The 144179-nt window shown below is 45.5% G+C and overlaps 1 protein-coding gene across 1 annotated transcript; it reads right to left on the reverse strand.

The window, feature by feature from the left end:
* Positions 1-34683: 34683 nt before the first annotated feature.
* LOC133959135 (protocadherin-9-like) lies at positions 34684-105099 on the reverse strand. Its single transcript, XM_062394234.1, has 3 exons — positions 105064-105099; positions 104429-104648; positions 34684-37207 (listed from the first exon to the last, which is right to left on the reverse strand). Exons 1-3 carry the CDS (start codon positions 105097-105099, stop codon positions 36792-36794), a joined length of 672 nt encoding a protein of 223 aa, XP_062250218.1. The 3' UTR covers positions 34684-36791.
* Positions 105100-144179: the final 39080 nt, after the last annotated feature.

Genomic DNA, 144179 nt, shown 5'->3' on the forward strand with positions numbered 1-144179 from the left:
TCATAATAATATGACTTCTTCTCGTAGTTATTGCTTAATTATCGTGAAGTTAGAATTTATTTCTCGTAATATTACATCTTCAACAACATCATGACTTTTCCTAGTGAGATCATTTAAACTTTCAGATTTCTTTTCCTTTAGGAACTGTTTATTATATTATTAAGTATTACTAAAAAACCCAGGATCTGATTGGTTACCTTCAAGGGGACGAGTCGTGGTCGGAGGCAGATTCTCCGGCTCTGGTTCAGGATCAGGTTAGAACTGGATTACGTTCAGGATCAGGTTTGAACTGGATTACGTTCAGGATCAGGTTTGAACTGGATTACGTTCAGGATCAGAAGAGAAGCATTAAATCAACGAGGATCCTCGAACAGATGTGTTTGTGTGTGTTTGAGCAGAAGCAGCTAAAAATACCAGAGTTTAATAAAATCCAAGTTCTTTATTATGATTGAAAAAATAATCACTTTTATTATCGTTATGTGTTTGTGTATTATCCTCTGTCTCCATTTTAATATTCATAATACTTCCATAAACAGACGATGCAGAACAAAATGATATTTCTAGTTGTTTTTGCAGATTTTCTCTTCCTGGAATCTGCTGCAGGACTTTGTTCAGCTTCCTGGAAGTTTCCAGTCCATCTCCAACGTTTAATAAAAGATCTTCAAGGTTTCGCTCGAGCTCCAGATAATGTCTTCATCTTTAATATTCCAAGATTTTAAGATTTCTACTAAATTAATTTTTTCATGAGGACAGTTTGAGTCTCAGAAGGTCTGAGAGCTTGTTTCTACTCTGAGTGTTTAAAGCAGAAGAAGCGAAAGAGGAAGTTGTTCTGAGTAAAACAGATAAATATCTTGAGATCTGTTCAAAAAGCAAAGCTGAGAAACGTGTGATTTCAGAAAGGTTATGTAACTTTTACTCAAACTGTTATAAAGTGAGTAGATATAAGTACATTGTCTGCAATGGAAGCTCGTAATTTATGTTCTCCCACTGATCGCTGTGTTCTTGAACCTGTGACCTGACGTCTTGCAGCGTGCGCACCCGTCAGTCCCTCTGGTCCGACAGCAACCAGGTGAAAAACCTGCTGGAATCGTAAAAACATTTTTTTTATGACCGATAAGGAGAGAAATGATTCCTGCAGTCGTGGACTCTGATGAGAATTATCTTCCTCATGTTGAACTGATCTGATGGATTCGTCTCCACGAGGCTGGAACCAACACGCTTCTGAAGAACAGTGAGAACCACAGTGAGGACACATGGAGGCGTTTGGTTTCACTGGAGATTCGACAGGAGATGTATTCTGGGCCTCGTGCTCTGAAGACATTGTTGAACAGAACTCATGAGCTTCTGTTGACGATATCGTAGAAAATAAATGGATTTACACAACAGGGGAAATCCTTGTGTAGGAGCCGCTGCAGCTCTGGACTGCACAGGTTCTTCATCATGCTCTTTAATCTCGTCTTCACTTTTCCCTGTACGCACTGGGACCGGCTGCTGGTCTACGTGAGGCCGGCAGCAGCAGTTGAAAGCGAACCACACAGAGACGTGTAGAAAGAGAAGCTGGGCTCAGACAGGGCCGATGGAGCAGTGAAGCAGTAAATGATGTTGGTTTAAGGCTTCATGCTGCGGCAGATTGCCACCTCCTCCAGCCTACACACTCTGGCACTTAACACACAGCTGCCCCTTAATGATAATGCTCTTTAAATGGCTTTATTGATTTTAATGTAGCCTACCACACATATATTTTATGAAAGTCAATACGGTAAGAGGGCCACCTCCCTAATGTAAATAGCCGGTTGGAAGTCTATTAGAATGGTTATCGATGGAGGAGTGGTAATTACCTGCCTCTGCGCCGCGCTCGCTCTTTATCCGGCCGCGTCTCCGCCCGACACTTTAGAGCCACAATAGAGCTGCATGTCGGGGGGGAAGCCGGTGAATATGCAACGCAGATCAATGTCCTCAGAGTCCATGTGCTGCTGATCGATCCAGCTGGAGAGTCTGGAGGTAGTTCGTCTGACGTGTCCACCGGCTGAAGGTTCCTGTGAGGGACGACACCACGGCTCACATGCTGTTCATTTCACTATCACTGTTACTACTACTACTACTACTACTACTACTACTACTACTACTGCAGCTATTACTTCTACTGAAGATACTACAACTACTGCAGATACTAGTCATAAGCTGTGTCCCAAAGTAAAATGAACGGCTGAAGGTTCCTCTGAGGGATGACGCCACGGCTCACATGCTGTTCATTTCACTATCACTGTTACTACTACTACTACTACTACTACTACTACTACTACTACTGCAGCTATTACTTCTACTGAAGATACTACAACTACTACTGCAGATACTACTTCTAATACTACTACTATTGCAGATACTACTACTACTAATACTAGTTCAAGATTTAAGATTTGTATTGTCAAATGCACAACAATATACTGCAACTGCAGCTATTACCTCTACTGCAGATAGTACTACTACTACTGCAGATACTACTACTACTACCACTGCAACTACTGCACCCGATGGAGCCTTGGTTTCTGGGAGGTGAAAGGACCAACTACACAACTACGCAACTGTGTGGTTGTGTAGTTTTGTTGGAATCGATCTTCAGATGCAGTTTGAGAAGGAAGTGGCCTCTGAATTCAGACCCAGCTTGTGATCACTACTGTTCCCGTTAGTTGTGTATTTACTGCTCCTGGTGCCACATTCACAGCTTCCACTGCAAATACTAGCAGTACTTCTACTGCCAGCGTTACTGCACCAGTGGAACTGCTACTACTACTACTACTACTGCAGCTCTGCAGCGATGCAGAGCTGCAATTTGAATATCTCAGAGTGAGAGGCGTCTCCATCTGCGTGGAAAATAAGAAAAAGACTCTCATGCATCCGATTCATTTAATTTCTCTGCCTCTCTCTCTCTCTCTCTCTGTCATTTCCTTCATCTCTCTCTCTGTCTCTCGCTCCTCCTCCTCTTCCTCGCTCCCGGCTCCACTGGGCGACGCCGCTTAATTGGCGACGACACTGAAACATGTCCTGTCCTGCTCTGCAGCCTCCTCTGCATAATTAAAACAAGAGCAACTCTTCATCTCCTCTGCAGCAGGAGGAGAGAGAGAGAGGGAGAGAGAGAGAGACAGAAAGAGAGAGAGAGAGAGAGAGAGAGAGAGAGAGAGAGAGAGAGGTGAAAGTCTCCTCTGTTATTTCTTTTCTTAAAACCTATTTTTGTGGAGCAGCTTTCATGTGAAGTCTTTTATCCCATTATTTTTACAAATATATTATTTTTACCCTCTGTGTGGTACCCCCCCCCCCCGTCTCCCTTTACACATACATCACTTCCACTTTGATGTTTCAATGTATTTGATTGTTGACTCACTTTGTCAGCTGAGTGTTTGAAGTGTGCCACAGATTAAGTTCCTTGTTCTATTATTAATATTATTAAGATTCAGATTCAGATTATCAACTGATGTCACTCAACAGGAAGTGAGAAGCCTGGCAGGAAGTGGAGAGGTTGTCCTGGCAACAACAGAGCGAGAGTGGACGACCTCCCCGTTTGAGGAGGTTCTGACCAAATCAACCAGAACCAGCAGAACCAGAAGAACCAGCAGGACCATCAGAACCAAACAGAACCAGCAGAACCAGCAGAACCAGCAGAACCAAACAGAACCAGCAGAACCAGAAGAACCAGCAGGACCATCAGAACCAAACAGAACCAGCAGAACCAGCAGAACCAGCAGAACCAAACAGAACCAGCAGAACCAAACAGAACCAGCAGAACCAGAAGAACCAGCAGAACCAAACAGAACCAGCAGAACCAGAAGAACCAGCAGGACCAGCAGAACCAAACAGAACCAGCAGAACCAGCAGAACCAGCAGAACCAAACAGAACCAGCAGAACCAAACAGAACCAGCAGAAACAGCAGAACCAGCAGAACCAAACAGAACCAGCTGAACTGAATAGAACCAAATGAATGATTTGAGGAAACCACCACATGTATGAATGAAGCTCTTAAACCAGGAGCCTGTTCTGTGTTCAGTACTGGTCCTCAGGGGCGGACTGGCCATCGGGAATACCGGGGACATCCCCGGTGGGCCGATGGCCGAAAATATAAATCCAACGGCCCATCACTATGATGTACCGGCCCACGCCCATCATCGCATCAGCCCTACAATGGTTGAAACAGCGGCACAAGCGTAATTTTCTCCAAGAGCTATACCTATCTATTCGCACTGACTGCTTTTATACTGCTACTCGCAATCGGTCTTCACACTCATGGTGACTATTTTTCGATTTTTTTTTAAGTGTCTTTTAATATGTGTTTTACAGACTTCGGAAGTCCAAAGTAAGAAAAGATCTCCACCTTATTAATAAACACCTCTAAATTGGTTCTTACACAGCCGAAGTGTAGAGAATTTGGATTTGCATACATACACGCAACGCGGCACCCAGTTATACGCATGCGCACCGCCGTGTATTGAGTGGGCCGGTCTGACAGAAACTCCCGGGCCACTTTTTTCCCCCAGTCCGCCCCTGCTGGTCCTGCAGAGGGACCCATGTTAAAACATACATGGTTAATATTCATTTTAAATAAGGGGCCCACAGCTTTTTTTGCGTTAAAGGCCCCAAATCAGATGGATGCAGCCATGGTGATAATTTAAAGTGAATAAGACGTTTTAATAAACACAGTGAACGACTGATCCAGGGGATTTAAATCCAGTTAAACACAAAGAACTCTACAGTCTCAGTGATTCAGCTTCTTTAATATCAACAGATCCCAGATCAGTGTTTCGCCTGCGCTAACAGCAGCTGCTCCTCCTGTCACATCACACCGTGCACGCTCCTGCTTTCTGCAGGTGTTTGACCTGCAGATGTTTGACCTGCAGATGTTTGACCTGCAGGTGTTTGACCTGCAGGTGTTTGACCTGCAGGTGTTTGACCTGCAGATGTTATGAAGCAGCTTGTATCATTGTGTGTCTGTGATGAACCAGCAGGGAAACAAAAATCTTCTTCTTCAGGTTTCTGTCTTGTTCCTCTTCCTCCTGCAGGAAAGTCATTCATTGGCTCATGATTCTAATGAATGTCCTCTAATTATAAATGACCTGTTGTTGTGTTTAATGACATCAGAAACTGCAGTTGTCTTTTAAACATGATGTTGTGTTGACACTAACTTTGTTCGAGTCAGTTTAGAACCTGATTATCAGATGTTTCCTCGACAGCTGACTCCAGGACTAAAAGCCTTTAGAGTGTCTGGAGGATCTGACGCGGTGGAGAAACGTGACTGACAGTGATTTAAACAGCTCTGAATATGAATGATTCACAAGGTTGATGCTCACCGTATCAAATAAAACCTCAGCTTCCCATCACCTGTCTGTTGTGACCACAGAGATCAAGTGGAGATCAGAATCCAGGTCACAGGTTCCTCGTCTGGACCAGTGGGACCAGTGGGACCAGTGGGACCAGTGGGATGTGTATGGAGCTCCGTGGTGGAAGAAGGAGACGACTGTTTCTACCCTCGCAAAACAGGAAGTCCCTGTTTCCCCGGAACCCTTGACCGCCGTGTCCTCATTCCATCGAGGAGGAGGCGGAGGACAGATTCCTGGACTCTCTCCTCGGTCTCCTCCTCCTCTTCTCAGCGTTGGGTTTAATTCATCGGACTGACTTTGATGAAGTGCACCGAGGAAACGCCGCCTCTACAACGCCCCCCCATTCATGGAGTGTCGACTCAGCAAAACCCAGGGCGGGTCTTCAGAGAGAGAAGAGGGGGATTTAGTTTGAGAGCGAATGGAAAGAGAATAAATTCATAGTTGGAGAGAAGCAGCTGCATATTCCCATGCTTCAAAGATGTGTGTGTGTGTGTGTCTGTGTGTGAGTGTGTGCAAATGTTTCTATATCAATATTATGTTTTCGTTTCACAAGATAAATGTAGATATTCAAAACTAATCGTAGTCGATGATATAGTCAATAATTTATATATTTAATTTCTCAGAGTCACAGAGATTCATTGTTTCCAGCAACTATTAAAAAAAAATGGTGACCTTTGACCTCTAATATCGAATCAGTTCATCTGTGAGTCGAAGTGAACGTTTGAACCAAATTGTGAGAATTTAAAACAAAGTGTTCTTGAGATATCGATTTCACAACAGGACGGACGGAGAATCCCGACACAGTTCGCTGCCGGCCACTAGGTGGCGCTGGTGCAGAGACATAAAAACAAATAACCTGAAAAATAAAATCCAACAAATCTATTGTCGACGGATCAGATTCTGTCACTTTTGTCCAATTCTTTTCTGAATCATTTGTCAGATTTTCTTTCCGCTCCTCATTTCTTCAGCATCAGTTTCTGGAGCAGTTTGAATTTAAACGTCTGGTTTCTGGTCCTGATGGGATCGAGCTCGGAGACGTTTCCGTCCTCCTCTGTCTGTCTCTGTCTCTGTCTGTCTCTGTCTCTCTCTGTGTCTTCCTGTTTGTCTGTTCACATCCCTTCTTCTTCTTCTCTGGTCCTGATGGAATCGAGCTGGGAGACGTTTCCGTCCTCCTCTGTCTCTGTCTGTCTCTCTGTGTCTTCCTGTTTGTCTGTTCACATCCCTTCTTCTTCTTCTCTGGTCCTGATGGGATCGAGCTCGGAGACGTTTCCGTCCTCCTCTGTCTGTCTCTGTCTCTCTGTCTGTCTCTGTCTCTGTCTCTTTCTCTGTCTGTCTCTGTCTCTCTCTGTGTCTTCCTGTTTGTCTGTTCACATCCCTTCTTCTTCTTCTCTGGTCCTGATGGAATCGAGCTCGGAGACGTTTCCGTCCTCCTCTGTCTGTCTCTGTCTCTCTGTGTCTTCCTGTTTGTCTGTTCACATCCCTTCTTCTTCTTCTCTGGTCCTGAACACTCTGGATCCGCTGCCTGTACTGTGTTTGCACGTTGCCCCTCATTTACCATATTTCTAATTATATTCAATTTGAGCCTTTTATTATTTTCCTGCAGCAGTGACACCGTCTCCCCGCGGGGATCAATAAAGTTTCATCTAATCTGAACCCGATGAAACTGTGTCAGCCGGGGCGAGGAGCGCGCTGCTTTATTTAGTGCAGATTTGAAATTGGGTTTGCTGCTGTGATCCTGCTGCTTTCATATTAACGATGATGGACTTTTACTTTCCCGTGTGTGCGATGTGACTTCACTGCTTCGCGTGTTGATCTCACTTCACGTGTCACACGCTGAGTTTACTGCTGAGTGTTAAATCACCTGTTTGTCTCCGGGCGTCTTCTCCCTCAGATCGATGGCAACTAACACGTTGGTGCAGAAACAATGAATTAGTTTCCAGTTTAATATTGTAAATCATTTTCTCTGCAGCCTTTTTATTCCATTTGGTTTTGTGCAGAAAACAACACAGAGTTTAACACAGAGATGTATTTAAAAGAGAGGATGTACTGAGATCTCAGGTGATGAGACTGAGGTCATTTTATTATTAATGTCAGATCACATGAAGAGGTGAAGACTCTGATCTGAGAGGTTCAGGTTCTCTGAGCCGTCGTCTCCAGTTTGCAGCTGAAGCTTCATGTTGATCTGCTTTGTCTTTGTGTCTGAGTTTGATGTTGATAAAGATCTTCAATCTAGAAAACTGTTGGACGTAAGAAATGTTCAATTCCACCGTGAGCTCCTCCTCCAGCTCCGGTGCTTTTTGTCAAAGAGGAAGAAGTTGAACTTTGTTGGTTCATAACGTCAACAAGAGAGAAGCCGGTGGTTTGGGAGAACGGAGCTTTTTGGTTTAGCTGTTTAATGTTCGATTCCTCGTACCTCTTCAGTTTCTTCAGTTTCTTCAAACCAGAGACGCTGTTTCACCGATTCACTGACACGCGCTGAATCTGCTCGGACCCAACGTTTCTGTCAGGTCAGAATATTCATCTGGAAAATGACGCACAACGAGACGGAAATTTGTTCCGACTGAGACGCGTGTCCGAATTTCAGAACCCTGAAATGTTCAGATTCATGTGTGGTTCATGTTTTGCATCGTCTGTTTGTTATGATGGAAATCAAAACGATATCCAGACGAGCTCAGGTTGTGAGCCACCTGCAGTGCAAAGTCCGTCCTGATGGTGGTGCTAGAGTGTCCTTAACCTCAGTGGGGCTCATCCTCTGAGAACCAGGAATATACCAGTGAATCCCACATCACGGGAATCGGTTGTGTTTCGTGTGGTGCAGTTGAATCGATGGACTGCAGGTGGCGCTAGAGGAAAGCTCATCAGTTCGGAGATGTATTAGAATCTATCCTCAGGAGAACGTTCATATTTTAAGTTAATTTCATGGACATTTATTCAGAAGTTAAAGAAAATGAATTAGTCCAATTTAAAAAAAAGGCTTTTAAATATGCTTGTGTTTGTTTGTGTGTTAATATTTGTGTGTGTGTGTGTGTGTGTGTGTTCATGTAATGACAGCAATAATAATTTAACAGGCATAAAAAGACTACATTAACACAGTGTTAACGAGTTCTAAAGCACGAGAACCAAGAAATAAAATTCATGATGAGGTGAAATATGAAATAAAAAATACATTAAAAGCCGAATAAATTAACACAAGTGTGTGTGGAGCCGGTTTTCCTCATGTTGTGGGGACGTGAAGCTGTTTACACTCTCACATTATGGGGACCTAATGGTCGTACACATGGGGACACAGCTGAGTGTGTGTGTCTGTGTGTGTGTGTGTCTGTGTGTGTGTGAGCACATCCACCGCTGCTCCTCGCTGCATGATGCCCCAGAATTCCTAGCGGCGGCGCAGCAGCACTCAGTGATGGTGACATTAAGGAGGAAATGTTGCAGGGGCACTTCATTGCCATCTTCCATATTCGGTGTAATAGAATGTAACTAGCGTCATTATTTTTTCATCACAGCACTCCCACAACTTCTCTTCCACATCCAGGAACATCAGTTTCCTCTCCGCTCCCCCCCTCGCCGCTCGCTGCGAGTCAATTAAAGAGCAGCAGATCACATGTGAGGAAGGAGAAACAAAGGAGGCGGCGGCTCCCGGGGCCGGGCGGCGGCTTCTGAGGCTCCACTCAGGGCCGCCATCTTGGATGTGGTGACGAGGAGACGGAGGCAGAGGGAGAAACTGAAGAGTCTCCCGGCGGCGGCGGCCCTCGGGGCTGCGGCGTGGAGATTAGGACTTTGCGCTGTCGGCTGCACCGGACACGATACTGACTGGGCACAGACACGAGAAGTGAAATGTGTCTGTGCTGCAAACATGGAGGCTGGTTCCTCCAGAGCTGCTGCTGCTGCTCACTTTGAATCACAGACGATGAAGACGAGAACAAAGTTTTCATATATTTATGTAAAAGCAGAATAATTAATAAAAGACGACTTAAACTCTTAAATTATTTATATGTAGGAAAGAGTTTAGTTTCAGTCGCTCATGTCAGAGAATTACTTATTTAAATCTTTATAAATGCAAATAAATCTTTTGAATCAACAAATAATCCTCCATGAATAGAAAATAATCATTAAACCCTAAATTAAAGACAGACATGTTGAAATGAAGAGACATAAAGATTCAGAACAAACTGTAAATAAAGATGGACGAAGTGACAGCTCCTCAGAAGTGAAGCCATATCATCTGGATCGCCCCCTGGTGGCGAACTGCAGTACAGGTCATAAACCGTCCTCCTCCATGTTAGCAGATGGGACATGAACCAAACTAAAAGTAGTTGTTAAATGTGGAGATTCAGGATGAGTTCAGTCCCGACGCTGTCAGAGGGACGGACTTCATGTGTCCCTCTGTTTCTGATCCAGAACGAGACTCTGCCCCCCCCCCCCCCCCCCCCCCGACACCTGTTTACTCTCATTGACAGTGGAGCTGGAGGAGGAAGCTTCAGGCTTCACCTGCAGAGGAAACCACAGACGCTGCAGTCGACACTTGAAACAAACATCGACCTTAACCCGTGAGTTCCAGAGCAGGAATGTGTTTCACTGCAGAGCTTTGACAAGTGGACTGAACGTCTCTTCATCCACTGAGCACTCGAGCGCTGCCGGGTCCATTCAGCTTCCAGAGGAGACGCTCATGCTCATTTGCTTCTGTGAATCAACACAGTGCAGCGGGGGGGGGGGGGGGTGATTAGAAAACCTCTGACCGACGTTAGAGAGTAAAACATTTCAGATCCACATATATCTATAAACACTTGTCTATTAGAAATGAAGATATTCCTGCAGTGAGGATTTAACAGGTACGCTTGTTGACCTGTGCATCACTCAGAGAATCATGTGACCAGAGACTCTGTCCCGTGGCGTCCTGTTCTCAGATCAGGTGGTGCTGGGACCGGTGAGGGTTCGATGCTGTCAGGTGATCCCCCCCCCCCCCCCCCGCTCTCAGACGAAGCCGCCAGACGCCGCCGGCCTATTTTCTGCTCGCTGCTCGTGGTGATTGCCTCTGAAACATCAATCAGCTCCCGGCGCCGCCGCTCGGCCGTTTCCTCTCCGACTCGCATCACATAAATAAACTCACATTACTCCACCACTGGTCCTTTGTGGACACGTCCTCCTCCGCTGGAAGAAGATGGTGGCTCTGGTCTTCTCATACCTTTTGGTAATAATGTCTCCATTCGGCCGAGGTCAAACCGTTTAATCGGACACAAAGACCGAGACGGTGCTCGGCCGAACGCAGACGAGAGCGATTCTCCGTCTCCAAGACAAACACTCGTGTTTTCTTCATGTTTAATGGAGAAAAATCACAAAGCTTCAGCTGCTTTTTACCTCAGATATCACATCTGAAAACCGTTCCAGACATTTAGCTGCTGCTCAGACTTGAGCTTTGAGATGAAGAATAATCCCTGAAAGGCTTTGGCACTGGGACGTCAACACATGAACACACACACACACACACACACACACACACACACACAAACTCTCTGACTGTGGTGAGCAGAAACTGAACATTTGATTTCTTCTATTTTAAGGTTTTTGAAACGTTCTTGTGTTTAAAGCGCTTCATGTCTCACATGTTTCCCCAACCTGACACAGATGAGTCTGAAAACCTTTAAATCTCTTTATTCTGGCATTTGGTTTATGAAAAATTGTTCTAGTGCATCTGTGTTTAGATTTGATTCCATCTGACATATCTGCTAATATTTCCTGTTGTTATATTTGCTCCCTTAATTGACTTTCTAATTCGATTTGGTTCTTAGCTTTTGAAATTATGATATTTCAAGTATTTTCCTATAAAATAGTCAAAGGAGACAATGTTTGTCTTCATGAAGTTTCAAATATAAGAAAGTTAAGCCTCACACATCATTTCTTTACAGCAGCTGCTTCATGGTTTGAGTTGAAACTTGCTTTTCTCTTCCATCTCAGCCTCAGTCTGTGTTTTCAGGTCATTGAAACCTGAACCTTCATTCAGCTGCAGATTGTCACAACTGATTCTTTCTGATTTCTATTTAGTTTTAATCTTTTATCTCATTCAAATTGAAATGAAATTTAAATGAACACTCTTGTGTTGTTTTAACCTGTGTGACCTTTTCCACGTGGATAATATTAAAACAACTAACCTCAACATTCTGCTTTCAGAAACACAATGTTATGAGATTTATTTTCCTACAGATTATTTATCCGTGAAGTGATTGAAGCTCTTTATTGTATTGAAGCCTCACAATCAAATAAAAGCATTGGCATTAAAAGCTTTGTGTTGTTTATCGATGTTGTTATTTATTCAGCTGAACCTGTGTGTGCAGGTTGTGTGAGTGGAGAAGGTTGTTTGGATTTCATCTGGATTGTGTGTGAACTAAATAATGTATTGAGCGTGTTCCAGGTACACAACACGTTCATGAATTATTCTTTATTCAGCTTCTCTGTTTTCATCTTATCAAATGCATAAAATAGCAATAAGACATAAGGTTTTTCAGGGTTTTATATATTTATACGTTTGATATTCTCAGTTAAAATGGAGCAACGTTCTTTTTAAAGAGCAAAACAAAGCGTCTGAACTGTAAAATAAAAGTTAAAGACTCATTTTCTTCCTCCTTTAACTTCAGTGTTAATACAGACAAGTCCTGGTTTAAACTAAATATTATAAATGATATAATATAGATAATAAAAACGTGTGTAAATCCCTAATAGACTCTGTCGGCCTCTTCGTCTTCATCTTCCTCGTCTCCTCTGACTTCTCACTCTCCTCTTTAACCTACATAAGAAAATTAAAATCCTATAATTATCTTCAATTAACAGAAAGAGGGACATGCAGTGATTAAGGAAATCAAGTTCAGGGACTATTTTCATTATCTCCCCCCCCCCCCCCCCCCACCTCCTCCACCTCCATCTCTCTCCTCGTCCTCTGTCCTCCCTCGTTCTTTAACATTCACCTTTAAAGCCGCTGATCTGGTTTTAATTAACTTTTTTCTCCTTCTCTTTCTGTGCCACTTAGAGACGTGTGGACGTGCAGGAGGAGAAACGTGTTTCAGACCAAGTGGATGAAAAATGATGAAACTACGATGAAACTCATCAGAACCTAAACATCGACCTGCAGTGTTTTCATAAAGATCTGATAATTATTATGAATCAAATCAGTGATAATGTTGAAAACGTCTTTTCACACCAAGTTTCAGTGGAATTCATTTAGTTGTAAATTATCCAAAAAGCAGATTAAATGCATTTGGTCTTTATTTTAATTTGTTGTCAAACGAGATTCATTTTATTTGAGGAGGAGAATTTCCTCGTAGAAATTAGCTCCTGTCGTTTTCTAATGTTACGAGCTGATAACAAAAATTAACAGTTCTTAACAAAGACAGTAAAACCTGAAACTAACTAATTCCATAAAAACCAATAAAGAACAGGAAAAAAACAAATAGAACAAATGTTATGGATGAGAAATAAAAAAAGATATTAACTATGAAAGTGTTTATATTCATATATAAACCTTTAAGGAATATTAACACTTTGTCAGTAAAAAGTTTCAAGCAAAGGGAAATAATCGTACTTTTGAAATTATGAAGTCAAATACCTTTAAGATGATTTTTCATCTTTTAACAACTTCTGTCAGGCCAGTTAATTTAAAAATAAAGTCCGGAACATTAAAAAACAACACAATGCAAATATCAGAGGAGAATAAAATATTACAGTAAATAAAATACAGTAAAATGACTTGATGTAAAGTTACTGTCATTTTAAATTAATATTACACAGAATCAAGTAAAATCTGTTCAAGGTATTTATTCAAAAAAATAATTGAAAACATACTTTGACTTTAAACAATGATTGGTTGACCAATCACAACAGAGTGGAGCAGCTGGCCAATCAGAGCAGGGCTTTATTAGGAGGGGGGGTCTTAAAGAGACAGGAGCTAAAACCAAGTGTTTGAGACAGAGGCTGAAAAGAGGAGCTGCAGCGATGGACATTCTGAGGAAGGTTTTTAACATTCTACCAGAATGACACATCATCATCATCTTCTGATCCAGGAAGCAAACCCAGACATTAGAGGAGTAAGAACCCGTCTCCATAACCATGATGTGGTCGTAAATATCAGTTCAAGTTCAATTAAGGTTTTGTGTCTGTGAACGTTGGTTTTCAACATTTCACTGAAATGAAGCAAATCCGTGTTTTAGTGTTTTGGTTGAAAACTTAATTTGCATCCGAGTTGTCTTCGCTGTGAAAAGCACAGGATCTGAATTTATGATTTTAATTTCACAGCAGTTGTTGTTTTCCTCCGTTCAGTGTTTTTTTGACTGGAAGCAGCAGAAAGTGAAGAGGACGCAGCGGCTGTCAGGAATCTGAGTGATCGGACGAGGAGCTGCGAGCTGCTGCTTCTCCGTCAGCCAACAACTTCTCAGGCGGAGTCGCTTTCCTGCCAAGAACGAGCTCACACAAAGGATTAATCTGGAATAATACACCAGCGAAAACAACAGCTGGCAAACAATCGTGCATCTGCCTGAGGAAACCAAAGTCTCCTGAACGCAGGGTGTTTTCAGAACGGACGATTTCACCTCAGCGCTCGTTTTCTGATATTGTTTTTTTTTTAAGGACGTTGAGGAAAGAAAATCCCGGAGAGGAAACAAAAGACGACCTTGAAATGAGGCAGAGACACAGACGGTGAATCTGACGTGTAAATGTTCTGGAGAGGAAATAAAGTTTGTATTTCTGATTTGAGCGACGCCGGAGATTTGCAGCCGCAGGTGAAGTCGTCTGATTGGACGTCAGCTCGTGGTGAAGCTTTTATTCAGGTCATTGAGCCTCGTGAAGAATCTGAGTCTGAACATGAGCGACGGCAACGAACCAACAAACTCCAGCGTCTCTGTCTTTAAATAGAAATAAACTTCTGTTCCTCTTGTTTCCAGAACAACCAGAAACTTTTTAACCTTCAGTAACTTCATGTCTCTCATCGGTTGGACTCAGTTCTGAACTGAATTTATCTGCAAGGAAGAAACGAAGCAATCTTCAGCCCCAAGTTCACATCTTTTCAAAATGAAAGCTCTGTAATGCAGCCTGATTTAAAGCTTTGCATCTAGAAAACAAACATTTTGCTTTTACTTTGACAAAGTGTCAAACAGGAAGTGATTCTATGAACCAATGTGGTGAAAATAAAATGATTAAATATGAAATCGATCAAGAGTCTAAAGGTTGATTATGTCTTATAAAATTGATTGTTTTCAAATGTCAAACAAAGGAAGTGTATATATTTTAAATCTTTTTCTATATTGCATTCTTACATGCTTAGCATGTAGCTTAGCACAAAGACTGAAACATCTTATACAGTAAAAATAAAAATAGTCGACTAGCTCTGGCTTCTGGGAAAAGCTCAGGTCTGTGTGTGTGTGTGCGTGTGTGTGTGTGTGTGTAGTTGTGTGTGTGCTGGACGGTCGGGGGGGGTCAAGCGCTCAGGGCATTGCCTGAGGCCTGACACACAAACACACAATCGTGTTCGTGTCCAAACTGATAAACATGAAAATGAAGAGTTGTCACGTCGTCGCAGTCGAGAACAAAAACAAGTTCACGTGTTCATGAAGAAACAAAGTGAAGCAGAGACGCTGAGTCGGGAAACGTTGCAAAGAATCAGGAGAAATAAACTGAGAAGATTTCATCTAAACTAAACACTCACTGGCTCATCAGCGCCACCATCTGGTGAGGGTGTGTGTAGCATGGGGGAGGTGGGGTCAAGTTTCCCAGCATCATCTCCATGAACCTCAGGGGATCCTGAGCTGGTCCCAGACCAGATGGACAGTTTCAGTCCCTCCAGTGGGTTCAGGGTCTGTTCTGAGTCTCGTCCCCCTCGGAGTTGGGACATGTCCAGAAAGAGACGTCCACAAGGAGACGTCCACAGGGGGACGTCCAGAGGGAGTCGTCCACAAGGAGACGTCCAGAGGGACGTGTCCACAAAGAGACGTCCACAGGGAGACGTCCAGAAAGAGACGACCAGAGGGAGACGTCCACAGGGAGACGACCACAAGGAGACGTCCACAAGGAGACGACCAGAGGGAGACGACCACAAGGAGACGTCCTGATCAGACGGATTAAACCTCCACTCCGACTGGATCCTCAAACAACATGAGTTGCCTCTACTGGTGTTTAGATCTAAGTTTTAATCTTTGTTTTGCATGTAAATTATGTTTCATTTTATTTTCTTCATTTTATTCTTTTCACAGAGTTCGACCAGATTCACTTTACTGCAAGAGGTCAAAGGTCACTTTACTGAAGTCTGTGAAATACAGGAATAAAAGTTATATATTTATTTTCCTTTAAATGCTATTTTCAACACTTTGATACTTTTAAGTGAATCCAATGTTCAATTTTGATAATTTTATAGATTCAAATTTATGTTTGTTATTTATTTGAAATGCGAGAAATTACCAAGAATCTCATCTTTAAACATAATAACATCAAAATTAATTCAGAATTTTTACAAGTGAATTGATTCATTATTATTCTCAAGATATTGTGAAATGAAATTGTTTTCTTTTTTGTGGGACATTTACTTTAATAACAATAACTTTAGATGCCTCATTAAGTATCTAAAGAATTTATTGTATTATAGATATGATTTCACATGTTTTTGTAAAGTTCCTGTTAAATATACTCAAATAGATTGAAGTCTATAGACATAAATGATGTCTTAGCGTGTTAGTTGTGTTTCTGTGTTGTGTGTGTGTGTTGTTGGGCGGCTGGTCATCAACGTGGAGTCGTGGGCTCTGACACTCGTGTGTTTAATCGTCTCTAATCCGCGGCTCGGCCCCGACGCAGCGTTTCCATCTTATCTCCCTGCTTCCTGTGATCTGAGGTTTCCTGTGTTCCTGTGTGTTTCTGTGTTTGTGTGTTTGTTTGGGTGACTGCGTTTGTGTGTTTCTGGTGACAGCGAACACGTGTGAGCGCCGTGTGAACTCCTCTCCGGCCAAATCCTCTTCACCGCCTCCATCAGGGAGTCGATCTCATCCAGTCAGGGGGGGGGGGGATCTCTGGCAAAATGGCCAAAGCTGATAAATCCAGATAATCTCTTCAGTCCACAGATCTTCAGCAGCCGACTGCACGCTGTAAGAAGTGGGTGGAATATGTAAATATGTGTTCAAGGGTTTTGAGCTGCTGGGTTCTGTGGAGAGGTTTCATATTTACATTCATGATCAATACAAAAAGATTTGTGAAAAGCTCCTGTGTACATTTATAACAGTTATACATTATCATCGTGTTAATAACTTTACTCGTTAATCTTCCAGATGTTTACAGACTTCACTGTTATCTGCACTTGAGATAATCTTGTGTTGTCATTTCCTCATTTGTCTCATTGTGTTGGATTCATGTGACTTTGTTTTGTGTAACAGGGAAATTCCACCGAGAGATTTTCCATTTCAGAATAATCTGTTTTGTCCTCAGTGAATCTTATTTGACTCATTTTAACATTTTACCAGCTCATGTTTTATTCTGTATTAAATCAGATGTATGTTTATATTTTCATCACAATTTACAACTCTCTTACGTCTGATGCATTGAACTTTGATATATTATTGATGCAATGAAAAATGATGTAGATATGAACAAGTAACGTATAAATCTACAGATTTTAGTATTTCAAAAAAATATATATTTAACTTTAATTTCACCGCCACAGTCCCTAGAGATTATTTTCTCTTATTTTGAAACAGGGTTAATAAAGACAGTCAGTTTGCTAATATGAAAACTTTTACTATACAGAATAAATAATGCAAAAATCTCCAGAGTTACATTTTAGTTTTTAATTTGATCTCAGTGCGACAGAAATCATATTGATTTTCTGTTTTATTCCTCATCATGACGTAAAGCTTTTCATAATCGTGTTCCATCTAAAAGAAGAAGCCCCACAACAACACAACAGGGCAGAGTAACACAACTGTAAACTTTAAATATGTGGCTTTTCTTTTCAAGCAGCTTCAGTACAACAACTTTAACAATCTGTTGAAACTTCGTGTTGAACTTTGCTGTGAGAGTTTGGCTCTGACGGACACGTGGGAGTTAAAGAGTTAAACTGTTTCTTCTGTTAGTAAAGATAACAAACCACCGGCTGGTGAAACATCAAACCATCGAGAACCAGTGGTCAACAGCTGAGGGTCCAGCATGGCATCGGAACTGGTGCCTCAGATTCCAGTTAACCGACTGAGAAATGAGTTAAATCGACCGCGAGCTATAAAACATGAAGAAGAAGAAGAACAGCTGCTTCGAGCTACGAACTCGAGGGTCGGATCTGAGCGCTCACACAGACACAACTTAACTTATATATTAATAATAGATCAAATGAATGTTTAAAAGAAGAGTGCATGATGTCACACATGATGTAACCGTGTTCACCTCTGACTCCATTCTGAATAAAACATTATTTGGTTTCTGGTGTTTCCAATTTCAGAAAAATAAATCCAGATTGAGAAATCAACAGAAAGCTAAACACTCATCTTCCCAGTTGGACGTGAACTTCAGTTTCTTTCTTTAACTGTCGAGCTGTAAACAACGACCCGTCTCTTTTTACAGTGTGTTCACAGTGAGTGGGAATCGAACCTTCCTCCTTTTGTCGTATCTTTTGTCGTGAAGTGTTGAGCAGAGCTCACATAATTACAGATTCCAGTATGTTAATAAAGGAGCGAGTGCTGATTTAGCTAAGAGGCTCAGCGCGAGCGTTTAAAGCCGAGTTTCCTCCGTTTGAATATTCATCAGAGTCTCAGCCGGAGATGAAACGACCTCATTGTTCATCAGCGTGCTGGCTCGCTCATGTTATGCACATATTAATGATGAGGACAATTCACTTCAAGTGATTCCTAATCTGTTGACAAGACGCCTCCGCGGGCTCTTCAGTCGAGATGGTGACGACGTTTTATCTGAAAATCCCCTCGAGACCAGTGAATCTCCCAGTGACTCAAACTGGGGACATTTTCTCAGCTTGTTCTCCAGAGTTGACTACATTTCCACATGTTTTACTTTGAATTATTATCATAAAGCAGCAAATACAAACTAAGACAATCACGACAACATCACACACTCCTCCTTCAAACTTGTGAATATTCATTTCCCTGCATCAGGACTTTTCTCACACGTTCTCAGAGATGATTGAAGTGATGATTTCAACCGTTTGCTCCAGAAGAACTGGTCCAAGGTCAGAGAACGACCTCCACCACATCCTGTTCGGTGTGCGTGTGTCTGTTCAGTTTTCTAAATGCTGCATGAGGACACACACACAGATTGTGAGGTGGTGACCGTAAAGAGCAAGTTAAACAGTGAGGAGGCAAAATGTCAGAGCTGAAATACAGAATCAAATCTTCTCAGTGAGGGAAATAAATATGACACGTTCCCACTGGTTCAGTTTCCAGGAGAATGGTGATTGTGAAGTTTGTGCAGGAAATCGTCTCTTTGTAAAATCCATGATCGATTCAATGCAGTGACACCAAATGTTACACAATCGTTTATATTATATTAATATATTGTTTGATTTTAATCCTTGAAACTCATGAATTTCAGTAAAGTTCTGTGGGAATCGGTTCAGTAGCTGTTTCATAATCCTGCTGAAAAACATTTTTCTGGATTTAATGAAACAGTATTTTGTTTTGTTTTTCATTTCACACGTTGTTCATGTCGATAACGAGTTGATGACAATAAGTCAAACTTGTGTGATTCATGCATCAGTGATTGTTTGATTATGGACCAAAGGAAAATCTGCTACAGAGAAACATCACATGAAATCCTCCACTTTGAATCTGTGTGAGATGAATAATTATATTATAATTCATAATATTATTTCATGCCTGGACACAATTTGAAATCTTTTTATTCACTCAAGTACAAATTTGTTGATTTCTTTAGAGAAATTAATTTGGAACTTATTTCATTTCCAAAAATGATAATAAAGATATTTCCCCCCGTGAAAGTTTTCAGTTTTGTCTCCAATGAAATGAAACATTTTTATCCCTCATGTGAAGTAAAAGTAAAGAATTGGTTGATTATGAAATGTATTAAACGATGATTTATTTTCTTCTGCTCCCACGAGTCGACCTTGTTTCTCACGTCAACATCTTCTGAATGTTTCAAGAGAAATTCAATTAAAACGCTTTTAAAAGTCTGTGTGTCAACAGATGCAAAGGTATGTATTATATTAAACTTGTCACAGTATGTGTGACTGTGTGTGTCTTTGTGTGTCTGTGTGTGTCTCCTTCAACACTGTGTAAGTCTCTCTGAATGACGAACACGCTGAAAGCAGCTCTCGTGTCAAACTGATCCAGATCCAGCCACAACTATTTTTATCGCTCACTAATTAGCGAGACTTTAATTTGAGCTCCGTCCTCCAGACGCAGCTCCTGAGGTTTCACACTCCAACCTGCTGCCCTGATGAAGAGGAGCTTCTTCTTCCTCTCCAGCTGTGACGAGGAGACTGAGACATCAGGTACCACAGGTTTCTATATTTAAGATGAAGTTCCATCTTAGAAGATGATCTTAGAAGAGGGATCCACCCTCAGTGTTCTGTGTTCACGCTCCAGCTTTAAGTCATCAAGTCATTTCCTGACGTCTTCAGTTTATTGAATTTGAGTTATGACCCCAGGGTTTCTCATTTGTGTCTTCCTGTCCAAATAAACTCAGAGATATTCCTGGTGTGAATCTCAGCAGCAGCTCAACGAGCTCCTTCACTATCACAACAAGCACCAGAGGGAACCAGACAGATTCATGTTTATAGTCTTTATATATTTAGAGAAGCAGAAAATAAGATAAAAGTTTACTGTGTGATTCTCATTTTCGAAAATGTTCTCAGTGTTTTAAACGTCTCAGATTTCTAACAACGCTCCTCAGGCTTCAAACCACCGTGGTCCTCACTCTCACACACACACACACACATGCACACACACATTCACACACAAACACACTCAGGGCGTGGCGTCCCAGCAGTTCTCTTCTCGGTGAGATGAGTCTTCAGCAGAATTCCTCACAGAGAATTCATCCAATATCTGTTGCAGGGGAAAGACGAGAAATTAGTTTTCTGCTCTCGGCTGATATGAAACAATATGAGCTGCAGTGTTTGTGTGCGTGTGTTTGTGTGTGTGTGAGTGTGTGTGCGTGTGTGTGTGTTTCACCCTCCTCGTCTCTCATCTCCCGAGCTCCTCAGAAACGATTTCAAAGCTGCAGGAATCTAAAGTTTCAGTGTGAGTCGGAGCTTCAGGAGAGTAAACACACAATTCACCTGACGTGGCTCCTGCAGAGAAACACAACTTCAACAATATTAAAGGTTTTACACTTTAAACGACAATAAACTACCACAACAAATAAAACACCAGAGGTGGAAACTTCCATCCATGTTCATGAGAGTCGACTGAACATCTCAATGAAAGACTGAGAATATAGATATTTATAATAACATATATAAATATAAGCTTTGTGTTTAACACGTCATGTATCATATCAACACTGAAGCTTTAATATTGATTATCAGTGAATGTTTCTCTGACACGTTACAGTAACATCAGTTTGATCCACTAACTGAAGAATGAGTCTGATCTCTGGAGAGCAGTTGTGTGTATGAGGTGTGTGTGTGTGCATGTGTGTGTGTGTGTGTGTTTGTGTGTGTGTGTGTGTGTGTGTCTGACCTGAGGGCCGACAACAGCAGAGCTCTGATTTGCTGCAGCTGTTCTAATCTCTCACACCTTTCCCTCATGTGAGTGAATGTTAAATAAATTAGAAAGATGGTTGGAATCTTTCTGGAGTTAGGTCATGAATTCACTAACAGAATGTGATGTTTTAGTTTGGTCCATGTCCCATCAGTTAACATGGAGGAGGAGGATTTATGAACTGTACTGCAGCCAGACACCAGGGGGCGATGCGTCTTGACTTACAGTCTCTGGAACTGGCCGAGTCGTGAGCTGCTCAAAACTCTCTCCTCTCTCAGACTTCAGCCTCACCTCAGTCTTGTGATGTCATTGTCCCTGGCTCGCCCCCCCCCCCCGCTCTCTGTTTGTTCCCTGTCTGTGTGAGGCGGTAACGAGCGAGGTCGCTGTTATCCAATCAACTGTCATGTTACTCCCCTCAGACTCCACAGTCTCTCCTGGTGCTGGTAATCTGTCTGAACGTTATTGCTTCTCCTCCGGCTCCACACATTATTACAAATTCTTTATTTATTTATTTTCTGCGGTGGCAGCGGCGAGGAGACGAGGAGACGAGGAGACGAGGAGACGAGGAGACGAGAGGCGGCAGAACATCCTCCCTCCCTCCTCTCTGGACAACGAGCTCACATCCCAGTGTCCACACATCCTGAGAAGAACATGGAACTCCAGAATATATCAGATTACCACTGAGGCCTGAAACTTTCAGTCAGCGTTCGTGTTTCAGATAAATGTGATTTTAATCAGTTATTTAGAGCTGAGACGTCGTGATTGACAGCTGAGAGACTGACTCCTGATTGGTCGAGCAGGTGATTATCTGTGAAACCACGATCACAGCTGGAAAGAGTCTGGATCCAGATGATGTTATCAGAAGAGAGAGAGTAACTTTAACTCTAACTCTAGGAAGTGAAAAGAGGTCGGGATGCATTGTCCAGCTTTATTTATAGTCTATTATGTGTGTGTGTGTCTGTGTGTGTGTGTTCATGGAAAGGAGGGAAGTTGTCGCCCGGTGCAGCAGCTCGGATCATTGATGTGTTTTTAATATATTCTGGGAACGCTGCAGCTCCGGCTCAGAGGACTCGGTTCTATCGGGGTCGGATTCACAGATAGTGCTTGTTAGAGCAGAAACATTCATTGTTGATGTAAATGTGTCTTGTGAGATTTCTCCACAACAAGAAAAAACACAGAATATGAAACAAAGACAAACGACTAACAAGCGAACAGACAAAGGGAAACACGACGTGATCACATCCCGGGGACTTCAGTCAAATCAGAGCCCGGTCGGTTGAGGCTGGAAAACTCCAACGCAGAGCGGCTTCACACAAAACAAGTCTGAGAGGCAGCATGGATCTGATCAGCAGCATGGATCAGATCCATGCTGCTGATCCATGCTGATCAGCATGGATCAGCAGCAGCAGCAGATCCTGGATCAGCAGCAGCAGCAGCAAGAGCAGCAGATCCTGGATCAGCAGCAGCAGAAGCAGCAGCAGATCCTGGATCAGCAGCAGCAGCAGCAGCAGATCCTGGATCAGCAGCAGCAGATCCTGGATCAGCAGCAGCAGCAGCAGCAGATCCTGGATCAGCAGCAGCAGAAGCAGCAGCAGATCCTGGATCGGCAGCAGCAGCAGCAGCAGATCCAGGATCAGCAGCAGCAGCAGTAGTGATGATGATGATGGGTTGGCAGCAGAGATGCTCAGATGTGGATGTGAAGGTAAATTCTGCTGCCACCTTCCCGGCTGTCACAGGGAATAGGAATATTTCACTACAGGGGAAATTGCAATGATTGCAGATTCTCCAGAGTGAACAGTGTGTGTGTGTGCGGGGCGGGGGGGGGGGGGGGGGGGGCACTCTTATCATGCAGCAGCTTATCCAACAGAATTCAATGCATATGTGTTTTTCTTCTTCTGCTCGATGTGGTTCCTTTGCTTGTGGTGTGTTTTCTTTACCTGAACTTCCACCACAACAACTTCCTGCTCCGAACCTTCATCTCCTGAAGAAACATGGAGGTAGCTGTTGAGATGAATCAGGCAGAAGAAGCAGCTGCTGAGGTTTGAGTCTCGGCTGCAGATCGGCTCCTTCTCAAGTTCTTATTCAGTTTTGGTTCCACCCGTCTCTTCTCTCTCTTAATGTCTCACTGGTTTTGTTGTGTCCATGAAGGTGAAATACCAAAAAAACATCACAAATTCTTTTGGAGAATAAAGCTTCTTTCAGACACGCTGCGAAATCCAGACATTCTGCAAATGCCTGAGTCGGAGCCTCCAGACTTTCTGAGGTCAAACTCTGCAGAATGAAAAAGAAACAAAGAAAAACAAAAAGAAAACAAACATCTGCGGCTGAGACGCAGAACCACACATGAAGAAGACTCCAGTGAAGAAGAGAGGAGAAGCCGTCCTAAACTCAGACACCTGATCCCTGCTTCCTCCCGCCTCCTGCCTGCTGAGCCCTGGTGCTCTGCTCCCGGCTGCTCTCCTCACCAGCCACGTGGGATTGATTTAGATTTGAGTTCCACTCGTCTACTGCACAGGTCAGAAGTTCTGCAACAAACCAAAGTCTTGATGCCGGTGAGTTTATCGGACTTTGTGTTTTTTCCCTCCAGCTCTCGGCTGATAACTGCACATCGTGATTTAAAGCTGCAGTGATGAGAATTCCCACAACTCCCAGTCCCGTGAACTGGTCAACAACAGGTTGACTGTGATGAATCAGCTGTTTGCATTTGCAGCATGTTTACGTTTTAATGCTGAAGTGAAACCTGCGGCTGTCGTGTTGAAGGTCGATCTCAGACTAATAGTGAAATGAAAACATTCAGCAGAAATGTGCATAATTTATATTTAATGGGCTAAAGTACGTGTGGAGCTGCTGGTTGGGTCCTTCAGCCTTGAGGAGAAGCTCCACGGCTGAGACGAGGAGAAAATCAAGAACATTTGAAATGTTTTTCTTTACAGTGAATCAAAGATCAGAAGAAAGGAAGAGTCAAGGACGGAAGAGAAACAGCGAGAGAGAAAAGACGAAAACAACGAAAGATCATCGTCTCCTGCGGAAGAAAAGAAAGTCTGGCCTTGCCCGAGACGAGCGCGGCCTCTTTGCATTATTCAACAAACCAACACACACAGGGACACACACACACACACACAGGGACACACACACACTCCTGCTCCCGGTCTGCGACAGCCTCTGGAATCACATGAAGATCCACTGAAAGCACACAGGAGGAATGTGTGATGACAAATTGGACTTGATCTGCGTTTGGCTGAGTCCAAACTCAATCCGGTGGGTTTCATCACTTTAATGGAGAGAAATGATGAAGCTCAAACTCTCCACAAATAGATTCTGTAGTAAAAACATCAGAGTAAACAGCAGAGAGCAGCTGGAGGTCCAGGATCTCCCCAACCCGACGCTGGAGGACTGGAAGAGTTCGATCATCACGTGAGGACGTCGACCAGCGAAGCTTCCACCAGCATTCAGAAGTTTTAAATTATACCTGTGAATTGACTTCCTGCCCTGAGGCCCAGTGGAAAGTTGAACATGACTCTGTTCCCCTCGGCTCACTCAGCTGTGACAGAGACGAGGGTTCGTTCAGTTTCTGTCTTTAGCAGTGTTGGGAGTAACGCAGTACAAAGTACAAGTTACTGTAATTCGCCCCCCCCCCCCCCACGCCCACGCCACATGGTTGCGCGTTTAGATTTCTCATCTGCTCTCTGTATCGCTCACGGCGGAGTTCCATCCCGATGCGCACACACACAGGTGAGCACACTCCCACCAGCGGACAGAGAGCTTCCGACCCCCCCACCCCAAAAAAGCTGTAAACCTAGGGGAAACACTGACAGCGTTGGCGTGTCTATTAAATCTGTTCGCTCCCTGAGAGCTACAGGCAGTTACACAAGCTGAGCCTGATTCTCTCTCCAAAGAGGAAGCAGGCTCTCAGATCATAAGTTTGAGAAGCTTCTCCTCACTTTTATTTCATTGGGCCTAATGTGGTAAAAAAACACTGTTAAATGACTGAGACAGTTATTTTGTATTAAGTTAAGTATTAAAAGGGATTTTTGTACTACTGCTTTATTTGAAGGCCTGTTGCCCTGTTGATTACAAAACATGTGTTTATTGTGTTTGACTGTTCAGTACTATTCATATTCATTACATTTAAAAAACAGACATAAAAGTAACTTAAAAGTTACTTTCCCTAGTAACTAATTACTTTTGATATACAGTAACTGGTGAAGTAATTCAATTACTTTTAAAAGAAGTAACTAGTAACTGTAACTAATTACTAATTTTCAGTAACTTGCCCAACACTGGTCTTTAGTTTGTTAACCTGCAGAGACTCTGGAGCGGCGTCACCATCAGGCTGCTCAGGCGTCGTCCATCTTGATCCACAGTCATTGATCAGAGCGCTGCCATGTTGTTCATCAACGTGGAATCCATCTCTTGTATCTTCCCGAAGCTTTAATTCATATTCCTCCAACTTGTCAAATCTGATCAACGAGATCAACGACTCGATCTGTCGTCACTTCACTCAGACCGACGGCGGCTCGGCGCTCGGACCGCCTCCAGCTTCAAGGTCACTCGGCCCGAGCGTCACGCCGGCACTTTAACGAGAGCTCGCCCCCCCACCCCCACCCCCCCCCCATCACGCCGGACATTCGGCTGTGGACGTCCAGAAGGTCAGCAGAGACGCCGCAGCAGTCGGGGGGGCACCTCATGGCGGGTCGATGATGTATCGCTCCCATCACGGCTGGTTATGAATTAGCATCATTAGCTCGATGATGATGATGATGATGATGATGATGATGATGATGATGATGATGCTTGTTTTCTTGGAGATGGAGTCAGAGGGTAAAAACACTGTGCAGCTCTTTTTGTACTTTAGTCTCAAAGATTTGGGTTTTTAAGGAGGACATATCCTGAGAGGAAGAGGAAGAGGAAGAGGAAGAGTCAGTGCGAAAGATGAGGAAAGAAGGAAAGATGACAAAGGGATGAACCGAGAACTTCAGATAAGGATGATAGAGGAAGAGGAGGAAACACGGGAGGAGGAGAGGACAGAAGAGAAGGAGGAATTGATTGAAAAGAGAAATGAAGATAGGAAGAAAGAAAAAGAGAAGAGAAGAGAAAAGAGTGATAGAGTGGAGGAAAGAAAAAGAGCAAGTCGCCCAGTCGCCTCCGTCATTTAGAGTTCTTTACTTTATTCACCTCCTCTCTTTCTCACTCCCTCCTCACTCGTTTTACACCTCCTTTTTCTCAACTTCTGTTCTTCGTCCCTCCCTCCTCGTCCTACTCCTCCTCTGTCCACTTTGCTGTCAGCTGAAAACTATCCTGGCTTCTTTCCTTCACCTCTGGCTCCGCTGCTCTCTCCCTCCTCGCTCCGCAGGCGCCTCCTCACGTCACCTCGCACCTCCTCGCCTCACCTTCGCCTCCCCAGAGCTGATCCTGACAGCTCTTCTCCTCCTGCTGTTTCCTCGACAGAGCTGAACCGTGACACAGAGCCGAGGCCACCTGACAGCTGGCGAGGCCTGAGGAGGAGGAGGAAGAGGAGGAAGAAGAGGAGGAGGAGGAGGAGGATGAGGAGGAGGAGGAGGAGGTGACAGTGCAGCACAGAGGAGGTGAGGACTGGGGAGTGACGATAGATGGAGGTAATGCCAAAAGAGGAAAAGAGCTGGACTGAGAAAGAAAAGGAGTGAGGATGAAGAGGAGGAGGAGGATGACAGAAAGAGGGAAGAACAAGGGAAGGATGGAAAATTGGAAAGAATAAAAGGAGTCACAAGAGGAGGAGGTAGATAAAGAGAGACAGAAAAGGATGGAGGAAGGAAGGAGGGAGGGAAGTGACATGATATGAAAAAGGGAAGAGGAAAATAAAATAAAAATTGAATACGAAAGAGGAGGAGGAGGTAAACAAATGGAAGGTGAAATAGAGAATAAGAGGATGAGAGGCAAAGTAATCTTAGACTTGAGGAGCTCAGAAAGGAAGTGGAAACATGAGAAGTAGAGAGAAGACGTGAAATCCAAAAGAGCGAGAGCAGGGAAGGAAGGATAGGAAAAAAGTGAAGGAGGAGAAAAAGAGGGAAGAATGAGAGAATCAGGAAGGAGGGAGGAAAACCAGGAAATGAGAAACAGGAAGTGGTGGATGTGTTTATAAATCCAGCATCAAGAGAAAAAAGTAATGGTTGAGAAAGGAGGATGAAAGAGGTTGTGTTGACGTAAACGGAAGGAGAGAGTTGATGATGAATAGGTAAGAAAGGAGGAAAGGAAGGAGGAAAGGAAGGAGGAAAGGAAGGAGGAAAGGAAGGAGGAAAGGTTGGAGGAAAGGGAAAATTAATTCCAGAAGAATAACAGAATCCAGGAGCAGAGGAGAGAAAGAGAACGAGGGATGATGAAGGGAATTTCATTGATGCAGAGGGAGAGTGGGCGAGCGAGGGGGAAGAGGAGGAGGAGGAGGGGGGGAGGAGGAGGGGAGGTAGGAGGCGTCGTGCTGGGGGAGATCATCCGTCAGAATCACCCTCTCCTCCCGTCGAGTGATTGATACGAGCGCTGCCTCTGGAGGCCCTGAGGGGAACCCCCCCCCCCCCCTCTCCCTCACCCCTCCTCCCCCTCACCGCCTGCATCCATCCTTCCATCCTTCCCTCCCCCCCTCCCTCCCTCCCTCCTTCCAGCTCCTCAGGGCCGACAGTGATGGAGAGAGGCCGCGGACTTCACAGACATCGGGGGGGGGGGGGGGGGGGGGCTCTGATACTGTCGCTGCAGAAATAAGCCCCGCCTCCTGGAATCAACCTTCTCCACCTCGTCTCCTTCTCATCTGCTCCTCCTCCTCTGCTCCTCCTCCTCTGCTCCTCCTCCTCCTCTCCTCCTCATCTGCTCCTCCTCCTCTGCTCCTCCTCCTCTGCTCCTCCTCCTCCTCTCCTCCTCCTCTGCTCCTCCTCCTCTACAGGACGCAGCAGGTTCATCGGAGGCCATTCTTCCCTGTGTGAATCCTCATGAACGAGCCTTGGTCTTTGTTGGCGGCTGTTAACGCTGTGGTCCGGCCGCTCGGCCTCCTCGCCCCTCGGCCTCCTCGCCGCCGCCTCCTCCTCGATGTATTGTTTGTCATTTCAGCGGCGAGGAGGAGAAAGGCCGCTGGCTGCAGGCGCTGTGTGAAATGTTAAAATGGAGATCAGCCCGGCTGTGATTCAACATGGAGTCGTGCATCTCAATGGGGACGCTTGAGGCTGCGAGCGCTGTGATAAGGTCCGGCTTCAATTCACACGTTCATTCAGAGGGAACAAGGACAAGACTTCAGAGGGGGGGGGCCGCCTGCTCGCTGGCGTCCGACGCACAACAAACACACACTGATGCCGCCGGCACTTTTCAACACGCACACGACTCCAGGTGGAAACTCGTAGAAATGAAAGTGCGACTGATTCGCCTCTTTGGACGAAAAGTAATCGATCACAGAGCGGCCGCGGTTTACGAGCATCTTAATAATAATAACTCAGAAGTGGAGAAAAGCCAAAAGGTATTTTATCTACTTCGACAGAATATAAACAACACAACAACACAATCTACACACACAACGACAGTTTGTCAAACATCTGTGTCGACGTCCTGTTGTGAGCGTGAAGGTCTCAGAAACACTGTGAGGACGTTTCTTCAGATTTAGCTCTGATGTTCCCTGGAGCTCAGAGATTAAATGAATGGATTCTGATGGTCAAAGGTCAAAGGTCAAAGGTCAATGTGACATCACTGATCAAACCTGAAACCAACGTTTAAATCTTCACATCCACAGTTTTCATTCTCACTTCCTCGCTCTTCGCTCTCATGTTGCCTCATCACCTCCTCGCTGCAGCAGCTCGCTCGGCTTCCTCCTCCTCTTCCTCCTCTTCCTTCTCTTCCACTCTTCCTCTTCCTCAGTAGCTGCTCACTTCCTCCTCCTGGTCCATACATGACCTCCCACCAGCAGCTGCCCGACAGTCTCCCTAATACCAATTACACAAAACTCCCTCCACCTCCCCCCGCAGCTCTTCCATTTCTTTCTCTCTCTGCATGTACTTCCTGACCACTGAGCCGCTCCTTCCTCCTCCTTCTCCTCCTCCTCCTCATCCCCCCCTCAGAGATCTCACCTCAGTCTGACTCGGTTGGAAGGAGGCTGTATCTCATTTTGTCCACTCAGCAGTTTGAATAGAAGCACAGAGACATATTTCTTCATTCGTCTTAATGTGGCCTCATCACCTTGAATTTCCGGCCTCTTCATATTTGATCTCCTCAGTTTGTTGGACTCTGGTTTCTCCTCCGTCCTCCGGCCTGATTTCCCTCCACACGATCGATGAGGCCTCACGTTACCTTTTTATATCATCATCTGCTTCCTGGTTTAGGTTTGTTTTACATCCCTGCGTCCGCGGCGGCCACAGGAGGAGAGAGGGAGGAGAAGAGGAGGAGGGTGAGGGAGGAAGGTGGAGAGAAACAGGAGAATAGGAGGATGGAAAAGGAGAGGGATGGAGTTACAATTAGAACAACAGACGAGAGCGACCGAGGAGGAGGAAGAGAGGAGGAGACTATTGAAAAGGAGGAAAGAAAGAGCCGGAATAATGGATGGAAGGAGAAAAGAGAGGAGGGAGTGAAGGAGAAGAAAGTAGGACGAAAGATACAGAAATAAAAGACACAGGAAGGAAGAAAGGTTAAAGGGGGAAGGAGGAGTCGAAAATGAGGAGGAGACGTTAAATAGAAAATGACCAGGAAGAAGACGAGGAGGAGAAGTTTAAGAGAATAGGAGGAAGAGGAGATGCTAAAGAGAATAGGAGAGGAAGAAGAGGAAGGAGAGGAGGAGGAGATGTTAAAGAGAAGAATAGGAGTAAGGAAGGATGAGAGGAATAAGAAGAGGGATGAGATGATGAGAGGAGGAGGAGATGTTTAAGAGAAGACAAACAAACTGAATAAAGACAAGCAGAAGAGGAGAAAAGGGAAAAGTGATGAGACCCGGGGGGGGGGGGGGGGCAACCCGCTGTAACTGTGTCATCGTCTTCCAAACAAGCTCTGATAATATTTTCTTTTTCTTGTTCACAGAAATATTGTGCGGCGATGAATTTAATCATTTCGCCCGAATTTCAATTTGCTGCTGTACCGCGAGGCAGCAGCCACGAGCACATTCACAGGGTTTGTTTTTATTGGTTTTTATTTGTTTTATTGAAACGTGATTGGCTGGCGTTTCGCTTTGGGGCTCGACTCAACCCGAGGATCAGTTTCCTGAAGTGGAATCCAATAACGGCGAGGAGGTCGGGGGGGAAGCGTTTACGACTCCTTAGGAACATCAGGCGGCGCCAAAAAGACCACGGGGCTCGGAGAGGTTCGGGGGGGGGGGAGATCATTAAAGTGATTTAACCTTTGACCTCTGCAGCAGAAATAATCTTTTATTTCCTAGAGAATCTTCAAATTCTTCTCGTCTCTAAAATCTTTATCTACAACCTCAGATTTAAAGTTCTGTAAATTATAAAATCATGATAAATAAATGAAATTAGGTGAAACCCTGATTTTTCGTTATAATTTTGCTAGATAAACACAAACACATTTCTCAAGTCTCCACAACCTGTTTGAACACGTTTGACTTTTGAGATGAGAACATTTCAACCTCCATGTTTGTCTCAGCACCTCTGATGTTGGTTCACGCTGCTGGAACTGGTTTGAATCTAAATTCAGATCTTCATCTCCAGACGTCGTCCGGATCCCCCGGCTGCAGCGCTCTGCATGTTCCTCTATGATCTGATCCAGAGTCAGGTCTTTATTCACTGTTCAGTTCTGACAAACAGAGACAGAGTCGCCATCTTCCTTTGAATGAATGTATTTTATTGTAAAGCTATAAGGAAGGAGTAATTACAAGATATCATTTCTTTGATTTGCTCAGCAAAAATAAAAGACCACATAATTTTTTTTTTCAAATTCAAACATGCGAATGCTGATCAAAAGAGAAAAAGATGGGAATCAAACAAACACGTCACACGACTTCCTCTGAGAAAACCAAACCCATGAAACCAACAGAACCAATGTACAGCTCGCGTCCCGACTCGCCCGGGACGCGGTGAGAGAGGAAAGGAAAGCGGTGAAGCCGGTGGACGATTGGAGGACAGACGCTGCCGTCCTCCGAGTCGGACTCTTCTTCACTCCTACGTTTAATAGAGCCTACGTTACTTTAGACGATATAATCCTACAGGTTCACGGTCAGATTTTCCTTCACGTTGTTTGAATATATAGATATGTTTTTTTCATCTTGGTTTTTTATTTTTATAAACCTACACCTTCATGTACATAAAACTGTACAAAAAACAAGGCATCACTGTCATTGTTCCTATATAAATATAACCCACCAACAATTAGGCTACAAACAAGGACTTCCTGTAAAGACGATAGTGACTCGGCAGCTCTGACCTGCCGTCTGCTAATTCATAAAATACAAGAAAATAAAAGTTCTGGTTCCCTCGTCCTCGTGTGGACGCTCCGAGCCGACAGGGTCACAGGAAATCACTCAATCAATTCAATGTGCCTTAACAAGGTTTTACTCCAGAGCCCAAGATAATTCATCAATTATCTCTATGAACATTAACAAGCTGTTTTCAGAACACTGTCTCTGAGGAACTTTTATTTTTCACATCAACATTCCTGTGTTTTATGACTATTTTTAGTTTAATGTCATCATCTCAACGTTGTGTAACAATTATAAATGTATTATTTTTACAATATCAAAATAAAAATGTATGGACTCCTAATTAATTTTATCTTGTGAAAACAAGTTAATAAAATATCTCACAGGATTTTTCCAGGATTCACAATTTCAAACCATTTCCTCCATTTACAGATTTATTCAAGATAACAACTTATGCAGCTGTGGTTTGAATAAATTATAATTTTTAGATAATCAGTGAGATCACAACCTTCATGTCATGTGATCGTGACCTAATTATCTTATTTCTCTTTCTTTCTTTAAGTCTTTAAAAACCTGCGAGATGTTAATTTATTAATTTGCTTGATATCAACGTTTATTTAATTAAAAGCAGATTTAAGAACAAGTTCACATCCTCACGTGGTTCTCAGCTCGAGGTCGCTCAGTCCGGTGAACGTTCTCGTGCTCGTGAGGAGAACGTGGATCTGCTTCCCCGGGTGCTCGTGGGTTTTTAAGGCTGTCGAGTCGAGACCATGAGATCGTTTCCTGTCAGGATTCAGCAGGTTGTGGGTTTGAAACTCGCCTGACACCTGACTTCCTGTTTCAGTCTGATGAAAACACAGAGTCCAGTTCTGCCCGTTCAGAAAACATCATTTACATCGTCTGGTAAAAACAGCGATTTATATTCATACAGCATGTCTACAGCAGTGTTGGTTCCATAACATTGATAAAACAACCGCGACGACAACAAAAAGGTTTAATATTTATAAAGTTGGCTTGTTTCATGCTCAGCTGAAGCCGTCGGTGACTCCGGCTTCGGTATAATACAAAACCAAAACACAGCAAAGAGTCCGTCATCACGTGGTTTCACGAGGGAACCAATCCGCCGCTCTCGTGTCCGGACGTTTCCCACGGATCAAAGTCGAGTCACAGAATCAAGGATCAAAGCAAAGAGCGACGAGTCGAGTCCGATCAAAGGAAACAAATCAGTGGAAAACTATCACAACTTTTGAATTTGATCTTGGTTTCTGTGGATTCTTTAAAAACCATATGATCGACCTGCAGGTGTCTCTTAGTTTTAGTTTCTGGGACTCAAGCATCATCAGTGCAAACGCCCCGAACACAGAAATCGAGGATGAGAAGAACAACTTGTTCCAGACTGTTGAGTGAGGAGAAGAGAGACGAGCTCACCACTGAGGAGACACAGGTGATTTAAATCTGTGTCGGAACAAAGTGAAGATTCTTTGTGAAAACGGCAAAAACTCAGAAACCAAAAAACGTTCATGTTTGAAGTTGAAGCTGCGACGACAGAATTCATAAAGAAACCAGAAGAGTTTCAGATCTGGATCAGAAACACAGGCTGCGTCTCCAATTATACCTTGATCAAAACTGATGCTTGGTTACTGACCATTTGAAATTATTTATACACCTAATTTCAGTCAAATATAAATGTTTTATAAGACTGAGATTAACTAAAAGATTAAATTTGCCCTTGAAAATAAGATTCAACCAATAATCATCACAAACATTCAACTCATGATCGTTAAATAAAGATTAAATATTGAAACTAAAAAGTAAAAAACAAAACAAGAAGCTTAAAGAGGGAGAGGCTGAAAAGCCTCAGCTGCTTCATAAGCACAAGATTAATTATTTAAATACATGAGTCACATGATCATAAAACTGATAACGATAAAGAGTAAGAATCAGAGAAGCAGTCGGTGATGTGGTAAAACGTTCGTCAGCAGTAAACCAGGTTTGATCTGAGAGGAGAAAGGCTTCTGGTCGACTGAGTGAAAGTCGACAAGTCTTCAGATTGGAAACACACACACACACACACACACACACACACACACACACTCCGGAGAAACTCTCTGCCTCAGGTAAAGCAAACAGCGAGGTCAGGGGTCATCGAAGGTCCCGAGGGGTCACCTGAGGCTGAGTTTCTTCTTCTGGGGTTAATTGGTGCCAGAGAGTTGAGGTTAAACGGACGCCGCTTCACCTCCGGCCTCTCTCTCCTCCGGCCTCTCTCTCCTCCGTCTTTACCTCACGCAGCACAACACGCCGGCCACCCGGGAATCTAACCACCGGTCGAGCGGAGAAGGAAATAAAAAAATGACTTGTTAACACTGAGACGGTGAAGCGTGGCGAAGGAGGAGGAGGAGGAGGAGGAAGGAGGAGGAAGGAGGAGAGTTGATGTGGACCTCCATGTTGGACCCGTAAATAATCAATCAGAGCGAAGAACGCCGGCGTTAAATCACCAGCGGCGAGCACGAGGGAGCGGGGGGGCGGCGGCGCCAGGGAACTCTAAATCTTTGTCCCAGGGCGGGTTGAACGTCGGTTGAATGATGGTTGATTTATGTGCCGGGGAATTCTGTGTGCGTTAGTGTGTGTGAGTCCTGTTAGTGTGTTTGTGTGTGTGTGTCACGTCACAATGAATCAAATCACCTAAAGGAGAAATTGTGTTTTGAATCGTATTAACTTCCAAACACACGGAGATCAAACACAAACGTTTCTACATTAAAGAGAAATTAGAATCTGTGAAATAAGAAGTGTTGTGGAGCGGTGCAGGACGCGGTGATGACTGAAGTGTGTGTCGCTCCCTGACCTGAGGAGGAGCTCTGATGTTCCCTGGTTCTCCTCCTGGAGGCCGGATGTTCACTCGCAGAGGAACAAGGGACCAGAGGTTCTGGTTCTCAGCCGGGAGACGTTCTGCCAGCAGGAGACAGACGATCCCTCACGCTGCTGCTGCCTTTGTTCACTCCAAGTTCACACAAACACACAAAGTGTTTCAGACGAACTGAGGCCAGACAGCAAATTCTGTTTTATAGTTTGATTCATGGATCTTTGTTTTACATCAGAAAATACTTGATTATAATATTTCTCCGATATTGTTTCGTGCGACTGGACTCAGAGACTCAGAGACTCAGCGTCTCTTCAGGTGAGATCCTCAGAGACTCAGAGACTCAGAGACTCAGAGACTCAGACACTCAGAGACTCAGAGACTCAGCGTCTCTTCAGGTGAGATCCTCAGAGACTCAGAGACTCAGACACTCAGACACTCACAGACTCAGAGACTCAGAGACTCAGAGACTCAGAGACTCAGCGTCTCTTCAGGTGAGATCCTCAGCAGCCTCAGAATGAATCCACTTCCAGACCAGTCACCTCCTCCTGTGCAAATTAGCACTAATAATGTGCCGAGCCTCTGGTCCTAATTAGACTTCCTCTGGCGCGGGGGGGGAGGGGGTGTTAGTGGACTGAAGCCTGTACACGTGTCATTAATCCTGCGTACCTGTGCCACTGCGGCGCCACGGGAGGCGTTGCCCCCCCCCCGCCGAACTCAGCTAACGGGTTTAACAAATCCTCCAGATAAAGGGCTCGGCCTCACACTGAGGAGGTGAAGAGGGAGGAACTAACGAGGGCTCTTCCTTCAGACTGAAAACACACAGCGGGGGGGAAACGCTCACCACAGTCGCCACAAACAGCTCGACGGCCGCGGCCGTGATGTGTCGGCGCTCTGATTCTCGCTGAGCCGTCGCTGCCGGCCCAGATCTCAGCTGCTCGCAGAGAAGATGAGGTTCTCAACAGCTTCTCTTCTGTGTTTCAGGCTTTTTAATCTTTTGTGACAGAAGCTGTTTTAAAACACGAGCGTCGTCCGCTGCAGCTCCGAGGAGAGTTACAACGACCGATTGATATCAAAGTGTCTGTGGACGTTCAGGTTCCCCAGAGGACGAACGCTTTCAGGACCTCGCTGACCTTCTGGAAACTCTCAAACTTTATTATCTCTGAGAAAAGCTGATTTAGAGGAAATTAAACTTGAATATTCATGTTCCCCAGAGGTTGACAAAAACCCTGATAACTCTCCTGCTCCTTCTTCCTGCTCCACCACATTAACCACGGCCCTGTCTCCTGTTAACATCAACATCCAACCACTGAACAGCCACGTCCCCTAATCTGGTCTCTGCTCCCCAGAGGACGAACCCTTTGATCTCAATGGAGAGATGAAACAAGATAATGTTTAGTTTTACCGCTCGGTTCAGCCTCTGGGGGCCACAAGCAGGAAGTGTATCTGTAGTATGGGGTCATGTGATGTGGGAGGAGCTCATTCTCCACTGTGGAAACTCTTTTCAGATGTTTTTGAGAACAACACTCGTGGTTTACTCCTGACGGCACGAATCTGATCCACTTCCTGATCCACTCTGGTTTCTGTCTGGTTCTGAACGAACTGGTGTCTCTACTGGTTTTTCCTCCTGATCCCACATTGTGTGGTAAAGTCGTGGAGGAGAGAAAGATGTAATAAAAAGTCTTAATAACTCGGCACCGGCGGTGATGCTCTAGAGTTCAGGTTCCTGCTGTGACGGCTCCTCTGAACATGTGACTGATCCAGGATCTGCCGACCACACGACACCGTCAGCAGCTTCCTCCGTCACTGTGGTATTTACAGCTCTGTACACGGATACAAGAAAAAACTCAAAGTTCTCACAACAGCTGTGACGAGTGGGAAACAGCCGCGGTCCGGCAGAAGTCCTGGAGGTGACCGGAGCTGAGCCTGATTAAAACATGAACCGGTTGATTTGATGCAACTTGGCCCAAAAAGGAGTTTCCAGGATCCACTGAGAAAAATGAACACCAAAAAAAAAGAAATGAAACAAATCCAGAAAAAATAGGATAGGTAGCATTACACAGGATATTTAAGTAGGATTTACAAGAAGTTCTTTCCCTTCTCCCCCCCGAAGGTTGTTTTCTTTTTCTGTTCCAACACAAAGCCTAAAGCGACGCACAAAATCCAACTCAACACGTGAGTGGCTAAAGAGTTCCATTAACTTATCACAACGATGTGGTGTAGTTTACATTCCGTTTTCTTCAGTCGATTTGAATTAAATCTATTGTACATTTGATTGGTGTCTGGAGGTGGGCGGCGGCGGCGGTGGCAGTGGGCGAGGTGGGCGGGGTCTAAAGCCTTGTACAGTAGATGCAGTTATAAAAAGGAAGAAGGGGAGTCGGTGCTGCGGCACAGCGAGTAATAGGCACAGGGGGCGACAGTGAGGGGGGGGGGGTTGGGCGGTGGCGAGCAGCGTCGGGGGAGGACCAGGGGAGTACAGGCGGGTGGTCGGGGCCTTCAGGTGGAGGTGGCGCCCTCACAGGTAGATCTCCCTCTTGGCGGTCTGGCCGGTGGGCGTGGTGGCTGAGTGGTACTCCACCGCCTGGCTCAGCGGGATCTCCTCCAGCCCACAGGCTTTCCCAGACGAGTCTCCGCCCCCGGGGTAGGCACTGCTGTAGGGGGTCATGAAGCGCATGTTGGCCACTTTGGAGCCGCCGCCGCCCGGCCCGCGCTCCTCCGTCATCAGGGGCTTGGGGCTGCCGTTGGCCATCAGCTGCTCCTGGCCGTCCATCTCCTGGTAAGGCACGAAGGTGGAGAGCGGGGGGGCGTTCTGGGACACCTTGCGGGTGGGGGACGGCTGACCGGGCATCCAGCAGGAGTCGGAGTGGCCGAACTCGGTGCACTCGTGGGTGCAGTTACCGGTCATCGCCACGTCGGGGAGGGGCCTGAGGTCTGAAGGGAGAGAGGCAGAAGCAGAGGGAGGGGGTGAGTAACAGAGAACGGCAGCGCAGGGGGGGGGGGGTATGGTGGATGAATGTGGTGATGAACTATACAAGCATTGTGTATACATGTCATTTAGCTGATGCTTTTGTCCAAACATTTTTAGTACACTTCGGCATGCAGATGGGGAAGAGTGGGATTTGAACCGGCAACCTTCATGTTAGAGGGCGCCAACTCTACCCCCTAGGCCACACCGGCCCAACTCCCCCCCCCGTCAGACACGTGGAAGCCAGTGTTTGTGTTTGTGTCCTCGCACACGTCTGCATTTCCCTTTATTACTTTTATTCTAAACGTTTTTTGTTGTTTTTTTATTTCACTCATTTTCCAGATGAGTTTCTCTTTGATTTAATTTGATCTTCTTTCCTTTTTCTGTGTTTTGAATTAGTCTTTATTATCTGTATCATTAGGAGTTTCCTTGCAGGTGGATGCTTGTGGGTTTTGTTCACTGCTTCGCAAAAACAATTTCCTCTGAGATGATAAAGTCTGGAATGAAACAGGAATCGACAGCAGACAGATAAAGGTTCCCAGTCGCAAATATCTGTGTGTAAATGTTGCTTTTGTTTCCTTAAAACCAACAAACCTGAACGTGGCGGTGTCACAGATCAGCTGCGAACACGCTGGCACGAGAGACGCTGATTAAAACCGTCATTATCCCTTTATCCACACACATGGCTCCCTCCATTGGAGAGAAATTAATTAAAGCTGGCTGTGTATTTTTAAAGTCGCTAATAGTTCACAAAGTGCCAGGAACGCTCGCTTAATTTGTCGCTGAGAGAACGAGGCCCCGTGTGAAGCGCCGGGTGCTGAGCATGAAACAGGATCAGTTTGATGTGAGGACAGAAGAAAGGTTCGTTAAGAAGCTAATTATGATTCACAAACAGCCAATTAAGGATAAAAAACACGTGAACCTCGTGTTTCTCCACCTGCAGGAAATAACATACGATGGAAGATGGCGGATAGAGAGGAGGTTTGTTTCTCCTGTGGCGTGAGTGTTCAGGTGTCTAACCTCTGGGTCCGGTCACATGTTCTCATGTGAGCCTCTGAGACGAGCAGCTGGACGGACATTTAAAAAGAACTCAGCTCCGAATGAAGAAAGGTCAGAGATGTAAGCAGAAATATCAATGGGTATGCAGAAAGTAACCTTTCTCCTTCTGTGCGTGACATTAGATCATTCTTTCATACAGGAGGCTGGCAGGGGGTGTGGGGGTGTGTTAGTGTGTGTGTGTGTGTGGGGGGGGGGGGGGGGTGCCGGTCCTCGTGGGGAACGCGTTTATTTCCCAAAATGCCCTCTGCTTCATGCATAATTGAAATTCATTGCCTCCTTTTTTTAGCAAAAGCAGCTGCAGTCGGCTCTTCTGTCTGTTTGCAGGTTGACGTGCACGTTCTAATCCCGCCGAGTGCTGAGCAGTGACCACGTCTCCTTTTTAACTTCTTTAAAATTCCGCTCACCACATTCTCACGGCCGCCCTCGCCGTGGATTTTGGTTTTTAAGTACTTCCCATGCAAAAGCAATGTGCTTGCAAAAAATGTGAAGTCATGTGCGAGTGGCTGTTTAATAAAGAGCTTTGCCTCGGAACCTCGTGTCAGCAGCAGGCGGACGGAGCTGCTCGGCTGAACTCAACTCACTGCAACAACAACACAGCAACAACAACACAGCAACAACAACACAGCAACAACAACACAACAACACAGCAACAACAACACAGCAACGACAACACAGCAACAACAACGACGGACAAATGGCCTTCAGCCGCCCAGTTCATCCTGTGGGGGAAGTTTACTGGTCAACAACCACCACATTTGACCCCTGACTTTTTCATTTCTACCATCAGTTGCTTCCAGATATTGTTGAGTGTTCCATATCCCGTTCACTTATGGAGCAGAGAGAGTTTATGATCCTAACTGCAGCTTCTTGTGGAGCCGCACGTCCTCCATCTTTATTTACAGTCTATGAACTGAGGTCGTGACACCAACATGTTGTGCCTCTAATATGGGGGAGGAGGAGAGATGAGGAGTCCCCACTTCTTCTCCTAATATGATTAATATTTGTTTACACATTGATTTATTCTTCTCTTTGAAGGCTGCTGCACCAACATGAGCACCGAGGACGGAGGACTGATGTTTCTACGAAAATCATTTTAACTTCTCTGAATATCTTTTGTTTCATAAAATGTTTTCAGAGCAAAAAGTCATTTCCATGAAATTTGCTGTCCTCGTTGTTCACAGAAAAGAAAGCAGGTGAAGTGTTCTGCCCCGAGCCCCCCCGAGGCCGCAGAGGTCCTGGGGCCTGAGCAGGAAGCAGCAGGAACACAGGAGATCAACAGGTGAGCTCTTCACTCCGTCCTCAGGGGGGGGTGTCCAAATCAAATCCATCAGATAAGAGAATTCTTGGTACATGAGACCCATTAGATGATCTCCAAGTCTTCAACAGGATGTTTTAAATCCTCCTGTAAACATCTCAATCAGAATTAACTGTCTCATTCTGGGAGACTTTTACTTTGAAAGAGCTCCAGGATCCGTCCCCAGCAGGAAGTGTGCGTGGCACAGACGCTGTTAGTGGAAAGCCGTCTCCTTTGTGTCCCCCGTCCTCAGTCTCACGCTCCACGCTCCATCTGTTGCTGCTCGTCACTGACGAGCTGCTGACACGTGTCAGAGTGGAGCGTCTGTCTCCGGGGACACGTCTTTGAACAGGTGACGTTTACGAGTGTGAGACGAGAACAAACAGGAAGCTCTCGATCAATCGCTGCAGCCGCGGTGACACGTGATCACAAAGCACGCGTCACATCAACGGGAGATATGCAGCTCATATGTCCTTTGTGTGTCACATATTTTACTGTACAAATATACAAGAAAAGTAATAAAGAAAGACATAAGGAAACAAAACTATTGTTAGTTGAGTTTGCACAAACTTTAAATATAGCATCAGTTGAAACTGGAGCAGGTTCAGAAGCAGGAAACATTCACGAGTGTGAAATAAACCTGTTCCTCTGTAGTTCTGAGTATTTATAGACGTGTCAATACAAAGATGTTTGTAATGTTTTCATAATCAACAGCGAATCTGTGTTGTATATACTATCATCAATACGACTTCTGAATATAGAATCATAATGTGCATCAATAACACGGTGATAAGACCGGGGGCCAACGTGATTGGACCTCGTGTTCAGACCCAAAGTGATCTGTAGCTCTAATGACCGGAGTCAGCGGCGGGGCCACGTGGCTCGTGTTCGATCCTAATGAAGCACAAGGACTAATTGGCTCCGATCTGAGATGAAGCTAATTGGAGAGCATGATGGGAGAAGGAGTTTGTGGTGGTGGGGGGGGGTGGCCTCTGTTAACAAGGCCTTCCTCTGATGCTGGCTCCGCCTCCTCTCGCCCAGATCCTCAAGGTTGATCCGACGCTGACTCAGCAGTTTCTCCTGCTCTGACTCTCATCACAAACTTCATGTGATGACTGAAGGTGATTTATGCAGATTTATTTGTTTTGAACATTAATAATCCATCAACAGTTTAGTTGTGGAGACACAGAGAGGAAGAGGAAGTGTGTAAATAAACAAGTGTCAGAGGAAGTCGTCAGGTAATGAGGACGAAGCGATTGATTCCTGTGACCTCTTCACTTCCCCTCCCCCCCGACCGTTAAATCAACATCACAACTTGTACACAAAGTAAATCTATAGTTATTGGTTATATTTCCATAAAGTTCAACGTGTAAACTCGTGGCAGACGATAGATTCTATGGATTCTAATGACGTGTCCTCTGGTGTCGTCCTCAGGACAAACTGTTCAATTCCTCACAGGAAAACATGGCAGCACTCGGATTTTAGATTTTAGATTATTCACCCTAGTGGTGGAATGTGGTATGACAGTAAGGAGGAGGAGATATTATAGATATGTCATTAGTTTGTTTAGTGTATTAATTTAATATTTCATACTCTGTCTTTTTTCTCATCAGAAGTTTGAAAAGTTCTGAACCCCCGAGAGGAGGAGGAGCTATCTGCCCCCCCCCCCCCCCCCCTCTCTGGTGGATAACGCGGTAGCCAAGGTTCCCTCCATTAGTCAAGGATTTTTTAAAATGGAGTCACCCTCCTGAGTTCCTCTCTCCCACCACAGCCCTCATCTGCACTCCTGAGTTCCAGTTAACCCTGGGGACCCTCGCTCGCCCTGGCGGCCTCTCTCTCTGCATAATACACTCCGCTACCTTGGTCACCGCTTTCCGGTCAAACTAATTAGATTTCAGAGTCCCCACTTGGGAAGATGTCAGCGGTATGAAATGGAAATAATTTCCAGATGAGTATCTGACATTTTACGCTGTCAACTGGAGTAAAGAGCCTGGTGGATTGGCTCTCCTCTTCCCTTCTCTTCCTCCTCCTCCTCCTCCTCTTCCTCCTCTTCCTCCTCTTCTTTTCATCACTCTACTCGTAGAGATATGCTAAATCCTCCAGTTTCCCTCTCTGCTCAGTCCTCGCTGATAACTGGAAGCAAATGTACACAAAAGAGAGCTTCTCTTTTTTTTCTGCTTCTGCTTGAAGTGTTAATGTTTAATTACTTTGAAGCGTGTGTGTGTGTGTGTGTGTGTGTGTGTGTGTGTGTGTGTGTGTGTGTGTGTGTGTGTGTGTGTGTGTGTGTGTGTGTGTGTGTTGCAGTAAAACCTACTGCAGGAAAAACCTTCAATTAACGCCTTCTCTGTCGATGACAATGGTTCCAATTTATCTTATAAGAACAATAGAGGAGAGGAAGGAGGTGCGGCGGCTGTGAACGCTCAAACACGTCCAGGAGGAAGTGAACGAGCTGCTGCTTCCCCCCCCACGCAATCTGTGGCGCCGCCGGCAGCCCACACACACCAGGACATGGTGGAAACAAGTCACCGACTGAGACTCGTTTAGAGAAGATGAAGACGTCAGAGTTTGACTAACGATCGTGGTTTCTAGAAGGTGGATGTGTCAGAGGAGGTGAACTCCTGTCGTGACCTGACGGTGTGCTGGACGACAGCCTCCACCTTCATGACCAGGTGGAGAACATGAAGGGGGCCGTCCAGATCCAGTTTGAATCCAGTTTGAATCCAGTTTGAATCCAGTGGATTTGTTTAACTAGAAGGGAAAAGTCGCTGCATCAGTTCGATGATTTAAACAGGATGTGGCCGACTTATCTCCTGATGCATCATGGGTATGTTTTGGGTCATAACCGGCAATAAACCAATCAAGTTCTATCTCTCATTCCCTTCATATGGAAAATAGATGTAAAGGTTCTGTCGTCCATGTTCTGATCAAATTCACTTTCTGCTCCTACAACACGATTATGTAAAGTAGGTTAAATAATGAGAACTAGCCAATCAGAGGCCAGGACAGATCAGTCAAAGGTTTCTTCTTTGTTCTTTGACCTGCAGATGTCATTCAGACAAAATGTGTTTAATATGTTGCTATGAAAAAAACCACAGCATAATTCTCTGTGTTTGTGTGTATGTGTGTGTGTGTGTGTGTGTGTGGGATGGATACACACAAAGCCACACAGTAATGCAAACACACCACGTTGCAAACCTCCATCTGTATTCATGGTTGCACGGTTCTCACTTCAATGATGCGTCCAATCAAATCACACACAAACACACACACACACACACACACACACACACACACACACAGTGTACGTTCCACCAGCGACTCACAGTGATCCTGGTGTGTCAGTGTGTGCTGCACTCTTCGTTCCTATTAAGATTTTACAACCTTCAGTTTAAAACTTCACTTTTTAACGTGACGACTCAACAACGAGCTCGATTCATCGAAACGCTCGAGATCATCAGCAACGCAGTGAAGTCCAAACACAATCAACACAACACAAACACACAAAGCTCCTCCGGCTGCAACGATGCTTCTTATGATTCCTCCAGATGAAAACAATGTGATCTCCTCCAGGTTCAGTCTGTCCACCGCTCGGATACTAAGTGAAACGTCCCCACAGATATCTGAGGCATCACTGTGATATGCACACGACACAGGAAACAAATATTGAGGACGATGGTTTGCAAATGATTGAAGTTTTCCTCATTTGATCTCGTGGCTGAAAGCAGCTGATGAAATATTTCTGTTCAAATCTAAAGATGTGGCTGACGATCAGACACACGGACCAAACGTAACCTCCTTGGCAGACGTCATCAATAAATCAAGAATTAAATAAGAGACTGAGGCTGCCGCTCTAATCCAGGTACTTGTATTTCCTTTCATTCACCCCCCCATCCCCTCTCTCTCTCTCTCTCTCTCTCTCTCTGACCCCCTCGTCTGCCTCTGTGTGGAAACCTTGCCGGCTCTAATTAAACTTTGGGCAGATTAGAACTTTGCCTTGTCAGTCTTTATTCATGCTTAAACAAGTTATTACTTTTTGAGAAATTAAATTAGCCGGCAATTAATTAATCGACACAGAGCTGGGGAAGGGGGCCGAGGGGAGGAGGGACGAGGGAGGAAGAGAGGGAGGAAGAGCGGGAGGGGGGGGATGAAAGTGGAGAAGAAGAAAAGGGGGGGGGGGTTGGGGTTTTGCAGAAAATGAAGGAAAAGAAGACAGATTCATCTCAGAGAGCGAGAAAAGAAAGAAAGAAAGAAAGAAAGAGGGAAAGAAAGAAAGAAAGAAAGAAAGAAAGAAAGAGGAGGATATTTGATATTTAAATGTCACTCGCTCTTTCACTAATTAGCAGGAGAGAACGATGAAGATCAAAATCATTTGTTTTTTTCTTATTTCAAACATCAACGGTCGATGCTCTCAGATGCCAAACACCCCCCCACCCTACACACACACAAACACACTGCCCCCCCCTTCATACAGATAAGTTATAAGCCAGACAACCCCCCCCCCCCCATCGTTTCATAAATCCAAAATTAATTCCCCCTCTGACTTTTCTGAAGACGCAACACAAATCAAACAGGCAGAAAAAGAGCGATGGAGATTCTTCTTGTTCTGAAGAGAAATGATTTGTGTTCCCTTCTTCTCTCTCTTCCTTCCTCCATCATCCTTCTTTGTTGTTACAACACATTTACAATATAATAACGTATGTCTTCACATAATATTATGTTTAAATTGATTTCCTCCTTTCCTGTCTACTTCCCTCTGACCCACTCAGTTCCTCCTTCCTTTCTTTGAGAGCACAGTACAATCCTGAACGTGACATGAAATCTGACGACTTAAAATCTGATCTGAAGTCTGAACTCAGGTCTCTAACTCAGCATCTCTCCCTCCTGCAGCCTCACCTGACGCTCACTTCTCTCCTGCTGCTCAATCACTTTGTTAATTCAGGTCAAATTAAAGCTTCAACTTCCTCCCAGCTGATCAACAAGCAGCTGCACAGGAGTTGAACCTGTCAATATGGCCGCCGCCGCCTTCACAGCAGGAGGAGCTCAGATAATGATGTGAAGGTTTCACCGGCCGAGTGTGAACAGCAGACGAAGCTGCAGCAGCTCGACTGGGACCAGGATTTTAAATTCAGGGATCAAACCTGAATTATCAATGTTCTCACCTGTGACTGTGGGTTTGTGGGTTTGTGGGTTTGTCAGCAGGATGACACACAAACTACTGAGGAGGGTTACACAAAACAAGAAGGAAATTATTCAATGTTGCGTGTTTCTTCTATTTCTTTTTCTTCTGTTGTGAGATAAGATTCATTTTTTTTACATTTTTGCTGATTTCAGAGATAATTAATAACTTATCTTGACAAAGGTGACGACATATTCAGGGAACTGATATTCTTAGTTTGGTCTGATTCATTTACTTCTCCTCTAATCAAATGAATAATAATTTAATGTAAGGTTTCTTAGATATTAGATATTTAGATATTTATCACATACAAACACAAATCAAATCTTGCTTGACAGTGGGAAAAGCTTTTTCTCTTCATGCTGATATCATCATATATTTTACAGCAGCTTGTTCTGGAAGTTTCTGATTAAAAACCCAAACCACCGTGTTTCCATCTCACAGGAATCTTTCTCTAGATTGAAGCTCACAGATTTAACATCTGTGTGATTGTGGGTAAGTGTGTCGTTGTCGCTGCCGGTGGAATCTCAGCGTGAGGCTCTGACCCGATGTGTGTTCACTTCCATGCGACTCCAGCATCTGTGTCTCCTGCACCGCGTCCGTCTGCCAGGTCACAGCTCAGGAGGACAACTGTCCTCGTCTCTGACTCATTAGCAGCAAGCAGCGTTAAACTGGCTCTTCAGCGTCAGGTGGACGAGTTCATACGGGAGAAAATAAACATGCCTTTGGCCGAAGCTCAGAGAAACCGGGCCGACGCTGCGGCTCCGGAGCAGAAAGACACGGAGTACACTTTTTATTTGTAGTGTTTTGTATTTTGAGATCAGCGGCTGAGAATGAACCAAAGCTGCTGCAATAGAAACCGCCCGAAGCTATATCAAGTACAATAACACAGCAGCTTCTCCTGACCATAAATATTTGACCACTGCACCCTGGTGTGTGTGTGTGTGTGTGTGTGTGTGGAGGCTGGATGTGTTTGTGTGTGTGTGAAACAGAGAGAGGGGTCATTAAAGATGCAGAGGAACATGGTTTGTGTTTGCTTTGAATGCACAAACTGACCTGAATACACAAACTGTGGCTGGATCCGAGCCGGCAGCCGCAGCACATCTGCATCTGTTTAACAGGGAACTCTCTCTCTCCTCTCGTTTCTTATTTTAATTTTATTTATTTTTCATAAAGACTAGATCTGACTTTATTAATATCATGCAGTTGTTCTGTAAACAAGGAGAAGGAACGAACAACTTAGTTTCTTTTGTCTCGTTTACGGAGATGAATGACCAACGAGTCTCCGGCGACTTCAACATATTCCAGTTCACGTTCACTCTGCAGGAAACATTCACTCATTCATTCATGTTCTGGGGCAAAATTTCATAAATGGTTTAAAAGGAAAAAGTGTCCAGACCGAATAAAACTAAAGAGGGAAATAACGAGCTTCTTATTGTGGAGTTCCCTCGTCTGAGTTTCTTAATTTCTCGCAGGTGGACGCCTGAGTGTGTGAGTCCGTCTCCTGGACGCCTGGGAGACTATTATCATTCCTCCGTACGCTGTTCCTTCTCCAAGTGGAGGGCTGGGAAGCCATTACTGTCTCCAACCTGCACCCCAGAGACCATTAACGTCTCTAAATGGACAAGAAGGTGCGTTACTGTTTCTACGTTGATATGAGGAGGCCTATTAAGGTCTGTATGTGGACACCTGAGTCTAATTTGGTCTCTGCCTGGACACTGGGGAGTCAGTTCTAGTCACCACTCATCACCCAGTATCATGAGGCCATTAAGTCTCTGTGTCGGGATTTGAGTCGGTTGTTTTCTTAACATAGACGTAACTATTAAAAAGTTCATTTACACTCAACATTAGATTTCAGAACTCAGAACTGGACTAAACTCTTCTGTTACATCTCTCAAACCAGCGGCGGAGCTGAAGCCTCGTGATGGGAGTGATGGGAGTGATGGGAGGGATGGACACAACAACTGTAATAAGCTCCAGCTTGTTGAGAAGACACTGGATGTTTGTCTCTTTAATGTCTGAGCGGAGACAGAGACGTGACTCTGGTGGATTGGCTGTCACAGCAGACTAACAGACCCGTCAACGTTGTTTTCCATGCATCAAACAATCACTAATGCTGCAGGTTTAAAGTCTCTCTGTTTACGCCCGGCGCTTGAAGTTAACTCACACACATCAAACTGGAAGCTGAGAGCGAACCCAGTGACCCCCCTCCGCAGGAAGCAGCCGGCGTCCCGACTGGAAATAACATCAACCCACCAGGAAATAAAATCTATTAATTAATAAAGAATAAAACCTGAGAAACCTGCAGATCAGATCTGAGAAAGGACCGAATTAGCAGTGAAGTGATCTCACAGCAAGAGAAACGCCAACCAGTCAACTATTAATAGTCCAGAGGAAAAACGAGCACACACACACACACACAGACACACAAATACACACATGTACTTCTACTTAGTGACGGCACTCATTGGCATAATACCTTCCCAAGCCTCTGACCCGAACTTTAACCATCACATCTAAATGCTTTAACCTGAATCTAACACTAAACCTAAGACCAGGTCTAAACCCTGAAACTGTCCATCAGACGAGGGACAGAGGGTGAGGACAGGTCAGAATGTCCCCACTCTGCAGTCCTCACAAAGACATCTGTTCAACCACACACACACAGACACACACACTCACACACACACACACTTACTCCCTGTGGAATCAGCCTACTATGAAGGAAAAATTCAATTATCCTACAAAAGTGAATAAATTTGCAGCATCGCAGCCTGCGGGTGAAGCTCCTGCTTCCACTCCTCTGGATGCATTTGGGGATCGTGTGTGTGTGTCTGTGTGTGTGTGAGTGTGTGTGAGTGTGTGTGTCTGTAATGAGCACTCTGGCATTATGAGCTGCTGATGTTCCAGTTAAAGCTTCCCACTCTTTCTGCTGCCGTTTAATAAAAAAGAAAAATGGGACATTTATCTGGAGAAACACACAAAGTTTAACTGAATTCAACTCAGTTAACCGCAACAAAAATCAACTCACTGACTGAACCAGCTGATGACGAGTGAAGCAGGACGAGGCAGCATGTTTTTATAATGTGGAAGATTCCATCTGAATCCAGGTCGATATCTAAACCTGCTCTGGTTCGCGTCCGAACTCGACCTTCTGAGCTCCAGCCTCAGTTTCCACCGAGGGGCCGGTTCTTCTCCCGCTCACGTGGTGAATGTGCGACTGTGTGAAGTCGACTTCGGTCCTGTTCACGTTCCGCCGCCACCCGAGCGGGTTCCTCTGGTTTGTCAGGTTCTGGTGTTCACTGATCACTTCTGTCTTTTCTCAGATTGTGCGCTCGCTGTGACGACTGTCTCTCAGCGGCGCCGCTCCGAGCCACTTCCTGTTGTGATCCGACGGGAACAGTCTACCTGCCGCTGACGGATGGCTCCTCGCATCCTCGCTCGGCTGAGTGACGCCGCCGACAGATTGATGCTGACACGTATGACCAGGCGTGGAAAACAACATGTGACAGGCATGTTGAGGAGCAGGAGTGAAATGACAAGCTGTACAGGAAGTGTTTCAACACGGACGATTCTCAGGGGACATTTATTTACGCTCCGAGAAACGCTAGCGCAGATTTTTCTTATATGTTCAAAAACAAAAGAAACCAGGACAGTAGGGTTTCTGAAATTAACTGACAAGGAGAGATATTATTATATTATATCATATTAATAACCAATATTTGTGTTCATATTTTAAGATTTGATCAATACAAGAGTCCTCCTCCGTTCCTCATGGAAACATAACGAGAGACATTACAAAATGAAACCATCCTCGCCTCTATGTTTACTCATAATGTCCGAACACATCCGAGATTCACGTCCTTATATCAACAGAATCATTTTCTGTCAAAGTGAAACGAACCAGCTCGACTCTCAGGAAGAAGTGAAACTGTGCAGTAATCCAGTTTCTGTGAATTAAAAAATCCAGCAACAGATCAACTTGGTCGTTTCCTGCTGGAAATGTCCAAGTCAGAGAAATGGAGTCCGACGCTGGAGGAGAAGCTGCTTCAGCGCCTGAGCCTCACAGAGAAGAAGAGGTGCAGCTGAAGAAAGAGGAGCGGATGGAAGTCGAGTTTATCTGTTGTACAAAGCACCTTCCTGCAGGAGACGTGACAAAGGGCTTCACAGCAACAGACTGAATCAAATAGAGACAGTAATAACTAAAACTTTGAGAAGTGTGACCTCGGAACTCAAACTGAAAATGAAACTCTGGTGTCTTTGGACTTTTTCATTATTTTATTTCACCAGGTCCTGATTAAAAATCTTGCGACAGCTTTCTCTTCTTCCTTCGAGAGTTCGGGGACAAGATGAAAAGACAGTTACAGTGAGGACGCTGTTTGTCTTTTAGTGTCTTTGCTTCTGTCATGTTTTCATCTTTTTAATGAAGCCCACAGGGAGGAAGGCTGATGATGACATCAGCTAATGGAGATCCTCATGAAATCAATAAATCTATTCTACATGTGATTCAACAGAAGAACGAGCGATGATCTCCTGCTCAGATTGATCGACAGGTGAACTCAGCAGAAAGTGAAATGACATCTCGAGTACAAGTCAGTAGAGAACTATTTACTATTAACGCTGACGTTCAGTGTCGACTCAAGAGGAAGAGGAAGAGGAAGAGGAAGAGGAAGAGGAAGAGGAAGAGGAAGTGTGCTACTACGGTGAGCACAGACCAGAGGGCGACTGCGTAAAACAATTTCATATAGAAATGCAAACGTTTCAGAAGCTTCATCTCAACCAAAGTCTTTTAGGATGTTGGGTAAGAAATCATCAATCAATGTCCATTTATCACTGTTCTTCACATCATCTGATCTTCATCTGAAGAGTGAGTTTTTTTTTTTAAGTCAACACGAACAACCAGGACCGGGCCCAGGACTGAGCCCTGAGGTACACCAGGAGGCAGAACTGCAGGTGAGGACACAGTCACCCGAGCTGGATCCAAACATCTACGGTATTTAAAGTTCTCCAGGTGCAATAAAGAGATTTGATAGAAATTACACTTTCCCTTTTGCCGGTGACGGACGGTGAAACCTCGACGCTCGGAGAACAGAATAATAACGATGACTCATGATTTCTTTCTGATTTGAAATCAACAATCTGACAGGCGGCCCTACTCTGACTCTTTGATGTTCCCAATTATTAGATGACATAAAATAACACAAAGACAAAGACTCTTAATTCAACATCCACGTCCTTCTCCTCCGTCCTTCTCTCCTTTCTTTATCTCCTCCTTCATTCTAACCTCCTCTTACGCAGTTATCTGTGTTTTCTGTTTTACTTTGTTTACAGATTCCTTCCTTCTCTTGTCCATCTGTCTCTCTTCCTCTGTCGTTCCCTCCCTTTGTTGCTTGCTCTCTTTTTCTCCTCCACCATCCTCAGCTTTGTTTCCACCTGCCTCTCTGCCTCTCTCAGCCCCGGCGTCCCATCAGGCTTTGTTCTTCCTCTCTGCAGCATCTACAGCCGGCGGGAGGGAAGAGGGACCAGACCTGCTGGGGTCACAGTGGACTCAGGCTGCATGACAGGGTTTTAAAAGAGGAGAAGGGAGGATGAGTCCGTCCTCGGTCTGAGACACGAGCGATGAAGAGCTCAGACGAGTCAAAAACGATTTATGAAGTAAGAGCTTGATCAGAGAGATTTTACCAGATCTGAAACGATGGTCCAGTAAAACACCAACGATACCAGAAGGTCCATGTGAGAAGGAAACTCTGAGTTCATTTGTGCAAATCTTCTGAAAGTTTACAGATACCGACAAAACGGATGTTACGGAGCAGTACCACCAGAAATCATGTGGGGGCAGTGTTGTCAATAGTTCAAGCAAGACGACTAAAGTACAAATACTGACACTGACTGCATCACACACATTATGATCCAACTCCATCTTTATGTTTCTGGGTTTTATAAAGGAAGGAAGGAAGGAAGGAAGGAAGGAAGGAGGGAAGGAAGGAACAGATGAATGAGAGTCTGTGACAAACGCAGAAACAAACAGAGACTCCAGAGAGTTGACTGAGATTCTCTGCTTCAGGCCACAGCTGATCTCCTGACACACACACACACACACACACACACACACACACACACAGACACACACCTTTCTTCTAGCGTCCCACTGAATTTCTCTGAGCTACTTCCCAGGTTACAAAGGTCATCACAACGCCTGCAGCTAAACCTGAACTGGACTGTACAGCTGTGAGTGTGAGTGTGTGTGTGTGTGTGTGTGTGTGTGTGTGTGAGTGTGTATTTGTGTGTGTATGTGTGTGTGTGTGTTTGTGTGTGTCTGTGTGTGTGAATCTGAAAATCTATATGTGAATCTCACAGAGGAGTGTCTCATCCTGTACCTGTACTGCTGGTGTGTGTTTGTGTGTGTTTGTGTGTTTGTGTGTTTGCTTCCATCTATTCTCAATATTTTAAACTTGAAATAACAAATAAAAAATACAATTAAATGATCATTTCTTGCCGTGACACGTTCGGGTAGACCAGATCAGTCAGGTACGGTCTGTACTTTTGCACTGCTCAGCTCAACGCTCACTGCTTTTTGTAATTTGGGACTAACACAACGTTGTGTGTGTGTGTGTGTATGTGTATGTGTGTGTGTGTGTGATTGTGTGTGTGTGAGTTTGTGTGTGTGAGAGAGCTGCCAGTTACTCAGCAGGTGTTAACATAAAAACATCTACAGAACAAAATGAAGCTGGCAGCTCCAGGAGGATGATTCTTGTCGAGGGACAGTCACTGTCTCATATCCATGTTTGTGTGATGATGCTCAGTCACAGCTTGTCTCCTCACACACTAAATATGAACCGACCAATCAGATGATGTCTTCACACAAACCTCCAAAATGTGTCTTTGAAAAAGGGTTTTGAAAAAATATGAACAAATATCATCAAAGTGTTTTTAAATATTAATATTGAGTTTTGGGATATTTTCTTGATTCATGTGACGTTGTGTTTACTGACCGAAGAGCAGAGGGATGACGGTGGTTGTTTCAATCAGTCAGGAGGAAGAGGAGGAAGAGGAGGAGGAAGAGGAGGAAGAAGACGAGGAAGAGGAGGAAAAGGAGGAGGAGGAAGAGGAAGGGAAGGAAAAGGAGGAGGAGGAGGAAGAGGAGGAAGAGGAAGGGAAGGAAAAGGAGGAAAAGGAGGAAGAAGACGAGGAAGAGGAGGAAGAGGAGGAAGAGGAGGAGGAGAAAGAGGAGGGGAAGGAAGAGGAGGAGGAGGAGGAAGAGGAGGACGAGGCTTTAGTTGTTGCTGATGATTCTATTCTATTACCCCCCTCTCTCTCTTCATCAGTTCAGACCATCTGTATGGACGCTTTTCTGTGAACGAGTTGGCAGGCGATCAGGGTGTCTCTGTGTGTGTGTGCGTGTCTCTCTGTGTGTGTGTGTGTGTGTGTGTGTGTGTGTGTGTGTGTACGTGTGTGTCAGGAAGGGTTGCCAGATCAATAGGCAGCAGGGGCCCCAGTGACTTATGTGATAGATCAGCTCTACAGAGCTGCTGGTAGCGCTGATAATACACACACACACACACACTCACACACACACACACACACATACACACACACACACACACACACATGCACACAAACACACACGCACACGCACACATGCACCAACTTTCTATTTATAGTCTGTTTACATCTACACCACTGCAGATGGGTCAGAGGTTACACATGAAGCGACACATTGTGTGTGTGTGTGTGTGTGTATGTGTTAGTTTGCTCATTTGGATGCAGAGTGCTGAGTTGGTCGGCATCTTGTTTAGAGAGCGACCATATGTTAGCTACACACACACAAACACACACACACACACAGATCATGACAAACAGACTCAGTAAGTTTCAGATTGTTTACTTCTCCTCACGTTATTGAAATGTTAATAAAAACCTTTGTATCACTGACAGATTGTTTACTTGTTTCCCATCAAGTCGCCGTTTGTCATCAGATTCTAACTCAACTCAACGTTTGCTCTCTTCTAAATATCAACACAGTTTTAATTAAGACGTTTTGAGCCACGTGTCTCCTGGAGTTTCTGAACGTTACTACAGGTCACAAATACAAAGATAAATAAAATAGAAATATAGAAATGTCAGTGATTGTTGTGTAATTAGCAGACGTCCTGCTCCACGTGTTATCTTTCCAGCACAGATACACATCGTGTCTTGAGACTCTGATAATGTAAAATGAATTGCATGACAAAGCTGAACAAAGATATATCTGTGAATAAATATGTTCCAAAATATACAATGTTTAAATTAACTCCCCAAAGGGATGTGTCTAATCCCTGGAACCCCTGGTTGGCAGATTAAACCCAGCGCACTGAGACTGGCTGTGGCGTCTCTCAGCCTTCTTCTCTCTGGTTGATTCATTTAAAGTTATTACCTGACTTTAGTTTGACTTCTGATGAAGCCTCAAGTGTGTGAAATGATCTTCTCCACACTTCACTTCATGCAATTTACATGTATTTAAAGATTTAAGGCTTTGGTAAGTGGACTGTGAAGTGTCAGAAAGATCTTCATCTGTGAAATGCTCCTTTAATCGCCCTCGTCGTGAAGACAGGCGGCGGGAACAGGAAGCGTTTGGTGTGAGGCGTCAGATTCACCAGCAGACACAAACAAGACAAGTAGAAGAAAAGAATTATAAAAAGAAAGGAAAGGAAATAAAGAGCTGACAGGGAGCTTCACAGCTTCCTGTCACTTCCTCGACAGCGAAGACGAGAGGAAGAAGAGAAGAGATCGGAGGAGGTGGCTGCAGGAGTCTTCACTGACCGTGACACAAACAGAGCCGCCATCGCTCCGTCACCGAGACGCTCGCAAGAACCGAAGTGACAGGAGGCAGGAGGAGCAGGAGGCGTCTGGGTGCAGTGGGGAGGACGAGGAGTATTACAACACAGAGACACAAACAAGAAGTCAACCAGTGAGAGGAACTCAGCCGCTCACAGCCTCCTGGTGGAGACGTGGGGAGTGACCGGGCGGTAGAAACAGAAACCAGACGGGTTCCTGATCCTGACCCCTCCTGCACACTCACATGTAGGATCTGTCTCTTTATTGGCTTCAAACTAATAAATCGACAGTCCTGTGAGGATTCGACTTCATCTTCTGATCCATAATATCCCTGTTTGCATTTGTAACTGCAGCCGTCCTCTGATTTAACCTGTCGGGGCTGGTTGTAGGTTTGAATCTCATCTCCAGGTGGAGACGTCTCCAGCAGCCGGTGACTCCTCGGTCCTGAGGAATCATCTGATCTGAGGCAGCTGCACCCGGGACACGAGTGAGGACAAAGAGAGACACTCAGGGGAGACTCCCAGAGGTCAGACGGAGGTTTGGGTGAACGATGGCCCCCGTCGATGTTCTCCTGGTCAAACATTTGGCCCAGTGAACGTCCACGCTCCACCCGTCCCCCCCCCCCCTTCAAAACAACACACATCTCTGAACGGGTGAAGCGATGCAGAAAATGGGATTCAGGTTTGTCCCTCCACAACCTTCCCTTCGCTCATTTAGATGCATTCACTTATTCGGACTGAACGCTTTGTACACTCAAATGATTCTGCTGTATCTCTATCACACACACACACACACACACACACACACACACACAGCGTCCTCGGAGTTGGACGTATTTCACGCTCTATATAGGCCATCGTTATTGGAAATGAAGAAACACCTCCCATTTAAAAATGCACTTTGTCTCCACATCTCATTTCCACTCGTCCTCCGAGTGTGTTTTATCTTCTGCAAGATAAGCGGGATAAAGAAAGCTTTTATCTGCCGGGTGCTAAGTAGACGAGGAGCCGCGCTGTGTACTCGACTGGGTAAAGTGAACAAATAAGTCTGATACCAGCTAAATCTAATACTGCTCCGGGCACATTACACCCAGAATGCAATGTGGCAGATGATTTCTCTGGCGGACGAGATACGACTCAGTCCTGGACTCAAGTGAAGCAGAAAGTTTGGACCAACAGAGAAGGTGAGGGATGGTGTGAGTCATTCAAGCATTGTGTTTTCTATTGTGGGTCTGTATGTGTGTGTGTGTGTGTGTGAACTGTAAATCACAGCGACTCCCTGTCCTCATTTCAGCTGTTTAGAGCAAACACCCAAAAACTGATTCACAAATTCACATGATAAAAGTCTGAAGGTTTATTTTGTTCTGTTTATTCTGAAGAAGATTCACGATGTTCAGATATGAATCAAATCATAAACATCACAAAATCAACCAATGAACCTGAACGTATAAGATCAACCTGCTCCATCACTCACGAGCCGGGTTCTCAGAAACACTAAACTGTCAGAAAGCTGTGACCACGATGATTTAATAAAACAGTTAGTACCTAAAGTCCCCGCCTGAACGAGTTCTACCCAAAGGTACAAAGGACGGACAGTGAACCTGGAGCCAGGAGACGCTTCCTGGTCACGTGACCGGAGACACGTCCTGGTCACGTGACCGGAAACACGTCCTGGTCACGTGACCGGAAACACGTCCTGGTCACGTGACCGGAAACACGTCCTGGTCACGTGACCGGAAACACGTCCTGGTCACGTGACCGGAAACACGTCCTGGTCACGTGACCGGAAACACTTCCTGGTCACGTGACCGGAAACACGTCCTGGTCACGTGACCGGAAACACGTCCTAGTCACGTGACCACTCAAATTCAGTCAAACAGGTTTAAAAACAGTTAAAACACAGAAGAGCTGAGAGGATAAAGTTCGGTTCATGTATCCTTGCTCAGCTCCCCTCTCTGCCCTCTGGCAGCCATGTTGGAAGTCGAGGTGCCGAACAGGAAACCTGCCGGCTCAAGCGCCGTTAGCTCAAGCGCCGATTGATGGGTTTGGACGTGGGCGCGCCGGCAGCGCCTTGTACCTGCTGCTGCCGTGTCACTTCCTGTAGCAGCCTGGACACAAACGCACACGGGCTGTAATAGAGCCATCAGCCGGTCAACACGACAACACAACAACACGACAACAGGCACAGATTGAAGCCAGATGTTCGATGGAGAGAACAGCGTGAGGCTCAGACGCTGCTGTTAGGACAGCTCGTCTTCCTCCGGCGCTCTGATTGGCTGGCGCTGACCGGAGCCAGGTCGTCAGAGTCACCTCCACGCTCGTTAGATATGCAGATTTACAGGAGGGGAGCGGGGGGGTATGTATAATAACTGTTTGCACGGTTTTATTTGATCTTTGTGTTTCCAGGACGTCTCAAGAGGCTTGAATCCGTCTGGAGAGAATTCTGACCACGAACATGATTAAAGAAAAAGTGAACAACTCACCAAAGAAAAACAAGAAGATATTAAATATTAAATAAGTTGGTTGTTAAAACACATTTTACCTCTGAAGTTTGTTCTGTTCTTTGAGGAGCTGAACAAATGTTAAGTTTCTGAGTTCAGTTCGATTTTTATACAAAACACTCAACGTTATTTCTGATAAATATTTATATCAATTTACCATTTGTAATGAAAGTAACAATGTAATACTTTCAGAGAATAAACTTTCGTGATTTTTAAAGTTAATTAACCAATGTGTAAATATGCACCTTAGATAAATTCTTGAAACAAATAGTTATTTATAACGCTAAGCCACGTCCCTGTATTTAAAGGTTGATATTTGCTGAAGTGATTTATATTATTTTATTTAATCTACAATATGATTATATTAAAGTCACATCTTGAGTTTACAGTAGAGTCCATTGTGATGTCGGAGCTGCAGCTTCACACTGAGTTTAACCTTTAAAAGCTGATTGAGTCCAACGGTTTCATTTCATAACTGTAAGAAAGAAATCCCCCCCCTGTCATCCAGAGAGCGGAGGACGAGGACGAGGAGGAGGACGAGGAGGAGGAGGAGGAGGACGAGGAGGACAAGGAGGACGAGGAGGACGAGGACGAGGAGGAGGACGAGGACGAGGAGGAGGAGGAGGAGGAGGACAAGGAGGACGAGGACGAGGAGGAGGACGAGGAGGAGGAGGACGAGGAGGACAAGGAGGACGAGGAGGACGAGGAGGACGAGGACAAGGAGGACGAGGAGGAGGAGGAGGAGGACGAGGAGGACAAGGAGGACGAGGAGGACGAGGACGAGGAGGAGGAGGAGGAGGAGGAGGAGGACAAGGAGGACGAGGAGGAGGGCGAGGAGGAGGACGAGGACGAGGACGAGGACGAGGGGTCAACGGTCGGGTCCAAGTTCAGGAGTCATTTTGTTCTGAAGAGAGAGAGAGGACACGTCTCTATGCTCACTCGCCCCAACACTGTGTCATCTACAGATTTGTTATACTACAATAAGTCCCATGCCTCTTTGACCTTCAGCGGTCAGGACCAGCCAGAGGGGTCTGCCAGCCTCTCACCCAGTGCATGCTGGGAGAGGCTCCATCCTGTGACCCTGAACGGCATAAAGACATAAACAGTGGCTGGGCGGATCATTTAAATGCTAATTGAATTCATCACTTTATCAGATGATTCTAAATGCATAGATCAGGTGATCGATTATAGAGCGGGGGTGTAAAGTCTATAATCACCTCCTGAACGTCAGCGGCTTGTTTAATCTGACTTTGATGACGTGAGTGGATGTGAAGAAGGAGATGATGGAGGCAGCTGAAGGAAACCCTCAGTGAAATGATGTGGGCGGGTAATGAAGGGGCTTTTATGCAAAGCGGCGGGTGTCATGGCGAAAGACTGGCGCTGGCTCATCTCGGTGAAGCCATAATGATGCATGAAGGGCCCCTTCGCGTTTCTGACATGATTGTGAGTGATTTATTGGCACCCCGTGGTAATTAACATCAGATTATCTTCTCCAGGAAGCTGTGAAGTCTCACGTCGTGGCTGGAAGTTCACCGCCGGCACTGAACAAAGCCGACAGGAGCGAGTGGAGGGCTCCATTAGCACCTGTCCACATGTCAGACAGCCCAAGCTGCAGCAGCTCCGCCCCTTTGCACCGTCATCCACCATCAGCCAGGCAGCGCCACGACGTTCACGACTGAACTGAGCTGAGCTGCCAACACACGTCTGGTCCACGAGGACTTTAGCTTCACACTGTGTCCATAAGGAACTTGATTGACACTCACACACGGATGTTTATTAGTAAAATAAATCAGACTTCTCTCCGTGAATCTTGATCTGAATAAAATCTGAGATATTGAGTATCTGCTCTGTGAAGCAGCAGCTGCACATGATGTGGTTTCATCTCCCACATGACGACTGCACATGTGAAATACACATGTAGTCCAGTGGTACTGCCCCCCCCCCCCCCCCCCCCCCCCCCATCACATCTTCAGACAGCTCTCAGCCATCAGGCCTGAGCTCCACCAGCTCACTTGGTATTTCACCCTCTTACTGGTGTACTGGGTGAGGTTACACGTTTGTGAGTTTTCTGGTCACAGGTTCCTAGTGGGGGGTTTTTGGGGGGGGGGGGGGGGGGGGGGGTTCTAGAGGACGCATCACACCTCGGCTCCTGAGCTTCCTGTTGTGAGCCACTGATCTAAACACAGGAAACTTGATTAACATGATTAGCTTCATCTCCGCAGCCGGAGCTAGAGCAGCTCTCCCCGCCGCTCTGTCAGCCCGGCTCTCTCCCCACGCCGCCACTTCCCGGCATTCATCACCGGCCGTCCAGCTGCTCAGATCAGTCGCTCCTACCACATTATGCAAAATGTCAGCGGGCGAGCCGGGTATAGAAACTGCAAAACAACATCCGTCAGTGTCCCGGGGAAAAGAAACAAAGCGGAGGACGGGAGGAATCGTCCGTCCCTCATGCCCCCCCGATTCACCAGAGTTTCAATTTCTCTGTTTGCCTGAGAGCAGCAGTGGGCTGAGAAGTAGGCCTCTCAATATTTAAGGTGAAGTACAGGAAATGTAAAAGGCTGTGGAGTGTGTTTGATTCATTATTCAGCTCTGGCCTATTCTCTCTCTCTCTCTCTCTCTCTCTCTCTTTCTCGAGCTGCGTGCAGGAGATAACAGCTCGGCTCCACGCTTTAATTCTTTTGCATCGCAGATTAGAAGAAGGCAAAAAAAAAAAACAATCCTGGAGAATATAAGATGCCTTAATTTCTTATTCTCTCGCTCTCCTCTTTCGCTTCTTACTCCTGTTTGATAAAGAGAAAAAATACATTTTAAAAAGGACTCTCTGAGACGTCGAGCGTGTCGGCGTCCTGCACGTCTCGCTCGTCCTGATGTGAAATCATTCTGTTCTCTCTCTCTCTCTCTCTCTGATTCGCTGCAAGTTCTTTCATTTTCAAATTTTCTCGACATTTACAGTGAAAGCGAAGAAGATTGTTAGTTTTCAGCCCGAAGCTGCTCTCAGAGAAACACAGGCCTGGAGCTGAGAGCGGAGAGCAGAGGAGGAGGAGGAGGAGGCTCAGAGGAAGAGCTGATGAAGCTGGAGTCGCCCTCACCTCCCTGTCATCCTTTAGTTTGACGACTCTTCAGCTGCTCTGTCTCTCCTCCGTCTCTTTACCGGGGGAAGCAGAGGCAGTGAGAGCTGAGAAGAGACGAAATAAATTAAAAGAAATCTCTCTCCATGTGCACTGCGACTCATAATTGGCTCCTGGATCGACTTCAACCACTGAGGGAAATCTCTGACAAAACCAAACATAAATAAATCCATTCTCCCGTGTTTTCTGTTTCCCCGGCTGCCGGAGGAAAAGACCTCGTTATATATGGAAATGAGATTCTGCTCCTCTCGCTCAGCCGCCCGCCGCCACCCCCCCAAAGCCAAACGCCTTATTGGCTCCCGCCCATGCAAATGCAGGCCAGGGCTGAGGATCGGTTCACAAAGGAGATACTATGAGAGCGAGAGAGATAAGGCCAGGATGGAGGCCAGAAAGAGAGAGAGGGAGCGGGAGGGAGAGAGAGAGAGAGGGAGAGAGAGATAATCCAAGAAAGTGATTGAAAGAAAGAAATCAGAATCAAAACAGTGTGAAAAGCGATATGTGTGTGTTTGTGTGTTTGTGTGTTTGTGTGTGGGAAGCTCTGAAAGACGAGTGGGGATCTGATGAGTGACAGGAGAGAGCGAGAGAGGCATCGCTGCAGAGAGAGAGAGCGTCAGCGAACACACACACACACATGTACAGTAAGTGCACATGCAGAACACACTGACCCCATTTCATCCTGGTATCGACACACAATCTGTGTGTGTCTCTTATCTGGAGGAGGAACCGCTGCAATCGACTCGAGCAGACGACAAACGTGGCCGCTGCGTTGAGAGAGCAGGTCCCAGATCAGTGCTTCACTCCGATAACCATGTTTCAAATAAGGATGAAAATCGATGCAGCAGAACGAGAGGGAACCAGACTTGATGTTATTATTCCACATGTTCTTCCTCTGGACTGAAATCACTGGATTTGACCTAAAGGCGAGTTTTGTTGAGACGTTCAGGAGAATCACAGCAAGTTGGAGAAAATCTGAGAAAGTCTTAATATCAAATAGTTTGTTCTTTCGAGGTTTGATGTTATTTGTACTAAGTTGTTCTCTGTGACAGAAGGGAACAGAGAAGCCCCGCCCCTTCCTGTCAAGCCGCAGACGATCACTTCCTGTTACCTCATAACCGATGTACCCTTGAGCAAAGCACTGAACCCTGATCTGTCCCGGTGACGCTCAGTGACCAGCAGAGCAGCTTATCTCCCTCCTCACAGAGCGGGCGCTGTGCGGCAGAAGGCCCGCCCCCCCACAGGTAGCCAACAGGTCGATGCTGCTTCCCTAATTATCAGCGAGGCGGGACAGGGGTGTCAGCGGTGTGTGCCCCCCCCCCCGGCGTCCCACACGACGAGATGAGGACGCCACGCAGCCAGTCCTCGGAGACCCCGGCATCGAGCGCCCGGGGGGAGCGGGCGGACACACAGTCCTCGTTAAGGTTCCGGACTCTGCTGGTGACACGCAGATGACAAGGACAATTTACCGCTCGGCTGCGTCTCCTTGTCACCGAGCAGACGGAGAAAACACACACACGCCGGAAATTAACTTTAATAAGAGGAGATGAAACTTTGTGATCCCTGCGGGGGAATTAGGGAGGTCACCGCGGCAGGGGGGGGGGGGGGGGGGGGGGCATGAAGCTACAGAGCACCTTGGAACGTTCACGCTCTGCTGCGATGCTCTGTAAACTGAGGTTCTTTAGTTTCAGCTCCAGACGTAAAATTATTTCTGTTATTGATTCATCTGCCGGTTATTGCTCCACCACGGAGGTTCTGGTTTCATCCTTGTTTCTCTGACTTCTTTCAACAGGATTACGCAGAGAAAGATCTCCCAGAACTTTGGTTCGATCCAGACAAATGAGCAGATCCTGGAATGTTCCATCACTTTCTGTAGCACTGCGACATTTTCACTATTTCCCAGAGAATACTTTGTAAACCTCCGTGAAACACATCAAAGATATTCACAAACACAGACCTGCAGAACACAGTGATCTGTTCCCGCCTGCAGCTGTTTCCATATGAGCTGCGACCCAACTCGTCATCAATGATTAAACATGAGTGAAGTGAAAATGGGGATTGTCGTCCACCTGCGCTTCTGCAGCTGTCGGTGTGAATCCTGTTTAACAAGCAGCACGGCCACTGAGAGGCTGCGTGAACCCGACCAGGTGGAGATCCAGAGGAACATGACAGGATTTGGTGCAGAACTGAAGGAACCTAGAGGAGGAGTGAGCTGAGAGAGACATTCAGAACCTGTCACTGCAAAATGACATCACACTGTTGAAAGCAGTGAATCATCACATTGCTTGAAACGTTCCTCAAAGGGTCAAATCTGCAGCTTCTCTGTCACGGGACCAGTCGGTTGATAAAAGCAAAACAGAGACCGGACGACAAACACGTGTTTCCAGATCAAACCAGAAGCTGAGGTCCATCCAGAGACAGGTTGTTGGACGTGAAGGTGACAAAGACAATCTGGACACGTCCTCGCTGTGGAGGAGGCGGAGACAGGAAGTGAGATGTGAGTAAAGAGCCGAGTGAGTCAGAGGCGAACTGCAGCTCTGACCTCCAACCGGCGTCGGACCATTTCTTTTTAATGAGAAACTACAGAAGCTCGTGAAGCTGCTCGATTCTACACAGAAGGTTCTGGTTCTGACTCACACTCTCCTCACACCTTCTCCTGGTCTGGACTTTTGAAGTGAAGGAACTCAGCTTGACGGCTCTGCCTCAGATCCTCAGATCAGTTCACCTCCTCCAGGAAGGAGCTTGTTGTTCTCTGTTTTATTTATAGTTCCATAAAAAAACATAAAATCAAATCTGTCAATACGTTCGTCCACAATGTCGCTTTTATCAAACTGGAGAAACAGACGCATGAACTACATCACTCCCAGTCTGTATTTGTATTATTTTTTGGTTATAAATATTAATAATCATATTAGGTTTTATTTATCATTTTAATATTATCTTTATTTTGTGTAAGTTCAGTGAGAACAGAAATCTTTCCGCTTCACTTATTTTAGTTTTCTGCCTCCAAGGTCCACAAGGGGAATACCACCCCAACACGCACACAGACACACACACACACACAAACACACACACACACCATCCGAACCCTCAGGACCTCAACTCAGTCGCCAGGGTCAAAGGTCAACGGGAAATGGACAGGAAGTGGACCGTGGAGGACTGTGCTGGTGCCTGACCGATATAACTGGAGCAGAAGAAGATCTCCCCCCTGGACAGCACTTCCCTCCATGTAACACACAAACACACACACACACACACACACACACACACACACACCGTGAGAGACAGTCATCACAGTCATGTCCCCAAACCATCTCCACTCTCAGAAAAACACACACCATGGAAACACAAACACACATTTAAGTTCACGCGTAATCATTGCTACACACACACACACACACAGACACACACAGTGACGTGATGTGATGTGAAGGCCGTCCTGTCTGCGTGCCGTTTGCAGTCAGACTTTCTCTCCCTCAGTTTCGCCTCCCAGGCTCTAAACCCCCCCCCACAACTCCACCCATGAAACGCTCCCGGTCACAGGAAGTTACCGTCGGCTCACACTCGCACCAGAAGCGACACACAAGCCGGCGACAGATGTGAACAACAAATTGGCAGGAAAACGAGAAGGTGTCGGAGGATCTGATTCGTCTGCTGGGACAGGAAGTTCGCTCACTCGCTCTTTTTGGTGTTTGTGTTTGTGTTTGTTCGTCCTTATCTGTGTGTTATCGACAGCTGGCTGGAAGTGTGTGTGTAACTGTGTTAAATGTGTGTGTGTGTTTAACCAAGCCTGTGTTTGGCATTACAAACAACATAAGTGATGCTTTGCCCTCAAACATACGTGCGTTTGTGTGCACAAGAGTGTGTGTGCATATATGAGAGTGCGTAATTGCATGTGTGTGTGTGTACGTGTGTACGTGTGTGTGTGTGTGTGTGTGTGTGTGTGTGTGTGTGCTCTGCATTAGAAGCACCAGCAGCACCGCTGACCCGTGTTCGCCTCGGTGTGTTTTTATCTCTGCCTGTGTGACCCGAATTGTAAATACAGCATCCTCTGCTAAGCTGTGTGTTTTACTCTGTGTGTGTCGGTGAGTGTCGGTGTGTGTGTGTGTGCGTGGGTGTCGGTGTGTGTCTGTGTGTGTGTGTGTCTTGGCCTGTGTGCCATGAATTATGAGCAGCAGCCTCAACTTGACCTAATCTGTGCATGGGCTGTATGACTTTGTATCTTGCATATCAATGTGTTAGTTATATCTAGAATACGTGTGTGTTTGTCTTTGTGTGCGTTTGTGTGTTTGTTTGTGTGTGAGTGTGTGATAGAGCCATGCCAAGAGGTTAATTGAGGGGAGGGCCTCTGAACCGTTGCCCAGGGAACGCTCTCCCATCCATCCCGGTCATTGGCGATGCAGAACCACACTGAGTCCTCGCTGAGCTCTGTGGCCGAGGAGGAGGAGGAGGAGGAGGAGGAGGAGGAGGGGGGGAGGGGGAGGGGGAGGAGGAGGAGGAGGGATGGCGGCGGGCGGCCGGGCCCAGTCGGCGGCTCCCGGCTGGGCCACCGGGGCGGCGCACCCCCCCGCTCCCCGGCCGACGGGAGCTCAGACAACAGGCTAATCCTTCCAGCACACAGAGGAGCCGCTAATGGGAGAGGATTAACCTGCAACTACACCCACTCCCTCTGCTGCTCCTCCTCTTCCTCCTCACTCCTTCTCCTCCTCTGCTACCTCTTTATCTCACTCCGTTTTAATCCTCCTTTTCTTCTCCTGCTCTTTTCATCTACTCCTCCTCTTCCTCCTTCGCTATCTCCCTCTGTTTTAATCCTCCTTTTCTTCTCCTCCTTCATTCTGCTTCTATCTCTGCTCTGCTTGGTTCCTCCATTTCCTCTTCTTCTCCTTTGCTACTCCTCTTCTTCCTCTTCTGGTTTAAAATTATCCTTCCTCTTCCTCAACTATTTCCTCACGATCCCTCCTTTTTCTTTACAGAGGAAGAAGGAGAGGAATATGGAGAGGATGTAGTAAAGGAGGAATAAAGGAGCTAACCACGGAGGAGGAGAACCGCTTCCCTCAGCTCTCGTCTTCATCCTCAGCTTCTGCATCCACCTCCATCTTCCACTCTCTCTTTCCATTCTTGTCCTTTTTTAATCCCACCATTCCTCCAGTTTCCTCCATCTTCCACTGCTGCTCCTCATCATCTTCTCCTTCTCTTCTCCTTAATCCTTCATTTCATCCTCTATCTCCTTTTCTCACCTGCTCTGTCCCCCCCCTTCTCTTCATCCTTCCTATGGATCTCCTCATTTGCTCAATATCTTCCTCCATCGTCCTCTTCTCCTCCATCCCTCCACCTCCTCCTCCTACACTGCAAATCCTCTGTTTGCACCTCCTTTCCCATGTTTCTCCAGACCTCCCTCCTCCTCTTGCTCCTCTTCTTCCTCCTTTCTCCATTACTTTCTTTTCTTATCTCTTCCTCACATTCTTCTCTCTCCATATTATTTTCTCTCCAGGTGACTGTTGAGTTGATATAAGAGCTGCAAGTCGGCTGGCAAGAGCTTTGGTGTGTGTGTGTGTGTGTGTGTGTGTGTGTGTGTGTGTGTGTGTGTGTGTGTGCGTGTGTGTGTGTGTGTGTGTGAGTGTGTGTGTGTGTGTGGGTGGGTTTGTGTGTCTGTGTGTGTGTCTGTGTGTGTTGGGGAGTGGATTATCCAGGTTCCAGGACTCGGTGCTCGCTGGCAGCCAAGCGGAAAGCTTTAATGAGAAGTCGCTGTTTACTGAGGACAGAGTGGGACACACACACATACACACAACTTAGAGACTTATATAGACTCACAGAGACAAAAACACACATACACACACACACACAAACAATGATACACACTCCTACTCGTAAAACCACCCACACACACCCCTACATACACACACTAACCAGAGCAGTAATGGGATTTGGAAGGTTTTCTCTATAAACCAGTCTGTCCTCTGTCTCCTCATTAAGGGGACTGTCCAAACCTGAACACACATGTACACACACATACACACACAAACCTTCATGTACTTACACACACACACACACAAACACACACTGCTGGCACTATGCTGCTGTAGACTTCTGGGATCACTAATTATTTGGAGGCTCTGTATCCGTGTGTTTGTTTAGTGTGTGAGTACATGAAGGTTTGTGTGTGTGTGTGTATGTGTGTGTGTGTGTGTGTGTGTGTTTGTGTGTGTGTGTGTGTATGTGTGCGCTGGCTCCGTGCTAACAGTAGCAGTCTGGTGGAGTTGTGGTGGAGGGCGGCAGAGGACACTTCACGGTCCAAATGGCCGTTGATCCAGAAACTAATCTTTTTGGATTTTTTTTCTCTTGTTTTCAGAAAATAAAATGATCTGATCTCATCTTGTTATTTCAATTTAAATCAATTCCCTTGACTCGGCTGTGAGCCGCGGCGAAACGGCCAAGAGGACATGATTTATTATCGTAACACAATTAACCAGGACACACAGGGTCACCGAGGAACCAGAAGCACCAGCGACACCTACAGGCAGCTCCTAGAAATGATTTCTGTGCTAAATTGAGAAATAAATAATGTGTGATTGTTGTTTCAGTCGAGCCAATAGAAATCAGTGGCTCAGTTTATAGCTGTGGGTCGCACAGCCCGTCAGATATTGAGCTAAATGAAAAATCAAATTTGCAGTTTAGTTTTGGACGATGAATTTCTTCATCACTGAAAATGTGCAAATGTGAGAAGAACGAGCTTCGAGCCAGGAGGAGAATCTGTCCCCGCGTCTCCTCGCTCCTCACACTGAGCTCTGGTGATGTCTCCTCCTGGTCCATTCTCTCCAGCCGGGTGGAGCTCAGTGTGGCGGCTGCTGCTTAATAAACTCTGTGTTCAGGTTATTTTCAGACTCAGTGTGAAAACAGCACGTTCTCTCAGGAATCTCAGTTTGATGTTCTCATTTGTTTGTGTGTGAAACAGGTAAATCATTAAAATAGTTGTATCTACATCAGCACACATGATCGTCAAAATAACATCACAAGGAAAACGAATTAAAACAAAATGGAATCATCGTCCTCCTGCTCCACAGGGACAAAGACCCTTTTGTTTTTAACGACACCCTGAACTTGTATTTTTAGCTCTAACTGTGACAGGATGTTCATCATGGCCGCCTCCTCCCTCCTCCCTCCTCCCTCCGGAACCTGGTTGGTGCACGTCCACCGAAAGTAACACGTCTGCAACATGCACATGAAACGTCGTGACTCACTAATTAAATACCCCTTATCTCACTCCTCCGCTTGCTAGAGAGAGGAGGAGAAAGTACGTCGGCCTTCATGTGATGTGAGAATGTGGAAGGACGTCTTCAGTGTTTGTCCCTTCAGAGCTTCTGTAGAGGACGTGGACGAGGAGCCGCCCGAGAGAATCACTCTCAGGTACCGGGAACAGACGATTCTTAGATTTCTCAGGTGATTATACACTGATGAGGATTATATTACATTTCTAATGATACACACTGGACACACACACGGACACACACACATACACACAGGAAGATGGACGACTGTTCTCAACATATTCATTTAATTTTTGATGTTGTTCTGCTTGTTCAGACTTGAATGTGATCAGATGTTGTTGTCTCTCTCTCTCTCTCCCTCTCCCTCTCCCTCTCTCTCTCTCTCTCTCTCTCTCTCTCCCTCTCCCTCTCTCTCTCCCCCTCCCTCCCTCCCTCCCTCTCTCTCTCCTGTCCAGAGATTTGGATGGTGATTAGCGTTGGGATTCAGGGACTCCGGCCTCAGTTTTCATTAACAGCCATAAACACAGTTCTGCTGCACCACTGAGACCGACCGCAGGCTCAGAGTGTGTGTGTGTGTGTCTGCAAGTGTGTGTCTGCATGTGTGTGTGAGTGTGTCTACATCTGGGCGAGCTTTGATGACAAGAAAGAGAGAGAGAGAAAGAGAGAGAGAGAGAGAGGTGTTGTTTATCATGGCGGTAATTAAGGACGCCGTTCGGCTTTAATTAAAATATAACAGCAGCACTAAGTATGGACTGGTTCTGAGACACAGTGAAAAACACACTCTCTATTTACCACAAAGGATAAGGTTAAAAAAATCTGAAACTCCTCGAGGACGACCACACACACACACAGACACACACACACACACAGCTCTGTTAGCAATAGAGAATATTTGCTCCACGTTCCGAGGCAGACGAGCACAGATCTGAAATCGATGCTGTTTCTGTTGACTGACCTTTCACTCGTCTCCTCCGACCTCTCCTTGTCCACTTCACTGTTTCATTACTGCCGCGTGGTTTTGTGTTTTCTCTGTGATCAGTGAGGTGATGAATGTTTGTCTGCGGCAGCCGGAAAACCCTGAGCTCGGTAATGTGCCGAGGACGCCGGTAATGAAACCAGAGCAGAGCCGCCTCCTGGACATTATGTCACAGAACAGAACCATCAAGTATTCATGGTACTTTTCTGCTTACACGTAAAGTTCTGGGAGGTTTCACGGTTTCTATTTAAAGCTGGAGGTGAAACTGTCAATCTGTAAAATGTCTTATTCTGAAAGGACGACACTCGAAACCCCAAAATATTGAATTGCTAATTATCCAAACAGAGAAATGCACCAGATCCTCATTGGATGATTAATCAGGTCTTTGTCTCTAAGTGTCTGCATGGGAGGAGTTAAAGAGTCAAGATGTCACCGTGATAAACAACCCACCGTCGCCCCCTGTTGGTTTGTGAGCTGCAGTGTTGCAGGAGTAACCATTTGGATGAGCAAGGGGGTGGAGCCTAACTAAGACCACGAAGACACTGCACCCATTGGACGGTATTAGCTGTCAATCACACGGCGTCCACGCTAGAGTGTGGTCGGGCCAGATTATAGAACAAATGATGTCACTACCTGGATGTTAAGTTTTCTTTGTACATATATTTACACACGTCTGTAATCAGGGCATCATAACTCATATACTCATATGAACTGGATCAGACTCGGCTCGGGTTCACTGCTGCGTGCCGGGCTCAGAAGGCCTTGAACAAAATGTTAATGTTAACGTTCTGAACTGGTCTCTGAAGGATTTACTTTAGTTTTAATCTTTCAGGTTCACATTTAAACTTTGAGAAACATAAACACTGATCTCTCGCTGAGTTCAGTCTCATCAGAGGCTGTTTATTCCACAGCTCTGCAAACATTTTCCACGATCAATAACCGAGCTGCTTAATATGATGTGCAATCGATCAATGCAATTAAATGTTGGGATGGAAGCAGCAGAGATGTTCTCAGAGAACTGAATGTGTCGGGATGTAAAGGGAACGGATCAGAACCTGGAAGGTGGGTCGACCTGATAACAGAAGGACTGGACTGACGACTCATCATACACTGAGAGGGGATTGTTTTGTTATATTATAATAATAATAAGACATTATTGACATGGATTTTTGTATTGTTGTGTATGTGTATATCATAGAAACAAATCATAAATAAAGATGGACGACACGTCTCCTCCCACTCTCCGGCCCTGAAGCCAGAATATCCTGGATACAAACTCTCGACCAATCGTGAGTCAGTCTCAGCTGTCAATCATGATGTCTTAGTCTGTTTTCATGTCATCGAAAAACTATTTTAAACAAAAGTTAATAGAAATAAAGGACTTTTAGTTTGGTCCATGTCCCATCGACTAACATAGATGAGGTGGGGTTCATGACCTTTACCGCAGCCAGCCACCAGGGGGCGATGGAGACACTTTGGCTGTACTTGAGCCTTTATGTGGTGTTTATTGTTCATGTAAAGGTCCTTCTGGGGAAAGTGGATTTAAATAAGCTCTGCTCGGTTTTTCCCTGTGAAAATAACATATATAAAATATAGATATAAACAGAACGCTGCAGATTTCTGTCTCAGCAGTTTGACTTCACTTCTCCAGGAAACAGCGACGAGTGACGTGTCTAATTCCAGCACTTGTTTATTGTAATAAAAACTTCTGAATACAAAGTACATTCACAGGTACGGCAGCGGGTCGCTCAGCTGCTCCGTTCGATTCCTACAGCAAACCACCGATGACAAATATTCAGACTCATACACCAGTTTACAACTTTATATCCCGATAACATACTGTTATAGTTCAGAACAAACACACTGCTGCACATACAAAACGTCCAGGAGTCTCCTCACCGACCGGCTGAGTCCTACACAGGTCTATTTACTGAAAACTACGAGGGGGGGTGGGGGGGGGGGACAGGTCGCTGAGTGTCACAGTCGTTAGAGATTTGATTGACAGGTCGACTGCTGCACTGAGTGGGTTCGATGGCAGATTAACGCCTTAAAAACTAAACCTGATTCAGCTGAAACCTTCACTGAGGAAGAGGAAGAGGAGGATAGATGAAGAGATAAACAGTGAGAGACAGAGATATTCTGTTAAAATTATAACATTAAATCTATCAATCATTTAACAATTTCATATAGTTATCGTTAAATGAATGCTGTGAAGGTATCAGGACATGATTAGGACGCATTTAGCTTAAAGGATAGAAGCAGGGGAGACAAGCATTTAGATCATTCTTTGATTTATGAAGCTCACAGCTTCATTTTGTTTATTCTTTCATTTGAAAAGGGACAATGTACATTAATCAATATTCATACTAATGTAAATGCACATATTAGTTAAAAGTTGTTGGATTCCTGCAATGATTTTAGAATAGTGCAAAAATAGGATGGGAACAATAGTTGAAAAGACGATTCACGTAAATAAAATGTTTGGAAAATGTGTTTTTTCTTGTTCTGCCTGAAGAAGACTTAAATATTGATTTTCTAAAGTTTGGAAAAACTAAGAGAGTGTAAAGATATTATACAAATTGTTAATTTTACAATTGTAAGGTGGGGCCCACAAAGTCTCTGCCAAGCTAGCAGTTTCCCCTTGCTTCCAGTCTTTGTGCTAAGCTAGGCTAATCAGGCACTGCGTCACTTCCTATACCAGACTATCACACTCATCTGACTGTGGCTCACAAGGCCAGTCAGAGGATTTATTATAAAAATGTCGGCCTGCTCCTTTAACTGAATTCAAACGTCCCAATCAAGTGGAGGATTGACAGAGGGGGGGGGGGGGGGGGGGTGTCCACAGCAGCTCCTGTCAGTTCATAGAGTTTCTATTGGCCGTTGAGAGGAGGAGGCGGGCCGGCTGATTATCTGCCGTCACCCTGTCCTCCGAACCCTGACTGTCAATCATCAACTACAGGCACCAGGGCTACGGAACAATAAACAACAAAAAGCAGGAAGTGTGAGAAGAGGATCGACAGCCAATCAGACATGACCCCGGGGAGAGGGGTGGAGTCACAGCTTCTCACACAGAAAAAAAACAAGCTGCAAAAACAGCAGGAAAAAAGAGCAACAAGAGCAAAAAGCCATGAGAAGCTGCAGAGCTGATAATCCACTGCGATCGGGTCCACTTCGGAAACGTCCACACGGAGAAGAGGCGGGAAAATTCATTATTCTGAATATTTTCTTCAGCAAAAAGTATTTTTCTTTCATTTGATTTGATGATTCGATTCTTCTCGACAGAAAAACTTTCACCATGAACGTGAAACATGAAGCAAAAAGAAGAAGCTTGTGAGGAAGGGACGAGAAAATGTCCCCAGAACCGAAGAGGAGAGGAAAAAAAATCAGCTTGAGGACTTTTCACTTGGAAAAGGAGGAGAAAGCTTTAGGTGCTCTTTGTGTCTTTAGTTCTAAGGCAGTCTTTTTAGTCCGGCCCCCCTCTCCAGCGTGCCGCTCGACGCCGCTCCACCTACAAGAGGAATGAGACGGACGTCTTACACCTCAGGTCCACAGCGCAGAAAAACACATTCCATGCAAAATGTCCCATCAATGAGAAAAAGGCAAAAATATAAGAAAAAGAAAAAAGGAGGATTAATTGAAAACTGGCTGGAGAAAAAATAATGTTTAAAAAAAGGAGGCAATTAAAAAATGTAGGAGCAGTTTGCAGAGCCACAGAAATGCAAAAAGAAAAACTGAGCTGTGCACAAACACACTGTCGCAGTCAAATGCATCATTTTGAATATTAATTGTACTTGACTTTTTAATTAAAAAATAAATCTGATAAAAACACAAGTTTTCTGCCTCAAGGAAAAGATGAACTGAAAGTGACACGTTGGATAAATTCATGGAATGAGAAGGAAATCTACAGTCTCGTCAATAAAAATGTAAATTTCTGTTCTAACTCTTATTGTAGGAATAACAATGTGTGGAGCTCATGGGAAAAATCATTTAAGTCATTTCTGTCGGATTCTTAATCTTAAAATTAACACCAAGATCATTTCATTAGGAAATTCTAATCTTTGTGTAACATTTTTAAGATTATTAAGTCAAATTCTCTTTTTGAGAAATTCTTAAATTCACGATTTTAACATTTTAAAGTTTCAGAGTCGTCGTATTTATAACATGCAACTGTTTAAAAGGAATAATACGTTGTGCAAAAGACTTTGGTTTAATATAAAATCCTCTGAGAACGAGAGTTAATGTGTGAGAGAGAGATTTACAAGGCCTTAATCACACACACACACTCACACACACACACACACATACACACACACACACACACACGCACACGCACACACACACACACACACAGTAGTACAGTAGCTTTAGTTATCCGCTGGTTGGCTGCAGCATGTTGTGACCTTGCATAGTTCATGTGTGTGTTTGTGTCTGTATGTGTGTGTGTGTGTGTGTGTGTGTGTGTGTGTGCTTGTGTTCCACTTTCCCTGAGTTAAAATGCAACCTCACACACACACCCACATACACACACACACACACACACACGGTCAGAGGTGCTGCTGCAGTTTTTAGGGATTATAGGGTTGTCTAATCCCTCCCTCACTTTCCTTCCTTCCTTCTTCCATCTCTTTCTTTACCTCCTTTTGATTCCTTTAATCCTCCCTTCCTTTCTCCTCCTGTCATCTCCTTCCCTTGCTTCTTCTCCTCATCCTGCCTCCTCATCTCATTTATTCCTCTTCATTCTTTCCTTTCTCATTCTGTTGTTTTGTTTTCATTTCTCCTCCTCCTCCTTCCCTCTTACTCCTCCATGCTCCTCCGCCCTCCCTCCTCCCTCCTCCCTCCTCCCTCCCATCGAGGCAGCATCTGCTCATAATGAAACACACAGTTGGACGTCGGCCTCGTTTAGAGCCTGCTCCACGCTACCTGCTCCAGAGGTTACCTCCCGCCAGGCGCGTTTGTTAGACATCATCAGCTCCTCCCTGCGACCTTCCCTCCCTCCCTCCTTCCTCCCTGCATCCTGCCACCTCCTCCTCCTCCTCCAGATGTCAGAGATCTGGGAAATGGGTCACAACAGCGCTGAATCAAAGGTTCCACGCGGCTCTGAGGCCGAAACTGTATGTAAATATAGCATGTGTTCATATTCAGGCGGAGGGAAAGAGAGAATGTGGCGGCTGATGTTCGGAGCGTTTGCCGGTTCTGATCCTCGACTCTTCAAACCGCAGACCTGACAGACGCAGGAGGTTTGGACCCCAACACCTCACGGGTCTGGAACCATCGAGCGCTAAAGCAGAAACACATTGAGCCTATTTGATTTATTCTGTAGCCAGGATATGTTTCTGTTGACGTATTTTAAACAAGGTCTAAGAAGAGGCCTTGTGAGAAAAGTGTGACCAGAATTGAACCAAACACTTGTGCTGCTTCATTACCACCAACGAAGTGCCCTCGAGCAAAGCTCTGAAACCAGCTAACTTCCAGCCGGTTCAGTGTATATCCCCCCCCATGTTATTTTTATTGGAAGAAAGAATTTAAAGTGTAGATTTTTCGTTTTGTCCGTGTCCCATCTGCTGACATGGAGGAGGCGGGGTTTATGAACTGTACTGCACCCTGCCACCAGGGGGCGATGACGATGATTTGGCTTCACTTTCAGCTGCCATGTCGCCCATCTTTATTAAATCTAAATAACACTGATCTCTGGGAAACAACTGCAGATTTAACCTGAAACATCCGGTGGTGAGATGATCTCCTGCATGTTTCCAAACATCTAGATGACTGACAGCAGCCGGATTCGTTTACAAATGAAGAAACAGTTACTCTTTAGTTTTTCACATTCTGACTTCAAACTCTCCATAAAATAAAAGCGAGCTGAGTGGGAGGATAAGCACAGAAGTTCGCCTCAGAGATGCAGTTCAAGTTTCCAGAGCTCAGCTTGAAATGTGAAACTCTCCTGAGCCTTTGAATCTGAACAGAGGTGGTCCAACATTCACCGGGAAGAGGGCGCTTGTTTCGTTTAACTTTGGGCTGTTAAACAAAAGGACGGGAGGCCACACGCTGGAAGGACTCAAATTAGAAAGTGTGGAGCACAAACTCTAATGTTTTAGTTGTAAATATTATAAATGTGCTGGAAGCTCGACCTCATCTCTCATCGCAGACACACAACTTCACAAACACCTCCACATTCCTCTTAACGCTGCAAAAGATATTGAACAATATCTAAATACTTTCCAGCACAGCTCTAATAAAAGCTGTGAAAATGATAAATACGTGCTTTTCCTTCAAGGACGCCTCACAATTACGTTTTGTACCCTGAGACGCTTTGTATGCAGCCGGCGCCGAGCGCTGTGCACCGAGCTTTGTCTTTGTTTTCCCGTGCACATGAAGACAAAGTTTCAGCAGAGAAGGTCGGAGGTCAGCGTGGAACCAGGAGAGGCTGCAGCTTGCAGCTCGACAAACAACAACACAACGACGGAGACGCCGGCTCCAGAGGGGCTGAATTAATTTGTCTCTCTCGAGGTTTTCACAGAATTATCTCGTCCGTCCAGTGAAATGTTGGAGGAGTAAAATGTAATGATCTCAACTCAAGGTCCAAGAACTTGTTTTTCTGAAGCTCTTGGGTTGACATTTGATCTCAGCACTTGAATTCATCCACAGAACTTTAAAGACGTCTTTTGCGTGTTGGCTTTACAACTTTGACTTTCACTGTTTTTCTATGATGAGGGATTATGGCACATTTGTCTGTTAAGCAGCCACTTATCTTAGCTTAGCACACAAAATGGATGAGGTGGAGACACCCAACCTCTTTCTCCCTTTTCCCACCCTCGTGTGGAGCGTCGTCCAATCAGAGAACTGAAGCACGTCGTGGTCAAATTCAACCAAAGACACCGAAACTCAAAGATTTTCTACGGGTCAGAAGCGAACAATGTTTCCTTCAAGAAGACACGACACATAAACAATCTCCAAAAACAATGAAAGAGAAAAGTACACACTCAGAAAATCCAGCTTCTCTGAGTGCTGTGACTAATGTGTGTGTGTTTGTATGTGTGTGTGGGGGGGGGGGGGGTAGAAATGTACTAGGATGGAGCCCAGCTGAAGAGGAAAACAACCCTGAGGCTAAACTGTATGTAGAGCGAAGGAACCGCCGTCCACCGTCCCACCGGCCGGGAGGTTTCATCAACTCATCGAATGCTCCATCACACTGGAGACAACACGACTGGAGGCAGCGAACAAAACCAGCGTCAGGTCTCATATCTGTACTGGTTCAGTGTCAGAAGAACCAGTACATTCAAAAATAGATGGATAGAGAGATAGAGGGAGGAGAGAGAGATAGATAGACAGATAGATAGATATAGAGATAGACAGATAGATAGACAGATAGATAGATAGACAGACAGACAGACAGATAGATAGATAGATAGATAGATAGATAGATAGATAGATAGATAGATAGATAGATAGATAGATAGATAGATAGATAGCGAGAGAGAGAGAGAGATACAGGGAGGAGAGAGAGAGAGAGAGAGAGAGAGAGAGAGAGAGAGAGAGATAGATATATAGATAGTTAGATAGATATAGAGATAGAGGGAGGAGAGAGCGAGAGATAGAGATAGAGATAAAGACAGATAGATGAAGAGATAGATAGATAGAGGGAGGGGAGAGAGACAGATAGACAGAAATATAGAAAGATAGAAAGATAGATGGATAGATGGATAGATAGATAGATAGATAGATAGATAGATAGATAGATAGATAGATAGATAGATAGATAGATAGATAGATAGATAGATAGATAGATAGATAGATAGATAGATAGATAGATAGATAGATAGATAGTTAGATAGATATAGAGATAGAGGGAGGGGAGAGAGACAGATAGACAGAAATATAGAAAGATAGAAAGATAGATGGATAGATGGATAGATAGATAGATAGATAGATAGATAGATAGATAGATAGATAGATAGATAGATAGATAGATAGATAGATAGATAGATAGATAGATAGAGGGAGGAGAGAGAGAGATAGAGAGAGAGAGAGAGATAAAGACAGATAGATGAAGAGACAGATAGATAGATAGAGAGATAGATGAAGAGATGGTCAAATTGCATTTGCTGGAAAAGGCGACAAAGTCAAAGTCATCTCAGATGAGAGTAGAAACTTGTCCGTCCACAGTCACACACAGAGTCTATAAATAGAGATGATTTATGGAGACTCTTGCTGGAAGAGGACGTCCAGTTAGAACGACTCGATGTTCAGAGGTTGAAACCAGCCCCAGAGAACGAGCTGGGGAACGTGTGTGTTCCTGAGTGGACCACAGGTAAGTGATGGCAGGTGAGGTCTGAGGTTCACAAAGAGTAACGTGACAACATCATCCTGAATAGAGACGTACTTCAGAAGAAGCATGGAGGCTCAGGGCTGCTTCTCTGCCTCTGGGTCTCACAGCTCCCAGCAGAGCAGTAACCAGGGAGAACATCAGGGCGGCTGTCAATCAGCTGGAGATAAGGACGAGTTGATCTCATGCTGTGACCCGTTGTCTGTGAGCTGCTGTTTCTAAACCTCAGTTTGTCCAGCGCCATCTTTGTTTGAACCAGAAGAAACTTTGAAGGAGCAGGAGGACGGAACCAGAGACTGAGACATAAACTCAGGAGGAAAATGTTTACTGACGTTATAAAGTGAGTCATCTTCTCATAGACTTCTATAGGAACTACCAGTGGAGTCGCCCCCTGCTGGACAGAGAGGGAATACAAGTACAAGCCACTTCTTCATTGGCATCACTTTCAAAACGGAAATTCTCTTTTTTACAGTAAAATATGACACATTAGATTCAAGGCTGAAGAGCGACAATGAAAAGATACGTTCACAATCGGTCGTCTAGCGACTGTGAGCTTTCATCAGGACTTCAGATGGAGTTGTGCCTGATACACAAAGACCCTCTTAACACCACCATGACAGACTGGGACCCTCTGCTTCATCAACGTCCTCCACCCGCTGACTCTCTGACAAAAGAGAAGAGAAAAGGCCTCAGTGGCGTTTCTACCTGCATTTCAGATCCCAGTAAAGTGGCAGTGTAGCTCACCAGCCCTCTGTGTCTGTCAGGCCTATGTAATGGCTGCTGCCCAGCGGTGTCCTCTATTCACCGCTGCAGGCTTCCACTTCCACACTGTCCACAATAGAATAAACACTGCACGGCTGCATGTGGCTGAGTGGACCCGTCCTCTCTGTCCAGCACTGAGTAAAGGGTTGACTCTTAAGAACTAGGGAGGAAATGATTCTGCAAAACCACAGTTCAGCTCTGACCTGGACTTCTGGGCACAGACTCGAAATGTTTTAAAAAGTTCAAGTCACACTGTTCGAGTGGAAAACTAAAGCTCAGGACATCGTGTCCTCGATCCCTCTGGACGGAGCGGACTGGGTTTGCCTCGACCGGTTTTGGCATGTCCAAAAAAAAGGCACCATCGTTTCTCTCTGGTTAGTTGGTCGTGAACTAATCTGTAAATTATTGTGAAAATGAAGGAAGTCGTTGGTTGAACTGGAAACAATCTGAAGGGTTTCACGAAGTTATTCCTTCATTTAAGACCATCACCAAGCAGTTCTTTGTTTTTATTTGTTTATTTGCTGCATCTTCGGCTCAGTTCAGCCTTTTCTTATCTAATCTGGTGCAGAGAGTCAGATTAGCGAATCGCTGCCTATTTAACACAGAGAATCATTTAAAACCAGATTTCCTGTCCTGTCGTCCCAACATTTAAAGTTTGTTGTTTGAGGGCACATTGACAAGTAGCTGGTTTGATTCATAGCTTCAGAACGTTCCGTCTAGTCTGAACCTAAGTAATGACCAGAGGACTTGGTCTGGGCCCAGATCGGTTTATCTGTAAAGTGACTAATTGCAGGAAGTTAAAACAGCATTAAAGAATAGAAGAGGACAAAGAAGAGAAGTCATCGTGTAGCGTCTAGACACAGGTGATAACGACAGGTTGAAATTACAATGTGAAACCAAAACTAACAGATCAAATGAAACTATGGAACTAACACGTGAAGCCTGTTCAGACTCCGAGGTGCGAAAATATCCTAAAAATACTTAAAGCTAAAGAAATGAATGAGGCGAGAACAAACAACATCCTAAATATATCCACCAATAACCGAGTTCAAAACCATCACTGATTTTGCTGTGTCCATTTTTTCATCTTTACTTCTGACGCCCGTCGTTAACGTTGCTTCATTCTAACCGTATCCTTACTTGTCAGTGTCAGTGCTGCGTCAGTTGTCGGAGTTTGTGTGATTTAAACTGCAGAGAGTGACTGACTCATCAGATATCAGCTGTCCGTCAGCCTCCAGCTGCGTGATGATGATCTACGCGGCCTGTCGCTTTATACGACCTCTTCAGTTAGCATTAGCTTATTGCTCTGCATTAGATAACATTGTGAGTCGTCAGCTGTATCGCCGTCTTTATTAGGTTGCTTGTCGTGCTGCTTTACGTAGCTCAACCTTTAAATTTATGTTGTTTTTTATGTGTTGCTATTAAACGGATTTAGTGTGGAGGAGGCTGAAGGGAGCGTGACGGCTGAGGGAAAGGAACAAACTGATCAGTCTGACAGAGAGACTCCATTTTGGAGAGTTAAATCAGTTAAATGGCTGTGGGAGAGTGGAGATGGAAGCTGGATGTGTCCGCCGGCTGAAGAGCTCTCAGAACAATGCCTCAGCTTCTCCTGCCAAGGCTGAATCCTTTTTCCTTTTTCTCTTTATTGGTGAAGCTCTGACCCGTCGCTCTCTCTTTCTCATTTTTCAAAGTCGATTTTCCCTCTTAAGTGTCCTGCTCTCTCTCAGGTCTTATTCTCTCTATACCTCTCTTTTCTTTTCTCTCTTTGCCAAATCAGGTTCAGCCGCTGTGCTCCTGCACTTATCTCCTTTCTCCTCAATCACTCTGTCGCCGGCTGACGGACAGGCGCTCGGCCACTCAGACCCAGATGACACAGGACTGGACCAAGATGGATTCCACAGCGAAACGTCTTAGAAGAGCTTTAACACAAAGTATGAAGTCATAATTAACTGATTCTCTTTATTCTGAGACCCACAGGCAGCGGGAGTCGTTATAACGGCCCCCTGCAGGGCGGGCGTGCTCGCTGAAAGCAGGAGGAGCTAAACGAGTGGGACTTAAAGAGCTTAATTACCAATAAGAGCTGCGGACATGTAGAAAACAAGTGCTCCTCCTGGGAACCCATCCCAGAAAAACAGCTCACACAAGCACCAATCAGGCTCCAAGCTCTTTCATCAGCATGTGGTCGAGACCCAGCTTCTGTCACATCTGATCAGCAAAACCCAAACATGCTGTGGTAGCAGTTAGCAGTCGTAGTACAAGCAGTAATTCTACAGAATGCGTTAGTGGTAGCTACAGTAGTAATATTAGTAGAAGGCTGTACTGCTGGTTAGCTGGTGGAAGCAGCACATACAGCAGTAATATGGGGATCAGGGAAAGTAAGAGGAGCAATGAAGAGGTGGAACTGGTACTGATGTTTAAACTGGTATTTAAACATCTGGCTTCAAGAAAGAGGAAACGGGGGGGGGAGGGGGGGAGCCTTTTCACGACTGAGAGAAAAAAGATGAAATAAAATAAAACTTCAGGAGTCGCCATGACAACCTTTGCCAGCCCAATCCTGTTAACGGTGACTCCTCCCCCTCAGCTCCTCTGTTATCTGAAGAGCGTGGGCCAGAGGAGGTCCTGCTGTGTGTGTCTGTGTGTGTGTGTGTGTGTGTGTGCCATGACTCCTGTTCCACTGAACACTTGAGGATTCAGAGAAGTGCTGATTGGCTCAGAGCTTTAATGGATCCACTCTCATTGATTAACGTTGAAGCAACATCTCAAATATTTGGTGATAACATTAGACGACAGGTTAAAGCAGAAAGAAGAAGAAGAAGACGTGGACTCGGTCTCTGAGGACATCTCACGCTCTCTGGAGGTCGAAGTCATTAGACGTGAATATGCTTCATTCTCAAGTCTCACATTTCAGTTGTGATTCATCTAAAAATTTATAATTTTGAACGTTTGTGTGAAGCTTTTGATGATGTCACAGGTGATGAACTGAGACGTGACAAACACCTCACGTTAATTTAATTTGAGATAAAACTGTGAAACTGCTTTGAATGTGTAAATCTGCTGAAATCAAACCTGTGTTTTTCTTCTACCTGCATCGTCCTCCAGTTTCACTGAAATAAGACCTTGGTGCAGCAGACGTCTCAACACAGAGACCGGAGTCCTGGATTCAGAAGTGTGAGGGTGTCTGCTTCCACCGAGGAGACGAGAGGAGGCTAACAAGTCACAGAGAAGCTACTTAGATTAATTTAAGAGAAATCAACGGGGCTCAGAGGACGAGGAGACTCGGAGCAGTCCTGACGTACAGTATGTGTGCCATGCCCGCTGCGATCACATCAGACAGCAGCCGCTGATCTCCAGTGTGTGTTTGGACGACACGTTTTGTGCTTTAATGAGCTCAGCGTGGACATTAACATGAAACGCACAACAAGAGTCCAAACAAACCCAGTGGTCAGTCGAGTGTCAGTCCATAACAAGGAGAGAGCTGCTGCTTTCATTTCAATTTCAGATAGAGTTCAGCCACTTCACACGCACACAGACAGACACACACACACACACACACACACACACACTCAGACAGATGCAGCAAACTGCATAACAGAATAATATGGCGGCTTCAGACACTCTAATGACAGGGATGAATAGCGAAGGTTGCAGCCGCCGCCACTGAGTGAAAAGCTCTTTACTTTCTTTCTTCTCTCCGGATAGATTCTCACAAAGAGACACACACACACAGACACACACACACACACAATTTAAACACATTTGATGAAAATGCATATTTAAACCAGAGAAATGTTTGTGGGCGTTGATGAGCGATCGAGCTCTGACAGAACTTCTGATGACGACTCTGTGATCCTCACGTGAGCCCGAGCATCTGATTGGATGAAGACAAATCAACTCAGACCGGACCAATCGCTGCCAGAACAAACTGCAAATAGGAAATTGACTTCCTGTCAAAACGTTGAATTATCTGAGGAAGCAACTCCCCAAACACACACACACACACACACACACACACATACACTGATGTGTCTCCATGACTTTAAAGGACATTACATTGATTTTCTGGGGACTAACATTCTACTTCTCGTAGTACTTTCCTCTAACCGTGATCTAACCTGAACCTGAAATGAACCAAACCTAAACCTGTAATGTGACTTTGTGAAGACTCAGGGCCCCATGAGTAATACATCGACACACACACACAGACACACAGACACAGACACACACAGAGGTACACGTACAAACACAGACATGAATCTGAGCTTGTCCATGTCGACGCACACCATTAGATTTATCTCTGAACACACACATAAAATAAAGACGGAGCGCTCTGCAGTTATTTCCAGTGATGTTCTTTCAGCTCTGACTTACAGCTGTCGGTGCTTCACACAGACACACACCTCCTGCATCGCCTTTCTCCTCATGGCAGCTTTTAAACACACAACAATACAATTCTCTGGAGTGATGTGTGTCCGCAGGTTAGCATCTCCTCCATTAGCTTTTAGCCCACAAAGTGGATTACAGAGACTTGTACATCCGAAGGAATCTATAATGGTGAGTGAGGCGGAAATGCTGTGGTGGAAACCCAGTCCACGTGCACTGGTTGTGTTTCAGCTTCCTTCCTCCAGTGGAGCCAAATCTCAACGCTGCTGCATAAACTGATATTTCCAGACGCCAGAGAGACCCGTCGACATGAGAAAAGAACATCAAGAAGCAGTTTGGTGTTGAAGAAGCTGACTGAGCCGTGACCTCAACACCTTCCAACTCCTCTGAGAGGAGCAGGGACGTCAGAGTCCACTAAGAAACATTCAGTACATCACTAATAAAATACACATCTCAGCTCCTTCTGAAGCCACAAACACTGGAAGAAGCTAAATCTATACGTATTACAACAGAGCCTTTCATGCTAACATGCTACGCTATGCTAAAGGGAAGGAATGAGCGCCGTGCACAGAGCGTGAGACGCGATGCAACTGAAGCTGACGTCTCCACATTCAAAGTGAACGAGTGGCGTCTTGGTCTCAAACGTGTGAGGGGGTTTTAAAGTTACTCTACTATCAGACACAAGATAAAAGTGAACTGTGACTGACAGCTGTCAATGGAACCCGGAGAGAGAGAGAAACCACATCTGGCCCCGCTGTGGTCGAGGCCGATGTGAGGGAGGCTCATGAGCTCAGGGAGATTCGTTTGTTTCCAACGTGGACCGAGGAGTGAGGAGGGAGGAGGAGAGCAGGAGAGGAAAGGTAGAATGGGAGAGTAGGAGGCAGGAGAGGAGACGAGCTGAGGAAAGGAGAAAAGAGAAGGTTGTTGGGTTCCGACTTTGTCGTCCTCTGGGGGGGGGGGGGGGACGTTGATCTGCTGCAGGGGAGGTGAACACCACATCAGGGACTGACCACATGTGTGTGTGGGTGTGTGTCACTATGTGTTCATTTGTGTACGTCTCCCTGTGTATATGTGTGTGTGTGTGTCATTGTGTGAGTGTGTGCGCTGCCCCGGGATCTGTCCTTGGCCCTCACTGTGACCTTTGACCTCAGACCTCTGGTCCTCGGTGACGCTGCAGCCTGCCAGCAGCATGACGGATGTGCCTGCTGCTAACCACCACTGACACTGTGTGTAGGTGACTGTGCTGCTGTATATAGACTCAGCCACTGCTATATAAATATAAAAAACACTTTAATAATTTAGATACACTCCCTAGTTTTACACACATGAAGTTTCTGCTCCCGTGAGGATTCACTCTCTTTAAAAACTTCACACTTTTCCACTTCTGTCAAAATCAAATCCTTTAACTGAAGGACGTCACTGTCGCAGCAAGTTGTCACGACTGGATCGCTTCACATTTAAGAGACTTTCTTCAGTGTCTCCAGTGACCTCTCTGAAATCCACTGACACATGATGCTCCAAAAAGAGCTGGAAATATGTATCTGGCACTAGAGCAGCCTCCTCACACACACCCACACACACACACTGTCTCACTCACACACACACACACACAATTAAAAAATGAGCGGTGTGATGAGGTACAGACGTGTCCCCCAGTGCATGCTGGGAGAGAGTCCAGACCCCTGGAACCCGGGAGGATGGACGGACAGAGGGAGGGACAGACAGGTGTCTTATGTTCCACAGATCACATGATGCTGCAGCTGATCTAGCAGTGTGTGTGTGTGTGTGTGTGTGTGTTTGTGTGTGTGTGTGTGGTGTGATTTTCAGGGTCAGCAGCCAAATCTCTAACAGATGGTCTGATCCAGGAAAGCCCAGCGCCCCCTGCTGGCAGACGAGCTGCATGAGGGAAAACACAGAAAAAAAATTCTGGACTCCGACCCTTGGCGAACACATTCAGTTCTTCCTCCTCCCTCCTCTTCCTCCTCCTGCTCCTTGTTGCCTCATCTCCTTCTTCCTCTATCCTCCTCATCGTCATTGATTTCCTTCCACCTCTTCTACACCTCCTCTACCTCCTTCTCCTGCTCACTACCCTCACCTCCTCGATGAGTTCCCTGTTGTTTGCAGTCATCCTTCTCATCTCCTTTCTTTACCTGCCACTCATCTTCCTCCTCCTTATCCCCCTCAACCTGCACATCATCTCCCTCCTTCTCCTCCGTAACACACTTTAATACTGCACCTGTTTTTTCGTTTCTTTCTCATGTCTTGTATGACACTCTCTTTTAAGTTTCCTCCTATGAAGCTCTTCTCCTGCATCTTTGGACCTCCCTCCTTCTCCAACTTTCCAGCTCCTCTTCCTCCTTGTTTTTTTAACTTTCATCTTCTACCTCAACTCCATTATTCACCTCCCTCTTCATCCTCACTACCATCCAGCTCCTTCCTGTCCTCCTTCCTCTTCTGCTGTTTCTGCTTGTTTATCTGACTCTTCGTGTATCTCCCTTTCTCCCCCCCCCCCCCTCCAGGACCTCCCTTCCTGCCACATGTAGCTCTCTGCTGCTTCTTTGGATTTTCTGGAGCCGCGGCCATGAAAGCTGTGGCCTTCGACTGGGAGCTGGTTCAGAATCAGCAAGCAGCGCTGGGTGGTGGAGGAGCTGGAGTGTTAACATGCAGCTGCTGCTCCGCTCCTGATGTTGTTCATGGCTCAGGAGCAGAAACATGAACTCTGCTGGGACTAAAGGAGTAAACAGTGGACATCCTGACGTTTAGTCCCACAAACACTGGTTATGTCATCTTATTATCATGTCTCGATAGAATCTATGAGGACGTCTGGTCTCCGTGTCTCTGTCGAGTCTTCAGAACGTTCACGTCAGTTTCTAAAACCAGTGTTGACGTCATCAGGATCATTTTCTCAGGTTTGTCAGAGATTGTCTAACCCTAACCCTAAATATACTATTAATATCAATGACAACGCATGAGGAAACATATCCACATCTCCTCTCTTAAATGATAAATAAAAGTAGTTTCCACTGTAAAATACCGAATTTATTATTATGTACAACTGAACCATATTTAATTTGGTTTATTCTGTTTTCACACTGAGTCTCAGTCGATCCAGAGACAGTCCAACAGGCTCATTCACAGAAGAGACACATTGAGAAGAAACCGATCTGAACCAGAGAGTCTGTCCTGATTCCTGTAACTACCCCCCCCCCAAACCCTTAATGAAAGACATGTGGTGCAGGCATAATGCTATTGTCTGTCAGATCTGCTTAGGGGTCGGGTGGAGTGGCAGGGATCTGGCTGTGGTTGTGTGGGTGGACAAGCAGATCATTGGCCACGGATGACGGCTTAATCCAATCACAGCGAGCGGATCACAAGAAGCCGATTCACCGTATAGCTGCCGGCCAGCCGGCCTCACGCAGACCAGCCTGGCTCTGTGTGTGTCTGTGTGTCTGTGTGTGTGCACAGTCCATTGTGTCTATTTATGGTCAACTACAGTGATGATGATGACGGAACAATTCAAAGGCATTTCACACTTAAAAGGAAAATTACCGCACTCCACCTCCCACTTAGTGCGTCCCCCCCCCCCCCCCCCCCCTCGATGTGATGTTATTTCTGACGTCCACACATGCTTATGGGATTATTAAAGATATTCTTATATCACTACCTCCCGACTTCTCGTGCTCATCAGTCCAATTCAGCTGCAAACTGCAGACGAAGGAACTGGAGGTTTCTAAATCCACCGAGCAGCGGAGCCCGGCCGAGCTCCACACGTCTCATTTCTACTTTATGGAAAAACATCAAATATCTGATAGTGTGATAAAGTCTAGAATAAATCAGTGCAGTGCAGGAGCAAGGAGGAGAATGAAATGTTTTCGTTTCATTTCACAGGTAATATGTGAACAGTGTTTCAGGCTATTAACTGCAAATAGTCTCCACTACATTTTCCACCTGTGAGCGTTTTGCAAATCACTCCTCAGCTTCTACATCGATCCTGTAGAAACCAGGGACTGGTTTTACCACATTTGCAAAATGAAATCATTTCCTTTGTCTTATTTGATATGTTTTAGCAAATCTAAAACTAAACACCACTCTTGTCATGCATGTAGGAGCCAGGACGCAGCAGGACTAACTGACTGTTATAGTTTGTGTGTCTGTGTAACCGACGCTCACAACACTGAAATATCATGTGTATTGTTCTGTTCTTATCAAATGGAAAATGCTGCCTCATAATAATGCAGTTTACATCTGACATACGTACGTCCTGTGGTCATCATCTACGTCTGCCTATACTTGACACTGATTGGTTCACCTGTCTGACGTGGGTGTGTTGTCACTTGGGGGGGGGGGGGGGGGGGGTAGAAGTCTTCCTGTATAAATTGGAATGTCAAGAAATCCCAAATCACTAAAGTCTGGGCCCGTCTCCCAATACTTTCTGACTTCCCTTCTATCGGTAGGTTCCTATCGATGATGTAAATATTAAAAAATCCCTCACAGATATATGATTCTATTTGCAGCTCATTCCTTTAGAAGAGGAAACGTCCTTTACCTGCAGACCTCAGTCAGACTGTTTAACACGGGACCATGAAGGAAAGAGACGGAGAAAACAATCAGCTGAATGTGAGAGCACATGAACACACCGACACACACTCACGAGTCGAGGCTGTCTGAGCTGCTCTGAAGTGAAAGCAAAAATCAATACGATACAGAAACATTTCAGAATCCAATATCCAAGTGCTTCAGAGAGGAGGGGGAAGGTGGGGAGAGGTGTGGGAGGAGAAAGAACGAGGGAGGGAGAGATTCTATCAAACAACTGATAGACATGAATGACCATGTACAGGCTCCCTGCCAGTTTTATTCACTTTCCTTCTGAAAGCCTCCGTCGGCTGGATCTGCTCACACTGGACAAGATGTGAGTTTCATGAAGACGTCGGTGGCACGTCTACGTCTCAATATGGGACTGTGGAGGTGGAGGGGGGGGAGCACCTCCACCTGCACCACAGGGGGTCACTCAGCTCAGGTGGGAGCTGTTAGCTGATTGGTCCTCACCTTTGAAACACAGCGACACTGAGACTCAGAGTTCAGTCACAGTCCAAACAGACGCAGGTCAGGACGGGTGTTAAAGGTCCTTTGTCTCCACATCAGTTCTGCAGTGACTGAGAACCGTCCTGAAAACAGGAGGAGCAGCAGAGTCATCAGGATTCATCTTGGGAACCAGGGTGTGTGTGTGTGTGGGGGGGGGGGGGGATCTTTTTTACCGAATTCAACCTGTCGTGTTTTCAGTCCAAATGGAAATAAATAAAAACAACATATTGTATTTTCTGAACAGGGACCTTGGTGTTTCTCGGGAAGCTCTTCTTTCCTCTCGGTGTTTCTTCTTCTTCTTCTCGTGCAGCAGTCGCTAAGCTGCTTGTAGCACAAATCACATTTTAATTAGCTCGATCCCGGCTAACGACCTCCTCCTCCAGGATTACCTGCCTGTGTCCGTCTAATCCCTCCCTCCTCCTCCTCCTCCTCCTCCCGTCTCTGATGACCTCCCATGTGCTCGCTCACAGGGGAACGTCGGGTCTCTGTAAATATATTGTAAAGAGGACCTGCTCCATATGAAAGCTGCCCTGAGATAACTCCAGTGTAAATAAAATTGACTTGCCTCGACTCCCACCTCCTCTGGAGTCACATTCTTCATCCTCTCGGCTGCTTTCTGTCAAACGCAGGTTTTTCTCATCATGTTTCAGTTTGAAATGCACATGAATTTATCTTTTGGTTCCCAGGCAGCTGTGAGAGATTTATATTCCCTCATTCATCCGGACATTTTTTACCCTCTCCCCCACTCCACCTCTTTCATTTCGCTGTTTCCACGTCGTTCACAGTTTTCCTTCCATTTGCTCGGCTGCTGCTCTTTCTGTCACATTCTAATAAAGCTGCTCTGTGTTTCATTTCTTCCTGCGTTTTCATCCATATATTTCCACATAATGTATCGAGCTGAAATTGTCTGCTGCTATGAGTTCCACCCTCTGAGTCATTCATGTTCTGCAGTCTTTTGCTGTTCAGGATCTCGTTACTGTTTTTGCTGCAGTTGTGCGGCCTGGACGCCGGGCACTATGCATCCTATATATACAGAATATATCAGCGTTGGAGTCGTGAAATATTTAAGGTTCTGGGTGAAGAGAAAAGAAGTGAGAGTTGTTTAAAGCTGGAAAGTTCCACTGACCTGAGAGCAGCTCTTTTCAAAACAGAACCAAGATCCTCATAAATTCACTTTTGTAAATATCCAACCTCACAAATGTCCTCATGAATCAAACTGACCTGCAGGTGACATCAGACTGCAAAACATATAATGTGAGTTAAACACTAGTAATCATTACTTAGTGTGACGCTGCAGTTACAACGTGAAAGTGTCCAATCAGAACAGAGTCTGATCAGCTGACCTGATGAGGATGGTAAACACTTTATGGATGTAGTCAGTGCAGTAGTGATCAGGAAGTGGAGCCATGGTGGAGAGGTCCTCAACCAATGAGACTGTATTTAACGTCTACTAGGATTATGATCTATACTGCAGACAGCCACCAGGGGGCAATCCAGATCATTTAGCTTTACTTCTGGTAAGCTGAAGTAACGATAAGCGTTTCTGCGAGCCGGCGACAGCGATATCTTAAAGATCTTTCAGGTTAAGAGAAGAAGAATTTGAGGTAAACAAAGAAACGTGAAGCTGCCTGAAGTGAAATGTAAAGTTAAAGATCAACTTCTACACATCCTGAGCCGACGCACGTCTTTTATTTTTACTTGTTTGCTCTATTTGGAAAATACCTGAGGTTAGTACCCACCTATCGATGAGTTCAAACGACTCTGTGAAGCATCACCTGATTCTGAGTCAGTGGTCAGGGCCTGAATGAGAACCGGGTTCTCGAATCCATGTCCACCAGCAGATCTGACCATCAACTGTAATCTATGGTTTCACAGGATTTTGTTTATTATCTGACAAATTACTAAATGTTAATCCTTAACAATAAAATGTTGAACATCATCTACCTGTGGTATCTACAGCGTTAATGCACTTTAACAGTTATGTTTGATTACTGGAGGAACATGGATCCAATTTGAGAGAGAACTTTTGGTTTAATAGGGAAATAAAGAATTGAGCTAAATAACTTTAATTCACCAAGCTACTAATGAGTGAAGCTGATTTGTAAAGTCTCGGGGGGGCTGGAAGTGAAGAAGAATTCTAATGCCTGAACAAAGAGGAAACATTAGTTGTCTCGTTGTGAGGGGGGGGTCCGACTCCTCCTCTCCTTCTGGAGGCAGGACGATGGGAAACCTTATTAATTTAGGAAGGATCGTTCCGTTAATTCCTGCCAAATAAGTGGATTAGCGGGGGGGTCACCGTGGATTAGCCATTGGTTTTTGTTCAATCCTGCCGTGTCCTGTCTCCGACACCCCATAATCTGGTCTAAATCCTGCAAAGCAAAGGCTCGGGGGCCGAACGGGGCCCAGACGTCGTCCTGCTGTCGACTTCCTGGACGGGGGAGTGGCTCAGAGAGTTTAGTCACGGATACTCGTCTGTTTTGCTTCATCAGCCCCCCCCCCCCCCCCCCCCCCCATCCTCTGCTCTCGTCCTCCTGCCTCACCTCACAACAACATCAAGGCTCGTGTTGATGTGACAACAGGCCTGTAACATCCAGACCTCCTGCCCCCCCCGCCCTCCATTTACACCGGCTGCCCTAATTGGCCGGACGAGCAGGTGGACACTACCTGCCGCACAGTGAGGGCACCTGGGAGGTGAATGTGAATGAGGAGCTCACATCTCCACCTCTTTCATCGCCGCTCGCCAGCAGCCGCACGGGTCGAGCAGGGAAGATGCAAAGAGGGATAATTGGGAGGCTCAGGGTGGAAGGAGGTGGCAGGAGCCGAGTGAGAGGCGGGGAGAGAGGCCACGCCGTGCAGGCCACGCCGTGCAGGCCACACCGTGAGGTCAAACCCGCCTCAGAGAGATGAAGGCCACATCACAGAGAAACACCAGAACAGGGAAAAACGAGTTGTCTTGAATCGAGCACTGAGACGAGGTGCAGAAGGTTATGAAACAAGAACCTCTTTGAAAAACAGGTACTACACAGGGCCAGGTTCCAGGTGCATTATGGGTAATCAAAGTCATGCCTTGCCATGCTGTCCAAACCGAAGCGAAGGATTAAAACATGTCAGTTTGATTCCATGAATCCAATTCGGCAGTTTAAACAGGGCACAGCTAGTCTGGGTGTGTGTGTGTGTGGGGGGGGGGGGTGCTAAGAACAATATATTGTCCTTTACATTGACTACACAGACAGTAGAGAGTGCTGAGGATCCAAAAAAATAAAGTTTTAAAGACGACCCGGACATTAAAACAGTTTTAATGTTTGTTTCTCGCGTGTCAGTTAATTATCTTTGTGTTGGTCACATAAACAACAACTTCAGTTTATATTCAACACGACAGCTGAAGATAAAACTGTCTCAGTTTTAACTTCTTTATATTCTCTCAAGAGTTCTATCTTTATTATCACAGAGTCATAACAGTAGTTTCATCCACCTCTTCATCACAGATCCCAGAGACACGAAGATAAAAGATCAGTCTGAACATTAATAAAGAACTGGAACAACATTGATCTGTGTTTATATGATGATGTTAAACTGAGTGAAACCATTTAATCCAAACTCAGGTTTTATGTTTGAATGTCTTGATACTAATTACAGATTTTTCTGTGAGGTTTGGTGAATCTGTCTCATTGATTTGAAGAAATCAGCGTCTGACTACAGTTTACATCACGCTGCAATTATGTCTGTGGGGAACTGACACTTCCACAGAGGTGAGAATGAGCCAAAGTATTGTTTATCTGCAAAATAATCCTCTACAGAAATCTAAACCTGCCAGAAGGGAGGCTCCCTGCTGTGCACCCCCCCCCCCACACACACACACTGAGCAGGGGAGGAATGTGAAGGCTCATATTTTAGCTTCAGGAACCAGACGAGGTGGATGAAATATTCAAATCAAAATCTTTAAAAAAAAGCAATAACTGCATGGAGTGAAGAGTGAAAATCCTGCTGCTTTAAAAACCCGAAATCAACTCTAAAGCTGCAGGTTGCTGGTTCACTTCCCACTGACCTTTTACCAACAGTTCATCGTCGAGTCCAAGAAGAATCTGAAGAAATACCCTCAACATATTCTGGAGATCTCCAGTTCACCAGCGTATGACGGATGGACTAACAACACAAACACATACCGTCTCTGGCCACTGGGGGTGTAGCAGCATAACGCAAGTAACATTCACGTTAGGATCGTGGTTTCAGTTTCTCCAGATCAGATCATAGTCATAGATATTTAAATAAAGATAAGAGACGGTGTGAGGTGAGAATCCTGTGAAGTTCAGAGGAAGGTTTGTGTGATCGATTCGTCACAAACCAAACAAATAACAGCTGAAAGAACGGGTTTGAAGAAGCATCTGATATCAAGTCTCTAAGAGGGAATGTGTTTAATAAAACCCCGCAAACAAGAATTGGAGAATAGTGAAAACTTTGTTAAATAATTGAATCTGATCTTTTTGATCAATTCATGAAAAAATAAACTATTTGTGTCTGAGAGTGAATGTTGTTCCTCGTCTGATTGAAACCGCTCGATTCCCTGCTCTGGAAGAAAGCAGAATTCAACCAGTGAGGCCTTTAACTGGAAATTACAAATGAATCCCAACACTTTGTTTGTTTTATTGACTTTTACCCTGAAAACGATGACTTTAAAATAAGAAAGAGACAATATTGATATTAATGGACAGGAAGGATTCACTGTGACTAAACTGTTTGTTTAAAAGTGTTTTCGTCTTATTGACTGAAGGCATGGAGCTCAGGAAGAGGACGAGGAGGAATGTCTTATTTATGAATCTGTTCTTCAAGTATTTCTTTTCTATCTTTTTCAATTATTATTTTACTGAACGTAGAACCGACCTTCTACAAGTTGTCTCCTGGTGGGAAGGAATAGTTTTAATAAGTTATATAACGAGAGATGATGATGTAACTCAGAAAAAGAGCCTGAAGAACTGTACTGGTTCCTGCCGCTGACCCTCTCTGCACCAGTTACTGGACCAGTTACTGGACCAGGTACTGGACCAGGTACTGGACCAGTTACTGCTAATTCTGCTAATTCACAGCGACCGGTGCCATTCATCAATCAGCGGCGAGATGAGCGACGGGTCAGGAAATGCTCGGCTCCGTCCGCGGCTTCATCACTAATGAGAAGCAGTATCGCTGTAGGAGAGCGGGTCCACTCGGTGATTTGCCGCTAAGCTGCTCATTAATTACTGAGAGCATTAATCTGCAGAGCTTAATGGACGCTCAGGGCCGGAACGTGGAGCGGCGGCATGTGACCGGCACGCACCTTAAGCTGCTGCTAATCTACGAACTCAGAATCCCCCCCCCCGCAAAACTTCACTCCGACGGAGAAGTTAAAGATTCATCGACCGGGCTCAAGGACTCCGACCAGGCTGAATGTAATCGAGTACTTACTCCAGTACTCTTTCTTTTAGTTCTTCTTGCCTCTGTCATCATTTACATGAAGCCTCCAGGTGTATGATACTTAAACAAACAACACATTTGAAGTACTTGTACTTTAAAAGCTTATATTTGTCATTGGCACTTCATCACATTCCTGAAGGAAATATTATACTTTATATTGAGGTCACAGCTACATTTACCAATACTTTGAACAAAATCAGCTCTTTCTTAACAAGAACCTTTTACTTGTGATATAAAAATAACCTTTTGTTGAAAGTACTTTTGTGGAAGCGCGACTGTTTCTCACCGTGCGGTCGATTCCTGCCGAGGTTTATCAGCTTCGAATGTGACTCGTCCTCTGTGGGAGAAATATTAAAGATTGTGTCTTAAAACTGACATTTTTATACAAAGGCTTTCATATGTAATCCTCTTTTGTATTTCTCTTTAATATTTACCCTCAGTATTTTTTACTACTCACTTTATTTGAAGCCTTCTCTCTTTTAGAGCCGACTCTATATTTATTTGGCATTGTGAGCACTTTGTAAGTTTCTTTAGAAAAGTGATGCACTAACTTTATTAAGCTTGTGTCTCTGAGTGTGTGTGTCACTGTGTGTGTGTGTCATTGTGTCACTGTGTGTGTGTGTGTGTGTGTGTGTGTGTGTGTGTGTCAGGTAAATTGGTGCTGAGCTTTCCCCTAACAGTCTCCTTGTTTCCATGGCAATCCATCCCCACTGAGGGCCGCAGCAGGACATCAGAAAAACAAAGACACACACCGGGGAGGCTCAGTGTGTGTGTGTGTGTGCGTGTGTGTGTCTGTGAGTGTGTGTTTACCTGATGTAAACTCGCCCCCATTAACACTCTGATATCACCTCAGCACACACACACAACCTTTGTTCATTAGTTCTCATGATGTAACACCAACCTAGCAACCAGACCTGTGGCCGACTCCCTGTTGCTTCACCGCTCTCATTGGACGAGTTCCCGGGGGTCACGGCCCCGAGCCGGCCCCCCCGACCGGCCGGCCATCTGTCCTGGAGGAGACACCGCGACACAGCCAGAGCCCACCGGGAACAGCTGCCGGCGCTAGCGGTGGTAGCTAACCGTAGCACGGGCCCGGCAGGAGAGGGGGGGGGCACTTTGAGCGGAACGACCGAGTGACGACTTTGATCTCTGAGATGATGTCACAAGTGACTTTCTTATGATTTACAGATAAAGATAAGAAGAAGAGTCATTTTATCACAGTCTTCTATAGAATCAACAGGAGGAGTCGCCCCCTGATGGTCAGTTCAGAGAAAACAGGTTTCAGACTCTGACACATTTAATAATCTGTACAGACTCAGAGTCTTCGTCCATTTTGAAAACAGTTTCTGGCTACGACCCAGGTGGAAACATAAGGAGGTGGTTATGTTTTCACCTCATTTGTTTCTCTGTTTGAGGGATTTAAACAGAACTTGGTGGAAGGATGAACAAAGAGGAGGATATTACTTACTTCAACATTGTGAGAAACACGTTGATTTGACTCATATTAATGTAAGAACACATATTTAGGAGCTGATCTTAAGAGTGTGTGTGTTTGAAGCTACATGTTGAGAGTTCAGGGACTTTTGGGCCTCGTGGAAACATGAGCTCCACTGAGACACGTTCTAGTCTCCTATAGAAGTTCCACAGCAGCACGCCACTGTTTAATTCTCCATTTTCATTCTGACAGTAACAACTACACTCTCCAGCTGTTCCTCCCGGGTTGTGATCATCAATTTGTTATAAAACAAGGGACAACAAGTTGTTAAATTGATGTTGTGGTAATATAGAAAACGCTCACACGGCCAAACGTCGACCTTTGACAACCTGACGACCACACAGTGAATCTAACACATTCAAACAGAAGTGTGTTTCAACAGAGTTTAACGACACATCACAGCAGTGATGATGGGCGAGTGACAGGCACACAGAGAGAGAGAGAGAGGCTGCTTCAATGCAACGCCTGCAAAACCTCTCACCACACAAATGTAGATGAGGCTGCGTCAGTTTGCGGTTACATAAACGTTTGCGTGGATTATGTGGTCATCAAAAAGGACATTGTTGTGTATCCCAGTGACAGACCTCACGTAACAAGCACAGGTGAAGGTCCGTACACAAGAGGGAGAAAAGCAGCTTTCAGAGAGTGTGAGCGCGTGAAGCTGAAACGGCACAAAAGCAAATCAATCGTCTGTTGAAGGAGGCTGAGAGGTGGCCAAAAGAGACATGATGGAAAAAACTAATTTTCACAACAAACTAAAAAAGCACAGAAGAGGCACTTCATCTCCGCGGAGGACTTTCAGAAACGGCTCGTGAGCGACAGCCTCCACCTCGCCCACGGAGCCAGAGTCACAGAGAGAGGTTAAATTTAGATGGCACCTCGCTTTTCTGACCAATCACGTCCAGCGGGTTAAGGTCAACGACCACAAATCAATCAGCACGAGTCCAGGCTCGTCGTCGTGTCCTTGTTCAGAGGAGAAGAACAACGCTCCCAGGATCTGCAGTCGAGCACAGAGAGCACTGATGGATCACAGGACCAGTGCGTTTTAATCCAATATAGAGTATAATTATTCTAATATCTGATTTGTTCCCTTTTCTCATTAATGCATGTTGTATTTTATTATGTTATAACATCAAATTGTGTTGTGATGTATCGTAACCAGTCATATTTTGTCATAACGATAGTTGTACAGTCTCTAAACCTCAAAGTACAGATGCCGAAACATCTGGAGAAGAATTAACTGGATCCAATAAACTAAACTGAACAAGCTGAATGGAGAATATAAAAAACTTCATCAATTAGTTGGACTCGTGATCACCAGTGAGTCGGACTGGGTGATGCTCAGAGGACTCATAGTGGATCAGTCTCATCTTTACATTTAATCGTGGCTCAGAAACTAAATGCATCTCCTCTTTTTTTCGGGCTCTGCAGGAAAAGCTTTTATATTTCAAGCCCTTTTATATTTCATGCCAATAAAGAGAACTCGAGCTGACAGGAAGGACAGTTTGACAGTTTATTCAAGCTGCAGTTTAAGAGCCACGAAGCTCAAACTCTGAGGAGAATACCGAGCGGTTCACGGCTCTGAATATTCATGATGATCTCCATACACGTGTCTTCTAAAGCTACTATTTGTTAAAGGTTAGATGTCAGCAAGTAAACCAATAAGTGAGGTAGAGACACTTGAGGAAAATGTGAACAGTTCACCTTCAGATGACAGAAGCCCATTATGTATTCAAGGCTCAGGATCCAGATAAGGACTTGAGATAAGGACACGGTTATTAATCTACTCAAAAATACAAATGGCAAAAGAAATCCACTCGTTACTCACAAACACCATGTGACACGTGAACTGACCAGAGCTTCAGCAAAATGAAGGAATTCATGGCAAAGAATTATATATACAGAACACGATTTATGACAATCAGTTCACAGAATAGTGACAACACTTGACTCCACCCTCTAGTGAGATGTTCCACCTTTCTCATCACTCACTGACTCTTCATGAGAACCTTCTGTCTGCACCCTCAAGGTTCTCCGTGGTTCCTGGTTCTATCAATGACTCGTTTGAAGCTTCATATTGAACCTTGATCTTTGATGACCCTTATACTTGTCCAGTTTTAGTTTCACTAAAAGAACAGTGAATCTTCATCTGTAAACCTATGGACCCTCCTGATAAATCCTGACAGCCGTCTCTGCCCCTGTGTGAAACCTCTGGAGGTCCTTCACAGAAGAGAATGACGATAGACTAATAAAAGTTTGGTGTTTAAGACAAAGTGTTTCCTGACAATAGTTAACGTGAACCACAGCAAACCTCTTAATGAGCCTGACGATACAAAAAATCCCTGATTAATAAAAACCCACATAGACATTCTTAAGAACCCGTCTTAGTCACATGAACACTGGAGCCAGGTTTGAAACCACAAGAATCTTGAGCTGACTCCCAGAACCTCTTAAACGACACCTCAGGCCTCGTTAGGCACCTTTGCAAACATTCCCCAGAACCTGTGAAACTAAATGAATCACCTGCAAACCTCCTCACCGACCACTGGAGCCTCTGAACCGAACCCAGTGCCAGCCGGCCTCATGCTAACTGCCCCCGGAACCTAGAGCCACTACCAGCACCTTCTGAGCTGCACCTGGAACATCTGTAGGACCACCAGATCCTCCTGGGGGGGGGGGGGGGGGGGGGGGGGCAGAACTGTTTGATCAAGTTCCTGGATTCTCTAATTGGCTCCTAGAACTCCTGCGATATTCTGAGTGACCCCTGAAACCACCAGGAGGCAACTGGGCAGTTCCACAGAAAAAACACTGGTTCAGTGCAGAGTGTACACACACACACACTATTTATATCGCACCACAACAGTGGAAATAATACAATCGAGGACACACCACAGCGTCTGTGTGTGTGTGTGTGTGTGTGTGTGTGTGTGTGTGTGCTGCAGCTCTCAGCATCCTTGCTGTTGTACATCAGTCGAATGCAAGCCAAGCTCCGATTTACAGCTACTGCCAAACTCAAATACACACACACACACACACACACACACTTCTCTGTAGTGTACAGCGGCCACCACAGATAAGCTCAAATAAACAACAGACCTGGAAAAATAAATCCTCTCTCTCCATCTCTCCCTCCCTCTCTTTCTCTCTCTCCCTCCCTCTCTCTCTCACGCTCTCTCTCTCTCTCTCTCACTCCCGGGGGACGAGAGAGGACATCCAAAGAACGCCGCCTGTTACTATAAAGCTTCTTGACTTCACACACACAAACACACACACACACACACTCACACACACACACACTCACACCAAACACACTGCGTGATACAAATAAGAAACAGAGAGGGAGGTATGGTTCCACTGGGAGGAATCACCTCTTCTATCGCTCTATACTCCTTTTATCTACTGGTTAATGAGGAGCCGATACCCACACACACACAAACACACACACACACACACTCAAGGAGCTACACACACATGCATCCTCAGGACTGTAGTTTCGTCAGACCGTCTCTCAGCGAGTGTCCCACTTCCAAAACTATGGACCGCTGCTTACATCATTATGTAACGTGGTGATTGTGTGTGTGTGCATGTTGTTCCGCCCAGAGAAGCTTTGAACACTCACACTCTTTCCTCAGCATGAAGTGGTGTAACACTGCAGGCTCTAATGAGTGTGTGCATGACGAGAAAGAGTGTGTGTGCATGAGTGTGTGTGTGTGTGTGTGTCCAAAACAAGCATCGAGCATCTCTGTGATTAGTGAGTTAATGGAGTTTTTGCAAAGTAAGCAGTTGCCAAAACAGGAAATGGAGTTCAGTGCTGTGTGTTGATGCTGCAGATATACAGGGGCTATAGAACCTGGGAATGTGTAGCCACTCTGAGAAGTGTATGTGTGTGTGAGTGTGTGGCTCCCTCAAACCTCAGAGGGATCTCTAGAAACTTCCTAAATTACTCCTGTGCTTCATGAATTCTTCACACAAAGTTCTATAAGATGACGGGAACCCCCCAAACTTAATCCAGGAACCTACACAATGACCCCAGGCCCCCCCTCGATGACTGGAACCACCTACAGAAGACTTAACAGTGAGGAACACAACATGTTCTCAGGGGCTTCATTAGAACCTCCTCATAACCTCTCTGGAAACTACAGACCTCACTAAGAGAAACATCTTCTGACTCTTGGTCTCAGCCTCTCAAACAGCCACGCCTCCCAAAGGACAACGGGAACATCCAGAAGAAGTCCAAGAACCCCAATGACCTCTGGAGCGTCTCAAATAATCTGGTCCCCAAGAAAAACATTGCACCATGAATCCTTCTCAATAACTTTTGGAATATCCTCAGTAACTCCTGCGTCCTATTCACTCAACTTCCTCAACTTACTTCCCAAAAGTTAGTGAATCCCTTTGTCAGTCTTCATTCCACCCGAGCCTCGAGAACTTCAGCTGAAAAGTTGAAAATAACACTTGAAAACCTGAAAAGCTCCTGGAACCAGAACAGATGGTTGTTGTTTGAGACGTCTGACAGCTTCTTGATGACGCCTGTGACCCTGGGACCACCTCCTCGACCCCGGGGGGGTCATAATACGCTGACCGAATGTAAATTAAATCTGAAACTCTCTTCGAGAACTGAAGAGCTTCAGAAAAGCCTGTTAAATTGATTATTTTAAGTGAAACCTCCCCTGTGAGTCTTGACCCGGACTTTTAAACAATGATTCTTCCTCAAAGTACAACTGGAACTTTTCAGATGACTCCAAGAACCTGGAGAGGTTTCATGGTGCTATGGTTTTTGCGGTCCACTGAGTCACATCCTCAGTACACGTCTCAGTGAAACCTGGGAGCTCCTCAATGAGCCAAGAACCTTACTTGGTGAACCCTGAAACCTAAACGTTCCCCCCCGGTGACCACTTGGTCCTCACAGAACACATGGGCTTCACTCAAGCTGTGAGGCTCCTGTACAACATCCTGCCGCCTCAATAACAACTGGAACCTTCTTATTCCAAGAAACTCGTCGGTAAGTGGAGAGTTTGAATTTGGCAAAGCTCCTGTAGATGCTCCAGATATGTTGATGAACTCAGTGAACCATGAAACCTCCTGAGGAACATCCTCTGTGACTCTGAGGTCCTGTTCGCTGAAGCTCGACACTCTTCAAGGACTCTGAACCTCCTTCATACATCTCAATGAGCCTGGGAACCACAAGCCAAACTCTGTGCACACTGACACCTTCTGAACCACTGGGACCCAGGACCCTTCAAACTGGTCAAACTTTAACTTCAGTCCTTCAGGTCCCACAGATTCCCTCAGCCTGTGAGACCTCTTCACAACATCCTGCCTCCTCAGGAAACATGTGGAACCCTTTAGAGAACTTCCTCGGTGACACTTTCCAATGTTATTTAATTCACACCAGACTCATTCCTGTGTTTTTGATCACACATTCATCTTTTAGTGTAATTGTATTAACTCCACTACCTCTTAGTGTGATTTCATTTCGGCTCAGATCTTCATTGATATGGAGCATGAAGAGGTTATTTGGGCTAAAAGCTGCTGAGCATCGAGAGCTGCTGGAGATATTTTAATCTTTGGACATTAAGGCTTCACTAGTTTGAGAAAACAACTAAAAATAGTGTGTGAAAGTTTCCAGAGAACACAGTTCTGTCCTGGGAGCTTCTGACAGGCTGGAGGAGAACCAGTGGCCCCCATCATCACCCACCAGAGAGAGGAAGAGGAGAAGGAGGGATGAGGGAGGAGGAGGAGAGGGAGGAAGGGGGGCGAGAATCCCTCAGGAAGAGCGAGAGGAGTCAGAGAGCGGCGGCCTCTCGTCAGAGAACAAGAGGGGGGAGGAGGAGGGAGGAGGAGGAGGGAGGAGGAGAAGGGAGGAGGAGGCGTCGTGCTTCACTGAGGAGAACACATGACCACCTCGACCTCTCTCCTTCCTACTCCCTCCTGCTGATCCCTCTTTCTTTTTCTTCAACTGCTTTAAACCATCTCATCAAACTGTCGTCAATGATCATTCTCCATCGTTCAAACCTCACAAAGAGTTTGACTTCATGAGTTCTACTTTCAGAATATACGTCCTAAAGTTTACACAAAATGTTTGATCGGTTAATTATTTGTTGAGGGAAATAGGAAAGCATAATTTCCCAGAGAAAAGTGTTTATTAAATCATAAAGTAGAGTCATCCTGGTATTTTCTGAACTGACTCGGGTGGTTTTGCAGAAATGGCAAAAAAAAGGAAAGAATCCTAAAGTTATTCTCATGAGCAGAGAGTGAAATTCACACCTTATCGTGTTGTTATGCTAATCAAAGGCACGCTGTTAATTTTGTTTTAATGGCTGATGTGTGCTCGGTTTTACTCTTTAAATGTATTCAGCGTTCGGCGTCCTGCTGCATTTCATAATGCTCAGGATTTTAATTTCATTCTTCTCCGTGAAACTTTTCATAAAGTGTGTTTCCACCTCAGCACTAAACTAAAGATACGTTCTCACTGCTAATGAGTTTACAGGTTGTGAAGTACACACACGAAAACACACATTTACACGTGGAGAGGAAACTTGGTGCTGTAATAACCTGCATGGATAAAAAATACCAAGCAGGCAGGAGTCTGATATCTGATATCTGATTAAAAGGACAGTGGAGTCTTGGTGGAGAATCGAGTTTATAGTTAATTTAACGTTCATTTAAACGAGTGAAATCAAACGAGCTCGTTGAGAACACACAGCATTCGGAGGCGGAGCTACTCGGAAGTTCCCGTCCCTGCAGACACACACAAACCTCGACACTTAAAAACCCACGACACAAACAGTTTACCAACAACGATACAATGCTGCGTAATTAGCATAAAACTCATCAACAGGCACCAGATTATTCATGACTCCGTGTTCGCTCCCTCTTTAAAACCTGATTAAATGTGAGTTTAGATTCCTGCTCCGGCTCGTTCAGACAGACGGTTGATTTAGGGTGAGTCCGTGTCACCGGCTTCTCCTCCATCGGCACAGATTCACACAATGACTGGAAACGATTTATAGAAAAAGAACGAACCATCCATGCATAAAAACAAGAAACTGACAAAAGGTTAAAATACACACGTCTGCTTGTGAGCACTCAGAGTTTCACATGTTCCTCTAACACACTGTGATGTGTCTTAAAAAAAAAAAAAAAATGATGTCACAACACTGGAGTCGAACTGGTGGCCGATAAAGAGCCAAGACACAAAAAACCTCAATGATGTGTGTCTGTGTGCGTCTGTTGTGCAGCGATTACTTCAGCTCCCAGACTGATGCAATCAGCAGATAAAGAGGCTGTGAGTGTGTGTGTGTGTGTGTGTGTGTGTGTGTGTGTGTGTGTGTGTCTGTGTGCCAAATACAGTATGTTTGCATGTGGTTTAGTCTGGGGAGATGAGTGCACCCCCCTCCCCACCCTCTCAACACACACTCTTCATAAATCAGCTTGTTATCCAGTGTCAGGCTGCATCTCTCTCTCTCTCTCTCTCTCTCGCTCTCTCTCTCTGTCTCTCTCTCTCTCTCTCCCCATCATCCCTCTGTCTTTCTCCCATTTCCTACTTTCTGTTCTTCTCCTCCCTCGCCCTACCTTTATTCTTCTTTCCCTCTCTTACTACAAACACACAATCCAATCCCACAAACTACCCCCCCCACACACACACACATCCCTCCGCTCCCTTGGTTTTCCTCTTCTCTCCGTCTGTCAGTCCGTCCGTCACAGACAGGAAGTGGGATGCATTAGCAGAGTGAAGAGGGGCTGATGACATTAAGGTCCATTATCTGAGCGTTTACAGGAGGGAGGGAGGGAGGGGGGGGGCAGTGAAACGATCCCACCACATGAAGCTTCCTTCCCGCTCCGGAGAGCAGACCATGGTGTGTGTGGTCAGAACCAACATGTCCCTGCCTCTTCATGCCCGTCTCTCAAGCTGCTGTCGGACCTGGAGTCGGGATGTCTTCCTGACACCTTCCTGAGGGGCTGAATGTGAAAACTCAAATGTCAGAGTGAGTTCGTTCGGGGTTTCTAACACAGATCTCAGGATGAAGAAGAGGAGCCGTACACGTGGAGGAAGGCTAAATGTCAGCTATTTAAAGACACAGCATCTAACTGAGGTTCACTGCAGCTGCACCTCAGCCCAAACTGCTGCTCCACCCTGATCACACACACCACATCCATCCATCTCCATTTTGAAGCTCTAATGTAAAACCCTGACAGTCCATCAACCTCTGGTTCCAGTCAGAGTGGTGGCAGTGATGTAACTGGCTTCACCGTCGACCAGCTGTTGCTCCGACTGCCTGATTCCCGGTGCCACATGTCATGAGCGTCCATGTGAGACCTGGATTATGTCCAGATTATGTTACTCTATGAGGATGATCCACCTTTAAAAGCAGGTGATGCATTTAGAACAGACTGAACCGCTTCTGCAGCCTCACTCCGGCCACGTGCTGTTATCTAAGTGCAAATGCATCCGTCCCCACATTTAGCAACTAGTCTCACAGATGCAGGGACAGGACAGACAGGAGGACACATTCATTTTACAGTGGCTGCAAACAGCTGTGGACAGATGTCACTGGTCATGTAATAGCCAGGGAGCAGATTGTCTCCTCTGCAGCTGCTGCTTAGTTACAGAAAGAACGAGGAATGATGATGAAACAGAAACAACAACGTCCCCGTGTCAGTCCCTGAAGACCTCTGGAGTCGTGTGGACAGCAGGTGGTGATGGGGGTGAGAACTCAGAAGGTTTGGATGAGGCCTCAGACCAGAGGACTGACTTCTCCCACGCACGGAGCATCAGTCCTGTTTCCTGTCCGATCAGCTGAAGATCCATGTGACTGCAGAGCGTTGATAAACAGAAATGAACTGACAGCAGCTCTCCAGCTCGTCCCTCCTCCTCCTCCTCCTCGCTCTGTCTGCAGCACCGGAGAGCGGCCGATCCACAACCAGTCACACGGCTAAGTGGTCGATTCCCTCGGCAGCTCCACAGCTCCTCTGATCCGAGCTGAGTCACTTCTTCAAAAAACCCAATTAGGAAAAACATGTGCCGCTGAGCTGCTTCATTATGGCTTGATTAACCATTCAATGATGAACTTAAATTATGACCAGCTGCACGTAGTCACTTTGTGATCAATCCAAAACAAACGGAAAAACAAAAGAGGTTTTAAATGCAGAGTCGAATCAATAGAACTTTGAAGCTGGTTTGGTTGGAGACTTCCTCACAGCTGGAACCACAACAGATGTCTACTGCACGTTTATTTCTAATGTATAATCAGACTGTGGTGAAGTATTTTTAGTCCAGTGATGAACTTAAGTACAAATGAGAAATATTAATATTTCATACTTCTGCTAAACCACATTTATCTGGCAGCTGGTGGATTAGTTATTCTACAAATTAAGATTTTACACACAAAATCTATCAAGTTTTAGAATATGATGCATTTTGTATATATACAGTGTATGTGTGTGTGTGTGTAGAGTTTCCTCATAGTACTTTTAAGTTTTCATAATGTGAAGGATCATTTTTATATACTTGTACTGCTCCACCTCTGCTGATCCCACTGTAGAAATAAAGGTTTTAAGTTTTGAATCAAACACAGAAAGTAAAGAGTGTCTGTAGTGGTGTGTGTTAATCCTCAGAAGACCGGCTGTAATCTGTTGACCTCTCTGCTGGTACAACACACACACACACACACACACACAGAGAGAGAGAGACACACACACACACACAATAACACACACTCACTCACTCTTCCTTGGGAAAATACCCGCAGCTAAAACATGTTTGACCATCAAAGTGGAAGATTGTACAACGCTACTATTCCCTCACACTGCAAAACACACACACACACACACACACACATACGCACACACACACACACACACACACACACACACAACATAACCCTGACCTCATTCCAGTGTGTTCGAGTAGATACAGCCACTTACACACTCTCCTGCTCTCTATCACTACCTCTTACTCACACACACACACACACACAGACTCACACACACACACACACTGGGTGGCAGTAGCCTGTAGGCGTGCGAGCAGCTGTGAATAATTGTGTTTACAGATGGCACACGTACGACCTGTGGGCTGAGAGGGAAAGAGAGAGAATTGCTCTTCTCGCCCTCACAAAGAAAGACAGGGATGACATTTAGAGCGAACCTCGCTCGCCCCTCCTCCCTCTCTCTCTCTTCACCGCTCTCTATTTATTTCCCGGTTTCAACTATTTTGCTTCAGTTGCCTTAATTGGCTTCAGCCCTAACGAGGCTTTACCAGCCAACGCAGAACAATGAGCAGTGGCACAGCTGAAGAAGACGTGTGTCTAATTAATCATTTGGCTCCAGAAAGGAACTAAGTGAAGTACTTTATTTATACCAAAGGGAAAATTAGCTTTAAAAGTCAAACAATACAAAGGCAGCAGCTCCTGTATAATTATCTAAACTGTTTTTTTCAGTAGGCGGAAAGTAAATAACTTATAGGAATCTGACAGTCAGCTGACTTCAGTACAAGTGGGCCTATAGAGAACTGTCTGAAAACGTTTTATACTAAAGACACGTTTCCTCTGGTCAGAAAACACACTAACATCTGGACTGTGAATGTAACAGTGACTTCAGTTGTGTTGGATTTGGCTGCGACGCTGTTGACCCCCCCCCCCCCCCCCCCCCCTCCATTTAGATTTCTGTGTGAACTTTCCCTTTAAAAGAATTTTCACTGCTCAGTTTTCAATATATCAAAACAAACTGCAACAAAAAAGTCATGTTAGCAACATGCACGTTGAAAAGTAAAGCATTGTGTGTTTGTGTGTGGGTGTGTGTGTGTGTGTGATGTAGCATCATTAGCATCTCTCACAGTCGTTCATATCATCTGCTAACCAGCGACGACCTGTTAGCATTACAAATAAGCTGCTTTCCCGTAAAATGATAAACGGGGACAGACACACAATACATCAGCATGCTAACACAATGACAGGCGGACAAAATGCTAACTGCCGAAGTCATAGGGGGTGTGTTGTGTTAGCGTATTCCCTGCTAGCCTCCCTCTGTGGATCTATAAGTGGAGCTGATGGAAGGGTGGGCTCAATATGATTTACATAATTGGGATGTTAATTCGTTAAGCCGTGGGAGTTGATTATGTTGCATATTGATTGTGTTGTGCTGCTGTGAGGTCGCACACCTCTTTAACAAATGTATACACAGCGCAGGGAATTGTGGGAATCTGATTAAAAATACGAGGTTAACATTCCTGCTGACGTGCCGCCTTGTGACACAAAGGGCAAAGTGTGTGTGTGTGTGTGTGTGTGTGTAATGAAAACCGTTGCCGATGTGGCTTTTCGCTGTGTGCACGTGTTTGTGCGCCCGCTCCCCTGGAGGCTGATGGATGGATGGATGGATGGATGGATGGATGGATGGATGGATGGATGGATGGATGGATGGATGGATGGATGGATGGATGGATGGAGGCGGTGAGTAGAGGAGAAGAGGGAGGGGCAACCCCACCTGGTCTTACCGTTCTCCGGGTGCTCCATCTCGCCGATGCTGCCGTCGGGGGTGGTGCGTTCGAAGTGGTCCTCCGGCAGCGCCAGGGGCCCGGAGCGGGGCCCCGAGGACGACTTGGAGCTGGGCGTCTCCGACTCCTCCAGGCCGCTGTCGTAGTAGCTGTGCTGGGACGCGTCCTGCAGGTCCTGGGCCTGGTTGGCCGTGGAGAAGGTCACTCGGCGGTGGGGGGGCTGTGGTTGGAAGACAGAGAAGAAAAAGATCAGTTAGAAGATTCACAAAAAAAGCACTTTAAGTTAAATTGAACACGTGAGATGGTTTTATTATAAATCGGCTCCAGTTTGATCGGATGCAGGTGAAACAGCTTCAGTGATTAGAGACGTGAAGAAGAAGCCGGATGTAAAAATAGCTTCAGTGAAGTCACTTAGAGGCGTCGGGACTTCTCATTAAGACGCTCTGGTCCCAGCGAGACGGATCTGAGCTTCTCTTTGATTCTGAGCTCACACCACGGAGATCAGTCCACTTTCATCTGGAATCACTTCTCATCTAATTTCATCTCATCGCTGCTTTTCATGTCATCTCATCTCTCGTCTCTTCTTCTCAGCGTTTTCATTTATAAAAGACGCCGTTGATGTTCTCCTCCCTGACCATCTTCTTCACACGCACCAAACCTGGGACGAACATTACTTGATAATACGAAGAATGAAGAGTTGATTTGCAACAGGAATCATTTTCCCTCTGTGGTTTCAGAACCAGTTGGTCGAGGCTGTTTTACTGGGATTAATGAAGCGGCAACAGAGCGATGGATAAACTTCACGTTTAAAGGTTCCCAGTGGCTCCCAGTGGCTCCCAGTGGCTCGTTCCACCTCCACAAGGAGCTGCTTCCGCACGAGTGGCTTCCTGTTTTGTTTATCTCAAGCAAATGTGCACACACAGAAACACAAGCACACAAACACACACACAGGTGGGTGTGTCATGAAGGATTCCAAATGATTGACAGCCCGAGATGAGCAGCGATGTGACTGCTTCTAAACTACTGAATCAAAAGCTTGAGATGTTTTAAGAGGACAGAGATGCCCTCAACGGAAATCAACGATACACAAGATCCATTCAGCTGAGTAACACTGAAAGTTAACACAACAGCAAATATTGTTTCCTTAGGAGAACAAAACTCACAAAAAGATGAATCACATTCAATCCTCTGGCTTCAGGTTTCAAACCCAAACATGGAGTGAAACATCTGAGGAAGACGTCGACTTGGAGACACGAGGAGATTCAGTCTGAGTGTTCCCACATGTTCCCGTTTGAACGAGTCGGACCCGACAACCTGCTGCTGCTGCTTCACAAACACCAACTACACAACATGTCATTTTCTGTACAATTTCCTGCGTTCGCATCTGCTGTAGATTGAATAGCATATGATACCTTGTCAAGCCGCTCAGTGTTTGTCAAAGCTTTTTAAGACTTCAGAGTTAATGTGAGTGTTCTGTGAAAGTCTCCAGCATGTGTTTGGCTCGTGTCCCACCGCGGCAGCTCGCCGTCATGGAGCACATTTGGTTTTAATGGAAGCAGCCGGCTGAACACACTTTACTGCTCCATTTGCTGCATGTGATTCAGGGGAGGGGGGGGGGGGCAAAGTTCCCGTCCGACTTGTATGTGTTTGATGGTTTTGTAATTGAAATAAGATTATCCCCCAGACACCCTGTGCACGTGACACACACAGACACACACACACAGTGCAAACGCTAAGTGCTGCCAAACAAACAGTGTCCTAATTCAAAGGTACACAGTGCACGGTGAAACGTTTCAATCACACACACACACACACACACACACACACACACACACACACACACACACACCTGACCGACCGGCCCGGGCTGATAATGAGAACCATCCCTGGCTCAGCGTCACAATGGCAACCGGGCTCTGTCGCGACCCTAAACCAGTTAAACCAGCAGATCAGAGCTCATCATGCACTGGGACTGTTTAAAGCCGTTATCTCTTTAGTTCACGAGAGCTGAACGTTTCCCCGTGAGGTCACCGTCCATGTGGTCTCCTCTGAACACGTCTACACATTGAGCCTCGTGATTCAGAATCTTTCTGTTTGCATCTGAAATATTTTGTGGGAAAAAAATATCTTTCACTCCGATGCCTGGAGGTGTAAATAGGCAGAATAAATGTGGCACTGATGGAGAATGTATGACAGTGAAAGCCCGGTGGAGCTGTCCTTTACGCAGCGTGGACACTCTGGAGCGGCTCCACAGATCCCGGTGCTGCCGGCGGCGGGCCCGTCTCCAGGTGGATCTCAGCAGATCTGACGATTCACACTTCCTGTCTCTGTTCTCTGTCGAGTCCCTGAAACTACAGGTGCTCACAGGGGTCAACACCACGTTCTCCTATTTGCATAAAAACAGAGGTTTTGTGTAAAGGAAGCTTTTTTTTTCATTCCATCAAAAATCAATTATTCTTAGATTTTATTTTGTCTCTCACCAGCCAATAAAACCCATAAACATAATAAAACACAGATTAATGAGTTTGTTTTTTAAATATATATGGGGTGACTGGGTTCCGTGAAGATTCTCGTCTGTGGTCAAGCCAACAAACAGAATTTGTTCAGGTCACAGGAAGTCGGTGGTTTTGTTTGAATGTAAATAAAAAGTGAGTTTGAGGTTTCTGTTTCTAACACGACCAGAATCCTTCACTCACTTTAACAAAGAGCTGCAAGAATCTGAACAACCATAAAACACTGAAGGTTGTTTGAAAACACCTGAAATACGTCTGTCAACCTTCATATCCAGAGGCTTCATATGAATATCATTCCCTCAGCGCATCAATTTAATCCTGTTTACGTTGTGTTGCCTTCAAATGTGTCATTCACTGCAAATCACGTTGTATTCATGAGACAGAAGGGTTTGAATTCAGGGTCCTCGTCTTTTAAAGGCTTCTTTTCAATCACAACCAACAAATGTGTGTGTCTCCCCCCCCCCCCCCCCCCCCCGAGCAGCAAGGCTCCGATGGAGGAGGATCACTTATCCCAGGATTCATTGCGTAACGAATTTGGAAAAGAGATAATGGTGCCAAACAACTGGACTCAAACATTATGTTTTAAAGAAAGTATCAGGCTTTCACTCAAATCCTCTGTGGAGCAGAGTGTCCTCTTTCAACTGATGCCTATAATTTAGTTTTTGCCATATTTGTGATGTGACATTTAAACTGAGTCTCTCCACGTCCATTATTTGGCTGAAAAGATTTTAAAAGAAAGATTTCTGTTGGAAACATCTTGGCGAGTGAAGCAGAGAACATGTGACGTGTTGAGGTGAAAGAAGCAAACGCAGCAGTGTGTTGATTCTAAAGCAAACAGAAGTGGTTGTCAGTGTCGCACATTCAGTTTGTTCCTCAACACAAAACACACACAAGGGGAACAAAGTGTTCATCATGAAATCTGCTTCCAGCTTCCACCGCTGTTCACTGTGTGAGCGTCAGGAAATAAATCACATCTATATTTACATGAAGAGAGAAATGAAGTGGATCAAATCGTTTTGATCCCTCTCATGCCTGTCAGTCACCTCCAGCACAGACACACACACACGCACACGCTCACGCATTCACACACACACACACACTGCCAAATCCTTATTTTTGTCCTCTTTTGCGTTTCTCTGCTTGTGTGTGTTTATGTGTTTGTTTGCTGGAAATAGAAATGCCACCTCAGCAGGTTGCATTATGGGAAAGTGGAGCAGATCAGAGCCTCCACCCAGCGGCCCGACACCCGCCGCCATCTTGTGCCCACACGGGGCGTCCTCTTCTTCTAGGACGCCATCGCAGGGTGGACAAAATGGCCACTTAACGCTGCCGCTGCCGTATGTCTTAATGAACTCCACCACTGCACCTGCAGGAGGTGTCTACGAGCTGAAGACCTCCAGACTGACCACCTGCTTCCTCCTGAGCCTCACCGCTGTCCGGCTTCAGAGCAGCTTGTCAGGACGTCACAGAACAAACCAATCAACAACCTCCATGATGTGTACTACGGTTTCAACCCAGTAAGGTTCACACCTATAATCCTTGTTTTGTGCAGCCGAGCAGATTCACTGTTTATTTCTCCATGTGACACTGAGTTTCAAAAGTTTTCCAGAAGCAACAACAAGCGTCATCGTCTCCCGACCTTCAAACCGGTCTGAGGGTGGAATCAAGCCTTGAAGCCTTTTCTAACAATCTGAAGAAGAGCGTCTCATTAAGTGAAACATCCGCCACACAGCTTAAAAAGATAATGTTTCAATTAAATATTTTATTTCACGATTTCAAAAACATTTTATTCACAAAGTTTTTATTTTGTATTTGTCCTCCAATCTGCGCCTGGAACCTCCAAACATAAATAAGGACCGTGTTTATCGAATACATTGTGAAGATGATGAAGGTCGGACATTAAGAATTCAAGGGAGAAGAGTTCGGCCTCGTTCCTCCAAAGCAAACTGTTACTGCTGCACTTTGACAGAAAGTTTAGAACCATTTCTCCACTGAAGAATATTTAGTCATCTGCAGGCGAAGATGCACAAATGCAATTTTATGTAAAAAAGGAGGCGTGATGAGCCACTTTTCCTTGAATCCATAATAATTGACCTTCATCGGCATCAGTGCGTGAAACACAGAGGCCATGAATATGCAGCCGAGTCCGTCGTGCAGAATTAAAGAAGCTTTAAGAGGAGGAGAGGCGACATGGGATGGAAGCAGAACATGATCTGTCATTCTGTCAGTGACAGAAAAACTGGAGGAAGAGAATCGACCCAGAAGAAACAAAAAGATGAATAACAAAAGAAGTCATGGAGATAAAGACGAGGGAGGAGGAGGAGGCTCTTCATGCATATTCAGTTTCCAGTATTATTCTGTTTAGGTGTAACGGGCAGAAGAGGAGGAGGTAAATGAAGGAGAGAGAGAAGGAGTGGAATACAATGGAAGGAGGGGAAGAAGAAGAGATGAAGGGGGTTAGGCAGAATATGAAGGATGGAAAAAGGAAGGGGAGGAAAAGGAGCAAATGGGTGGTGGAGGATGGGGAAGAAGAGGGAAGAGAAGGGTAGAAAAGAGGAGTGGAACGAAAAGGTAGAGAGTAGAAGGGAGATGAAGAAAGGGAGAGAATGGAGAGAAGAATGAGAAAAGGAGAATAATATGGTAGGGAAAAAGAAAGTGGGAGTAGGAGGTGGAGAAGGTGGATGAGGAGGAGCATGAAGGAAAGTAGGGGAGTGATGGACAGATGAAGAAAAGAGGAGGATGAAGGAAGACAGGAGAGGAAGAGAAGGAGAAATGGAGAGAAGAAGAGGAAGAAGAGCTTGAGGAGTAGAGGGAAAAGGAGCGGTGGGAAGGTGTGGAAGGGGATGAAAGAAAATCATGAGGAAAAGAGGAGAAGGAGAAATATAACAAAAGAGAGTGAGTGGGAGGGAGAAAATGAGGAGGAAGCTGAAAGAGGAGAAATCCGAGCAGGAGGATGAGGGGAAGACGAGGGAGGCAGTGGATGAAGTGAAAGGAGGAGGACAGGGAGGAAGAAGAGCACAAGAGAGAAACTGAGGATATGAGGAGTAAGAGTTAGAGAAGGAGGAGATGGAGGAGGAAAAAGGATTGATATGAGAGGACTGAGAGAAAGAGGAGGAATGATAGAAAGATGACGAAAGGGAGGAGCAGAAAAGGAGCAAGAGGAGGGATGTGTGGGTTCAGCCAGTTAAGAAGAACTGGAGTCTTCCCCCTGCTCCTCATCCTCCTGCAGGAGGTGATAGAGGGAGAGGAGGAGGAGAAGGAGCGGGAGGAGGAAGAAGAGGAGAGGGAGGAGGAAGCCTTCACTGGGCCACATTGTTCAGAGATGATTAAAAACCAGCGAGAGGAGAAACGCACAACGCCTCGCTGGCTGTTTGTCAGCTGAGACACGGAGAGGGAGATAACTGAGAGAGGGAGTGTGTGTGTGTGTCTGTCTGTGTGTGTGTGTGTGTGTGTGTGAGTCTGTGAGATCCTCATTACCTCCCTCTGTGGGAGATAAGAGGGTGTGAGGCTGCATTGTGCATGCTTATAAAAGTCTGTCCTTATCAAGTATGCATGCACACACACACACACAGACTAACAACAACAACACACACACACACATAGACACACACACGCACACACTCGGCCCACGTGAAGTGCGGCTGCCAGCAATAATTCGACACAACTGTGTTGAATCCGAGTGGAGAATGAATGAGGAGTGGAAAATAAATGGAGAGAGGGAAAGAGAAGAGGTGGAGAGACGGTCAGAGGAGAGAGAGAGGGAGAGGGAGAGAAGGGAGATATATTTAAACATATATATATATATATATATATATATATATATATACCCACACACACAGAGACTGAATATGCAACTGTTGCAGGTTTAATTTTCCCCACTTTGAGCAAGGCAGCAATAGAACAGGTTGTTTCTGATCATTAAAGGTTGATTTGGTTTTTGATTGAATGAACAGAAATGAGATTAAATCCGCTTTAGTGTGTGTCCATGCACCTCAGTGTATTTATTTGTGACTGGGTTTGTTTCCCTGAATCGTAACACAATCGTAACACAACTCAGGATTTCATTTTGTTCCTTATGACAAAATTCAGAGGCTTAGTTCAGGACAAACTTCTGATACTTACAGACAAAATTAAACTGTATTATCATCATACAAACGTTATGGAGCCGATTTGAGATTTTCACATACAGTTTACTGTATCCTGGCTTCACAAATACTGCTCATGTGCTGATGCTCGGTTTCTTTGTCTGAAACAAGCTGTATCACTGCACCTGTCACTCAGCATCACTCTGCCTCATATCAACACACACAGAGAGACTCACACACACTCACACACACACAAAGATGAAACAGGTCAGCTGAGTCTCTCATCTGGTTCCCGGAGTTTAATCGTGTGCCTGCATTCCTTTGCCCTCAGGTGTGCGTTTGTGTGTGCGTGCGTGTGTGTCTGCATATGTTTGTTTGTGTGTCTGTGTGTGTGTATGTGTTGCCACTGAGCCAGTAAATCTAGTGTTATACTGGCAGTGCACATGGAGCTTTAACTCCGGAGCACTCTCACTTCAAGCATCTCACAATCACACATCAGTCATGTCCTCAGGTAAACTACAGTGTTAGAGAACAACACACACACACACACACACATGATTTGGGGGGGGGGTTGTGTTCCCAGCTGACAGTGAAATACACACTGACGCAGCATCCAGTGAACTGCACAGTGACACTGACACACTCGCACTCGAACACATCAGAGAAACAAATCTTATTCAGAGTGAATAAATCTTCTTCCGTTTGTGTTTTTCCAATTTGTCGCCTCGCTGCTCCCTCACGCAGCCGGCGCTCTACCCCCCCGACAAAGTGAGGGCAGCGCTGACGGGTCTACCCCCCCCCACCCCCCCAGGTGACCCGTGGTGGAGTCCAGCGGGGCGGGGGGAGGGTGTTGTGTTTGTGCGTGGTTGCTGTATTTTTGTACGTATGTGCACTTACAAGCTGCTGATGTGTTTGATGTGTCGGTTAAATCAGTGAATAACAACAACACAAGTGTTTCTCTTTGTGTATCGCTGATCCAGAGACGAGTCAGAGGAGGAGGTCACATGATCTGAACTTCACTCGTCTGTACGTCAGTAAGAACCAATCAGAACCACAGCTAGATGTTTACATACAACCAGTAGACTGTATAAAGATGGATGCTGTTAGCTTGTTGCTAATGCTAACCCATGACTGCCCCCTCAAGTGAAACCAAAGTGCCGAGCAGATCATGGAACACATGCTCGACCAATCAGGAGTCAGTCTCAGCTGTCAATCAAGACGTCCCAGCCGTTCTTTTGTGTTTTATAATAATGATCTGCTGTTAAAGTACTAAACGAGTTCTCTCTTGATTTGTGACCAGACATTGAAATACACGATCTACATGAATACTGGTAAACTAAACCTGTCGGACATTCATATATATTCTATATATTTATATGACCAGAAGTTTTCTGTGTATCTCCAGCTGTCAGATATTTCTCCCTGCGTTTCTGTCCTGACGGGCGGTGCACGTTTGCTGGTCGTGTTCACGCGTGTGCACGTGTTGTGATTAACAGAAAAGGGCTTTTCCATAAGTTTCATAATGAGCAGCAGAAACTTCAGCTTCAACTGAGATAGAGGAAGAAAAAAAACACGCAGCAGAAAGTGGGATGAAGTGGTTTCCAGCTGACAGCTCTGGTATGTTAATCCCTAAAAAGACCTCCCTTCCTCTCCTCCTCCTCCTCCTCCTCCTCCTCCTCCTCCTCCTCCTCCTGCAGTCAGGAATTCTGTGGCAGGTTATAATTGGCTCCAGGACAGAGCGAGGGAGGATGAAAGAATGAAAGAAAGGTGGAGTGATAAAAAAAAGACAGAGCGAGAGAGAAGTGCGCGAGGGGATTTGGTTTTGATTTGCTCGGCAGTCGTCCAGCACCAATATGGAGAAGAGTCGGGGGGGGGGGGGGTGCACAGAGAAAGAAGAAAGTATGATTTCCAGTTTGATGTGTTGGTGATGACTCAGAAATCTGCAGAGTAAATCTCTTATCGCCTCTAATTCCGGTGGAAGACCTCAGAGTACTACGGGGTGTATTCAGAAATAGCAGGACGCCACAAAGTGGGTCAATTCTACATCTCTGCTCATAAATCAGAGACGTTTAAAGAGAATGAGCCGGTTCTGAAATAGAGCAGTGGAATTACACATTCATTTCATTTTTAAACAAACGCGGTGAAGGAAGTGAACCAGGCCTCAGATAAATCTGAATCTGACGCACCAGTAAATATGATGTTGAAGCAGCACTGCAGCATATCCATATTAAAACAGCAGCTTGAAAATGAGTTGATGGTTGAATGTGGAGAAAGTTTCCTCTTCTCTCCCTGAGCGTCTGTTCTCTCTCTGCTGAGTGGGTTCCATCTCCTGTGAGAACAACTGACTGAGAGTCACAGACACAACCAGCTGCAGCTGAACTGAGATCAGTTACAAACACTCTGAAGTTATTAACAACCAGAGTTTATCTCCAATATTCAGCAGGAAACTGTTAAAACATGAAGATTTGTTACAGCTGCAGCTCTTCTGGGTCAGGAAGCAGAGGATCATGGGTAATATCCAGGGTTCAGTTGCTCTTACACAGGGCCCAACAGAGTGAATCCCCACATCTGGCTGCAGGGGGCGCTGTAGCTCAGTCAAACCTATACAATATTGCTTTAAAATATAATTCAGCCGATGTGTATTTATATTTATCTATTTTGTTTTTATTCTAGGGAAACTGAAAACTCTTGTATAAAATAACTGAAGCATAATAAATTAAACCAACAACTTTGAATGTGACTTTCAATCACATGACAGTTTGAGTTGTTATGGTAACACTTCCTCAGAGTCTGCAATCGACTCCTGACCAGAAAAACACTACACAACACAACACAACACAACACTGATGCCACAGCTGCCGCATGTTACCAATGTTCCACGTGTCCTTGTTAAAGACCTACAACAGAGTCTGAGTCAACCTGACACAAAAGACAACACAACACAACAAACTGTCTTTAGAACCTTTTGAGTGAAATTAATCATGAAAAAGATGAAACCATAAAGCTCAAGGTAGAATGGCAACTGTTTTTGAACTTTGTTAAACTGCCACACATTAACACACACACACACACACACACACACACACAGTGGGAGTCTATCTGGGGCAGTTGGTATTCCCAGGCTGAGGTCAGGAGGAGGGTGTGGACGAGCATCGTGGGGGGACTCTATGTATTTTTCCCTTTTAGCCTTCACTGTCTCCTCAACCCATCACTCACACACACACACACACACACACACAAAGACAGACACATCACACAGGCACACACACACACTAACACACACACACTCACACACACATCACACAGGCACACACACACACACAGACTTCAAAAAGGATGACAGGGTCTTTTCATCCATCTCTTGTGAATTTTATTCACAGACGTCGAGATTTGAAATCCTGAGAGACAGAAAGAGAGAGAGAGAGAGAACCCCCACTCTTTGTGGCTATGTGTGTGTGTGTGTGTCTATGTGTGTGTGTCTATGTGTGTGTGTGTGTGTGTGTTGATTTTGAGTTAACGTCACAACACACACTGCTGTTAGTCTAGTCAGCAGCAGGGTCAAAGGTCAACCAGTCGTTTTGCTTGAGTAGGACTTTCTGCTTTTTTTAGAGTCACATGGTTACCAATTACATTCATGACACAAATTACCCATCATCCTTTGCGGGAGGCCACACTGAACCCTCTGGTTTAAATAAAGACAAAGACTCGACCTGACGTTTAACCTTAGAATCTGAGATCTTATAATTATGCAAACATAAGTTTTAGGTAGAACTTAAAAGCGCTGCCCTGCCTTGAATTCCTACTTCTACACATGACTTCAGCCTCTCGTGAGACAGACACACAACCCCCCACCCCCGGGTTTAGAGAGCATTGCATCATGGGTTGTTGACAGTCCTAAATGTAGCCCGTCCAGTTTGGGGGTATTTATCGAGCAGCAGGATCCTCTGGAGGCTGACATGTGACATGTTTTACTACAACACACGAACTCCGGCTACACACGTGTGCGATTTACCTCCTGCTTTTATTCCAGGTTGTATTTTATGTCGTGGAAACAGGTTCGTCCTTGTGGCAGATATATGTTCTCTGTGCGATCCCGTGATGTGGAAGCGTGTCTATTACATGACCCCATGATGGTGGAAACATCATGAACCAGTGTCCCCAGTCGACGCTCAGACACGGACTCACGGCTGCTGCTGGTTAACGACCTCCACGGAAACACGTTCTCGCCTCAGTGAGCATCACTGCTGTTTACACCAACACACTGAGCCACATGTATGTAAACAACACACGTGGGGCGTCTGTTCACAGGCCTGTAACATGATTCTGTATTAAATCACATATTGGATTTATTAACAGGTTTGGGACTATTGGGAATTAGTGGATTAACGGCTTGTTTCTATGGATTCTTATTATATCTGCAGGAAAGTGTGCAGCCTTTTTAGCATTAAAACAATATAATAGCATGTGCTGTGCATGTGGTTTGGTGGGCGTGCACGTCCCATAAGCTGAGGTTTCTCCCCCCTCTGCACATCCCAGTTTCTCTCTCTGTCTCTCTCTCTCTCTCTCTCTCTCCCTCCCTCTATACTTTGAGATCATAAATCACAGCGGCTCTCAGGACGTCTGTCTACAGCTCAGCTATTGTGAAGGGATCTGTTACTGATTGTGTGTGTGCGTGCACGAGCAGGTGAACGAGGACGCCCGGGGAGGTGAGGGGTCATGTGCATGCATTGGAGTCGTAAAAATAGTCATGGCGGAGCGGGGGGGGAGGGAGGGGGGGTGGGCAAAGACTGCTCAGGTCGGGTCGATTGTCTGGAAACAATAGAGGGAAGGAAAACGCTGACGGACCGCCGCGTGCTGCATCCAGTGCTTTCTGTGTTTGTGAGGGAGGAGCTTCGGCTGTGGGAATAAGTAATGTCCAGATTCGGGGACAGGAAACATGTCAGCAGAGCAGCCACATCCATATTTCTTTATTTATTTAATTTAACAGATGCATCGAGGAGGGAAATGAATACAAAAATATTTTTAGTCATGCATTTTAGTCACGTATGAAATGAAATCTGAAAATACAGGATATCTCGATTTCCAAAATAAAGCATCAATGTCCAACAACTAATTTCCAGCAGGAAGGTTTACATCTGCTTTGCAACACAGCATGATGGGTTTAGAAATATAGAAATATGAATCAGTGAATGTACACATGCACAGCCAGGTTTTCATATGCAGCCATTATTAGCTAACAGCTAGCAGAGGGCCAGTTAGCCAGCTCCAGGTGGTTTGTCTTTCTGTCCGTCTGTGTTGGCCAGTGGAGCGGCGGCCTGTTAGCCGGTTAGCCCCTGGGCTTCGTGGAAACAGACGTCTCTACAGGAACGAGGTGGACGCCGGCCAGAGTTCATTAGCATCCAGTCTGGATTAGCTGCTAGCTTGCCAAGACTGCTGCAGCTAGCCAAAAGAGACAACAGGCCCATAGGGAATGAGCGGACAGGCTAATGCTATCGCTAACGCCAAGTCTAATCGACAGCAGCTGACAGAAGGAGAAGGAGAGAGGAAGATGGAAGGAGGAAGATGGAAGGAGGAAGATGGAGGAGGAAGATGGAGGAGGAAGATGGAGGAAGATGGAAGGAGGAAGATGGAAGGAGGGAGATGGAGTAGGATGGAAGGAGGAAGATGGAAGGAGGAAGATTGAAGGAGGAAGATGGAAGAAGGAAGATGGAAGGAGGGAGATGGAGGAGGATGGAAGGAGGAAGATGGAAGGAGGAAGATTGAAGGAGGAAGATGGAAGAAGGAAGATGGAAGGAGGGAGATGGAGGAGGAAGATGGAGGAAGATGGAAGGAGGAAGATGGAGGCAGATGGAAAGAAGAAGATGGAAGGAGGAAGATGGAAGGAGGGAGATGGAAGAAGAAAGACGGAAGGAGGAAGACGGAAAGAGGAAGATGGAGGAAGGTAGACAGCTGGAGGAACAGCAGCGATTTCTCCTGAATTACAATGAAACAACAAAAACTCAACTTCATGATGTCGATACGATCAATCAGAGAAAAATGGACTGAATCCAACAATGGAGCATAATCTACATAAACAAATAAAAACGAGGCTGAAAACCAACCGGAGAAACATTCCAGAGATTTGTGCTGATTTGAATCCTCGGAAACCTCAGACACAAAAGGGAAGCCAGACAGGTAACGTTCCTGAACGTCTTCAGATCAGCTCCAGTGCAGCTTCCTCATTCAGAGCAACAGTAGATTCTGACCTGAGATCTGAGGAGCGTGAGACAACAACACGATCGGCGTTGATCGTGTTCAGACACACAACTGTTGACATTCACAGTCACGTCTTTGTTAAGTGTAATATCCATTCTGAACATAACAAACTTCTCTGTTGTAAAGAACTATTGGTTTGTGTGTTTTGTTGGTTTGTTAACAGGTGCGTGATAAACAACCAAACAGAGGCTGAGAAACAACAACACAAACATTTCAGTTACTGCAGCTCCACCTGTACACACTGATATCACACACATACACACACACACAAACACACACACAGCAGGACCTGAACGTTACTCTGACCACACACACACAAACACACCTCTACCTGCCCCCCCCCCACCCGACGAGTCTTTAACCCTCAAACACTAACGCACGTCAACACAACGGCCTCCCACCTGCAGAGTAACTGACCTTTGACACACTGAGCAGGTGTGTGGGAAACAACACACACACACATTTCCCTCTCATTGTGTTACCAGAGTTCCTGCACAACCAGCCCAAAGTGTCATGTTAAAGGAATCTCAACAACCTGATCTGTGTGTGTCTGTGTGTGTCTGCGTGTGTCTAACTGGCTGGTTTAAGATTAGAATCAGCTCCGTGCTCAGTGCATGAGACACAAAGTGCAGATTGTAAAAATAATGAATGAGTAACAGACGGTTAGTTTGGTTTAGTTTGACTGGAAAGAAAAACTCACTTATTGTTAACCATCGATGACGTCATCAAAATCATATCACAACAACAATGTGTGTACATAAAAAACATTGTTTATTCACAAAGAAAAATCATTAAATTAAACTGTAAAGAGACTGAAATGCTGCTTCAAAGGACCTGTACCATTTGTTTATGGTCCCTAACCGTGTGTGTGTTGTGTGTGTGTGTGTGTGTGTCTCTGTGTGTGTGTGTGTGTGTGTTTGCCTACTACAGAAAGGTAAAAGGTCAGCAGCCAGATGTAACCCTGCCAACAGGACCACAGACACACACAAAGCACGAGTCGGGCACTGAGGTTTACAGAGACGTTGTGTATCACAAGTGTTTGTGATGCTACAGATATCGTCTGTTGTGTGTTATCATGATTGTTTTGCGTTACAGTGAATGCAGCGATTAACGTGTGAGTTTAATAACGAGTCGAGCAACACGAGACAAAGACTTCACGATACAGAGGAAGACAAATTAAACCCACGCCTACAGAATTATTCAATAATCTTCCATCTGTGTTTGTGTGCGTGTGTGTGTGTGTGTGTGTGTCTGTGGTAAAGTGCCTCAGTTAAAGGAACAGTCCAACATTTTGTGAATGATGTTTATCCTGAGTATCAGTTTGTTTGTGACATGATAATTCAGATTTGTATGAATTTGTCAGTTTCACTTCCCAGCAGCAGTTTCCTGGTGAACGTCACTCGAGGCTTCGGCTCATTCACAATAAAAAATGGTAAAATACAGAGAAATGGCGCCGGGCTGCAGTTTCCCTCCGGCTCGATCCTAAACCATCACACTCACATCCGTCCCCTGACCCGAAGCAGCTAATAAGGATTTCACAAAATGTCGGATTGCAGAATAATCACGAGGAAGAACTGAAGTGAAAGTGTCATCCCAAAGAAACACACACTTTCTCTGAGCCAAAAACAAGAACAACAACATCGGCACTTGCACAGTAAGTCACACACACACACGCACACTAGTATCAGTGTATTAATATTCAGTCGGTACAGTAGCAGTGTTTACACAGAGAGAGAGAGAGAGAGAGAGAGAGAGAGAGAATGAGACAGTGATGGAGGACAGCTCGCTCGCCCGGTCCTTGCTCAGCCTCTCAATTACCTCTGACTGTGATTAATACATCAGACTGCATTAGCCTCGTTCTCTTTTTCCTCCTCCCTTCTTCTCCTCTCTCTCCTCGGCTCACTTCAGCCCTCGTTAGTGTCCCTGCTCCTCCTCCTCCTCCTCCTTCTCCCCCTCCCCCCCCCCCCCTCCTCTACCTCCATGTTTTCCTCCACAGTCGAACAGAAAAACAAACTTTCTTCGTCCAGCTGAGGAATGTGTTGATTGGTTTTGGTGGGACTGGTTTGTGGTATTGGGACCAGTGGTTTTTTCAGGAGGAGGTGGGGGGGGGTTAGTGGGCGGGGTCATGAGAACGTTTTAATTGTGGCTAACCGAGCGGCGGCGTTCCAGAGACGCTGTAATGACAGAGAGCTGGGCAGAAAGATGGCGCCTCCGCTGGGAAACACGTAAACATGATGATTAGTGTTTCTCTTTATTGCTTCGTGAAGTCTCAGCTGCTCGGCCGTTAAATTGATTATGTTCTTATTTCTAATTTATCTGTTTAATAAGTTTGAAACTCACGGCGCCACCCTCAGCCTCATCATACTCCACCAGGCCATATTACACTACAACTTATCATGTCACTTCATATGAGGACAGATCAGAACATTAAACCACACAATGCACCAGACCTACACCAGAGGAGGTTCAAAAAGTTTCAAAAAGTTTCATTTCAGACTTTTTCAGACTATAACGAATTATAATTATATATGAAATAAGAAGAATAAAGAGTTTAATCCCTGAATTGTGTCTCGTCTGTTTCAATATCAAACTACATTTCAATGTTTATTGTGTTACAATAAATAAAATAAAATACACATCTCTACACTCACTGACCTAAAGCCAAAGATCTAATGTCAATAAGCTTAGAAATTAATGTTTTTAATAAACTCATCAACATTAAGTTTTATTCTATTAGTAAATATCTTTTAACTGTTCTTATAATTATTTTCATTTGGAAATAACAGCAACGTGAACCTGATTTCATTTTGTCTGTGGGAGCAGATTTAAACCAGCTGCTGTCGCCCCCCCACACGGGTGTGTGTGTGTGTCTGTGTGTGAGTGTGTGTGTGTGTGGGGGGGGGGGGGGGGGGGGGGGTCCAATGTTAAATTGAGGAGAGTACCAATACGATGGCATCGTTCCCACAACTTCCTGTTTGACTCTGCAGGGAGTTTATCACTTATGAATTATGACATGACTCGAATAAATAATAGACGACAGATGCTGAGGAAGAAAAGTGTGTGTGAGTGTGTGTGTGTGTGTTTGTGTGTGAGTGTGTGTGTGTGTGCATGTGTTTGTATGTGTGTGTGAGTGCAAGAGAAAGAAAGAGACAAAGAGCGAGAGAGAAAGTGTGTAGTTCAGTGTTTTCTTTGTCAGATGAAAAAAGGATGAGAGACGCAGAACAGAAAGATACGCTCTGCTGCAGTGTGTGTGTGTGTGTGTGTGTGTGTGTGTGTGTGTGTGTGTGTGTGTGTGTGTGTCTGTTCGTGCCTGCGTGCGTGTGCACATGTGTCATAAAGTATTAAATCCAACAGTACAGTTTTGCTTAATCTGCGTCCGCCACTGCAACTCTGCAAACACGTGAGACAGAGAACGACCTGGGGGGGGAATAGGACAGATAGAATAAGGAAGGATAGAAGGAAAGGAAAGAAGGAGGTTATGTGTTTCCTTCATCCTCCATACTCTGAATGAACAGCAGCTCATTGACAGAGAGAGAGAGAGAGAGAGAGAGAGAGAGAGAGAGAGAGAGAGAGAGAGAGAGAGAGAGAGAGAGAGAGAATTAGGATTCAACAGCGGTGGTTGACCGAGCGAGGACTGACTTAGATAAATCACCTGCATGCACAAAATACACACACTCACACTCACACACAAACACACACGTTTTACTGAAGCAGTGCTGATATAAGAACAAAGACACACACACACACTCACCCACACACACACTCACACACACACACGGAGGATGTAGCAGTAAGAAGTGAGAAGCAGCTGAAAGCCAAACTGTGTCTTCCACTTGGGAAAAGTCATTAAACCCAAAAACCTGCAGCATCGCACAGCAGCTGATCAGACACTCACTCACACACTTGTACATGGAAGAGTGTGTGTGTGTGTGTCTGTGTGTGTGTGTGTGTTGGGCTGCAGAGCTTCAGAGTCACACCTCTCTTGTCTCACCCTCACTAAGGCCAGCAGTGTGTTTTCATTTGAAAACGTTTCCTCTGGCTGATGCTCTGACTCTCGTTTCCGCTTCCTGATGTTTGGATCCAGTTCGTCTTCACTGTCTCAACTAAACCAGATTCTCCAGATCCTCCAGATCCCCATGAGGTTACAGATGTAAACACATTCATCTGGACGAAGAGACACTGGAGACGTCTACAAATGTCTTGTTTTGTACAAACCCCAACATGTGACCTCAGTGACAGTAAAACTAGAGATGTGATTCTTTAATGGATTCCACAGAGATGTCAGCTCTGTGCTTTTCTTGGTAGCAGTCAATGGGAGGATGTGACTACTTCCTGGAAAGAGTCTCATCCTTTCTTTACAATCGCTGCATCGTCACATATACAGGACTTCACCGAGACACAGGAAGTGATGTCAGCGCTTCCTGTGCAGTGCTGCAGAACAAGGCCGGTTTCAGGAAGTGTGTGGGCTGTGGTCCGACTACTAAAGATGTCCCCTTGGGAGACAACCCCCCCATACACACACGCTCTTATGCTACCACATACATATACACAGGAAGGAACCCCACAACAATGGATGAGCCACAACAGAGAGCGGCAGGAGGAAAAAACAAGCGCTCCCTGTCCTGCAGACGGGGAATCCCTTGAAGTTTAGGTTCTCGGGGGTTGGGGAGGTCGACTAAACTGAACACACACACAGTATCCTGCTGTGTGTGTCTGTGTGTGTCTGTGTGGGTCTGTGTGTGCGTGTCGGAGAGTCAAAACAATGGAGACAACTTTCTGTCCTGTAACTTTTCAGTACAGACGATTATGCAGCCATGTCATTGTTGTCAGTAACTCGACCACATCCCGACCGTGAGATGACGACTCGGCCACATCGACGCCACATCACTGGATATCTGGACTCGATGGACTTTCTGTTGTTCAGGAGGAGGAGAGGAGGAGGAGAGGAGGAGAGGAGGAGGAGGAGGAGAAGAGAGGAGGTTCAGCTGTTCCTCAGCTGTTCAGACTGAACCACCTCAACGTCCCAGTTCGACTCCAGAGCATCTGTTTCACTTTGTTTGCACTTAGAAAGAATCACTGCAGCAGAATGAGAGAGATTCTTCTGTTTCTCTTAGTTTCTACAGGAGCTTTACCGATATCCAGAATCGATATAACAACAGTTAAATAGCTTCAGATTAGGAGAAGCAGCCGTGGAGTTTTGGGAGATGATCACAGCAAGAAAACCTCAAACATGAACCCAGAACCCGATTTGTCTGAGAAGAGCTCGTCTCAGACGATTATTCGCCGCCGATCGATAAACTGGTCGAGATCTATTTTTTTTTCTGGTCTCAGTTAAAATGTAAGCTTTGGTAGAAATGTGCTGGTTTGAGAGTTATTATTAAATTATTGATCCTGCTCACACACCTCAGTCTGATCGTTACACAGACCACAGATGAATTTCAATCTCGTGCTGTATCGCTGTGAAGCAGAAACCTTGTGATGTGATTTCTAAATAGCATGAAGGCGTTCGGGGTCAGAGGTGAAAGGAACATGCAGCCGGGCGTCTCTCCCTCTGGACGTGGGTTCTGCTCCCGGCGTCCTCCGCCACGCTGTTTGGATCTTTACTCAGAACAGTACAATCTAACTCGGCCACACAACTCTCTGCACTTGATTTAGTTTCCTGGATGAGTAATTTAACACTGATTACAGGAGTGCAGTGCAGTGTTGGGCTGGTCCACTTCCAACTCATTCATTTAATTGCTCACATAACTAAGAGCCGGTGAGAACATTTCAAACTGAGTCAAACTTCAGGCGTGACCTGGAACATGTGATGGCATGACCTCACCTCGCCGCTCGCCCCATTACCATTACACTACTCAACCTGTCAATCAAACCAGCTGCACAAACAGACACACACATGGTTGGATTGCTGGTGGTCACCTTGTGTTGCAGTGCGTTGACGAGTGTGACCTCTGGGTTTGTTTACCCTCAAACAAAAGACCATGCACCCGTAACCACACACACTGACACACAATGGAAGACACACACACACACACAGAGAGAGAGAGACAACTATAGAGACAAATGACAGTCAATAACTTCCTCCCTCCATCTTTATAGAACTCGTTAACTCCTCTCTCCCTAATGGCTCTGTGCTGCGCCTTTTGTTAGCCATCCTGCTTCACACACACACTCACACAGACACACACAGACACACACACAGACACACTCAGCAGTCAGCTCAGGTCGCACACTAACGGCGTTCGATGGATTCTCTTGCGTTGATGAATCTTCGTGTGATGGGACATTTGGCTCGGAGGAAACTTCCAGTGCCAGCTTTCTTTTTTTTATGTGTTTTTTTTATCAATTCTTTTTTTTTACATTTTAAAACATTTTTAATGTTCAACATTAAGTCTGAGAATTTGTTTACTGACTCCACATCAGATGAGGCAATAGCAGGTGACAGGAGTTTAGCTCCAGCCTCACAGCTCGTTTCTGAGGGTTTTTATTTCTAACTTTAACTTTAATTCACACTAGATCCTCAGACTTGAAAATCATGGAGTTAATGCAGAGATTAGGAAACTGCATTTTAAACACTGTGCTCCACACGAGATGAACAGTGTGAGGAAGCTTTGTAAAACTGGACAAGTTAATTCCTCTGAATCGATTTAATCCTCCCGACTGACACGGAGCAGTGGGACTGTGGGAGCTTCCTCTGAGTCCATGTCCTGCGTCTCACTGGTGGACGGACACGGTCACTTCCCTGTTTCTATGTTTATATACAGTGAACAGAAGAGCCCCCCCCCCCCTGTCTAAATAAAGGTAATATTAAAATAGCAGTGCAGGACGACGTACAGCGACAGGTCTGGTTAGCCTAGCGTAGCACCAACCGCGAGCCGAGTGTCAACAAATGTGTGTCCCTCCTGCTTGCAGCACAATTAGTGAGTCCTCTGTGTCTCTGTCTGTCTGAGCGTCTCTCTACAGGAAGACGATCTGTCAGTCGGACAGTTCCCTCTCCGTTAGTCGCCGCCATCAATCTGCGATCTGTCGGCCTTATTGATGAGGCCGCAGAGCCGCCGCCAGCTGGCAGCTGCAGGGAGGGACGGACAGACGGAGAGACAGAGAGACGGATGGAGTGATGAAGAGAGTGATAAATAAAGGAACGTCTCCCCGGAGTGATAAGCCCCACCCACCTGGTGAAAGACATTAAAAGTCCCATCTGACGCAGGTTTTATGACTTTGATCAGGGTAATATTCTCCTGACGGCCTCGTCTTTAACGTTATTTATTTACCTCCCTGACACGACGGCAATTATAACATTTGTTCAAGGATTCACTGAACCTGCTACTCTGGTGAAACACGGTGATAAACGGTCCAGTGTGAGTGTGTGTCTGTGTGTGTGTGTGTGTCAATGATATGGTGATTTACTGTGAAAAGTTTGACCTTCACGCAGCAGCTACTTTAAAGACCTGGAAGCGCCTGGGACGTGATGTCACAGGACGAGCGAGCAGAGACCAGACGTCCAGCTGAAAGAAGAACCACTGGATCCACGTTGGACACCGTGTCCCCGTGTTTACTGTTCATTTATCTTCTGTTATAAAATCAACTTCATCGTGTTTTTATTCCTTTTCTCTCTCCGCTGTAAAACACTTGACTGCACTCGGGGGCTGTTTACTGCGTCCAATCAGAAAGCCTCTTTTATAACTTCCTCCCGTGTCTATAAACTGAGACAGACGGCGGAGGGTCCCACTTATCGGTCAGATCCGCAGACGTAGGCGTGACGCACATTCAGCGCAATTAGCCGCTGTAAACACCAATCAATATCCAGCCTCCATCACCTGGGGGTCTCATCTGACACGCGTCACACGGAATCAAACGGCGCCTGGAGAGCAGCAGCGAGACGAAGGGATGAGGGTCATGATATTATAGGAGGGAATGAAAAATAGATTTAGTTTTAACCTTTCAGGCCTCATTAAACTATTGGAGAAGGAAAAACGTTCTTAATTACTTGTATGAGCTCAACTTGAAGATAATAAAGCCGTGATTAAGTGACACAGTCGTTTCTTTGTCGGGGGGGGAACAAATGAACGGGGACGGAACGAGTGAGTCGGAAAAATAATCAGAAACTATTCTGATAAATCGATCAATAAGTCCTTTCTCAAGCAGAAAGTAGTGAGAAATGCCAAAGCCCCCCCCCCCCCCCCCCCGGTTCCACTGAGAGGGTTTGTCCTTCACGTGACTCAGGAGCCGACTCGGAGCTTCATCTGAACGTTTACGTCCAAACACGACGGCTCGCTCGGCGGCGTTTACGGCAAAACACAGAAGAACACGGACCCTAAACATGGAGGGCGGGGGGGGGGGGGAGGAAGTGGAATGTTCTGACCGGAGCTCGTGAGTCACATGACCTCCACTGATCATGTGTTTCACTGCTGGTGACCAGACAGAGAAGGTGTCTGCAGTCCAAGCAACAACAACACAATGTTCTTCAGTGTGAAAGCTGCACAATGTCGTTAATGTCAAATGAACATGCAGACACACAACCATGAGACAGAACTGTGTCAGAAGTTATAACTCGCTGACATTTAAATATAACTCAGAATGTGGTGGAAACAGCGTTCACAGGTTTTTATTCAAGTTCCAATAAATCCAACGTTTTGTTTCATAAAGCAGAAATGCCTGATGCAACCACCGACCTCCCTCACCTGACCAATCACACAACTCCCTTCACTCGTACACCTAGATGTTGTTTATTTTGAAACCTCCTTATTAATGCTTATACAGCTGAAGTGTGCAGGTGAGCACTTGGTCCTAAAGCTTCTTGTGTGTGTTTGTATTGATTCATTTGTTCATGTGGTTTTTAGATCATAAGAATAAACGTTACCACACTGAAAGACGTAAACTGTGTCAGCCTCTGTCTCTGTGGCTCTGCCCTTCTCCCTCCTGCTCTGGATTTCTTGGATGGAGTCAGATAACAGACGAGCAGAATTTCAAACAGGACTCACACACACTCACACACACACACACACACACACACACACAAACACACACACACACACTCACTGACGTCGCTCTCTCTGTTACTGAGCTGTGAATGACACCTTCATCTCTGTCGCTTTAACATTCAAACATCTCTGTCGTTCACACCGGAAAAATATATCATCAAAACACATCCGCACACTGCACACACACACACACACACACACACACACAGAACACAATCCAGATGTGTAAATGAAGTACAGCTGTTTTAATATCGCTTTGTTTTCTCTGCACTCGCCTCCACTTCACCTCCTCTTATCTCATAAATCATCTCCACACCCTCTCCTCCTCCTCCTCCTCCTCCTCCTCCTCCTCCTCCTCCTCCTCCTCCTCCTCATCCCTGTGTAGACATGAGTCAAAGACCCCCTCCACTCAAAGCCTGTTGCATCTCTTTAGAGAAGTTTTGTGTCGACTCTCTAGTTGGTGTAAATCTCTTTGTAGCCTGTTTACATCTTTAAATAGTTGTTCTGTAGTTCTCTTTGTGTTGATTTGTAGTCATTTTGTGTGTTTTTGTTGTCATTTGTCTATGTGGCTCCTTTGCCTCTCTTTTTGGATTGTTTTATCTCTTTGTGTTACTTCTGTGTCTTTTAATCGAGCTGTGTAACTCTGGCTGGAAAGGTCAGGGGGCCCCTGGGCCGGTGCCTGGGAAGCCCCTTTGGTAATCCATCCACGCCTGGTCCCCCTCTTTTCATTCTTCGTCCTCTCCTCCTCCTCTTCCTCGCGTCTCTCCTCTCCCATTCGACCATGTGTTTATTTCCCAGCAGGTAAATTGTGTGAGTCAAAGGTCGACATGTGCAAACAGACTAATATTGACACAAGGTGGGAGCAGCACAGTGTGTGATGAGTGTGTATATGTGTGTGGGTGTGTTCTCAGCCCCTTGGCTGGAAACCAACCCCGGTTCACTAAAACCTCCCCTCTCTCTCTCTTTCTCTCTTTCTCTCTCTCTGTCTCCGGTCTCTCCATCCCCATGTCTCTCTAGCAGAGGGCGAGCGAGGACAAGTGAGTGATCCTTGTCTGTTCTCGTCTCTGCTTGGATTTAACGGTGGCAGGTCAGGGTCTGTTAACGAAGAGCGACCGGCTAACGGAGTCGAGAGGGGGGGGGGGGGGGGGGGGGGCGAGCAGGTGGGAGGGTTACATCTCGTCTTACAGGGATGTGCAGGAGGAGATACTTCCTCCTCAGCTCCTCTTACCACCAACATTAAACACCAGAGACGGAGAGAGAGACGGACTCTGCCGGCAGCTGCGCCTGATGGAAATAGATTCACCGTGAGGCTGTCGGTGGTCGCTCTGTTTCCACCGACATGTGAAATGTGAAGAACATTCTCTGAAAGCAGGTGTGAGTCAGTGTGGGTCTGTCATCAGGGACAGGAAGGAGCCGGAGAGGAACAGACGAGTGAGGAACTCACGGGTTCACTCAGGGAAGGTCGAGGCAACGAGTGGGAAACTAACTGGAGACGATTGAGCTCAAAATAACACAACGTCTCCGCTTGTTACTTTCAATGTCTCATATCCACAGAGTCGGTCAGATCACAAGTCTGATGACAGGTGTCTGTCAATCGTGGTCACACCTACTCCGGTCCATTAGGAGGCGACATTGTACCTGAAGCCGACTGATGAAAACACCAGAAGAACTTCTTCAAACTTAGAATAATGAGCGTTGAGTTAGTGTGTCCACTGGAGTTCATGTTCCATGTATCTGGAGCACAGGGGATAGAACACATGACCAGGTGTGAACTGACACACTGGTGATCAGATCCTCCAGGTCAATCATGTGTATGAACCTTTATTCAGAAAAGAGTGTGTCGGCTCTCATTGGCCGTCCAGCTGCACCAGATTGAAGGTGAAGGTCACCTCACCAAACTCCACCCGCCTCAGGGCTTCTGGCAAAGTTACCAAACACTCCTCTGTGACAACACACTGCTTCCTGGCTAAGAACTTTGTCCAAACCGAACAGCCTCATCTATAATGACAGACACACACACACACACACACACAACACCGACCAGGAGAAGAGAGCTCTGATTGGTCGGCTATGATGAAGATGTCACTGTGTTTAGCTGCAGTCGGATCCGTGCAATTCAATTGGCTCGCTCCTTCTCTGAGGCCGAGCAGCGGATCCTTCCTCTAATACAATAATGTCACAGCTTTTTTGAGAGGTAAAATTCAATTACAGAAGTGCTCCATTCACACACTCACACACAGACACACACAAACACACACCAGTGGTCACGGCATTGTCGAGTCATGACAGCCCCAGAGAGACATTTTCTTATTTTTAAGTTGTGCGACTGCGTTTGACAAACACACACAGACACACACACACAGACACACAGACACACAGCGAGGACTTGCTTCCTCCCGATTTGCTGACTTGCAGTTTGTCGCCCTGTCAGGCTAACGTTTCAGCTGTCAGATGTGAAACTGCAAAAATGGCGTTTTGTGGTATTTTTTTCCGAGCTCGGTCGAGAGGATCTAGTTTCCTTAAACTCAAATTTCATCTGGCTGTCCGTCCACGTGTCCGTCCTCCTGACCGTCCTCAACACGGGGTCATTCTGCCTCACATGTGACTTCACGTACATTTAAAAAAGGGAATTAAGGGAGGAAGGAACGAGGAGGTTTGGAGGCCGGAATGGAAGGAAAGGAAGGAGGAAGGAGGGAGGAAGTAGAAAGGGGAGAATTGAAGGAAAGAGGAGGGTAAAGGTAGGAAATGAAAGGGGGCAGATTGAGTCCAGTGATGAATGAGAGGAGCAGAAAGGAGCAGAATCCAGTTCTTTGTGTTTCCCCCTGAACTCCGTGTTGTGTGAATGTAGGACGCTCACTCCTCCGCACTCTCTCCATCTTCCTGACTCCTCTGCCTCCTCAGTCACAGTGCAGCCGTCAGCAGATTCTCCCAGCATGCCGAGGGAGAACGAGCGCTTCCACCAGCTTTTAATGAAGCGGCTTCAATCACTCGGTTAACGGTGAAGAGACAGAAAGAAGGAGGGGGGGGGGGGGGCGCCTCTCATTCACAATAGGATGTAGAAATGGAGGATTTCGTGCTGTGTGCTCATCCAGTTCCTTCGTTAGATTCTAAAACTGAAACAATCGATAAATCAGTCAAAGTAAAAAGATGATCTGCTTCCATTTTGAAAATCGATTGATTATTTCAATTAAGTTCAAATAAAAGAGGTTATGAGACGGCCTCTAGGAACATGAACGATTTGCCTTGTGTTTTGATGTTTAATTGAATTAGTTATAAGATGTGATGGTTGCAGCTCCAGTTAAATGCTCAGATGAAAATGTGCAGTTACTCACACACGATCAATATGTAACTTCATCTCAGGGACTGTGGGATGTTGTGGTGCTTGCATGCTAATGTTGACAGTTTAGCCTGTTAACACACCAACACGTGTATTCATGAAGGCTCATGTCGAGATGCTCCTGTATCAGTCAACATCTTATTCTCTGTTTCCATCTGTAATAAGTTTAAATATAAAAAAACTTGTTGCAAATCATGATTCAGATTTTATCCAGAATCTTGCACAGAAGCTCTGGGTCTAGATTTCGGTCCTGCAGATATTTTGGGGAAGTTTAGGATCTTTCATGGACGACATAACACATTTATTTAAAAGCAGTGAAGGAGAGACAGGATGTGAAAGAGGAGCCGAGTGACATGCAGTCCTGCCAACAGGGATTCGAACCGGAGACCTGTTACTCAAGGTACACGTGTCAGAACCACGAGACGCTGGAGTCGGCTCCACATCCACCTGCTTGAACATTAAACGCCTCTTCTACATATCGACTTTACGTTTTGCTAAACGTTGACAGGGCGATGATGTCAAACCGTAAACGATTCACTCCAGAACTTTCACCAAACCCGTCAGCCAATTAGCAGCAAGCATTTCCAATGACAAAGCACAATGCTACATGAAATCTGACCCAGGATCAGTTCACAGCCGCTGTCGTTTTCAAGCTCGACTTCCCTCTTGTACTGGAAACTGAGCAGCTGGAAGCCCAGTGTACGGAAACTGATCTATCATCCAATACACCTGGAGGGGCTCGATTACACACACACACACACAAACACACACACACACACACACACACACAGACAGACACACACACACACACACACACACACACACACACACACACACACACACACACACACACACACACAGACACACACAGCTGATCTCCGGACTCCAGATCAATCGAGCCTGTAAATCATCTTTTGCATATCTCAGTGATTTTCTCATGATCTCTGGTTTCACTGGCATCTTTCCAATCCAGCAACAACCATCACCTATTTCATTATCTGTCCATCAGCAGCTCATATGTTCAAACTCCGCGACCTGTGATGAGTCACAGTAAAACTATGAGGTTTCAGTTGGGAAACCCAGACCCACACATCCAGTCCGACAGCATGCCTCTCCTGTGTCTGTTCATGGGAAATGCCAGCGGCTACAGATCTGCGACCGTGAACAGGAACACATCATGTTCCCTCTGAACTGGATCCGTGTGGCTGACTTGAGAAGAGGAACAACTGAGGATGGAGTTTCATCACCTTCAACACAAACTCAAACAAACTCACACAGACTCACACAGACTCACACAGACCTCATCCTCCACCGCATCATGTTGTGTGCACGAGGGAATGTTTCATCACGGAGTCGAATCCAAACTCCTGAAAACTAGTTCTCTGTTTGTTATCATCATCTTGATTGAACATTTGAATCAGAAGAAGAAAACAACAGGTCCCAGGTCTGGAGCGTGGCTTCCCTCCCTCAGACTCATGAACTCCACAAGAAATCACCTTGACAAGAACCAGAACCTCAGAACCCCAGAACCCCAGAACCTCAGAACCTCAGAACCTCAGACCTTCTGACCGGGACCTCGTTTCACCGAATCTGCACCGTGCAGCCGGCGACTTGCAACATGAGATCATCTACTCTCCATTTGTCCTGATGCTCATCACTGATCAAAACAAATTTCATAACTGTGACGCATGGCAACCCCCCCCCCCCCCCCCCCCCCCCCCCCCCCCCCCCCCCCCAGAGGACTCGCAGATTTATGTGCCATTTGCAAACAGCGATCATTTGTGCGAATGTGACATTTCTGGCAATCGGCTATTTTGAAACCTGAAAGCCCTTCGCTCAAGACGAAGTCCCCGAGCTGAGGCTGAGGGGGGGGGGGGGAACGACCGCAGCTGGGACGGTGAAATCAGATTTCTGTTGACATTATTCTAAAATCTGTTAAATGCTGAGAACTATCTGAATTCTTCACTGTACAACAACACACTGATAAAATACCTGGTAGTGAAAACACCACACTCTCTCTCTCTCTCTCTCTCTCTCTCTCTCTCTCTCTCTCTCTCTCCCTTCCTTTTTTTCCTCCACAGGTACTTAAAATAAAAAATAATCTCTTTTCATTCTAAATTCAAACGATATTTCAGAAGTGGTATTCAGAAGTCTTGAGTGCGGCGGCAGGCAGAGCTCAGTTTGTGTGTTTGGTGAAACGAGCTCCAGCCTGAGGCGATTTCTTCAGAGCAGATAAAAAGTAGAGGAACCTGACAGCGCCCCTTGTTTCTAGAACAACAGAAGATCGCTCCACTCATCTGTTGTTGTCCCTCGTGTGTTTTCTGTGAACTCGCTGAGCGCTTTATTAGGAACCCCTCCTCACCAGATCCCGGGGAGCTCTGGATCCAACGCTCGTTTTCTCAATGATTCCAACTGGAGCTGCTTCGTGTTCTCGTTCTTTACTCGTTCAACCAGAACCATGTAGAAATACAAAATGTCTGGATTGTGTGATGTTGACAAAAGGAGAAGAGGAAGTGCTTCTGAGGAACGAGCAGTGAGGAAGTCCCTTGCTCTCTGTGAAGTTCAGTGATTGATGTGTTGTAACCTGGGAGCAGCGGTTTAATGTTGTCGTCCAGTGTCCGAGTGGAGCTCAGTGTGTCTGACGGCTGCATTACACTGTCACACTGTTTAACTGAGGCAATGCATCACTGTCATCTTACTGCCTGAACGCACACAGGTTGTGTGTTACTGCTGTGACTCACTCTCCAGCATCAGTGATGTCACCTGTTTGTCTCCGAGCTTCGTATCCTGATATAATTTTGATATAATCTGTAGAATGTAAATAAAGACTTTAAAAAAGAACATTATTTGCATTATATAATATGTGTTGTATCTGATCCGGCTTGTGTTGCTTCCTCCTCCAGTTTGTCCCAGAAATCAATCAACAAATATGAAAGAGAGAGGAATAGTGAAGTGAAGCTGTGTTGTTGTGAGTTATATTTCTGTTACTGATCTTATGTGTTGTGTTTATTTTAATATCGTATATTTCTGTTTTATTATTTTGTTTATATGTGAGTTCAATATAAAGTGTAAAACACAGAGATCCAGTGAACCTACTGGTGCTCAACTCCGCAAATCTCCGGCAGCGCGGTTTGACAAATATGACATGTGTGAGGAGCAGCGGGGGGGGGGGTGGGGGGGTGGGGGTGGGGGGGGTCTTGAGTTGTGTGACGCCTGATGTGAAAGCTTTCAAGTCGTAGCCATGGGAACCTCATCTCTCGCAGCACTGGGACAAAACAAACGCCGACGGACCAGCTGAACTGGTTTGACGAAACCAGTTCAGAGAGGCAGTGTGTCAGATAAACACACTCCTGTTTGAGAGTGGGTGTGTGTGTGTGTGTGTCTGCACGAGTGTGTCTGTGTGTGCTCTCCAAATGAAGGATATGTCCTTCTCCTTTTATTGCTATAGTCAGAGTGTGTTTTAAATATTCATTGCTTCCCACTGAAGCCGGCGTTGCATTAAAATTCTCTTTGCAGCACTAATGGCTATCAGCCCGGAGGGGTGGGGAGGGGCGAGCGAGGCAAGAGAGGGAGGGAGAGGGAGGGAGAGGGGGAAGGAAGGAAGGAAAGGAGGAAGAGGAAAAGAGGACAAGACAACCAGGGATTAAATACATTTGTTTTCTCCGGTAACAAATTAGTATTGACAGCGGCAACCTCCTCTACTCACACACACACACACACACACACACACAGTGAAAACCCAGCCATGTTGAAAATTAATTACTCAAGTGTACGTGAGGTGATGCTACACACACACACACACAAACAAGCACCACACACAGCTCTCGTACTGTACACACACACAGAGAGACACAAACACACCAGTGAAAGTGGCAGAGCTGGTTCTGACCCTGCTGCTACACAACATACTGACGGTTGAAAGGTTTGAGTATCTATTGGTACAACACACACAGACACAGACACACACACACCCACAAAGTTTGTCTGTGTGTGGCTGCTCAGCTGTCGGAGGAAATCGCAGCAGGAGAGAAGGAAGACAAAGTGTCTCCACGTCGGGCAGACACACAACACTCAGGATCCGTCCCAGCACCACCACAGAAAAGAGTCAAACTAGAATAGAATTTATAATTCGGGTCCAGTCCCACCTTGAGTTCCGTCCGTGATAGAAATATCAAGCCTCAAAGTGAAAACCACTGTTGTAATCGTCTCTTTGCTCCGTGACATTGTGAAGGTTTAAACTGGATTTAATGATATTTAATATTTAATATGCACTCAAATATTTGTTGTCAGCGCTGTGGCATGTTTGACCGTCACACTACAGACCCGTGTCCTACAGACGGCACTTTATAAAACTAACATGCAGCAGTAACACAACTTAACGCCACATCACATTTTCCATTAACACAATGTTTTTAATTAATGCATCTGACAAGTCTCAATAATGATGATATTGAATTAATCAGTCAAACGATCACTGGCACAAGTATTTAAATGGTTTTCTGCCAAAAACATCAAATCTTGCCAAACTGCCATTCACAGAGAAAACTGCATCATTACAAACTGTGAGGAGGTTGTGTTTTCACCCACGTCCGATTGCGTTTGCCAGCAGGATTACACAAAGACGACAACTCATACATTTTAATATGGATCCGAACAAACAAGTATCTTTGTAAAGTGTCTAATCTCGTTGGGTGTGTAGCTGCTGAACGCTCACAGAACAGGGAGTTGATCCAATGCCGTTACAAATGTGTTGAGACTTGTTTCTCCTATGTATACATTTTCTATTGTTACACAACATGCCATGCATTCATCTGAGCAGTTATCTTATCTTAGAAACACGTCCTGCAGGTTGCACGCAGGGAAAGAAGAAGACGAGGTAAAGATGGACGACATGACAGCTCCCCAAAGTGTCCAGATATAGGTCATAAACACCACCTCCTCCATGTTCGCAGAAGGGACATGGACCAAATACATGACAAATTGTGTGTGTTTTTTTTCACTGAAACACTCTCTTCCTGCCCGACACCATTCTCTAGTTGGGTTTTCGCTCTGAGAGACGACGAGGTCACGACATCTTCTCAAACTCTGAACTCTGAACTTCTCCGACGGCTCAGTCGACGCTCAGCAGGTGTTTTAGAGTCTTAGAAAGAAAATGGAGTTGGTGGGATTTAGCCAGGCTTTGTGCGGCTCGAGGAGAAGAAGCAGGAAGAAGAGCTGCTCGTCTTATAGTCTTAGGGACAAATCTACCCAGTTCTTCCACGTGGATCTGGTCTGATCTCTTCTGACACAGAGACATCGGAGACTCACAGGCAGGTTGGTGGGATCAGCCGACGTCTGGCCACTCATCCACTTCACCGGGATTTGAGTTTAAGAGAAGAAGGAAAACAAATCCCGTCCATCATCTTACGAGACTCACACTCAGATGTTTGCTGTGACCTTCGACCTCCCCGCCACCGACTGCTGGTGGTTGAATCTAATCGAGGATGTGAAGGTGACTCTGCTGATGTTAATCTCCACCTGACACCTGAGCGGACTGAGATCTCTGCAGCCGGAGCGGCGGTGTTCGTTTTTCATTTCTACAGATGGACAAGAGGAGGCGGGGGAGGTGGGGGGGGGGTGGGGGGGGAGGCCGAGGAGGCGTCCGGACCGCCGCCGCCGCCGCTTCCTGCTGGAGGATGAAGGATGGGGTTGGGGGGTGGGGGGGTGGATCAGGTTCAGACACGATGTCCGGCTGATGAGCGGCTGGTTTTATCGACTGCTCAACACGCGGCGAGGATCAAACAGCGGCTAAAAATAGAAGAGGGAGGACGGACCAGGACAAGCAGAGTGAGTGTGAAGCTCAGGAGCATGAGGCAGCATCTCCAGCTCCTAAACATCAACGCTGTAGCATCATCGTTAGCGTAGTGACCAGTAATGCTAACTCTGCTGCTGCTAATGGGAGGAACGTCTTAGGAGACAGTGAATTAATGACCTCTCTCTGTACAGTCTGCTGCACGAGGACAGTTCAGCTGCTTTCTAAAAGTGTTCAAAGATCCACAGACTTCTGGTGACCTCACAGATCATCACAGACTTCTGGTGATCTCACAGATCACCACAGACTTCTGGTGATCTCACAGATCATCACAGACTTCTGGTGACCTCACAGATCATCACAGACTTCTGGTGACCTCACAGATCATCACAGACTTCTGGTGATCTCACAGATCACCACAGACTTCTGGTGACCTCACAGATCATCACAGACTTCTGGTGACCTCACAGATCATCAAAGACTTCTGGTGACCTCACAGATCATCACAGACTTCTGGTGACCTCACAGATCATCACAGACTTCTGGTGACCTCACAGATCATCACAGACTTCTGGTGACCTCACAGATCATCACAGACTTCTGGTGACCTCACAGATCATCACAGACTTCTGGAGACCTCACAGATCACCACAGACTTCTGGTGATCTCACAGATCATCACAGACGCTGCAGGTTCACGAGGTTCACGGTGAATCTACCGGCAGCTTCGTTGCTTCTTTATCCGGCTAATTAAATCCATGGAAAGCTCATTGTTCAGTGTTTGTCTTCTCTTCCTTTACAGCAGTTACCTAAAGCCTCTCCACTCGGCCATGTGACCATGTTGGTTCTTATTGTGTGTCCTGGTGAGGAAGAGGAGGAGGAGGAAGCTAAGTGGCCATCCTCTCCTCCTCCACCTGCTCCCATTCTACCCTTTGTCCTCGGTTTTCAACAAAAGTGGAGAGAGAACAACCTCCAACCGGAACCCCACCATGAGCGTAGCTTCACATGAAACAAAAAATTCTTTCTGTAGATAATCAATCGCTAAATTTAAATGTCTGAAGAAAGAAGGGTATGGTTGCATGGGGGGGGTTATAGAGGGGTAATAATGGGGTTGACGGTGGTAGTTCAGGGAGGAGGAGGAGGAGGAGGAAGGGGTGTTGGTGTCAGACAGTGGAGGTCAGGAGTAAAACCAGCGTGTGGTCTGGACTTCATTTGGATGTGGCTGCCTGTTTGCATGTGTGTGTGTGTGTGTGTGTGTGTGTGTGTGTGTGTGTGTGTGTGTGTTTGTGTGTGTGTAAATGTCCTGAGAGCTGATATTATTAGCATTTGCAGGAAAGTAAAACAATGACTTGAAGTGAAGAATTGTCCACAGTAAACTACAGGATTTGATTAATGTTGTAACTGTAGTCTGCACCGGGTCACATGACTCATCTGGTCCCTTAACATGTCACTTATTTGACCGTATTTAGCTGCACCTTTCTTTTATTAATTCTAACTCTATGATTAGCTTTGTTAAATTCTCTTTACTCGTCCTTCATTAAATGAAACAGTGTGGTTATCCGACACATGATTTACTTCCTCCGCTGTGTTTAGAAACTCTTCAGATTTGATTCCTCTGCATCTTTGCTTCTCAAATCACAGTGTGAGTCGATTTGATTATCTTGTTACACAAACTGTGTTCCTGTCACACAACCGGCCGTTGCTGCTGCTCAGATTGTTGTGCTGTCACTTCCCCTCCTGCTCAGACTCATTCTGCTCAGCCCACACGTTAGATATTCAGATCCGACTGCGCAGCCTGTCAGGACGAAGCAAACTAAATCTCATTAGTCGAAGATTCACAGAAAAAAACGTCCGGAGAAGAAGCATGGCGTTCAGAGAGAATCTGCTCGTTCCTCTGCTGCTGCTGAAACTCACAAGCTCCTCCCTCTGGTGGGGAGGCCCCTGACACCCCAGGTAGACCTGCTGTGTGATGCTCGCAGCACCGAATTCAAACAGGATACAGGGGGGGGGGGGGGGGGGGAGCCACACTGCAGGACATAGAATGAGAGAAGATCTGCTGAGTCATGAGAGACATGGACAGACGGCCTCTGACTGAGAGCTCAGATCCTGTTGTCCCTTTTAAATCCCACATATCCTCTGCTGCAGGACGCAGGGAGTTCCACCAGCAGCTCTTCAGCCCCCCCGCCCCCCCAAGCTCATGAAGCTAAACTCCTCCAAGCTGTCCACAGCCTCAGTCTGGGTCTTCATCAAATGCACAATCTGAAAATAATCAACTTGGCTTTGTTCCAGATCAAATCACTTTCCCCCGAGAAGAATGCTTCAAACATCTGATCTTTTTAAAACACACATCCTGTTGTTTGTATCGGTTCAGATCTATACAACATGCTTACACAAAAAGAGCTTTTCACGCCTGTAATATAAACGCTTTCAGCTCTTTTTCATGCTGAAGCGGCAGCTGACACTTCAGGCTGAGTGGCTAAGTCATGTCTAGAATAACTGTGAATGAAACTCCGAGCAAATCTGTGAACACAAACTGTGCAGATGGGTCAACAAATGGCTTAATCACACATGCAGCAGGCGTTCGCTCCCAAACCAGAGAGCAGAGCGGCGAGTGCAGAGCGCTCATTGACACAGAGCTGGGCGATAACATTAGTTCCCCTCTACAAATACTCACATATATTAAAGTGGTGAGAGAACATGATCAATAGAAGATGTGGATTCTATGAAGGGGGATTTGTGTAGTTTGAGTTTGAGATGTAACAAGTATATGAAAAGAAAAACATCAGGAATGAAGAATAAAAAACATGCACGTTTAATTATCTCGACTTAAAGGAAATGTGCAGACTTTACGACAGGTCTGGAAGCAGCTCAAACCAGAAGCTGGGACAGGGGATCACCCGGTTCCTTCAGTGATCTTATTAAAATCACAACCTTTACGACAACGTGGTCTTTAACTGAACAACGACAACAAGCTAACACAAACCAGAGACTTTAAAAAGCTTCACAACTCCTCAACAAACTTCACAGCTACATTACACCACCACCGTCTCACCGCCGCACCTCTGACCCCGTCTGTCCGCCGCTCACTGACCTCTGACCTCCACCGCAGACGGGAATCCGTCACCGCCTGCCGACCGCCGAACTGCAGCTCGACCTTTGACCCTGTCACCCTCCTCAGGCCTCATTAGAGCGAGTGTCAGTGGGACGTGAAGGGGAGGCCGTGTGTTCGGAGGTTAGCGCCGATCCTCAGATCACAGAACTTTACAAGAAGCTCTCAATTAAATAAATGAAGAGGTCGGAGGTCGGAGGTCGGAGCAGCCTGTTCTCCAGTCGCTTTGAAAACCCGTCAGCGCTTCGTAAACAAGTCTGTCGTCCTGTCATGTGATTCATGAGATGATATCGACTCAGAGGAGCATTTAGCTCTCGTCACGTACGACATAAACTGAAACCTGTTGAATTTGATTTATAATTACATTTTCACAGTATCTATATGTTTGTTATTGTTTGTGTGTGTTTAGTTTGACTAATTGAAACTAAATGTGGACACACACACAGACAAGTGGAGAAAGAAACTGTGCACACACACACACACACACTGCCAGCGACAATTAGGCTAATTAATTCATTTGTGGGGTTCAAGTTTCAATTTCATCCGTTTAAACTGGATAATTAACAAGCAGCTTTCAGGGGGACCTCACATTGATTCTGATGGAATCACACAAATATAAACACAACTGTTTAGACTCCCCCTTCCTGTTTACCTGCCGGGGTCAATGAATTGCAATCGTTCGGGGAACAGACTAATCACCAAGTCCCGCCCACGCCCTCTTCTCACCAGCTATTGGACGACAGTGAGATGACAAGTCTTTCCTCCTGAAGCTGCTGAGTCTCATTACTGACGATAACAAACTTATTTTGGTATCTTCACTCACTTTAACAGCATTTCTTAAACTTGGTCCCTGCAGGTGATGTCAATATGAGGTATATTCATTTTAAATAGATTCTATATTTGCAGAGTTTACCTTTTATATTGGTTCTATTGTTTTATATGTGTATACATACATTCCCTTTGCTCAGACAGAGTGTCTTAGTCCACACATCTACTGTTTGAGATCCATCTTCAAGAAGCTCAGAGCCTGTGAGACCGAGCTCAGGACAAACATAAATACGACACAGATAAATCTACCACTGAATACATCACACACTGGCGTCTTTGCTCAGAGGCTCCGCGGCAGGCTTACAGCCACTGCTGTTGCTGCAGAGCAAACTCCACAGGCTGCTGGAGCTGAAGGCAGCAGGAAGCGCTCCTCTCCACTGACCTCTCAGGGTCAGCCCGAAAAAGCTCGGCCAAAAAACCATCCCCGTCCCACAATCCTCCTGGGCGAGTGGGGGGGTGCAAACAGCGGGACGGAGGAATAAGAGGAAGATGAAAGAGAGCGGAGGAGAAGCTGCTGGTTTCACCGCCTCATTACTGTGGTGTGTTGGTGTGTGTGTGTGTGTGTGTGTGTTAGTGAGTGACAGGTACTCAGCTTGTTACCCAGCATGCTTTGGGGGTTAGTGAGGTCAGAGGTTGTGGGTGGCAACTTCCTGTGCATTAGCAGGAGGAAATAAAAAGGCCCTCATCAATCACCCGACACCTGGTCACCGCAGGCAGCGGTAACCAGGAGATAACCAGGACCACCTGCAGCAGCGCCACGCCACAGGGCCGACCTCCGACCCCCGGAGAGGAAGACTTTACTTACACCGGCTGAATCACAGTGAAACTCAGACGTCACCTCGCCGCGCTGAGTCACTGCAGCAGCATCAGACGACAGCAAGTGGTCAAGTCCACGTACTGTACCACTGAACCGCTGAACCTCCGTGTCGTTATGAAATCCACGGGTTCAGGGCCGTTGACGTTCAGTCACAGCAGGAGGCGACTCCGCCGCTCTGAGAGCTGCAGCGTCTGGTCTGAGAAACCACCGCTCTCCATTCTCATGTTTCACTTTTCTTATGTCTGTCACACAACCCTTTATTCTCTGCAGGATTACATGCAGAGTATCGATTGTGTTTTCATTGTGTTTTGATGCTGCAATTAAAGTCTCTGAGAATCTGAAGCAGTGAGGATTCAGTTCACTTTTTGATCTGTTTTCTGAATAATGCGTCGGCCTGTAGAAAGTGGCTCCACCAACGATAACACAAAGAAGAAATACGGCAGAAAGATGTTGAAATAATTGAACATGCTTCACACTTATAGGCATCAAAGCGCAGCCTGTACAGCAGATACTGTGTTGATATCAAAGACATATTGGATTTTTCTTTCCTCTAGTGTTATACATATTTTTTTCCCTTAAGTGGTAAATCGAGCGTCTCTCCTGAGCAGTGAAGCTCCTGAAACGCCTCGTCAGTCGCCGGGGCGATACCTCTACATTATCATAATGTCATTTGGATTATAAACGTCTAGCAGATAATCTGACGTGCCCCCGAGCAAAGCCGGGGCTGCGTTCAGCCTGAACCAAACCTCAGTGTCAGCACAAACAGTGGAACGCAAACGTTACAACTTCTTTCTTCGCCGCCTCGTTAATCTCATCCCAACGAGAGCAGCCTCACGTTGACACCGTTCTAAATCCATTAAACATGTCGGAGCAGTTTGAGGTGAACGTGCTCCTGTGTAAGTGAAAGGCCAACATTTCATAAACCTGCTGATCAATCAGAGCAGAGTGGAGACTGGAGCTAAAACCAAGAGTTTGAGACAGAGGCTGAACAGAGGGGCTGCAGCGAAGCCACAGCTCCACGTCTCCTGTGAACTCGTTCAGTGCTTTGCTGAATCACGCTGAAAACGTGTGAGCTGCATTTAGAGAAGAAGTGGATTTTAAAGTCGAGCTTTGCTGTTGTGTTCTGAGTGAAATATGATTTTCTGTGCTTGGAAAGAAAAGGTTTGTGTAGCCGGACAACAAAAGGGCTGAAGAATGATCATTTGTCTGTGATGGCTTCACACACACACACTCACTCACTCACTCATGCACAATCCCACACAAGCCGCTCGATCAACAACATCCACGGTTCAATCATTCAATCAGATCTCTGTTCAGACACACCAGCTCTGACCTGCTGCTCGCTGTGAGTGTGTGAGTGTGGGTTGGAAACAAGATTATCGACCAACAACTGTAACACACACACATTTCCCTCCCCTCCATTAGTCTGTCGATGATGTGCTATCTCCTCATCCAAACGCCCACACACACACACACACACACACACACCCTCATCAAGGATGGATAACTGTTCCAGGCCAATCAATATTCAGATTCCCCTCGAGCATCCCAAACACGTGTCGCTCATGAAGTGTGTGAGTCCTGCGTGTGTGTCTGTGTGTGTGTGCGTGTGAGTGATGTGTGCTCAGTAACCCAGAAACTCGGGTCCAGAGTGTTTGTCCTGGTTTACATGTTAACCCAGTTGTTCCTCGGTGATCACGGATCGATAGCAGCAGCAGGTTGCAGGTTCGATTCCTCTGGAAACACAAATTTAAAAAAAAAACTATTTTCTTCGGCTGCCATTTTGAAATCACTACTGTTACTTAGAGCTTCTGATTTTATTTTTCAAAAGTAATAGTTGAGTCTGTAACTACTGATTATTTTTAGTTTTAATGAACCTGCCATTTACTCCAATAGATCAGTTGTTGTTTTATATAAACTGTAAGAGAATAGTTTCTGTGGTGAAAGGCATCATGGGAAACACGGAGGTTAGAGACGTGACCGACACTGAGATGGTAAATAACATCTAACTTTCAGAATCGCTTCTGTTACTCTGACCTTACAGGGACGTGTTTCATGAGAGTGACGTGGGTCAGGACGAACACCATCTGTCACAACACACACACACACACACACACTCACACACACACACCTACAATCAACCTGGCAACACTGACACGAGTCACATCCGTCTGTCCGTGACGACACTGCAGGGAGCCTCGCACAAACTACAAATCAACACACAAAATCATAACTGCCTGTCACTCCCCCAGTATTTCAAAGGTATTCGGGTCAAATCAATAATTAAATCGATTAATTACAGAGTTTCCCTCTGGAACTTCATGCTCAGCCAGATTGTGATGGATTTCAACTCATGATCAATAAAGTTGGTGGACGACGGCGTCAGCAGCACAGACACGTGGCATATGATGCTAAATAAACTTGTATTTTTTGTAAAATATGTTTTTGTTGTTTGAGTTTGTTACTGTTTTTCCATAGAGTGTTTGTAAAGATTAAACTGTGACATGTGTTAAACTTAAGGTCTTGAGTGTGTGTCTGTGTTCTGGGTATTTCCCGGTGGTTATTAGGTAATAACCCCCGGAAAGGACATCTCTAAAGGTTTACTGGCCTGTTTTTATTTTATTTTCCTGTTAAATGTTGAATTATATCTTTTCTACATCTCATGTTTCACCATAAAGTTTCAAATGCCCTTTCAAAATTTCAAAACCTTCTCCACACTTTCTCCCGAGGAAACGCTGACTGTTTATATTTTCTTGGCCTGGATATCTAATTGAAATAAGTAAGGTCTAAAAATACTGCAGTGATCTTATAAAATATTCACCATTTTGTGTAGTTGTTAACTTTTCTCCAGTTTACCTCTTAAACCCCTGAAACCTCAGGAAAACAACACAACGTCTGACCTCAGTATCCATATTTGGCTCTGCACGAAAATAACTTAATTATCATATAACATCGTCCAGAACACGTCCAGACCGTGCTGCTGAGCTCCGGTGTTACGACTTCATGACCCGTGCTCTCAGCCACGAGGACTGTCCTTCCTCCAGGCAAATATTAGCCTCGTAACTGGAGTGGTCACCGGGCGGAGCAGAGACTCTCCACCGGAGCGCCGGCCGAGCTGCTGGTGACGTAGAAGACAGGAAGAGAAAAAGGACAGAGAAGAGGTGACGCCAAGGAAACAGGACGCTCACGATGTAACACACACACACAGAGACACACACACACACACACACAGACACACACTCCCATCAGACTCGACAAATCGATGGTGCCGTTTGCTCAAAGTGCGACTGAGTTTACTCAGAGTGACACTGATCAATTCTCAGTTTACTTTAGAGTTTAGAAGTTCTTACTGACGAGTGATTATCAAAGAGGACAACAAGTCAAAACTTTAAACATTAGAACATGACACATCTTAATAAACTCGTGATTAAAATGGTTTCTCAAGTCGGCCTTGAGGGAAGTTCCAGATGCAACAGCACTGAGCCAACTCTCCTCTTCAGCTTGTTCAGTTTCTTCCGAAGCTGTTTTGAATTCAAATCCAGCTCCAATTAAAAAAAGAACTTCCCAAACCTTTCATGTCCGACCTTCCACATCTGACTTTTTAAATGAAAGAGCCAGATATTTTCGAACACACGTGTTAATCATTTGCACAAGCAGAGTTTCATGTTCACCACAAGCTGCACAGGTGATTGTACTGCGAGGCACACAATGTTTTCTATGGGGAAAAAATGAGGAAATTAGTTTCTGCTAATTCTGATCTTCCTGAACGTCACAGTACAACACAATGAGCAGCCTCTCCTGACACAAACAATGACCGCTCACCCACACACAACCCCCAGGCTGCATCCATAATGTCTGATCAGTAGTCTGGGACACGTTGGTCCTGTCAGCGTCGCTTTCAGTCAACATGAACTGTGGTTGCCTTATTTGGAACCACCACTTAAACATTTCACTCCTGAAACGCGGTCTGACTCACAATGGATGGTTTCAAGGGGGGGGGGGGGGGGGCTACATTACCCAGAATGCAAAAAAAAGC

This window comes from Platichthys flesus, chromosome 8, assembly GCF_949316205.1.
Source record: "Platichthys flesus chromosome 8, fPlaFle2.1, whole genome shotgun sequence".
NCBI lineage: Eukaryota > Metazoa > Chordata > Actinopteri > Pleuronectiformes > Pleuronectidae > Platichthys > Platichthys flesus.

Bases quoted from the DNA above. Each gene is read 5' to 3' on its own strand.
- LOC133959135 (XM_062394234.1), bottom strand. From the start codon at position 105,099: ATGTTCGTCCCAGGTTTGGTGCGTGTGAAGAAGATG. The intron at 104,649-105,063 runs GTCAGGGAGGAG...TTCCAACCACAG, and splicing joins TGGTGCGTGTGAAGAAGATG to CCCCCCCACCGCCGAGTGAC. The intron at 37,208-104,428 runs GTAAGACCAGGT...CTCTCCCTTCAG, and splicing joins GATGGAGCACCCGGAGAACG to ACCTCAGGCCCCTCCCCGAC.